This window comes from Pan paniscus, chromosome 18, assembly GCF_029289425.2.
Source record: "Pan paniscus chromosome 18, NHGRI_mPanPan1-v2.0_pri, whole genome shotgun sequence".
In the NCBI taxonomy this organism is placed as follows: Eukaryota; Metazoa; Chordata; class Mammalia; order Primates; family Hominidae; genus Pan; species Pan paniscus.
In genome coordinates, this window is record NC_073267.2 from 49,459,635 (window position 1) to 49,603,813 (window position 144,179).

Sequence of the window (144,179 nt, forward strand, 5' to 3'; positions counted from 1 at the left end):
ACATATACACCATGGAATACTATGCAGCCATAAAAAATGATGAGTTCATATCCTTTGTAGGGACATGGATGAAGCTGGAAACCATCATTCTTAGCAAACTATCACAAGGACAAAAAACCAAACACCGCATGTTCTCACTCATAGATGGGAATTGAACAATGAGAACACTTGGACACAGGAAGGGGAACATCACACACCAGGGCCTGTTGTGGGGCGGGGGGAGTGGGGAGGGATAGCATTAGGAGATATGCCTAATATAAATGATGAGTTAATGGGTGCAGCACACCAACATGGCACATGTATTCATATGCAACAAATCTGCACATTGTGCATGTGTACCCTAGAATTTAAAGTATAATAAAAAAATAAAAAAAGAAAGAAATAGATGTTCTGTAAAAATATACACAATTTTTACAGACAAATACATTTATAAGTTGTTTTTATCTTAAAAATTGGGGATATTTCATATTTATAACTAATTATTGAGCCTTAAGTTTTCTTGGCCATTTCTAGGCTAATAAACTAAGAATCATGTAAACTAAGCCAAAGTAGAGTAGACATAAAAGTCCTGAACACTTCAACTTCCTATTCTTCAAGAAGTATACTTGGCAAATCTCATTTGAGAGAGGAAAAGCTTTCCTCCACCCTCTGTTTTACAGCGCTGAGGCTTCTCATCACATTTCTATGACTTGTAGCTTAATCCATGTTACATGGTCACTGGCATTATTAGTGCTTCTCTTTTAACACTGTAGGAATTAATCAATTTGGTGGTGTATTTAATTAATTCTATCACTAGAGGATTGTAAAATTACATATATGAATACCTCACTTTAGAAGCCACTTAATTTTTTTCCAAGGGGATATTTGACTATATTTCACTTGTGTCTTAATGATTTTATAATTTAAACCCTAAATTATAAATCTAGAATTTAGAAAGTATATTTCCTCACTGGATTACATTTTTGGAAATATTATTTTATATGTGCACAAATATTACAAAATCACTGTAGACACCTGAAAACTATATTATCTTTTAAAGGCAATATTCTACATTAAACTGCTATAACAAAATTGTTTGGTGCATTTTTTCTAGTACCTTTTGTATATATTACATGTTTAACCTTTTTTTATCCAGCAAATAATTTTTGAGTATCCACTAAGTGCTAGGTTCTGCATGACTAACTGAATTTAAAGAGTGAAATAACAGACATGGTCTCAGACAATAAAAATTAACATTAGGTCACCTATTTATATATTTTTAAATGGTAATTATGAAAACTTTTTGAGATTTTAACTAGATAACATTATAATAACACACTTGATGTTGTTAATATTTGCCAGTGAGCAAAAAAGAAAATAAAAAGATGGTTTTATTCAATATACACTTTAAAATTGCAGGAAATAGTCAAGTTTCTCTGCTTTGCAGTTGAATGTCTATGTGTTTTTCTCTGCAACTTGGCTTTTGTGGAGTGAGAGAAACAATTATTCTTCCAGCCCAATGAAGGCAGAAGAGTAACGATAAATCTAATATTTTAAATGCTTATCAAAAGATAGTAAACGTATTATTTCAGAATACTGAGATCAATAAGTTGACCTAGAAAAAAAGCCAAACTGACAGTATTACTGAATAAGGAAAGGCCCAAAGAGACAAAATACTTATTATTTTGTAACCTCGGTATGACACAACTTACCCTAACTATAAAGACCCTAAATTACCAAGATGGGTGCTTATAATATGGAGAGTAAAAAAAGTCATTTCACTTTTAGCTTTTTTATTTCTCTCAGAATACAAAGTGTATAAGGAGTTGATAAAGAAGTTGATACTATAAGTTAGTACTACAATGACAGCACTTTTCAAGAAAAGACTTTTTTCTCTCTTACAAATATCATGTTAGCAGTATTTGTTTTCTCCAGAAATAATGAGGAAATAAAAACATAAGTATGTGGGTAATTAGTGTAGTTTCTTAAAGAAATGAGTTAGGCAACAGGCTAATAATGTATACTTCGCTGGCTTTTGAATGCCAACAATCATATTCTTTATAAGGCACAGAGAAGATTTTTCTAAAGAACAAGTATGTGAACCTGAAAAGTAATCACCACTTGGTAGTGACAATATGGATAGGGTGAAGGGCGTCACCAAGAAGCAATGAAAAGATACATTTGCAGTTAAATTTGAAAACCATGATGTTTAATACATATAGTAATAAAGAATACTTTCTCCTGTTTCAAAATTATTTTAGAATTTAAGATAGAAGCTAAAATACCTAGGGATAATGATATGACTATTGAAAATTAAAAATTAAAGGACATTTTGAGTATTAGAAGTTAAGAATGAGAACTTATTACCCAATGAACAGGGGATAATTCATTATGCTCCATATCCATTGAATTAAAAGACAGGCCCATTACCTGGATAATTTGAAAGTTTAATTTTATTTAAAAGTCTTGTTTCATTCATCAAGCTAAAGGATTAGCTCCCAGAAATATTCTAGGATTGCATATCCCCAACTCTGTAGGAAGTATAGAAAGAATGTTATAAGGGCCACCACCTAAACATTATTATGTAAATAATTTAGTACCATTCCATTTGCCTTTGTAGATTTAAAAATGTAAATGGCTTTCTCATATTAGGAAACATCATTTTTCAAAACCCAGATAAACATAGTATATTGCAAGAGAATAATTATTTTCTTTATTAAAAAAGAAATACTGGATGCTAAGTCCAAAAGACATAAATTATTTTATACTAATAACTACCAACATTTTATTCATTAAAATATAAAGGTCAAAGATTTTAAAATGATCTTTAAATGATTAATAACATGTTGATCTTTTTCTTCTTTCTGTAGACCTTTTTGAGTCTTAAAAATACTAAACTATACAAGCAATATTAAATAGTATATAAACTTGGATTAAAATATTCAAATTTACTAGAATGTGGACATTGGAAAGAATGAAAATAAACAGAAGCATAAAGCAGCAGATATAAAATTAAGAAAGCAACTAAGAGTGTTTAAAGTACATATTCATCTGTAGTCTAATGTCTACCATAAACAATGACTCTTCTCAGTAAAACACAAATCGTTCATGAAGGGAAAAAGCATGTTGTATTAGAGAATATTCAACATAACTTTTTTAGTACTAACTTGTGCCTGGAGTATTATTGGTTTTTCTAATATGAACTTATGCACTTGATAATTTTTTTCATAAAGATTGTATGTACAACTCCATTCAAAAGCAGTTTTTGGTGGGTTTTTTTTTGGGGGGGGGGGACGGAGTTTTGCTCTTTTCACCCAGGCTGGAGTGCAATGGTGCGAACTTGGCTCACAGCAACCTAGCAACCTTTGCCTCCCAGGTTCAGGTGATTCTCTTGCCTCAGCCTCCTGAGTGGTTAGGACTACAAGCATGTACCACCATGCCTGGCTAATTTTGTGTTTTCAGTAGAGACATGGTTTTGCCATGTTGACCAGGCTGGTCTTGAACTCCTGACCTGAGGTAATCCTCCCACCTTGGCCTCCCAAAGTGCTGGGTATGGGCAAGAGCCACCATACCCGGCCTCAAAAGCAGTTTTTAAAAGCAAACACAATATAACACCAAAGTTGAAAAATCCATGCTCACCCAAGGATGCCAGGTTTAATAAATTATTTATAGAACACTGCATCAAAAATAAGACAATAACCCAAAATATACCATTAAAGATGTATCCACTCCTACAACTAGAGATAATTAATCTATCTGGTAGCAAATGATACTTCAATCAGTTTCAGCATGTCTGAAATCTTTAAGGACAAAAGTGATAAAACATGACTTCATTCTTCATTAGACTCTGAGAACACTTGAAGGAAAATAACTTCTGAAGCACAAAGAGGTAAAGAGGTGTAATCTTTCAAAAAGATATTCAGTGTTCAAAATCCAAGAGTGCAATATCAGGCTGGGTGCGGTGGCTTATGCCTGTAATCCCAGCACTTTGGGAGACCATGGTGGGTGGATCACCTGAGGTCAGGAGTTCGAGACCAGCCTGGACAACAGGGTGAAACTCTGACTGTACTAAAAATACAAAAATTAGTCAGGCATCGTGATGTGCACCTGTAGTCCTAGCTACTTGGGGGGCTGAGACAGGAGAATCGCTTGAACCTGGGAGGTGGAGGTTGCAGTGAATCGAGATCATGCCACCTCACTCCAGCATCAGTAACAGAATGAGATTCCATCTAAAAAAAAAAAAAGAGTGTAATATCATATCGGTATACACAGATAATATACTGAATGAAACAAATAGAATAATTTGAAGAGGTATCTTGATGAACAAGGAGTCACTAGAAAGGTTGTATTCATGTCTTTGAAGGAACTTGCAATGTGAGAAATTAATACTTTGACTACTATACTAAAAGTTTATTGCTAACATGTATTGAGTTATTAACGTGTGTTAGGCAGAGTACCATATAATTTGCAAGTGTTATCTCATTTATTGTAGGTAAAATGTAATTTCGAACTCTGGGAGTATAAACGAATTAGATAGAATACAATTCTATTTAAATTGCTATCAGTAAATAGGTATCTAGGAACAGGGTGATACAGTGCCCAAGTTTTCTATTCTTACTAAATGTTGTGTTTCATTTTCAATGTTTTCTTGGATATTGCTCTTTTTTGGTGACTTTGATTTTTTTTATTTTAGAAAACTAATAAATTGACTCTTCTTGGTACTGACTCTTGGGTTTTATAGAAGAAAAAGTAATTAAATTCTGTACATTTACCTTTACCTCATTTTTTCTCTTTTAAATTTACTTTGACATATAATAAATGTACATGTTATGGGGTACAGAGTGATATTTTGATATATTTATGCAATGCATAAAGATCAAGTCACAGTCATTATCATATCCACTACCTAAATCATGTATTATTTCTTTGCAGTGAGAATATTCAAAATCTTTTATTTTAGTTATTTGAAAACACACAATAAATTCCCGTTAACTACAGTCACCCAACAGTGCTGTAGAGAACTAGAACTTCTTCCTTCTCTCCAGCTGTAATTTTGTATGTATTAACCACATTTTTCTTATACTCTTCTTTCTCCTACTCTTTCCAGGATATGGTAACCAAAACTCTACTATCTACTTCTACGAGATTAAAAATTTTAGCTTCCATACATAAGTGAGAACACGTAGTTATGTGGTGTTTATGTTTCTATGCCAGGCTTATTTCACCTAACATAATGCCCTCCACTTGCATTCTTGTTGCCACAAATAACAGGATTTTGTTCTTTATTATAACTAAATAATATTCCATTATATATGTATGTCACATTTCTTTATCCATTCATCTGTTGATGGACACTTTTGTTGATTCCATATCTTGGCTATTGTGAATAGTGTTGTAATAAACATGCAGTGCAGGTAACTCTTTGATATACTGATTTTCTTTCCTTTGGATATATACTGAAAACCATATGATCAAATTAATAAACACAATAAAAGCATTTGGCAAAATTAAATATTCTTACATGACAAAAAACCTCTTAACAATTTAGTATAGAAAATATATGCCTTAACACAGAAGGACATAAAGGACAAATCTACAGCTAAGATCATACTGAGTGTGGAAAAGGTGAAAGATTTTACTGTGAACAAGAAAAAGATTTTACTGTAACAAGAAAAGGATGCCTATTTTCACCAATCATATTTCACATAGTGAAAGTCTTAGCCAGGACAATTAGGTGAGAGAAAGAAATCAAAGGATATCTGAATTGGAAAGGAGACAGTCAAATTGTCCTTGTTTAAAGACAATGTGATCTTATACACGGAAAAAAATAAGATGCTACCAAAAGCTTCTTAGGGTGATACATGAAATTAATAAAGTTGCAGGATATAAATCAACATACAAAAATCAGTAGCATTTCTATATATTGATAGTAAACTAGCTGAAACAAGAAATTAAGAAAGCAACTCCTTTTACAATAGCTACAAAAATGTACTTAGAAATAAATTTAACCAAGGAAGTAAAAGATTTCTACAACAAAAATGACAAATATTAATGAAAGAAATTAAAGAAAACACAAAAAAGGAAAGACATCCACGTTTATAGACTGAAATAACTAATATTCTTAAAATGACCCACTATCCTATGTGATTTACAAATTTAGTACAATCACTAGCTTGTATTTTTAAAAGCACCTTTGCTGCATATTCTTAAGATATTCAATGACAATGCCTGGATTTAAGTTTGAGGTATTATTATATCTATTTTATATTGGGCACAATATAATGTTATCAGAGGTAACGGTTTTGATTGGTCCTAGGTCATACAGTAATATATACATTGTGATTTATAGACGTTATCTTTTAATACTCGGGCATTTAGAAAGTTCATTTAGACAAAGTTATAAAAACTTGCCTTCCTTTCTGCCTATATCACATAAAAATCCTAATTTAAGAGGTAATAACATTTTTTATTTGATATACAATTTATCAACACAATAAAAATCTAACAATTATCATGTGCAGATTGTGAAAATCTCATCAGATTAAGGAACGCAAAGACATCTTTTTCATATTTCGAATGTAAAACTCTTTTGGAAACTTATTTTTAGAAAGTTAAAAACATTTTTTCATTAGTTTTTCATGTAAAATTGTGACAACCAGCATGAAATAACTGTCATCACAGAAGCATGGTATATTTGATTCCAAAACATATTCTTTGTAAGTTTTAATATATTTATGTATTATTTATACTTAGATTGTAACCCATAATGTAGATATTATTTTTCCTTCTACTCTTAAGAATATTCTTAAATAATAAAATTAAAATGAATTATAATTTTTGTTGGTTGGGAAAAAGAATAGACACACACGTGACAGTGCATCACTTCACCTCATCATTTCATCTCATCATTTCATCTCATTTCATCATTTCATCTCATCATTTCATCTCATTTTATCTCATCTCATCATATCATCTCATCATTTCATCAAATCTCATCTCATTTCCATTTCATTTTCATTATTTCATTTCACTATTTCATTTAATTTCATCTAATTTCATTTATTTCATTATGTCACTTCACATCATCTCATTTCATCTCATCATTTTTCATATCATTTTTCATCTCATCATTTCATCTCATCATTTCATCTCCTCATCTCATCATTTCCTCCTTTCATTTCAACATTTCATCTCATCATTTCTTCTCATCTCATTTCAATTTCATTTCATTATTTCATTTCATCTCATTTCATTATTTCACCTAATTTCATTATTTCATCTCATCTCATCTCAATTCATCTCATCTCATTTCATCTCATCATTTCATCTCATCATTTTTCATCTCATTTTTCATCTCATCATTTAATCTCATTTCATTTCATTTTGTCTCATCATTTCAGCTCATCATTTAATCTCACCATTTAATCTCATTTCATTTCATTTTGTCTCATCATTTCAGCTCATCATTTCATCTCACCACATCTCTTCATTTCATCATTTCATTTCAACATTTCATCATTTCATCTCATCTCATCTTTCAATTTCATTTCAATATCATTTCATCATTTCATCTCATTTCATTATTTCATTATTTCATTTCATCTCATTTCAATTCATCTCATCATTTCATCTCATCATTTTTATCTCATTTTTCATCTCATCATTTCATCTCATCATCTCATTTCATCATTTCATCTCATGTCTTCTCATCATTTCATCTCATCAGTTTAACTCATTTCGTCTCATCTCAATTTCATTATTGCATTTCATTTCACTTTATTTCATTTCATCTCATCTCATCATTTCATCTCATCTTACCTCATTTCATCTCATCATTTCTTCTCATCTCATCTCATCATTTCATCTCATCTCACCTCATCTCATTTTATCTCATCTCATCATTTCATCTCATCCTTTCATTTCATCTCATTTCATCTCCTTTCATCTCATCTCACCTCAGCATTTCATCATTTCATCTCATCATTTATTTCATCTCATTTCATCTCATCATTTCATCTCATCTCAATTCAATTTCCTTTCATTATTTCATCTCATTCATTTCATCTCATTTCATTACATCTCATCATTACATCTCATCTCATCTCATCATTTCATCATTTCATCTCATCATTGCATCTCATCATTCATCTCATCATTTCATCTCATCTCATCATTTCCATTTCATTATTTCATTTCATCATTTAATTTCATCATCTCATTTAATTTCACCTCATTTCATTACTTCATTTCATTTTTTCATTTCATTATGTCATTTCATTTCATCTCATTACGTTTCATCTAATTTCATCTAATTTCATCTCATCATTTCATTTCATCTCATCATTTCATCTCATCTTTTCATCTCATCATTTCATCTCATCATCTCATCAACTCATTTCATCTTATCATTTCATCATTTCATCTCATCATTTCATCTCGTATCTTCTCATCTCATTTCAATTTCATTTCACTATTTCATTTCATTATTTCATGTCATGTCATCTCATCATTTCATCTCATCACATCTCATTTCATCATTTTATTTCATCATTTCATCTTATCATTTCATCTCATCTCATTTCAATTTTATTTCGATTTCATTTTATTTCATTATTTCATAGCATTTCATCTCATTATTTCATTATTTCATTTCATCTCATCAGTTCATCTCATCATTTCATCTTATCATTTCATCTCATCATTTCATCTCATCATCTCCTCTTATCTCATTTCGTCTCATCATTCATCTCATCATATCATCATTTCATATCATTTTATCTCACCATTTCATTTCATCTCATCTCATCATTTCATCTCATTTCATCATTACATCTCATTTCATCTCATTTTATGTCATTTCATGTCATCATTTCATCACATCTCGTCTCATCTCATCTTTTCATCTCATCATTTCATCTCATCATTTCAACTCATTGCATCTCATCTCATCATTTCCATTTCATTATTCCATTTCATCATTTCATTTCATTATTTCATTTCATTATGTCATTTCATCTCATCACATTTCATCTCATCTCATCATTTCATCTCATCATTTCATCTCATCTCATTATTTCATCTGATTTCATGTCACCATATCATGTCATCATTTCATCTCATTTCATCGCATTTCATCTCATCATTTCATCTCATCATTTAATCTCATTTCATCTCATCATTTCATCTCATCTCATCATTTCATCATTTCATCTCATCATTTCTTATTTCATCTCATTTTATCTCATCATTTCATCTCATCTCATCTCAATTCAATTTCCTTTCATTATTTCATTTCATCTCATTCATTTCATCTCATTTCATTACATCTCATCATTACATCTCATCTCATCTCATCATTTCATCATTTCATCTCATCATCGCATCTCATCATTGCATCTCATCATTCATCTCATCATTTCATCTCATCTTATCATTTCCATTTCACTTCCATTTCATTATTTCATTTCATCATTTAATTTCACCATCTCATTTAATTTCACCTCATTTCATTATTTCATTGTTTCATTTCATTATGTCACTTCATTTCATCTCATTACATTTCATCTAATTTCATTTCATCGAATTTCATCTCATCATTTCATTTCCCCTCATCATTTCATCTCATCTTTTCATCTCATCATTTCATCTCATCAACTCATTTCATCTTATCATTTCATCATTTCATCTCATCATTTCATCTCATCTCGTATCTTCTCATCTCAATTTCATTATTTCATTTCATTATTTCATGTCATGTCATCTCATCACATCTCATCATTTCATCATTTTATTTCATCATTTCATCTTATTTCATCTCATCTCATTTCAATTTTATTTCAATTTCATTTTATTTCATTATTTCATATCATTCATCTCATTATTTCATTTCATTTCATCTCATCAGTTCATCTCATCATTTCATCTCATCATTTCATCTCATCATCTCCTCTTATCTCATCATTTCATCTCATCATTCATCTCATCATTTCATATCATCATTTCATATCATAACTTTATCTCACCATTTCATTTCATCTCATCTCATCATTTCATCTCATTTCATCATTACATCTTATTTCATCTCATTTTATGTCATTTCATGTCATCATTTCATCACATCTCATCTCATCTTTTCATCTCATCATTTCATCTCATCATTTCAACTCATTGCATCTCATCTCATCATTTCCATTTCATTATTCCATTTCATCATTTCATTTCATTATTTCATTTCATTATGTCATTTCATCTCATCACATTTCATCTCATCTCATTTCATCTCATCTCATCATTTCATCTCATCATTTCATCTCATTTCATCTCATTATTTCATCTGATTTCATGTCATCATTTTATCTAATTTCATCACATCTCATCTCATCATTTAATCTCATCATTTAATCTCATTTCATCATTTCATCTCATCTCATTTCATCATTTCATCTCATCATTTCTTCTCATCTCATCATTGCCATTTCATTATTTCATCATTACATTTCATAGTTTCCTTTCATTATTTCATTTCATTTCATCTCATTTCATTATTTCATCTCATTTTTCATCTCATTTCATCTCATCATTTCGTCTTATCATCTCGTCTTATTTCATCATCTTATCGTTCATCTCATTTCATCTCATCATTTTATCTCATTATATCATCTCATCTCATCTCAATTTCATTTCATATCATTTCATTTCATTATTTCATTTCATCTCATCATTTCTTCTCATCATTTCATCTCGTTTCATCTCATCATTTCATCCATCATCTCATTTCATCTCATCTCCTTTCAATTTCTTTTCAGTTTTGTCATTTTATCTCATCATTTCATCTCATCATTTCTACTCACCATTTCATCTCAAAATTTCATCTCATCATTTCATCTCATCATTTCATCATTTCATCTCATCATTTCATCTCATCTCAAGTAATCTTATCATTTCATCTAAGTGAAATGATGTAATGGAATCATGAAATGAAATGGATAGGATGCCCTCAGTGATGTTAAATTTAAAAATTGTTTGTTTTCATGTATTCATTTTTATATTTATATGTATTTATATTTATATTGACTTATATTTCTTTTTACTTATTTTTATTTATATTTTTACTTATTTATTGGTAGACAAGGTCCTGTTCTGTGGCCTAGGCTGGAATGCAGTGGTGCATTCACAGTTCACTGCAGCCTCGAGCAAACCTCCCACCTTAGCCTCCCAGGTAGCTGGGACCCCAGGTGCGCACCACCACACCTGGTTAATATTATATTATTTGTAGAGATGGAGTCTTGCTATGCTGCCCAGGCTGGTCTCAAACTCCTGGGCTCAAGCAATCCTCCTGCCTTTGCAACCCAAAATGCTGGGATTACAGATATGAGCCACAGTGCCCATCCTATTTATTTACTTATTTATTTATTTAATAAAGAAAAGGTCTCAATATGTTGCCCAGGCTGGTCAACTCCTGGACTCAAATGATTCTCCAGACTTGGCCTCTCAAAATGTTGGGATTACAGGTATGAGCCACCATGCCTGGCCTAAAAATAGTATTATATTTTTGCATTATATAATTTTCAATTAAGTAATATGAATATTCTGTACAGGAAATATGCCCTTAATTACATAGGAATAAACATTTGTTACACTGAGAAAAATCTAATAGAGCTAAAAATAAAAATTAATTTGGAGAGGTCATTAGATACTCATACATTCTTACGTTTATATATTCTTTCATATATTCATATATTCTTTTAACAGTATCAATGGTTTGGAGTTATGTGTACAAAACCATGACCTACATGTAATACAACTAATAACAAGCACTTACAATTCAAGGCATATTATATACAAAGCTTTAACTTCTCATCTTCAGATTTTGTTTTTTTTTCTTTCTGTTTTGGCAGATACTATGAACACAACATTCAACTCACGGACACTATGGAGCCCTTACTAAGCATAAAGTACTGTGAAAGGCCAGGGCTAGGACAGAACTGAGACAGGGCCAGGGATAGGACAGAACCGGGGCAGGGTCATGGCCAGAGAAAAACCAGGGGCAGGGTCACAGCCAGGGACATAAGAGGACCAAGGCCAGGGCCAGAAGTAGGGCAGGGACATGGCAGGGCCAGGGCCATGGCAGGATCAGGGCCAGCAGAAGGCCAGGGCAGGGCTAGGGTAGCACAGGGCCAAGGCAGGGCAGGGTCAGTGTAGAGCAAGGAATGGGCCAGGGTATGGCAGGGCAGGGACAGGGAGGTCCAGGGCCAGAGTCAGGTCCAGGACATGGACAGGGCAGGGCCAGAAACATGGCAGGACCAGAAAGGGGAAAGGGCAAGGGCAAGGCCAGAGAAGGACCACAGTAAAAACATGGCCAGGGAGGGTCCAGGGCAAGGGCAAGGGCAAGGCCAGGGCAGAACCAGAGCCAGGGCAGGCCAAAGGCAGGGCCAGGTCAGGGCAAGGCCACGGTAGGGCAGGGCCAGTGTAGGGTGAGGGTAGGGCCAGGGCAAGTTCAGGGCCAGGGCAGGACTAAGATAGCACAGGGCCAGGGCAGGGCCAAAGGAGGGGCCAGGGCCAAGCATGGCCAGTGTGGGGCCTGGGGATTGTCAGGGCCAGGGCCAGGGTCAAGGCTGAGCCAGGAACAGGGCCACAGCAAGGGCAGGGCCAGGGTCAAGGCTGAGCCAGGAACAGGGCCAGAGCAAGGGCAGGGCCAGGGAGAAGGCAGAACCAGAGAGGATCCAGAGAAAGGGCAGGGCCAGGGAAGAACCAGGACCAGGATAAGGCAAAGCCAAGGCCAGGGCAGGGCAAGGCCAGGGCAGGGCAAGACCAGGGAAGGGCAAGGCCAGGGTAGAAATGGCCAGTGTACGGCCAGGCCAGGGTAGGAAAAGGCCACGGTAGGGCCAAGGCCAAGGCGGAGCAGGGCTAGGGTAGCACAGGTCATGGCCAAAAACAGGGCAGGGCCATAGCAGTGGCAGGACTAGCAACAGGGCCAGGGTAAGCGCTGGACCAGAGCATGGTGGGGACAATACAGGGCCAGGACAGATGATGGCAAGGCAGGTCCAGGGTCATTTCATGGACTCGGTAGGCCTGGGGTCAGGCCAGGGCAGGCAAAGGGCAAGGCCAGGGAGAAGGCAGGGCCAGGGCCAAGGCACTGCCAGGGCAGGGCAGGACCAGTGCAGGGTGAGGGAAAGGCCAGGGCATGGAAGGGCAGGGCAGGACCAAGGAAGGGCCAGGAGAGTGCCACGGCAGGGTCAAGGCCAGAACAAGGGTACAGCTGGGGTCAGAAATATGGTAGGGCAAGGGCTGGGCCCAGGCTGGGACATGCAGAGCAGAGCATGGCCTGTGCAAGGCAGGGCCAGAGCCAGGCCATAGAGATGGGAGGGCAACACCAAGGCAGAGTCAGGGTAGATCCAGGGCTGAGCAGAGTCAGGGCAGGTCCAGAGTTGAGGCAGAGCTAGGGCCCAAGCAGGGCCATGGCAGCACCAGGGCAGAAAAGGGCAGGGCAATGCAGGACTGGGCCATGGCAGTGCCTGGTCAACTCTGGGGCAGGGCCAGAAGCAGGACAGGGCCAGGGCCAATGCTCAGACCAGGGACAGGGCATGACAGGAAGTGCCAGAGCAGGGCTGGGCCAATGTTGGGACAGGGCAAATCAGACCAGGACACCTCCAAGTCCAGCTCTGGCCCTGCCTTGGCCCTGGCCCCTTCCTGACCTGACCTTGTCCCTGGCCCTGCCCTATCCATGCCCTGTGTGTTTGACCAGTGTTTTATAACCAGAATCCTACAAGAAACTTAAATCAGCTCTTTTTGTGCATTTTTAGTAGAGATGGGGTTTCACAATGTTGCCCAGGCTGGTTCCAAACTCCTGAGCTCAAGCCATTTGCCTGCCTTGGCCTCCCAAAGTGCTGGGATTACAGGAGTAATCTGGCCAAGTATTTAACTTCTTTATGCTTGTTTCCTACATTTGGAAAATGGGGATGCTTTAAGTACCTAGCACATAGAATTATTGTGAGAATCAAGGCCTCACATATTTACATATTGATAAAATTGTACTCATAGAACACTACTGGAAGCAAAGATAGTATTAGTTAAAATTTAGTGATTATTTACTGCAAATATTTTTACTATTACAAACAACATAGTATAGACATTATTACCACTACTATAGTTATCTTAAAAATCTAAAATAAAAATTTTATGTAATAGCCTAATGTAATCTCTCCTGCTCTGCCCTGGCTCAGCCCTAGTGCCGGCTCTGCCCCTAGTCCTACCACATCACTGGCCCTGACCCTTCCCTGGTCCTGCTGCTGCCCCAGCCCTTCCCATCTTCAGGCCTTACCATGGCCCTACCCTGGTCCTGACCCTGGCCCTACCCCAGAGAAGGGGTATGGCAGAGCCAGGGAAGGGCCGGGGCAAGTAAGGGACAGGACACATCCAAATCCAGGAAAGGGCCAGGGCCATGACAGAGCCAGGGCGAGTCCTTGGCAGGGCCAAGTTCCAGGCCAGGGCCAGGAAAGGGTCATGGCAGGGTCACTGTACGGCCAAGGTCCAGGCCAAAGCCAAGGCAGGGGCAGGGGCAGGGTCAGGCCTGCATAAGGGCAGGACCAGAGCCAGTGATACGGCAGGGCCAGGGCTGTGCCAGGACAGAACAAGAGCAGAGCAGGGCAGGACCAGAGCCAGGCCATAGAGAGAGTAGGGCAAATGCCAAGCCAAGACCAGGGTAGTGCCAGGGCTGAGGCAAGGTCAGGGAAGGTCCAGGGCTGAGTCAAGGCTGGAACCAAGACAGGGGCAAAGGCCGGGGCAGATCTAGGGCACAAGCAGGGCAGGCTAGGGCAGGGCAATGGCAAGACCAGGCCATGGCAGGGCCAGCCCAGGATAGAACAGGGCACAGGCAGGGCGGGGCCAGGGCCACGGCTGGGGCAGGACAAGGACCAGTACCGGGGTCCAGGCCAGGGCAAAGGTATGGCCAGGGCAGAGGTAGGGCCAGAACCAGGGTCTGGGTAGGACCAAGGAGGGTCCATTGCAGGGCCAGGGTTCAGACCAGGGCCAGAACAGGGCTGGGACAGGGCCAGGGCCAGGACCAGGAAAGGGCAATGTCAGGATAAGAGCCATGGCAGGACCAGCAATGGGGCTAGGGCCAGGACAGGGCCAGGGACAGGGAGAGGGTCAGGGCTAGGGCCAGAATAGCATGCCAGGGTAGAGCCAGGCCAAATTAGGGCCAGGACAGGGTCAGGACCAGGGCTGGGACAGGGTATGGCCTTAAGTAGCAAAGGGCCAGGGCCAGGGTCCATGCTAGTGACAGCGCTGGTCCAGGGCAGAGGCAGGGCCATGGCCAGGTCAAGGACAAGGCTGGGGCAGGGCCAAGGTCTGGGTCAGGGTCAGCACAAGACCAGGACAGAGCCAGGAGAGGGACAGGGCCATGGTAGGGCCAGGTTAAATCAGGAACAAGACACCTGCAAATCCAATTCAGGGCCAGGGTCAGGGCAGGGCCAGTTCAGGGCCAGGGCCAAGACAGGGCCAGGGCCAGGGCTGTCAGGGTCATTGGCAGGGCAAGGGCCATGGCAGGAGCAGGGTCAGGAGCAGGGGTCAATGCCAGGCCAACGCCACAGATAGGACCAGGTATGTGCTAGGGCCAGTGTGAGGGCCAAGGCGGGGTCAGGGCAGGGCCAAAGGGAGGGCAGGGCCAGGGCAGGGTGGAGTAGGTCCAGGGTAGCACAGGGTTAAGGTAGGGCACGACCAACCAGGGCAGGTCTATGGCTGGGGCCGGGGCAGGGCCAGGGCCGGGTCAGCGCCAGAGCCAGGGCAGGGCCAAGACAGTGGCAGCTCCAGGGCAGGGCCAGGGTTAGGACCATGGAGACGTCCAAGGCCAGTGCCAGGGCGAGGACAAGGGCAGGGGCAGGGCCAGGGTCATCTAAGAACCAGGGACAAAGCCAGGCCCAGAGCAGGGCCAGGACAGGTACCTGGCAGGGCTAGGGTCTGGGGCAGGGCCATGGCAGGGCCAGGGCCACAACCAGGTCTGTGCTATGGCCAGGTACAACACAGTGCCCAGGTAAGGCTAGGATGAAGGCCAAGGTAGGGCCAGGGCAGGGTCAAAGCCAGGCTAGGGCCAAGGCAGGACCAGGGCCGTCAAGGAAGGGCCAGGAAAGCATAGGGCCAAGGCAGGGCAGGGCCAGGCCAGTGCCAAGACCTGGGCAGGGCCAGGGAACAGCCAGGGGAGGGCCAGGGCCAGGGCCTGGGCAGGACCAGGTTTGGGGCAGGAGCAAAACAAGGGCAAGGACAGTGCAGGATCTTGGCACAGCCAGGGTCCAGGACAGTGTCAGGGCAGGGCCAAGGCAGGGTCTGGGCCATGGTAAGACCAGCAACAGGGCTGGGGCTAGGCCAGTGACAGGACCAGAGTCAGGGCAAGGGCCAGAGCAGTGCAAGGCCTGGGTAGGGCCAGGCATTTCAGGGTCAGGGCCAGAGGAGAACCAGGGCAAGGTCTCAAGCAGGGAAGGGCCAGGGCCAGGACAGGTCCAGGGCAGGGCCATGACAGGGCCAGGGGCTGTGTTAGGGCAAGGGCAGGGCCAGAGCAAGTTAAGGGTCAGGGCCAAGGCCAGGGTAGGGACAGGGCAAGAAATATGGCAGGACCAGGGGCAATGCCAAGGCCAAGGCTGGGCCAGGGCTGAGCCAGGGCTGAGTCAGGGCAGGGCAGGGTATGGTATGGCCAGTAGAGGACAGGACAAGAGCCGGTCCACAGAGAGAGCAGGACTGATGCCAAGAAAGAGCCAGGCTAGTGCCAAGGCTGAGGCAGTGTCAGAACATGTCCAGGGCAGGGCCAGGGCCAGGGCCAGAACTGAGCCAGGGCACAGCCAAGGCAGGGTAGGGCAGGCAAATAGCATGGCCGGGTCAGTACTGGCACAGGGCAGAGCAGGGCAAGGCAATGGTAGGGGCAGAGCAGGGACAGGCCAATGCAGAGCCATGTTACGCCAGGGCCAGGACACCTACAAGTCCACTTCAGGGCCAGGGCTATGTCAGGACAAAGACCAGGGCCAGGGTCAGGGCCAGGTCTGTGCTAGGGCCAGCTCCAGAGCAGGGCCTAGCGAAGACTAGGGTGAGGGCCAAGGTAAGGCCAGGGCAGGGTCAAAGGCAGAGTAGGGCCAGGGAAGGGTGATGACACATCCAGAGCACAGCAGGGCAGGGTGATGGCCAGACCAGGGGCAGACCACTGCCAGCTCAGGGCCAGGGAAAGGCCAGTGCAGAGCCAGGAAAGGGTCAGGGCCAGGAACAAGGCAGAGCAGGGCCAGGGCCATGGCAGAGTCAGGGCAGGTCCTTGACAGGACCAGGTTCCAGGCCAGGGCCAGGGCAGCAGCAGGGGCAGGGCCTGGATAAGGGCAGGGCCAGGGATATGGCAGGACCAGGGCTAGGGCCAGGGCCAGGCCGTAGTGAGGGCAGGGCAAAAGTCGAGGCAGGGTCTGGGCAGGTCCAGGGAGTGGCCAGCACCAAGCGGGGCCGAGGCACAACCAGTGCAGGGTAAGGCAGGGCAATGGCACCACTGGGCCATGACAGGGCAAGGTCAGTGCAAGGAGAGGGCAGAAAAGGCAGGCCCATGGTAGGGCCAGGGCAGGGATGGGCCAAAGCAAGACCAGGACATGTCCAAGGCCAGGTCAGGACCAGAACAGGAGTAGGACCATGACCACTGGCAGGGCCAGTGCCATGACATGACCAGGGTCAGGACAAGGGGTAGGGCCAGAGCCAGGGCCAGAGCCAAGGTCAGGCCAGTGCAGGTTCAGGGCAGGGCCAGTGCTGGTTCAGGGAAGGGCCAGTGCCAGGGCAAGACCAGGGCAGGGACAGGGTAGCACAGGGCCAAGACAGGGTCAGGATGGGACCAGAGCAGGACAGGGCCGAGACAGTCCATGTAACAGTAGGGCAGGTACAGGGCAATGCAGCACAAAGCCAGGCCCATTGCCAATGCACCAGCCTTCCCTACAAGGATCCTACCACCTGGCCACTGCTGCAGCCCGTCCATCGCTGTAGGCCTGACCCCCAACCCTGGCTGCAGCCGCCTGCCCTCCTAGCGCGGCCGCTCTCCTACCGCTCTGGCGCACTGCAGTCTCTGTCGCTGCCACCCACCCGCAGTGAGGCAAGTCGTGGTGTCGCAGGCTCTAGGTGTCTCCTCCTCCTCCTGGCATGGAGCAGCTGGGTGGGCAAAGCCAGAAAAGCCTGGAGGAAGATGTGAGGGGTGGAAGGGTTAGAGCCTCAACTTGTCATGCTGGCCACTGGGTGGCAGGGGCCAGTTTCAGCAAAGGCACTCACACCCACCCTCCAAAGTCCAGCCTCTCCTTTTGGCCCAAGCTGGCCGGGAACTGGGGTCTGGGGTGGGTGCTGGAGACACCACAGCACCCAGCTCCCCACTCCACAGGAACCATTGGGCCCACCGGGGCTGCACTCCTCGGGGAGCAGGAGAAGCAGAAAAATTCAGACCCAGCCAGCCCTCTGCACCCAGGTGCCAATTCCTGTTCCAGATGCCTCCACACACAGGGCCCTGTCCCCCGTGGTGTCCCCAGGGGTGCCTGGCAGCCTCTGAGGCACAGACCCAGAGTGCACAGGCCCAGGAAGCGTGGTGTGTGTGGGGGCTCTGCCGTGCTCAGGATTCCCACGCAAATGCTGCGTGCCTGCCGCATTCCAGTATGACCAAGAGTGGGTCGCCCTCTGGAGTGTGGAGTCAGGGAGAGGAGAACCACTCCTTCCTTGGATGCCAACTCTGCTGACCACTGCCAGCAGTGCAGCCCCTGATAGCACCGAACTCGCCCCCGCTCCACGGCTAGTCCTGCCCTCAATAGCGCCCCCCACCTCCATCCCCCAATGCCGCCAGTAGCGTATACCTGATAGTGCCCTAACCTGTCCTCCTCCATGGGCATTGCAGCCCCAGAAAGTGCCCATAACCCCCCCTCCCTGCCATGGGAAGTGCAGCCCTGTACAGTGCTACCAACCAGTACCCCTAATGCAGGCAATGACACCCTGGATAGCACCCCCAACCCACCCCACACTGTGAAAGTTGCAGCCCTGGATAGCCCCTCTCCTACCACTGTGGTCGTGCTGCAGTCTCTGTCACCGCCACCACCAACCACAGTGAGGCAAGCCAGTGGGCCACAGCCTCTAGCACCCAGCAGCCAGACATGGAGCAGCTCTCGCCAATGGCCAGCTCCTACCACTCTGACCACACTGCTGTCTCCGTGGCCATCTTCTTTGACTACAAAGGAATAAAACTAGATATCAATAAGAAGAGTAATTTTGGAAACAATACAATCACGTGGAAGTTAAACACTACCCTCCTGAATAAATGACTAGCGGGTCAATGAAGATACTAAGACAGAAATTCAAAAATTTCATGAAACAAAGGGTAACGGAAAACACAGTATACCAAAACTTGTTATGCAGAAAGCAGTACAAAGGCAGAGATTTACAGCTATAAGTGCCTACCATCCAAACAAAAGAAAAACTTCAAATAAACAATACATCTTAAATAACTAGTAAAGTAAGAACAAACTAAACCAAAAATAAGAAAAATAAATAAGATCGTAGCAGAAATAAAATTGAAAGAAAAAACACACAAGATGAAATGAAAAGTTGGTTTTCTGGAAAGCAAAACAAAATTGACAAACACTTAACCAGGCTAACTAAGAAAAAAGAGACAAGATTCAAATAAATAAAATCAACAGATTATAAAAGGGAGACATTACAACTAATACTTCAGAAATTCAAAGGATCATAACTGGCTATTATATGCCAATAAATTGAAAAGCCTAGTAGAAATTGGCAAATTCCTAGATGCATACAACCTACTTAGGTTGAACAATGAAAACATCCAAGACCAGAACAGATTGGTAACAAGTAATGAGATTGAAGCCATCAGAAAAAGTCTCCCAGTAAAGAAAAGCCCAGGAACTGATGTCTTCACTGCTGATGGCTTCACACCAAACAATTTAATGACCTAGTACAAATCCTACTCAAACTATTTTGAAAAACAGGAGGGAATACTTCCAAACTTATTCTATGAGACCATTATTACTGTGATACCAAAATCAGACAAAGGCATCAAAGAAGGAAACTACAGGCCAGTATCTCTAATATTGATGCAAAAATCCTCAACGAAATACCAGTGAATCAAATTCAGTAAAACATTAAAAAGATAATTCATCATGATCAAGTGGGATGTATCCCTGGGATGTAAGGGTCACTCAACATACAATGTGATACATCATATCAACCAAATAAACGACAAAAACAGTATGATCATGTCAACTGAAACTGAAAAAGCATTTGATGAAATTCAACATCCCTTCATGCTATTAATCCTCAAATAAACGGGTACAGAAGAAACATACCACAACATAATAAAAACTACAGGAAAGTCACCCACAGCTAGAATCATATGGAGAGAGGTCCAGGCTGCAGTGAGCTGTGATCCCACCACTGCACTCCAGCCTGGGCAACAGAGTGAAAGCCTGACTCAAAAAAAAAAAAAAAAAAAACATAAAAAGAGGTATGAGCCTCTTTTATAGGTGCAGTGACTCACATCTCGAATGCTAACACTTTCTGGGAGGCTGAGGTGAGAGGATCTCTTGAGGCCAGGAGTTCAAGATCAGCCTGGGCAAAATAGCGAGAACCTTTATCTACAAAAAATTTTTAAATATTTGCCAGGTGTGGTGGCACGTGCCTGTAGTCTTAAACAATTATCATATGACCCAGATAGTGTATTCCTTAGGGATATACCCAAGGGAAATGAAAATATACATCCACACTAAAATTTGTACACAAATGTTCACAGCAGCATTGTGCATAATAGCCAAAAATTGGAAAAAAAACTCAAGTGCCTATCAACAGAGGAACTGATAAAATATGGTATATCCATTCAAAAGATTACTCAGCATTAAAAAAGAATGAAGTGTTGATATACACTACAGCATGGATAAACCTTGAAAACACTGTGTCAAGTGAAATACGTCAATCACAAAAGACCATATGTAGTAAGATTTCATTCTGTGAAACCTCCAGAACAGCTAAACTCAGAGACAGAAAGTAGGCTAGTTATTGCCAGGGACGAGGGGAAAAGGGAATAAGGATGACTGCTAATGGGTATGGGATTTCTTGTGGACTGATGAAAATGGTCTGAAAGTATCCAGATACCTGTCTTGTTTGTGCGATTCTGTGAACATATTATAAACCACAAAATTCTGCACTCAAGGGGTTGATTTCATGGTAGGTGAATTTATCTCATTTATCTTTATCTCAATAAAGCTTTTTAAAGACCCTTTAAAAAGACATATCTGTATAAGCTACAAAAATAACACACTGAGAGACTAAAATGCTTAATTTTTCCATTTTTCTTCTTCAGCGCAATCTCAAGTCCAAAAGTCTTTCCTTCCTATATATGCATATTTTGTCCAGTGAAACAAGAAACTCTATTAACTTTTTTATTAGAAATAAAAAAAAGCCATGCGTGCTGGCTCACAGCTGTGCTTCCAGCTATTCAGAAGGCTGAGGAAGAAGGATCACTTGAGGCCAAGACTGGGAGTTCAAGACCAGCTGAGGCAACATAGCTAGATCCTGTCTTTAAAAATATTTTTTAGGCCAGGCACGGGGGCTCACGCCTGTAATCCCAGCACTTTGGGCGGCCAAGGAGGGCAGATCATTTGAGATCAGGAGTTCAAAACCAGCCTGGACAACATGGTGAAACCCCATCTCTACTAAAAATATAAAAATTAGCCAGGTGTAGTGGTGGGCACCTGTAGTTCCAGCTACTTGGGAGGCTGAGGCAGGAGAATTGCTTGAGCCAGGAGGGTGGAGGCTGCAGCGAGGCCAAGATCATTCCACTGCACTCCAGCCTGGGTGACAGAGCAAGACTCCGTCTCAGGAAAAAAAAAAAAAAAAAAAAAAATATATATATATATATATATATATATACACACACACACACATATGTGTGTGTATATATATGTGTATATATATATACACATATATATGTATATACATATACACATATATACACATATATATGTGTATATGTATATATATATTTTTTAGGTTAAAACCCTACTGAAATGAAACTAATAAAATAAAATTCAACTTAATTAAAAATAGTTCCTGAAATATTAATTTTCAAACAATTCTATTTTAGCTTTGAATCTGAACAAAATATAAACGTCAATTTCAAAATATCACAAAGATTGGCTGGGGGCAGTGGCTCATGCCTGTAATTCCAGCACTTTGGGAGGACGAGGCAGGTGGATCACTAGAGGCCAGGAGTCCCAGAGCAGCCTGGCCAACATAGGGAAACCCAGTCTCTACTAAAAAAATACAACAAAAATTACCTGGGTCTAGTAACCCCAGGTACTCAGGAGGCTGAGGCATTAGAATCGCTGGAATCTGGGAGGTGGAGGTTGCAGTGAGTGGAGATCATGCCACAGCACTCCAACCTGGGCGACAGACTGAGAGTCTGTCTCAAAAAAATAAAAATAAGGCCAGGTGCTGTGGCTCACACCTGTAATCCCAGCACTTTGGGAGGCCAAGGTGGGCAGATCACTTGAGGTCAAGGAGTTTGGGACCAGCCTGGGCAACACAGTGAAACCTCCTCTCTACTAAAAATACATAAATTAGCTGGGCGTGGTGGCACACACTTGTAATGCCAGCTACACCAGAGGCTGAGGCAGGGGAATCATTTGAATTCGGGAGGTGGAGGTTGTAGTGACCTGAGATTGTGCTACTGCACTCCAGCCTGGACGACAGAGTGAGACTCCATCTCAAAAAAAGGAAAAAAAAAAGAAAATTTAAATTTAAAATTTAAAAAAGTCACAAAGACTACAAATACTCAGGTTTAAGCAAATTCCCACCTTTCTTGAATTAACAGTAATTCATATTTGCTTTGTCAAAAATGTAGATATTTACCTGCCTCAACGGAATGAAATCCTAAAAGCCTAGTGTTCTCAAATGATGAAAACAAAGAAACATGCATATTTTAATTTAGAATTTTGATTCAGAATTAATTTTAATCTAGCTGGAGTATACATAATCATTTATGTATTTATTTATTTAAGAGACTGGGTTTCGCTGTGTTATCCAGGATGGAATGCAGTGGCACAACCTTGGCTCACTGCAACTTGTACTTCCTGAGCTCAAGCGATCCTCCCACCTCAGCCTCCAGAGTAGCTGGGACTGCAAGTGCACGTTACCACACCCAGCTAATTTTTGTAGAGACGAGCCTCGCTATGTTTCCCACACTGGTCTCTAACTCCTTGGCTCACTACAGCCTCAAGCCCCTGGGCTCAAGCAATCTGCCTCCCAAAGTGCTGACATTACAGGAGTGAGCCACCACAACCGGCCTAGTCGATAGTATATACTAAGCAACATATACCCTGCTTTTGCCTAGAACATACTGAAAACATGGCATTAAAAACAATCACAAAAGTTGGGAGCTGAGAAAAATATACTGTAAAACAAATCTGACAGATATTAATCTCAAGAAGCTCCTGAAAATGTCTCAAGAACTCCTATGCTGCACTCTCCCTAATAATTTAGACTTTCTACAGATATTTTCTGATCATCTACCGTGTGCCAGGCACCATGCCAGGTACCAAGATGCCATGGTGAGGTATACACAAAACCGGCTCCTGCTTGCGGGAAGCCTACTCTCTAAAACAGTGCTTGCCAAGCTCGACTGATCACAACTTGGGAGCTTGTTTAAGTTCCAAATCGGCTTCCCTGCTTAGGTGAGCCACAATCCGTGGCATTTTTATCAGGTGCTCCCAATGATTCCTACGCTCTAACGGGTTTGGGAGGAAAGGGTGGGGGTAAGCTCGAGAGCCCAGACCCATCCCGTCTAGCGGGAGCCCCACCTCTAAAGTCCATGTCGCTCAGCATCCTTCCCCCTGACCAGTGGCCCAAACACAGCAGGAAGCTGAGGTGGGTGGAACGCTTTCCAAAACAGCACTCTGTGATGAGCCACCGACAGACTTGCTCGCCTCCGGGAACGAAGAGCTCACTCCTCACAAACCCCACCAGGGAAAGGTAGCACCTGAACCTCCCGGGCTGCGCGGACACCTGTCTCCCCGCGGGTGCCACCTACTGCTCCGGTGGACTCCAGTCCCCAGGTTCCGCCCCACGGGGACTGGGGGGAGGGGGGAGGCGCCGCGCGCATTAGGCGCTGACAGTATACCGACCCCTCCTCCGGTGTGCGCAGGCCAACACCCATACACACCCTCACACACCCGCACACACTCCCGTGGAAACTGAGGCAGGCAGGCGGCGGACCAGGTCCCGCCGCCTGACGGCTAGCGGCTAGGATGGAACCCGGACTGCGAGACGCCTTCCGCCTCACAGGCACTCCTCAGCCGCTGAGGCCCGGCCCGGCTCCCACCGCCGGAGTTTCACAAAGAAAGTCTCCCGGCCCGAGCCCCTCACGCACTCACCGGCGCCGACGCCCGCAGCGACTGGGGCTCCCACCTCCTTCAGCTCCTTGCGGGGGTCGGCCCTTGGGTCGGCTTGGGCGCCGGCAGCGGCGACTGCTCCACATCCACCGGGTCTGGGCTGCGTCCGCCTCGAGCTAACGGTCCCGCCAGCTAGGCGCGCGCGCCAGTTCCGGGCGCCATGTTCCCGCCGTGCTGCTCGCCGCCGAGGCGACCCTCACTGCCCACCAGCTGCGCGCGCCCCCGCGGGCCCACACACGAACCGCGCACGCGCGCGTTCGCCGCGCCCCCCTCCCTCCCCGCGCGCCCCGCCTCGCGCCCTCTGGAGCTGGCCGCTGTTCCCAGTGTCTCGCCCACCCCCGCCGGGCCCGTCCGACTCCGCGGGTGAGCGCGTGGTTCCCGGCTCCGCACCGCCGCCTGCCTCTCTGCAGACCACCCCGGACCCGACCCCTCGGCCACTTCCCCACACTGCCCCTTTCGCTTCCCCCACCACGCGGGGCCTAGGACGAGGGTCTGGGCCAAGAGGAGCTTCCCTGCAAGAAGTGCGCAGCTAAGGACGCTACTAAGGGGGCGGGATCGCCACCGTGGAGGTGTGCAAGCAGGTGCCTGCCTCCCGGAGACAGCCAGACTCAACGGAGAAGCTGAGCTCAAGTCCCACATCTCCACTAACCCTTGCGTGTTAGGGTCAGGGCTTCGGGACTTGTTTCTCCTAAATTTTTTTTTTTTTTTTTTTTTTTTTTGAGACAGTCTCGCTCTGTCACCGAGGCTGGAGTGCTGTGGCGCGATCTCGGCTCACTGCAAGCTCCACCTCCCGGGTTCACGCCATTCTCCTGCCTCAGCCTCCTGAGCAGCTGAGACTACAGGCGCCCGCCACCACCTGCTGATTTTTGTATTTTTAGTAGAGGTGGGGTTTCACCGTGTTAGCCAGGATGGTCTCCATCTCCTGACCTCGTGAGCCTCCCGCCTTGGCCTCCCAAAGTGCTGAGATTACAGGCGTGAGCCAGCACGCTCGGCCTGTTTCTCCAAAATCTAAAGACTCAATATCATAATCAAGAGAATGCCTCAGCACCGCGCCTAGCACTTAGTAGGTAGTGATCAAGAGAGAAGACCTCTTAAATGGTTTTAAAGGTTAAGGACCACAGGTTCTCAAGAAAGGGAAATCTCAATTCAAGTCCCGCCTCCATCTCTTGGAAACTGAGAAACCTTGAACAAGTCACTCAGAGGAGCCAAAGATCCTTGATTTCTACATGTGCAAAAGGGGAGTGTGGCAGTAGCACAGCACAGGGTTGACTGAGTTTTCAGGGAGATGATGACTGTACGATCATGCTTCTCTTAATCACGGGATGGTTCTGAGAAATGCCTCCTTAGGTGATTGCAGCAATGTGCAAACAGCAAAGTGCATTTACACAAACCTTGTATAGCCTTGTATAGCCTACTAAACACCTAGGCTGTATGGCCTATTGCTCCTAGGCTACACACCTGTACAGCCTGATACTTTACTGAATGTACCATAAGCAGTTGTAACGCAATGTAAGTACTTGTGTACCTGAACATAGAGAAGGTACAGTAAGAATAGAGTATAAGATAATTTAAAATGGTACTCCTGTATAGGGCACTTACCACGAAAGGAGCTTGCAGGACTGGAAGATGCTGTGGATGAGTCAATGATTGTGAAGGCATAGGACCTTACTGTACACTACTGTAGACTTTATAAACACCATATGCTTAGGCTACACCTAAATTTTTAAAGCTTTTCTTCAATAAATTAACCTTAGCTTACTGAAATGTATCTTAAAAATTTTGCCAGTCGTGGTGTCTCACGCCTGTAATCCCAGCACTTTGGGAGGCCGAGGCAGGCAGATCATTTGAGGTCAGGAGTTCAAGACCATCCTGGCCAACGTGGTGAAACCCTCATCTCTACTAAAAATACAAAACTTAGCCAGGCATGGTGGTGTGCACCTGTAATCCCAGCTACTCAGGAGACTGACGCAGGAGAATCGCTTGAACGTAGGAGGCGGACGTTGCAGTGAGCCGAGATCGTGCCACTGCACTCCCGCCTGGGCAATTACACGCATGGAGATGTCATCTCCTGTGATAACAATGCCTTCTTCTTCCAGAATACTTCCTGAAGGACCTGCCTGAGGCTGTTTTATAGTTAACTATTTTTTAATGTAAGTAGAAGACATACATTCTAAAATTATGAAAAACACTAAATACACCAGGGCTCGGCACAGTGTCTCATGCGTGTAATCCCAGCACTTCAGGTGGCTGAGGTGGGCAGATCATTTGAGGTCAGGAGTTTGAGACCAGCCTGGGCAGTGTGGTGAAACCCCATCTCTGCTAAAAATACAAAGATTAGCTGGCCGTGGTGGTGGGTGCCTGTATTCCCTGCTACTCAGGAGGCTGAGGCAGAAGAATCGCTTCAACCTGTGAGGCAGAAGTTGCAGTGAGCCAAGATCGCGCCACTGCACTCCAGCCTGTGCGACCGAGCAAGACTCTGTCTCAAAAAAATAAAATAAGCCAGTAACATAGTTGTTCATTATCAAGTATTATATATTGTATGTAATTGTACATGCTATGCTTTTATAGAACTGGCAGCACAGATTTGTTTACACCAGCATCACCAGAAACACAGAAATGCATTACCCTAACATTACAATGGCTATGTCACTAAGCAATAGGAATTTTTCAGCTCCATAATCGTCTTATGGTACCACTGACTTACATGTGGTTTGTCATTGACTAAAATGTCATTATACAACACATGACTGCATATCCCAGGGCCCAATGCCTGGCACACACAAAGCTGAGTTTCACTGGTGTAATTCCCACCCTATCCATCCAAGAATCCTAAAAGTTTAATGAAAGGGGCTCTGCTCGCAAAACCCTGTGGTATAAGTAGCTGGGAGGAGTTCGCCCAACTTGGGGTTGCAAGGACTCTTTCTTCCCACCTCTTTGCTTTCCTTTCTCTCCCCCAAACTTCTCTGAAAACCCTAAAGTTGGCAGAAAAATGGAGAATGTTTTCCCTACTAACAAAAAGAATCTTCAAGAGTCTCTTGGGATTTGTAAATGGTTGCATTTACTAGTATGGTTTTTTGTTTTTTTGTTTTTGTTTTTGTTTTTGTTTTGAGATGGAGTCTTGCTCTGTCACCTAGACTGGAGTGCAGTGGCACGATCTCGGCTCACTACAACGTCCGCCTCCCAGATGCAAGCAATTATCTTGCCTCAGCCTCCTGAGTAGCTGGGATTAAAGGCACGCACCACCACGCCTGGCTATTTTTTTTATATTTTTAGTAGAGACAGGATTTCACCATGTTGGTCAGGCTGATCTCAAACTCCTGACCTCATGATCCACCTGCCTTGGCCTCCCAAAGTACTGGAATTACAGGCGTGAGCCACTGCACCCAGCCTTCTAGTTTGGTATTTTTCTTATTCAAGTAACAAGGAAAAAAACATAACTCCACCAAGAATAAAACAGAAAAAAGGAACAAAACTGATAGCATGACTGAAAAGGCCTGGGGTGGTACCTCACTTCAGGCATAGCTGGATACAGGCACTTATACAAGATAAGTCTCTCTAATCTCTCAGTGCTTGCTTCCCTTTGATTACTTCATTCTCATGCAATTCTTTCCACACAGTGGCCTGAGCAGCTCCTAAGTCACATCTGCGCAAGAAAGCAGAGGCTGTTCCCCAATAGTTCCAGCCAAAGTCCCAGGACTGACTTTCACTGGACCCGTTTGGGCCACATGCCCCTGCCTGAGCCAACCACCACATCCAGCCTGGCCAGACCTGGCTTTCATGAAGCCCCTTCAGGAAGCGGTTGGGGTCATCCCCTCCAGAAGGACATGGGGAAAACCAGAAAGTGGGAGGAGGGATGCTTCCTTCTGAAAAATAGGGATGCAATTACCACAGGAGGTATCAGATACAGGGCTGGCACAAACAAGAGCTATCCACGGCACCATCATGTAGGCATGCAGCAGGTCCACCATGAAGCAACCTGGCTGCTCCGCAAAATGGAATCACAGTTAATTCAGTCAATGAGAAATATCCCTCTACTTGGGTTCCCACCATTCACCCCAGGCCTGGCACGTCCCAAATTTCCTTGGTCAAAGGCAAGCAAATTACCCGCCTTTTATGCTGCACAAAAAGCTGAAAAGATTATCTTACTTCTCTGGCTCAAGAACTTTCTATGACTCCCTCTGGCTACTTATGTGGCTCCCCCACCCTTAATGATAGAAGCCAACATTCATGAATCCCCTACCACATGCCAGGTACCTTATGGACCTGCCTCCTCCAAACAGCATAGAAGAGGTTGGTACTCTTACCACACCCATTTTATAAATATGGAAACAAAGGCTCAGCAATTTGAGGTAATTTACCCAGAGCCAAAGTTAGGAAGTGCAGAGTTCAGATTAGCACAATATTGTTCCCGCCATTACCATCCCAGCTCCATTTGTTCATGTTTCAAAGTCCTACACCCACCTCTAGCTAGGGGCCAGTGGGAAGAGCTCCATGGCAGAAGAAGCCTCTAGGAACCCCTTCAGCTTCTGCAGTGGTGGGGCTGGGGAGTAGGTGCAAAAGATATTTAGCTTTACCATCCTCTCCCATAACATTTTTTTTTTTTTTGAGATGGAGTCTCATTCTGTCACACAAGCTGGAGTGCAGTGGTGCGATCTCAGCTCACTGCAACCTCTGCCTCCTAGGTTCAAGCAATTCTCATGCCACAGCCTCTGGAGTAGCTGGGATTACAGGTGCCCACCACCACACCTGGCTAATTTTCGTATTTTTAGTAAAGATGGGGTTTCACTGTGTTGTCCAGGCTAGTCTCAAACTCCAGACCTCAAGTGATCCACCCGCCTCAGCCTCCCAAAGTGCTGGGATTGCTAAGCAACCATGCCTGGCCCCATCTCCCATAACTTAATGGGGTAGGGAAAAGAATTCCTCCAAGATAAAATTAAAGTGACGTTAGGAAAGGAAGTAGATGTTTGGTAACCTTCAATCAGCAGCTGATTTCTCCCATTGGTGAGTCAATTAGTTTTCTATGGCTGCTGTAACAAATTACCATGAACTGATTGGCTTACAACAACACAGACTTAATATCTTATTGTTCTATAGTTCAGAAGCCTCAAATCAGTTTCACTTGGCTAAAGTCAAGTTGTAAAGGACTGATTCGTTCAGGAGGTTCTGAAGGGAAAACCCGTTTTCTTGCCTTTTTCTGCTTTTAGTGGTTACCTATATACCCTGGATTGTGGCCCTTTCCTCCATTTTTAAAGCATATCACTCCAATCTCTGCACAGTGCTATGGTTTGAATGTGTCCCCCAAAGTTCATGTGTTGGAAATTTAATCCCCAATGCAACAGTGTTGAGAGGTGGGACCTTTAAGAGGAGATTAGGTCATGAAAGACCTGCCCTCATTAATAGAGTAATAATGTTATCTCAGCAGAGGGTTAATTATCATGGGGATGGGTTCCTAATAAAAGTATTGAGTTCAGCCCCCTTTCTCTCTTGATGTGATAGCTTCCATCATGGGATGACACAGCAAGAAGACCCTCACCAGAAGCAGGCCCCTTGATCTTGACTTCCCAGCCTCCAGAACTCTAAGAAATAAACCTGTTCTTTATAAATTACCCAGCCTCAGATATTGCATAGCAATACAAAAAAGACTAAGACACTCAGGCATCATCGCATTGCCATCTCCCCTGACTGCTGAGTCCCTCTTAAAAGAGCACTGTAGGCTGGATGTGGTGGCTCACGCCTGTAATCCCAGCACTTTGGGATGCCAAGGTGGGCAGATCAGGAGGTCAGGAGTTTGAGACTAGCCTGGCCAACATGGTGAAACCCCGTCTCTACTGGAAAAACAAAAATTAGCTGGACATGTTGGCGAGCACCTGTAATCCAGCTGCTCGGAAGGCTGAGGCAAGAGAATCGCTTGAACCTTGGGAGGTGGAGTTACAGTGATCTGAGATTGCATCATTGCACTCCAGCCTGGGCACCAAGAGCAAAAATCTCCGTCTCAAAAAAAAAAAAAAAAAAAAAAAAAAGCACTGTGATGGGACACTGGGACCACAGGCAACATAGGATAAGTTCCCGTCTCAAGATGCTTGATCACATCTGCAAAGTCCCTTTTGTCATGGAAAGGAACATAGTCACAGATTCCGGGGATTAAGTTGAGGACACTTTGGAGGGGCCATTATTCAGCCTGCCATGGAAGATATCATGAGACTGAGTTAATACAAAATGCTCTGGAAACAGAGAAGGGCGGCCGGGCATGGTAGCTCATGCCTCTAATCCCAGTACTTTGGGAGGGAGGCGGGCGGATTGCCTGAGGTCAGGGGTTCAAGACCAGCCTGACCAATATGGTGAAACCCCATCTCTACTAAAAATACAAAAATTAGCTGGGCATGGTGGCAGGGGGCTGTAATCCCAGCTAGTCAGGAGGCTGAGTCAGGAGAATCGCTTGAACCCAGGAGGCGTAGGTTTCAGTGAGCTGAGATCGCACCATTGCACTCCAGCCTGGGTCACAAGCATAAGATGATTGTCACCTTCATCTCGGTTAAAAAAAAAAAAAAGAAAAAAGAAACAGAGAAAAGCTGGCTAACTCTCCACAGTGGGAAAAATGTCCCAGGAAACCACAGCCTCCACACTAAATATTCAAATGAGCTAAAACCCATCTAATTGGCAATCTCAGTCTTATTCCTTTAAACATGCAAACCACCTAAATTCCCAACACACCCCCTACACCCGGCCAGCCAAGTCTCAGAATGCTTATATACCCTTTAATAGAAATTTTCAACCACCATCCCCATTTCCTAAGGAAATGGCTGTGTGCCCTCGAGCCTGCCTTGACTGAATCACCAGTGGCCTTTGAACCACGGCACTCAATTCATGGCATGGCCAGTGAGCTACAAAGTGTCCTAGCATCGACCAAGCAAAGTTATAAAAGCAGATTCAGTGGACAATAAGGAACATAAGTTTTAGAGTCAAAAAGAACTGGGTTGGGTCCCAGCTCTGCCATTTACCAGCTGCACAACATCAGAAAAGTTACCTTCATTCTCCAACTTTGGTTTCCTCACCTGTGACATGACAGTGGCTAGAGGACCTCATAGAATCACTGTGAGGACAAGAGCAGCCAAGGGTAAGTCTTCGCACAGGGCCTCCCCGGTCATTATTGGGTCATCAAGACATAACCGTGCCTTATCTCCACTTCCAAAACCCAAACAGCTCTCAAAAATGAGTCATTGTAGCTCATTTGGAAGAAAAGACTGATATGAATCAATATGCAACTACCTATAATCTTTCTCTATCCCTCTTACTGTGAATATTTGCTGTGGAAATATTAACATCTTTGGTCTCCACTGGGGTAGGACTCCACATGTGTAGGACTCCACTGGGGTGCTACAAATACACACAGTAGATATGCCTTACCACCTTCCTAAAATTGGGTAATTAAATTTCACAACTTATCTAGCCCAAAGGTTTCAGAGACTGTAGACCTGTATCTTCATGAGGGCAAGGATGAGAATATAACCTGGCCTGTTATTATGCACCAAGTTACCTGCTGTTCTCATGAAGATGTCAGCAGCCAGCCAGCCAGTCTCTACAAACTCCACCCCCAACCTCGCTATGCTCCTTTCCCTGGAACTTTCCAAGGGGCCCTTAGAATTTGCATTCAGCTCTCACAGGCTGAGACCAGGGTGACATCCTGGGAAACCTGCCTAGTGATAGCCAAGGTGTAGCTCCAGATGAAAGGCACACAACAACTTTAAATATAAAAAAGCCATTCAGGCTAGGCATAGTGGCTCACGTGTGTAATCCCAGCACTTTAAGAGACCGAGGCAGGCGGATCACCTGAGGTCAGAAGTTCAAGACCAGGCTGGCCAACATGGCAAAACCCTGTCTCTACAAAAAAATATAAAAATTAGCTTGGCATGGTGGCACATACCTGTAATCCCAGCTACTCAGGAGGCTGAGGCACGAGAATCGCTTGAACCTGGGAAGCAGAGGTTGCAGTGAGCCAAGCTTGCACCACTACACTTCAGGCTGGGCAACAGAGTGAGACTCCGTCTCAAATAAATAAATAATAAAGCCATTCAACTAAAGAACCGATTATCAAGCAGAAGCACAAAGCCCAGGTTCCATCAGGTTTTTAATTGTACATCAGTGACTGTGAAAAAGCAATTATTTCCATAATTAATATACAAACTATAAAAAAACAGACTCAAAGAAAAGAAAGATGACAGAGTGAAAGAAGGTACATTTCTTTCATGTTCAAACCACGGAGTTCACAACACAGCAGCACACACAGCCGGGCGCTTTGTGGTCTCGGCACCCTCGGCTTCCCCTTCAGGAGGCCGCTTTCAACTAGTAGAAGGCTGAAAATAAAGGAAAATGGAGAAATGTTCAAAAGAAAATCACTGGCTTCTTTAAGATTATCAAAGTTCCTCAATGTACTTCCAGTAAAGTGGGGGCATTTGATGTGAAATTCTAGTACCAAAAATTACTGGTTTTCATCATTGACAACTGAGTCCTCACCACAGCCCACAACTCAGACATGCTTATCTAATAGATATTTCTCTCCCTTATGGCTTCTGACCTCTGAATGATGTATACTGAAAGCAAGTAGCATAACCAACTTCCTCTTGATCATCCTTTTCTAAATATCAAGTTTAAAAGGACTACAATACCTCTCAGTTGAAGCCCCAAGTCTTGGTCTTTTGCGGGAAGACAACCTTTGTGCCTTAGTTGTTTTCCCATATACAAAATTGGGAGGAAGGCTGGGTGTGGTGACTCACACCTATAATTCAAGCACTTTGGGAAGCCGAGGTGGGTAGGTCACTTCAGGTCAAAAGTTCGAGACAAGCCTGACCAACATGGCAAAACCCCTTCTCACCTAAAAATACAAAAATTAACTGGGCACAGTGGCGGACACCTGTAGTCCCAGATACTCAGGAGACTGAGGCAGGAGAACTGCCTGAACCCAGGAGGCAGAGGTTGCAGTGAGCTGAGATTGCACCACTGAACTCTGGCCTGAGTGACAGACTAAGAGTCTGTCTCAAGAAAATAAAAATCAGGGGGGAGAAAACAGTTGGAAAAAGGACAGCTACCATTCAACAAAAACAACAACAAAAAAGCAGGACTGGAATTAACTTATACTCACAATGAACTTTAAAGAATAAAATTGTAATCAAGGAATCAACTACTGACCCAAATTTTAATTTTCCAACAAATTTATATTTGAGCCTCTAATAGAGTCTTTTGAAATTGCCTTGCAGGTGACCTTTTGGATGACAATCCCTAGCTGTGCTTATCTGTCTATTATGTGTTAGATATTAAACATAACCTGCATTTTTAAATCTAAGGGTGCTAGAGTGAATCAAGTTCAAACAGAGTTTCTACTACATTATAACTGAAACAATGTTAAGCAATTATTACTGAGGGAAATCTTGAATTTCATCTCTTTTCTTATCAGCTCCTTAAGCCTAGACTACATTTAGTGATCATCAGGAATACGAATACCTGGGCTAGAACCTGGGATAGACCTGTGGATTCATTTTCCTCAGACAGAAGATCTTGAAACTTTCTCTTCATGTCTTCATCCTGTGAGGGAATTAAAAACATAAGTAGCTGTGTCTGAAGGATAATAAACTAGAATGACAGGGCTAGCATGCCCCTGTGGAAAGAGGGAGGAAAAGATGTCCGTCCAAGAATCATCCCCTTGATGAAGCTCCCACAGCGAAGGCATGATGTGTTGCCCCCTTCTACCTTCTCAGAGGAGTCCAATTAGCAGTCAATGCTCCATCAATCCTGGCTGACTCACATCCACATGCCTAAAAGCTCTCAGTGGGTCAATCACAGCCTCTGGCAGTCAAGAGTTTCTGAATTAGCATCCCAGATCCTGAGAAAGGTGACAATCAGGGGGCCAGGGGCTGGGTCTGACTCTGTGCAGCTCCTCAAATCCTTCCAGGACCACTCTCCACCTGCTGCCCCTGCCATGAATGAGGCCAGTCACCCAGGCTGTCCTAACAACCAGCCTAGCACCCTAGGAAAATTCACCCAGCAGATGCCATACAAATTTTCAGAAGTACTTAAGGCCACAATATCCCAGAGCTCAGGTCTAGTGAGAAAGGGAGACAATAAACATAACAAAGCATTACAGCTGTTTCATGCTGCAGGAGCGGGAGATGAGGAGGGCACAGACAGTGTGTATACGAGTAGCTCCCACCTCTCTGGATGCTTACTTCTGCAGGGTTCAAGGATTTGCATTAGGAAACCCTGAGAGGTGATCTGATGCAGCTCTCCCCAACTTCAGCAAGGTGAAAGGAACATCTATAACTAGGAATGTGGCCTTTGAGTTCTGGCCAGAAGCCCAGCTCAGCCACTCACAGGTGGCATGTGCAGAATACAGACCCAGAGTTATCTGACTCCAATGCCTCGTGTACTTTCCCACCCAACTCCAGCCCCTCCTCCCACTGAGCCAAGCATACCACAGTGGGGAAAGAGAGAGGATACAGTAAAGTCCTCCACCATTTGGCAATTTGATGGATATGGAAATTTTACAACACTAGGTTGGGCATGGTGGCTCATGCCTATAATCCCAGCACTTTGGGAGGCCAAGGTGGGAGAATTGCTTGAGTCCAGGAATTTGAGACCAGCCTGGGCAATATAGTGGGACTTAGTCACTACAAAAAAAAAAATTAAAAATTAGGCCAGGCACGGAGGCTCACGCCTGTAATCCCAGCACTTTGGGAGGCCAAGGCGGGCAAATCACCTGAGGTCAGAAGTTTGAGATCAGCCTGGCTAACATGGTGAAACCCCGTCTCTACTAAAAATAGAAAATTAGCCAGGAGTGGTAGTGCATTCCTGCAATCCCAGCTACTCAGGAGGCTGAGGCAGGAGAATCACTTGAATTCGAGAGGCGGAGGTTGCAGTAAGCCAGTATCACACCACTGCACTCCAGCCTGGGCAAAAGACTATGACTCTGTCTCCAAAAAAAAAAAAAAAAAAAAATTTAAATTAGCCAGACACAGTGGCATGCACCTGTAGTCTCAGCTACTTGGGAGGCTGGGGCAGGAGGATCACTTGAGCCTGAAAGTCATGGTGCAGTGATCATGCCACTGCACTCCAGCCTTGGTGAGAGAGCAAGACCCTGAGGAAGGAAGGAAGGAAAGAAGCAAGGAAGGAAAAAGGGAGGGGGGATGAAAGAGGGGAGGGGAAAGGAATGGAGGAGAGGGGAGGGGGAAGGAAGGAGGAAGAAAGAAAGAAGGAAAGGAGGACCAGGCACAGTGGTTCACGCCTGTAATCCCAGCACTTTGGGAGGCCAAGGCAGGGCAGATCACTTGAGGTCACTCTGTTTTGAGTTACTCAGTGTAGCTCCCCATTGCCATTTGACAGCAGCAAGCTCATCTGGATTCCTCTCCGCACCCTCTCACAGCCTTGCTTAGGATCTCAATTATCTTGCAGTGTCACTCTCAAAAGTCTATCTCTTGGCAGCCCTTCAGTGAAGCCAAACAGAGTGGTCACAAGCCTAATCAGGCCTATATTTAAAACAAGTAATCAGGTCAGGCGCAGTGGCTCATGCCTGGAATCCCAGCACTTTGGGAGGCCAAGGTGGGTGGATCACTTGAGGTCAGGAGTTTGAGACTAGTCTGACCAACATGGTGAAACCCCATCTCTACTAAAGATGCAAAAATGGGCTGAGCATGGTGGCAGGCACCTGTAATCCCAGCCACTTGGGAGTCTGATGCAGGAGAATCACTTGAACCCAGAGGTGGAGGTTGCAGTGAGTTGAGATCACACCATTGCACTTCAGCCTGGTAGACAAAAGCGAGACTCCATCTCAAAAAAGGCAATAAATAAATAAACATTGATTTTCTTCATGATGTCTACAATTATTCCAAAATATTAAATTAGCCAGGAACAGTGGCTCATGCCTATTATCGAAGCACTATATGAGGCTGAGGCGGGAGGATCTCTTAATGCCAGGAGGTCGAGGCTGCCGTGAGCTATAATTGCACCAGTGCACTCCAGTTTGGGCAACAGAAGAAGACCTTGTCTCCAACAATAAATAAAATAAAAATTAAATTATAATATCCCTTGAAAGCAAACAGAAGTAATCCTCTATTTCAGGCAGTAAATATGAGGCAGACAGTAGATGTAAGGGATGCTCCCAAAACTGGGCACCCTGTTAATGACAAAACAGAGACCAGAATCCACATTCCCAACACTCAGTCCAGCGCCAGACCCACAAAACCATTTGGTTTTTTTGAAAACACTGAATTTTCCCAAAATAAAACCCAAACTATCACTAACAGATGTTTTAGATGGTCAGTCTTCATCCTTGTCTTCATTCAATGCTCATTCCTCCTTTTACTGCAAAAACAAAAGGTGGCTAGAAGAGTATTCCAGGGAGATCCTGCAACAGAGATGAACTACACCTTCTCCTTGGTTGTTAATAAGTTTTCTTTGAGATGAAGAAGTACAAGAAAAATGGGCTGTGCTTGCTCATAAGTTTCAGGCAGATGCAAACCCTGTTCCCAGGCTCAACAGGCCAGCTCTGTTTTTTTGCTAAAGATGAACACAGCTCCTGTACCTCTACATCTAGACCCAAGAGTTTCCCTATTAGGACACATGAAAAGAGCCAAAAGACATGTTTCTCTTTTTCATCAAAATTAAAATCCCCACATGCAAAGGTGCTCTCTGTTTCCAAACCCCTTTCCTCCAGGGTCCCACTATTTCAAATCTGTGTGGTCTATTAAATGCTAAATCATCTGACAGATTTCTTCTGGGGAGACTATAGTTTCCAGGGCAACATCCAAAACACATATATCTGTCTTTTTTTTTTTTTTTTAAGTTTTTGTTGTTCTCAACCTGAGCTGGCCTGAGCAAAACTGTTAGGTGTAGAGTATTAGAACAGAGAATGGGGACAGTCTTCCTAGAGTCCCAGAAGTACGGGGCTGAGGCTGGATTGCCCAAGGAGTTCCTGGACCAGTAATCCCCAGAGAAACAGCATTTAGCTCAAGTAACAGCCTCTAGCTCAAGCTACCAGTTCTGTCCCCCATCTCCACAGAAAACGGATTGATACAGTTTGGCTTTATGTCCCTACCCAAATCTCATCTCAAATTGTATTACCCTGGTGGTGAGAAAGGGACCTGTTGAGAGGTGATTGTCTCATGGGGGCAGTTCCCCCAAGGCTATTCTCATGATAGTGAGTTCTCACGAGATCTGACAGTTTCATAAAAGGCTCTTCGCCCTTCACTTCCTTCACAAGCTCTCTCACCTGCTGCCATTAAGACATGCCTTCTTCCCCTTCCACCATGATTGTAAGTTTCCTGAGGCCTCCCCAGCCATGTGGAGCTGCGAGTCAATTAAACCTCCTTTCTTTATAAATTACCCAGTCTTGGGCAGTTCTTTATAGCAGTGTGAGAACAGACTAATACACAGACCAAAAGAAAATTAATAGAAAGGGGCATGGCTGTGTTGAATGGAACTGCTCATTACAGAAGACCAGACATCTATCAGAAAACCTGCCCAATGCCATAGCTAATTCCAAAACTAAAGATTAATCCAGCAAAGCCAAAACGTGCTTCCAACTCTTGGCAGTTCCAAATGAGGTCAGCATTTAATAATGGCAGCCCCAACCCCTAGCAGGAGCACAGCAGTAACACAGATGAAAGGTGCAGGTGACAGCCTTCACTAAGGACACATTTACTCACCTGAATGAACAAGCAGTGGGACCCTTTATACCCAGTCACTTGGGCTTGAGAAATAGCTGGATTCTCCCCAGGGAAGCTGCCCTCCTCCCCCTCCCCCACTTCCCTGATTTAAGGTTGAAGATGGCTAGAATGCACCACACCTATGAAGAGCAGTGGACATGGCTGGGGTTAGAGCCAGAACAAGCCCTCAAAAGAACACAGGCCATACTGGAGACTTGGGACAGCCAAGTGGAACCAGAACAGGACATAAAGTGAGCTTGTACATCCAACAGTCATGAGTAACATCAAAAAGGTTGTAGCCTAGCCAACACGGCAAAACCCCATCTCTACAAAAAATACAAAAAGTAGTTGGGCTTGGTAGCATGCAACTTTAATCCCAGCTACTTGGGAGGCTGAGGCAGGAGAATCACTTGAACCCAGGGGGCAGAGGTTGCAGTGAGCTGAGATCATGCCACTGCACTCCAGCCAGGGTGACACAATGAGAACTTGTCTCAAAAAAGAAAAAAAAGACAGGTTGTAACCCATCCTCCAAGATACCCCCCATACATCTGAAACAATTGGATTAAACAGACTAAACATGTTTCTGTCCTCTGTCTCATGTCTCTCAGGCAGCAGGGATTCCCATGTATTTTATGCTAGCAGGCACTGTCCCACACCCACCTGAAGCCACAGTGTCTTAAGGCTTCTTCTGTCATAAAACGTGCCTTTGGATCCACTACCAACAACTTCTTGAAAAGGTCCAGTGATAAAGCAACAATTGGGCAAATCACAGTGAAAAGGATAAATATATTATCAGTAATAGTGTGCCAGAATTAACAGGTAACCATCCAGAAAGAGCAGAGAGGGTCTGAGATCATCAGGGAGTCAGCAGACAGGGCCCCCTAATCTTCCTCATTCTCTGTATTCAGAGTACTGTGAGAAGACCAGGAATGTTAATGACACTCCCTGTCTCCTGCTGCTGGGACATCATTCATGACCTCTTCGCTGCCTGTTCCCTCTCCTGTTGCTAGACTCAAGGTCAAACTAATTAAAGCTAAACTTCTACCCAATTCTAAGATACTTGGGATGCACAGCAAACTCTCCCTGACAGATGGATGGGTGAGAGTTACTCAGCCAGGGAGAGGCTCCCTGGAACTGCAGACTTGTCAGAAATAAAACTTGACTACTCCAGCAAGCAACAAATGCACGCTGGCCTGTATATTACAACATAATTATTCCTTAAATATTCTGACATTTAACACAATCACCTATGTTATGTTATTTGACATTCAAGACCTAGAATATTATATAGGCTAGTGAATATTATCCTTCATCTCTGGAGTATGAAAAGGAGCGTAACTGGTGAAATTGCTGTTTTTTTGTTATCTGACTAAGTGTATTAACCAAATCCAGTGAACGTTTCTGTCTGCATCGTATTCAATATCTTTGCAGCTTTTGACGCCAATGATCACTCTCTTATTGAAACACTTGTCTTTTTTTTTTTCTAATTCTGAGGCACCACTTACTGGTTTTCTTCTTCCCTCACTGCTTCTTCCTTTCTTGTCTTCCATATTCCATTCTTCTTTTCCTAACTTCTAAATATGAAATATCACTCAGGACTTAGACCTGAGCCTTTTCCTCTTTTCCTTTTATATAGTTTGTCTATGTGGTCTCTTCAATATCCAAGATATCATATTTATACATGCAACCTTCTAATTTAAACATTATCTGGCCAGGCACGGTAGTTCACGCCTGTAATCCCAGCACTTTGGGGGATGAGGCGGGCAGATCACCTGAGGTTGGGTGTTTAAACCAGCCTGGCCAACATGGTGAAACACCATCTCTACTAAAAAATACAAAATTAACCAGACATCATGACATGCACGTGTAGTCCCAGTTACTCAAGAGGCTTAGGCAGGAGAATTGCTTGAACCCAGGAGGCAGAGGTTGCAGTGAGCCAAGATTGCGCCACTGCACTCCAGCCTCAAAAAAAAAAAATATATATATATATATATATAAAATCATTATAGATATAGTTGAAGCTTCCTGTGTACTATTTTCCAACCTCATTCCTCTCGTTTTCCTGGAGGTACCAGCTACGCAGATAAAAGCAGAAATTAATGTCAGTAGCAGTGTGTTCATCATGTGTCTATGCCTTCATGACAAAGGAAGTTTAAAAACTTGTGTTCCTGGCTTCTGCATTGGGAAAGTAATATTAATAATGTTAGAAATTCTCCAAACATGGGGTGACTTATTAAAACCTGCTCAGGCCACGTGCCATGACTGATGCCTGTAATCCCAACACTTCGGGGCACCAAGGTGGAAGAATCATTTGAAGCCAAGAGTTTGAGGCTAGCTTGGGCAACATAGTGAGATTTCATCCCTACAAAATAAAAACATTTTAAAATTAGCTAGGCATTGTGGTGTGTGCCTGTAGTCCCAGCTACTCAGGAGGCTAAGGCAGAGGGTCCCTAGAACCCAGGAGGTCAAGGATGCTGTGAGATATATGATCGTGCCACTATTCCAACCCAGGCAACAGGGCAAGACCCTGTCTCCTTAAAAATAATAAAATAAAATAAAAGCTGCTTGGGCAAACTGTTAAACGTTTGCTTCTATTCCTGAGATACCCAACTGGTCCAGAATTTTTTTAGAATACATTACTAGATTTACTATTATTTTATTTTAGATGTTTGTATCTAAGCTTAGTTTGGCCTCCAATTTTCTTGGATTATAATGATCTTAAATATTTATATTGCATTTATGTTAGCCTCACAAAATGAATTGAAGGTGTTCCCTCTTTTTCTATACTCTGAAATTATTTTGATATGATAGTGCTTATTTATATGTTCTTTGAATGTTTGGTAGAACTTTCATATTAAAGTATCTCATACTAGTGGGTGTTTTCTATGAGAAAATATTTACTGATTGAATTTTTAAAAATAGATACATGAATATTCATGTGTCCCATTTCTTCTTGACTAAGTGTTTATAAGTTATAGTAGCCAACGAAGTTGTTAAGACTGTTGTCATATAGTCATTTATAGTATTCACTTTATTATTTTTTCACTCATATTTTATCTTACACTTCATTTTTTATTCCTAATATTGCTTATTTATACCTTCTCTTTTTAATTAATCAATGTTACCAGAAGAGTGCCTATTTTATTATTCTTTTCAAAGAATCAGCATTTGGTTTTGTGAATCTTGCCTATTGTTTCTTTGTTTTATAGTTTATTAATGTCTATTTCTACTTTTAGCCTTATTTCCTTTAATTTATTTTATTTAGGTTTACTCCAATTTTTTTTTTTTTTTAGACAGAGTCTTGCTCTGTTGCCCAGGCTGCAATGCAGTGGCCCAATCTCAGCTCACTGCAACCTCTACCTCCCTGGCTCAAGCAATTCTGCCTCAGCCTCCCGAGTAGCTGGGATTATAGGCACCCACCACCACACCCAGCTAATTTTTGTATTTTCAGTAGAGACAGGGGTTTCACCATGTTGGCCAAGCTGGTCTTGAACTCCCGACCTCAGGTAATCTGCCCTCCTTGACCTCCCAAAGTGCTGGGATTACAGGCCTGAGCCACCATGCCCAATCTCTTTTTCTCTTTCTAAACTTCCTAAGGTGGACACTTAACTAATTTTCAGCCTATTTTTCAATATAAACATGTAAAGATATAAATTACCCTTTCAGTACTGCCTCAGCTCTATCTAACAAGTTTTATTATGTAGTATTTCACTTCCAAATATCTTCTGATTTTCATTTTCATGTCTTCTTTGACTGAAAAATTATTTAAGGTATGCCTTTAGTTTGAAGATGAAAGAAATTTACATTTTTTTCTCTAATAAATTGCATTTTGGTTACAAAGTATAGGCCGCATGTTATAATGTTTGTTTATTTGTTGTGATTTGATTCATAGGCTAGCATAGGTTCAGTTCTCCTAAGACTTTATCAGGCTTCAAAGTATATATATATTCTCTAATTTGAGCATACAGAAGTCTATATATTTCCTTTAAATTAAACTTTTTAAATACAGTGGTAAAAATCTGAGATAATCTTACTACATTTTGATTATCATTGACTCAGAGGTTTAAATTTCTTCAAGGTTGAGGATTTAGCCATTTTTCTTTGTAATTCTGCCAATTTGTGCTTCATATATTTTACGATTGAATTGTTACATGCATACATGTCTTTACATAATGACTTTTATTCCTCAGAATTTTTTTTGTCTTAAATTATAGTTTTTGATATGAAAATAGCTATATCAGCCATATATTGGTTAATATTTGTTTTATTTATCATTTACTCATCTCATACCTTCAGAATTTTGTGTCTTCATGTTTTTAACTATTACGGGTTATACCTGGATTTTCACATTTTTATCCAGTCTTCAAGTGTCTGTCTTTAACTAATTTAGACCATTTAAGTTTATTGTGGTTATGGATAAATTTATATTTACTTCTGTCATCATATATTGTGCTTTCTGTTAACCATATTATTTCTCCAATTCTTTTCCCCAATGCATTCTATTAGATTGATCAAGGTTTTTCCCCTCTATTTGTTTAAAAGTTGTATGTTCTAGTTCTATTCTATTCACGATTACCCTTGAAATGTAATATGTGTACTTGAATTAACAAGTAATTTAAAAAACTAATTGTAAAATTAAAATCACTAGTTTCATCTTGAAGGATGCATTAATTTTGATCACCCTCATTCATCCCCAACTTACTGTTTTCCAGTACTTTTGTTCCAATTTATATTTTATCAGCTTTTTTGAGGTATAATACACAGTGCACAAAATTTATTTATTTTAAATGCACATTTTGATGAGCTTTGGCAAATTTATAGAGTTGTACAATTACAAAAATTCAGTTTTTGAATACTTACATAATCTCAAAATGTTTCCTCATGCTTATTTGCATTAAATCCTCACTCCCACCTACCCAAGTCCCAAGTAACAAATGATCTGCTTTCTTTATAGATTTGCCTTCCATGAAAAGTTACATAGATTGGCTGGGCACAGTGGCTCACACCTGTAATCCTAGCATTTTGGGAGGCCAAAGCGAGCAGATCACCTGAGCCCAGGAATTCAAGACTAACCTAGGCAACATGGTGAAACCCCATCTCTACTAAAAACACAAAAATTAGCTGGGCATGGTGGCGCACCTGATAGCTACTCGAAGGCTGAAGTGTGATGGATTATGTTTATTGATTTGCATATATTGAACCAGGCTTGCATCCCAGGGGTGAAGCTGACTTGATAGTGGTTGATAAGCTTTTAGATTTGCTGCTGGATTCGGTTTGCCAGTATTTTATTGAGGATTTTTGCATTGATATTGATATTGGTCATCAGGGATATTGGTCTAAAATTCTCTTTTTTGTTGTGTCTCTGCCAGGCTTTGGTATCAGGATGATGCTGGCCTCATAAAATGTGTTAGGGAGGATTCCCTCTTTTTCTATTCATTGGAATAGTTTCAGAAGGAATGGTACCAGCTCCTCTTTGTACCTCTGGTAGAATTCGGCTGTGAATCCATCTAGTCCTGGACTTTTTTTGGTTGGTAGGTTAATTAATTATTGCCTCAATTTCAGAGCCTGTTATTGTTCTATTCAGGGATTCGACTTCTTCCTGGTTTAGTCTTGGGATGGTGTATTTGTCCAGGAATTTATCCATTTCTTCTAGATTTTCTAGTTTATTTGTGTAGAGGGGTTTGTAGTATTCTCTGATGGTAGTTTGTATTTCCATGGGATCAGTGGTGAAATCCCCTTTATCATTTTTTATTGCATCCATTTGATTTTTCTCTCTTTTCCTCTTTATTAGTCTTGCTAGTTGTCTATCAATTTTGTTGATCTCTTCAAAAAACCAGCTCCTGGGTTCATTGATTTTTTGAAGGGTTTTTTGTGTCTCTATCTCCTTCAGTTCTGCTCTGATCTTAGTTATTTCTTGCCTTCTGCTAGATTTCGAATTTGTGTGCTCTTGCTTCTCCAGTTCTTTTAATTGTGATGTTAGGGTGTCGATTTTAGATCTTTCCTGTTTTCTCTTGTGGTTCTTTAGTGCTACAAATTTCCGTCTACACACTGCTTTAAATGTGTCCCAGAGATTCTGATATGTTGTGTCTTTGTTCTCGTTTGTTTCAAAGAACATCTTTATTTCTGCCTTCATTTCGTTATTTACCCAATAGTCATTCAGGAGCAGGTTGTTCAGTTTCTATGTATTTGTCTGGTTTTGAGTGAGTTTCTTAATCCTGAGTTCTAATTTGATGGCACTGTGGTCTGGGAGACAGTTTGTTGTGATTTCTGTTCTTTTACATTTGCTGAGGAGTGTTTTACTTCTAACTATGTGGTCAATTTTGGAATAAGTGAGATGTGATGCTGAGAAGAATGTACATTCTGTTGATTTGGGGTGGAGGGTTCTGTAGATGTCTATTAGGTCTGCTTGTTGCAGAGCTGAGTTCAAGCCCTGGAAATCCTTGTTAACCTTCTGTCTCATTGATCTGTCTAATATTGACAGTGGGGTGTTAAAGTCTCTCATTATTACTGTGTGGATGTCTAAGTCTCTTTGTAGGTCTCTAAGGACTTGCTTTAAGAATCTGGGTGCTCCCGTATTGGATGCATGTATAGTTAGGATAGTTAGATCTTCTTGTTGCATTGATCCCTTTACCATTATATAAAGGCTTTCTTTGTCTCTTTAATCTTTGTTGGTTTAAAGCCTGTTTTATCAGAGACTAGGATTGCAATCCCTGCTATTTTTTTCTTTCCATTTGCTTCGTAGATCTTCTTCCATCCCTTTATTTTGAGCCTATGTGTGTCTCTGCACGTTAGATGGGTCTCCTGAATACAGCACACTGATGTGTCTTGACTCTTTATCCAGTTTGCCAGTCTTTGTCTTTTAATTGGGGCATTTAGCCCATTTACATTTAAGGTTAATATTGTTATGTGTGAATTTGATCCTGTCATTATGATGTTAGCTGGTTATTTTGCTCATTAGTTGCTGCAGTTTCTTCCTAGGATTGATGGTCTTTACAATTTGGCATGTTTTTGTGTGGCTGGTACTGGTTATTCCTTTCCATGTTTAGTGCTTCCTTCAGGAGCTCTTGTAAGGCAGGCCTGGTGGTGACAAAATCTCTCATCATTTGCTTGTCTATAAAGGAGTTTATTTCTCCTTTGCTTATGAAGCTTAGTTTGGCTGGATATGAAATTCTGAGTTGAAAATTCTTTTCTTTAAGAATGTTGAATATTGGCCCCCACTCTCTTCTGGTTTGTAGGGTTTCTGCCAAGAGATCTGCTGTTAGTCTGATGTGCTTCCCTTTGTGGCTAACCTGACCTTTCTCTCTGGTTGCCCTTAACATTTTTCCTTTCATTTCAACCTTGGTGAGTCTGACAATTATGTGTCTTGGTGTTGCTCTTCTCGAGGAGTATCTTTGTGGTGTTTTCTGACGCTAACATCACAATTAAAAGAACTAGAAAACCAATAGCAAACACATTCAAAAGCTAGCAGAAGGCAAGAAACAACTAAGATCAGAGCAGAACTGAAGGAAATAGAGACACAAAAAACCCTTCAAAAAATTAATGAATCCAGGAGCTGGTTTTTTGAAAAGATCAACAAAATTGATAAACTGCTGACAAGAGTAATAAAGAAGAAAAGAGAGAAGAATCAAATAGACACAATAAAAAATGATAAAGGGGATATCACCACTGATCCCACAGAAATACAATCTACCATCAGAGAATACTACAAACACCTCTACGCAAATAAACTAGAAAATCTAGAAGAAATGGATAAATTCCTCGACACATACACTCTCCCAAGACTAAACGAGGAAGAACTTGAATCTCTGAATAGACCAATATCAGGCTCTGAAATTGTGGCAATAATCAATAGCTTATCAACCAAAAACAGTCCAGGACCAGATGGATTCACAGCCGAATTCTACCAGAGGTACAAGGAGGAACTGGTACCATTCCTTCTGAAACTATTCCAATCAATAGAAAAAGAGGGAATCCTCCCTAACTCATCTTATGAGACCAGCATCATCCTGATACCAAAGCCTGGTAGAGACACAACCAAAAAAGAGAATTTTAGACCAATATCCTTGATGAACATTGATGCAAAAATCCTCAATAAAATACTGGCAAACAGAATCCAGCAGCATAGCAAAAAGCTTATCCACCATGATCAATAGGCTTCATTCCTAGGATGTAAGGCTTGTTCAACATATGCAAATCAATAAATGTAATCCAGCATATAAACAGAACCAAAGACAAAAACCACATGACTATCTCAATAGATGCAGAAAAGGCCTTTGACAAAATTCAGCAATGCTTCATGCTAAAAACTCTCAATAAATTAGGTATTGATGGGACATATCTCAAAATAATAAGAGCTATCTATTACAAACCCACAGCCAACATCATACTGAATGGGCAAAAACTGGAAGCATTCCCTTTGAAAACTGGCACAAGACAAGGATGCCCTCTCTCACCACTCCTATTCAACATAGTGTTGAAAGTTCTGGCCAGGGCAATTAGGCAGGAGAAGGAAATAAAGAGTATTCGATTAGGAAAAGAGGAAGTCAAATTGTCCCTGTTTGCAGATGACATGATTGTATATCTAGAAAACCCCAGTGTCTCAGCCCAAAATCTTCTTAAACTGATAAGCAACTTCAGCAAAGTCTCAGGATACAAAATCAATATACAAAAATCACAAGCATTCTTGTACACCAATAACAGACCAACAGAGAGGCAAATCATGGGTGAACCCCCATTCACAATTGCTTCAAAGAGAATACAATACCTAGGAATCCAACTTACAAGGGACATGAAGGACCTCTTCAAGGAGAACTACAAACCACTGCTCAATGAAATAAAAGATACAAACAAATGGAAGAACATTCCATGCTCATGGGTTGGAAGAATCAATATTGGAAAAAAACTACTTTAAAGTTCATATGGAACCAAAAAAGAGCCCACATCGCCAAGTCAATCCTAAGCCAAAAGAACAAAGCTGGAGGCATCACACTACCTGACTTCAAACTATACTACAAGGCTACAGTAACCAAAACAGCATGGTACTGGTCCCAAAACAGAGATATAGATCAATGGAACAGAACAGAGCCCTCAGAAATAATGCCGCATATTTACAACTATCTGATCTTTGACAAACCTGACAAAAACAAGCAATGGGGAAATGATTCCCTATTTAATAAATGGTGCTGGGAAAACTGGCTAGCCATATGTAGAAAGCTGAAACTGGATCCCTTCCTTACACCTTATACAAAAATTAATTCAAGATGGATTAAAGACTTACATGTTAGACCTAAAACCATAAAAACCCTAGAAGAAAACCTAGGCAATACCACTCAGGATATAGGCATGGGCAAGGATTTCATGTCTAAAACATTCTGCCCATCACTTTCAAGTACACCAATCAAACTTAGATTTGGTCTTTTCACATAGTCCCATATTTCTTGGAGGCTTTGTTCATTTCTTTTTACTCTTTTTCTCTAAACTTCGCTTCTCACTTCATTTCATTCATTTGATCTTCCATCACTGATACCCTTTCTTCCACTTGATTGAATCAGCTACAGAAGCTTTTGCATGCATCATTTAGTTCTTGTGCCATGGTTTTCAGCTGCATCAGGTCGTTTAAGGTCTTTTCTATGCTGTTTATTCTAGTTAGCCATTCATCTAATCTTTGTTCAAGGTTTTTAGCTTCCTTGCAATGGGTTCGAACATCCTCCTTTAGCTCAGAGAAGTTTGTTATTACTGACCTTCTAAAGCATACTTCTGTCAACTCATCAAAGTCATTCTCCATCCAGCTTTGTTCCATTGCTGGCAAGGAGCTGAAATCCTTTGGAGGAGAAGCGGCGCTCTGTTTTTTTGAATTTTCAGCTCGTCTGCTCTGGTTTCCCCCCATCTTTGTGGTTTGATCTACCTTTGGTCTTTAATGATGGTGACCTACAGATGTGGTTTTGGTGTGGATGTCCTTTTTGTTGATGCTGTTCCTTTCTGTTTGCTAGTTTTCCTTCTAACAATCAGGACCCTCAGCTGCAGGTCTGTTGGAGTTTGCTGGAGGTCCACTCCAGACCCTGTTTTCCTGAGTGTCACCAGTGGAGGCTGCAGAACAGCAAATATTGCTGCCTGATCCTTCTTCTGGAAGCTTCATCTCAGAGGGACACCTGGCTGTATGAGGTGTCAGTAAGTCCTTACTGGCAGCTCTGTCCATTCTCAGAGTTCAAACTCCATGCTGGAGAACCACTGTTCTCTTCAGAGCTGTCAGACAGGGATGTTTAAGTCTGCAGAAGTTTCTGCTGCCTTTTACTCAGCTATACCCTGCTCCCAGAGGTGGAGTCTACAGAGGCTGCCAGGCCTCATTGAGCTGCAGTGAGCTCCACCCAGTTCAGGCTTCCCAGCTGCTTTGTTTACCTACTCAAGCCTCAGCAATGGTGGACGTCCCTCCCCCAGCCCAGGCTGCCACCTTGCAGTTCGATCTCGGACTGCTGCACTAGCAGTAAGCAAGGCTGTGTGGGCATGGGACCCACCGAGCCAGGCATGGGATATAATATCCTGTGTGCCGTTTGCTAAGACCACTGGAAAAGCACAGTATTAGGGTGGGAGTGTCCAGATTTTCCAGGTACTGTCTGTCACGGCTTCCCTTGGCTAGGAAGGGAAATCCCCTGACCACTTGTGCTGCTTCCCAGATGAGGCAATGCCCTGCCCTGCTTCGGCTCACCCTCTGTGGGCTGCACCCACTGTCCGACCCATCTCAGTGAGATGAACCAGGTACCTCAGTTGGAAATACAGAAATCACCTGTCTTCTATGTCAATTATGCTGAGAGCTGCAGACAGGAGCTGTTCCTATTCGGCCATCTTGGAATGATCCTCTCTTTTCATTTATTTAAGAAATATTTGAAAAGCAAAGATTTCATCATTTTGGTGAAGTCCAATTTATCTGTTTTTCTTTTATGGAACATGTTTTTGATATTATATCTAAGAAACCTTTTCTTAGTCCGAGGTCATAAATATTTTCTCCTATTTTTTTTTCCTAGAAGTTTTACAGTTTTAGCTCATACAATTAGGTCTATGATCCATTTTAGTTAATATTCGTATATGACCTAAGGATCTAGGTTTAGTTTTTGTAAATGAATAACCAGTTCTTATAGAATCATTTGTTGAAAGAACATCTTTTTCCTATTGAATTGTCTTAGCATCTTTGATGAAAATTAATTGACTATTTATGTGGGTTGGATTCTGAACTCCACTTAGTTCCACTGATCTATCTATCTCTCTTAATGTGGATTCTACATTGCCTTAACTACTGTTGCTTTACACTGAATTTTAAAATAAGGCAGTATTAAGTACTCTAACTTCGTTCTTACTTAGCAAGATTGTTTTGGCTATTCTAGGTATTTTTGTATTTCTATATAATTTTAAAATCAGCGTGTCAATTTTTCCAATAATCTTTCTAGACTTTTGGCAAGAATTTCAGTTAATTTGTAGATCAGTTGACATCTAACAATATTGAGTCGTCTAATCCATTAACATGATATATCTCTCCATTTATTTAGGCATTTATCTGAGTGATGTTTTTTAGTTTTCACTGCAAAGGTTTCACACTTATTTTGTTAAATTTATTCCTAATTATTATTGCTATAGTTTGAGTGTCTCTACCAAAACTCATGTTGGAACGCTTAAGAGGTGGGGCCTATTGGGAAGTGTTTGGGTCTTGGGAGCTCTTCCTTTGTGGGCAGCTTGGTACTATTCTTACACTGGTGAGTGAGTTCTCACTCTTGTGAGATTAGTTCTCTCAGGAATGGATTAGTTACCATGAGAATGAGTTGCTATACGGTGAGGTCACGCTTCATGCTTGGCCTCCTGGTACTTGCCTACTCCCCTTTGACCTTATTCTAATATGTTGTGACACAACACTAAAGCTTTCACCAGAACCCAAGCAGATGCCAGTGTCATTCTTTCCAGCCTGCAGAACTGCAAGCCAAATATACCTCTTTATAAATTACTCAGTCTCCGGTATTCTGTTATAGCAACACAAAATGGACTAAGACAGAAAATTGGTACTGAAAGTGGGATGTTGCTATTTAGATTCTCAAAAATGCAGTAGCATCATTGGAACTGGGTAATGGGCAGAAGTTTGAAAAGTTTGAAGGAGAAGACTAGAAAAAGACTGTATTGCCATAAACAGAGCATTAAGGATAATTTCAGTGAGGGCTCAAAAGACAACAAAAAGATGAGAGAAAGTTTAGAATTTCTCAGAGATTGGTTAAGTAGTCATTACCACAATGCTGATAAAAATATGGACAGCAAAGGCCATTCTAATGAGATCTCAGATTGAAATGAGGAACAAGGTATTAGGAACTGGAGACCAAGTCATCCTTGTTAGACCATAGCAAAAATTTGGCTGTGTTGTTTATAAGGCTTTGTGCCCTAAGGTTTTGTGGAAGGCCAAACTTAAGAGTGATGAACTAGGGTAACTGGCAGAAGAAATTTCTAAGCAAAATATAGAGCAGCTATGTAGTTACTCCTTACTACATTCAGTGAAATGCAAAATGACAACGGAAGCAAACACAAAAATTTGAAAATTAATAGCCTGGCCATGTGGAAGGGAATGAAAGAGCATTTTCAGGTGAAGAATCCAAGGGTGCAGCAGAACAACCAATACTAAAGAGATTAGCACTGAGAGAAGAAAGCCAGTTGACAATTATTGAGACAATTTTTTTAAAGGCCCTGAAGACATTTCAGAAATTTTTGAGGTTGCCTCTTCAGAGGTCTAGGAGGACAGAATGGTTTTAAGAGACAGAACCCATGCATCACTGCCCTGTGCTGTTTTGAGATCCTGCTCCCCAAATTCTGGCACAGCCCTCAGCAGCCACCCAACCCATGGCACAATCATACTCAGGTGTGGCTCAGGCTGCCATGCCACAAGATACAAACCATAAACCTTGGTGACACGCAGTCATGGATCAACCAGCCTCAGATACAGCTCATGACAGCACGCTGGAGGGTGCAAGTGGTAAGCTTTGATGGCTTTTACAACCTTGTGGTACTAGTTTTGCAGATGTGCAGAATACAAGAGAAGTGGAGGCATGGTGACTGCCACCTAGATTTTAAGGAATGTACTGAAAAGACTGGGAGCTCAGGTGGAGACTTGTTGCAAGGCCAGAGCCACTGCAGTGTACCTCCCCTAGGGCAAAGCTGAGGAGAAATGTAGGGTTGGAGCTGCCACAAAGAGTCTGTACCAGGGCAATGCCTAGTGAATCCACGAAGTGGACCACCACTGGGACTCCAGAACTATAGAGCCATTGCCACCATGCAACCTCAGCCTGGAAAGGCCACAGGTATCCAACTCCAACCAGTGAGAGTAGCCATGTGGCTATGCCCAACAAAACAATGGAGGTGGGGCTGCCCAAGGCTTTAGGGATAAAAACTCCCCACTGTGCCCAGGAGGTAGCACATAGAGTGGAGAATTATTCTGGAGCTTTAAGATTTAGTGTATGCCCTGCTGAGTTTTGAACTTGCTCGAGGCCTGTCACCTCTTTCTTCTTTTGGCTTATTTCTCCCTTTTGGAATGGGACTGTCTGCCATATGACTATTCCACCATTGTATCTTGGAAGTAAATAACTTGTTTTTTTATTTTTATTTTTATTTTACAGGCTCATAGCTAGAAGGAACTTGCCTTGAGTCTTATATGAGACTTTGGGCTTTGACCTTTGAATTGTTACTGGAATAAATTAACACTTTGGGGACCATTGAGATTGAATAATTACATTTTGTAGTGTAAGAGGGACATGAGTTTGGGGTTCCAAGGGTGAAATGCCATGGTTTCCGTGTTTCTGTCAAAAATCATGTTGGAACCTTTAAGAGGTAGGGCCTAATGGGAGATGCTTGGGTCATGCGGGCTCTGCCATTTTGAGCAGCTTGGTGCAGTCCTCATATAGTGAGTGAGTTCTTGCTCTCATGAAACCGGATTGGTTCCTGTGGAAATAGATTAGTTGCCCTGAGAATGGATTGTTATAAAGCAACGCATTGTACAAGGTTGTACCTTGTGTTTGGCCTCTTGGCACATTCCCACTTCCTCTTTGGTCTTCTGCCATGTTGTGATGCACTGCTAAAGCCCTCACCAGAAGCTAAGCAGATACTGGTGCCATGCTTCTTGAACTTCCCAGTCTGGAGAAACATGAGCTAAATAAACCTCTTCGTACAGTCTCAGGTATTCTATTATAACAACATAAAACAAACTAAGACATTTATTTTTGATGCTATTGTGATTGGAATTGTTTTCTTTATTTCATCTTAGTATTGTTTGTTGCTACTATATATATAACCAATTTTTGTATATTGATCATATACTCTACAAACTTACTAAGCCCCCCTCTTAGTTCTAGTAAGTCTGGGAGGGGGTGTGGTATGTGGGTCTGTGTGTGGGTGTGTTCCTTAGGATTTTCTGCATACAAGGCTAACAATAAAAAGAGTTGTCTATTTTCCATACCTTTTTTCCTTGACTATTGCACAAACTAAGACCTGTGGTGCATTGTTAAATAGAAGTGGTAAACACAGATATCTTTGCATGTTTCCTAATCTAGAGGGAAGCACATTCTTACCAGTAAGTATGTTGGCTATAGGCTTCTGGTAGATGCCTTGATCATTTGAAGAAGTTCCCTTCTATTCATAAGTTGATGAGATTTTTTTTAATGTATGATTGTTGAATTCTGTCAAATGCTTTTCTGCATCTATTGAGGTGATCATATGGTTTTGTCCTTTATTCTGTTAATATAGTTTATTACATTGATTTTCGGATGTTAAGTCAACCTCACATTCCTGAGATAAACTTCATTTGATTATGGTATAAAATCCTTTTCGTATGTTGCTCAATTACATTTGCTAATATTTGGTTAAGAATTTTTATGTCTAGGTTACCAAGGGATATTGGTATATAGCTGTGTTTGCTTGTAATGTCTTTGTCTTGATTTGATATCAGGGTAATATTGATATCAAATGAAATAAAGTTAGTTGGGAAGTTCCCTTCATCCTCTATTTGCTGAATAAAGTTTTTGTAACATTGGTATTATTTCCTCCCTTAGTAGTTTGATAGAATTCACCAGTGAAGTATATTTTTTCTCTATAGGAAGATTTGAAATTACTGATGCAATTTCTTTACTTGATATTGGTATTTGTTTTTTTTTCTTTTTCCTTGAGTCGGTTTTGGTAATTTGTGTCTTTCTAGGAATTGTTCTATTTTATCTAAGTTGCCAAATTTTTTGCCTTAAAGTTATTATGCTATTTTCTTAACATCCTTTTAAGGGTAGGGTCTGTGGTGATATTTCTCTTTGATTCCTGATTTTGGGATTAGTGTCTTCTTTCTTTTTTCTTGGTCAATTTAACTAAATATTATTTATCTTCTTGACTTTCTGAAATAAGCAATTTTGGGTTTCTTTGGTTGTTTTTAATGTTATCCTGTTCTGTATTTCTCATTTTCCACTGTGACATTTTTATTTCATACATCCTACTTACTTTCGGCTTGGTTTACTCATCTTTTTCTAGAGTCTTAAGATGGAAGTTTTAATTATCCATTTTAGATTATTTTTTCTTTCTGTTTTTAAAGCTATACATTTTCCTCTATACTCTGCTTTAATTGCATCCTGTAAATATTGCTATGTTTTTGGTTTTTTGTATTTTAAGTTTATAACATTTTATTTATAAAAATAGGCTGGGGGAAAAGGATTTATACCACTGCATTCTTTCCTGGGGGAGAACTATTTTGGGCCATTTTTGAAATTTTTTTTCCTCTTAACAAACATTTGAATTCCTTCAGAATGGTATTTGTCAACAAAAAAGCTCAAGTGAAAAGGAGGAGGGAAACAGGGGAAGCATGAAGAAAGGGAGTGAGAGAAGAAGGAGTGGGCATACAACAGTCAACACATAAAGAAATGGCTTTTACTGAAATGACTCTGCCCTGTGCCTCATGCACTAGGTGATGCAAGCATGCTGCTCAGACATCAACACCAAATGTCATTTAGAAATGGTAGTCTTCTCTGGGTTCTGAAGGACACTTGTTCCCCAACATGACACTATTAAATGATGCTTTCAAGGCAGACACTAAGACATTACTCCAAAGAGAAGGCTCTGGTGGCAGATGCTGGGGCCATATTCTTTATAGTCCTTCTTGGTGTGACAGATCTGAAATAACTCCAGAGTTGAGGCTAGCATTAAGCTTCCAAACCATAAGGCATAGTGCTGCATGTGACAGATTACCACCCGAACCTCTGTAAGCTTAGGTTTGATTATCCTGCCACTGAGCTCCTTACTGAGTTTTAATCTGGCATGTACCACTCTTCAAATCTCTGTGTAGTTGAGATTCATATCCCTGAATATGGCCAAACCCCTTGAAAGAACAACATTCTTATACAGTGGACAATGCACATCAATGGGACAGTTTTGTATTCATCAACAATATTCAAGATGGATTCCATAAAGTCTGGGTTGGCAAACTCTGGGTAAAAAAATATTTCAGGTTGCAGGAGCCTTTTGTAACCAATGTCTATTATGAACTTCTCCTGGTTGATCACATTGATACCTGTGTACTGTTTGATCCACTTCCAGGGATCCACATCATACTTAGCAAATTCCTTGACTATATCAGGGCAAAAGTAACAGTAATTCTCCTTAATGGCTTTTGTGGTCTCCAGTGACTGCTCAAGAGGGATTCCTACCTCCCTCTCCCTTAGCAGTTGTTGAATGAAATACACAGTATCACCTACAATCAGGATGTGATTGATGCAGCTCTCAATTACATAACCTTCTACAACTGGGAGAACAAGGGTGACTCCATCTCCTTTGTCAATGACTGTACTCATTAACATATATTCACCCACTTGTTGAGATGTCCAAGATACTTCCAAGGCTAGTACCTCCTGAACTGCAATGTAGAATCCTGGTACATTAAATAGTTCAAACATAATTTCTGCAAAAATGCTCTGTATTTTCTAGTGTATTCAGTGGAAGTTCTGTCATTAAAAAATAATGGTCCTCAGATTCTGCTCAAAGATATTTAAAAACCACTTGCTCCATGAACCTTTCCATAATATCCCAGTCTTCAGTGATTCCATGTCATATTGACCACTTTGTAGCATACATAGATTTATCAATGGCTTCATCCTGTATGAAAAAGTCAAGGTCATCAACTCCCCTCAACATTCTCCCTTGGGCTTTGTCAACTACCTTTGCTGACTCTCTGATAGAAATGCATGAAAGAATAGTAAACTATGGCTCAGTGTTGCCTGCATAGCCAAGCTCAGAATATCTACTGAGGTGATCACAGGGCTGAGACCCAGAGCAGTGGGTACAACTCAATCTCCAGGTGTGGGCTGGATGTCAGGGGCTGAGAGCAAGGCAATGGAGGAGCCAGGGTGGGCACTGAGTGGCTCTTACCTGATGCCACAGTCTGCCACACAGGAAGGCAGGAACCCCACCATGCTTGGAATACACAACACTTAGCCCCACTGGCCACCCTGGAGCACCCTGCCACCATCCACTTGGCAACCCACTCACCCCATACACCCTGTCTCCTGTGTGTTTCCACTTTTATTCATTTGAAGATATATTGTAGATGGGTGCAGCAAACCACATGGCACGTGTATACCTATGTAACAAACCTGCACGTTCTGCACATGTATCCCAGAACTTAAAGTACAATAAATTTTAAAAAAGGAATATTTTAAAGGATCAACCTACTATCTGACAGTCATGGAAATAGTGAATGGGAATTAAAGGGAAAAAAAATAAGTAAGCAAAGGAAGGGAGGAGGAAAGGGAAAAAGAAAGGAAAGAAAAGGAAAAGGGAAATACAAGAAAAGGAGACAAATAAATAAATAAATAAACAAATAAGTGACTGAAAGTCTGAGAGTTGGCAAATACTATTCAGACAACACCGACAAAATAGGCCTTTTGCTAAAAATAGCAGAATGCACAAAGTACAGGAGCATCCTGTCTGTCCCGAGAGGCTGGGGAGGTTTAGGAAAAGAGGCTGGGGAGATTTGAGACAGGTCTGAAGTATGTAGTCAGTTTTTGCTTAGTGGAAAAAGTAATCATGGGTGATTCAGAAAAAGGAAGATACTTACGTAATAATTGTTTTGTACCTTTTTTTAGTCTTCTATTACTTTCATAAAATTATCTTTGCATCAAAAATTATTAACACTTTCAGGACTCCTTGTATGCAAAATTCTTTGAATTGCATTTCTTAATTTGTGATCACACTGGTAATTTATCTAGCACAATGAACTGAATGTGTGTCTTTATGTTTAAAGGGAAAAATAAAATTCAAAACAGCATATTTGATATAATTTATGATTAGATAATAGAGAAATATAAATTTTAATATAATTTTTAGAAAGTAAAGCTTAGGCCAGTCACGATGGCTCCTGCCTGTAATCCCAGCACTTTGGGAGGTTGAGGCGGGTGGATCACCTGAGGTCAGGAGTTCAAGACCAGCCTGACCAACATGGAGAAACCCTGTCTCTACTAAAAATACCAAATTAGCCGGTACTAACGATTCATGAGAAATCTGCCCCCATGATCCATTCACCTCCCAGCAGGACCTATCTCCAACTTTGGGGATTACAATTCAACATGAGATTTGGGCAGGGACACATATCCAAACTGTATCAACAGAGTTTCATTGTGTTGCTTGGGCTAGTCTCAAACTCCTAGCCTCAAGCAATACTTCTTCTCAGCCTCCCAAGTACCTTTGGGGATTATAATAATCAATCATCTTCACTTTTTACAATCTACTTTGGTTTAACAATTTTTACTTAATTCCAGTGTTATATAGAAACTTTGATCAATGTATCTCTTATATGCTATGAACTCAGCAGTATTGTTATAGTTATTGCCTATAATAATCAGATGATTTTTTAAAAAAGATGAAATCAGAATACACACACACATACACACACATACAATCTTTTATACTTACAAATTTATTTACCATTTCCTGTGGCATTTATTCCTTATAGGTTCAAGTTGCCATCTGGTGTCATATCCTTTTATCTTAAAAGCATTTTCTTTAGTGTTTCTTTAGCAAGGATAAGTTATCTTTATTTTTATTTATCTGGAAATGTCTTTATTTCAGCTCCATTTTTGAAGGATCATTTAAATGGATACAGAATTTTTAATTGACAGTTATTTTTCCCTCCACTTTTGAAATGTCACTTCATAAGGCCTCCATTTTTTTCAGATAAAAATGCCAGTATTGATAATATTATTGTTCCCCTGTATGTGATAAGTCATCCCTTGCTACTTTCATGATTTTCTTATTATCCTTGGTTTTCACCAATTTGACAAGGATGGCTCTAGGTGTGAATCTCTTTGTGTTTATCCTACTTGAGATTTGTTGGACTTCTTATATCTAAGATTAATGTTTTTTGTAGCATTTTTGAAGTTTTCAGACATTATGTTTTCAAATATTTTTCTGTCCTCTTATCTCTCTCTTCTCCTGGAATTCCCATTATGCATATGGTAGTGCTTTTGATGGTATCCCATAAGTTTCTGAGGATCTGTTTATTATCCTTCATTCTTTTTTCTTTTTGTTCTTCAGATTGATTAACCTCTATTGGTCTATCTTCAAGTTCACTGATACTTTCTTTCACAAGGTCAAATATGCTATTGAACCTCGCTAGTGATTTTTTCACTTTAACTGTTGTACTTTTCAATTCTAGATTCTATTTTTAAACATATTCTGTCTCCTTATTCATATTCTCTATTAGACAGCACATTATCATGTTTTTAATTTGAACATATTTATAATATATACTTTGAAAACTTTCTTTCTAAATCCAATATCTGAATTGAGACAGTTTCTATTCACTGCTTTTTTTCCAGAGTATGAGCCATATTTTCCTGTTTCCTTACATGTCTGATAATTTTTAATTGAAAACTAAACACTTTAATTACATATTATAGCAAATCTGGATTTGGTTTTTATTTGTTATTGTCTTTGTTGTTGTTATGTTTTGGTAATTGGCCTATACTTGTGCTGTGTAATCCTTCTGCCCAGTGGTTTTCAGCATTGATGTCTTTTATATTGTGTTGTTGTTGTTATTGTTGTTTTAGCCTGTCTTTCTAGGGATTTCCTTTGTGTCTGTTGCATATCTTGATTTTTGAGAGACATTATATTAAAGCTACTAAGGCTTCCACTCTCTGCCAAATAATCTGTGGGTGGGTGGGTGAATGCATTCAAAGTTGCAATTAATACTCAAGTCTTACTTCATTTTTACTTTTTGTCATACTATCTTGAGTCTTTCCTGCACTTCCATACTTTTCCAATCGGCAATATGTGTGGAGAACTTTTCTCAAACTTTTTATGATTCTCTCCTTTCCAGGATTTCTCTCTCTCTCTTTTTTTTTTTTTTTTAGTAATACTTAGGTTTTTAATTTATTATAGTGAATGGATACAAAGCAAAATTAGCAAAGGGAAAAAGTTGTATGTGGTAAAGTCTGGAGGATACCAGGCACGAGCTTCCTGGAATCATCTCCTGTGGAGTTACAAGGATGTGTTTCTCTTTCCCAGCATGAAATTTTGACAGCACATGTGCAATGTCATCTACCAGGACCAGAGTCTCATTAGAGACTCAGTTCTCAGGATTTTACGGAGGTTACTCTCCTTCACATGTACCAGAATTCCAGACTCTCAGAGGAAAAGCAGCTGTTCAGAGTAAACCACATTGTTTTATAAACAGTTTAGGCACAGTGAGCCACTCTTCTCAGTGAGAGAATTGGAACTTGGAACTGGAAAACTCTAGCCTAGCATGTGGGTCTTTCTTTTCTTTCTTTCTTTCTTTCTCTTTCTTTCTTTCTTTCTTTCTTTCTTTCTTTCTTTCTTTCTTTCTTCCTTTCTTTCTTTCTTTCTTTTTCTTTCTTTCTTCTTTCTTTCTCTCTCTTCCTCTTTCTTTCTTTTTTTCTTTCTCTGTTTCTTTCTTTCTCTCTCTTTCTTTCTTTCCTTCTTTCTTTCTTTCTTTCTTTCTTTCTTTCTTTCTTTCTTTCTTTCTTTCTTTCTTTCTTTCTTTCTTTTACTTTGAGTTCCAGGATACATGTGCAGAACATTCAGGTTTGTTACACAGGTATACATGTGCCATGGTGGTTTGCTGCACCTATTGACCCTCAGGATCTCTCATTTAAATTTTTGTCTTGTCTTCCACTTCCCCAGTTGAAACTGCAACCTCAGACTAGCAAATCTGCAATTCTCTCTGTTCATTCCCAAACCACTCTGCTATATTTAACTGGCAAAACCATTGATATCTTCCCTCTGCTCCATACCAAATCCACCCGTGCCCCCAGCCCTAACAGGAAAGCTGCTGGGTTTTACATCCAGCTTCAAACTGGTAAAACTACAGTTTTTCCCAACTGAGCTTGGGGGTGAGAAGAGAGATGGGAGTGTATTAGTCCGTTTTCATTCTGCTAATAAAGACATATCGAAGACTGGGAAGAAAAAGAGGTTTAATTGGACTTATATTTCCAGGTGGCTGAGGAGACCTCAGGATCATGGCAGGAGGTGAAAGGCACTTCTTACATGGTGGCGGCAAGAGAAAATGAGGAAGATGCAAAAGCGGAAAACCCTGATAAAGCCATCAGATCTTGTGAGACTTATTCACTACCACGAGAACAGTATGGGGGGGAACAACCCCCATGATTCAATTATCTCCCATGAGGTCCCTCCCACAACACATAGGAATTATGGGAGTACAATTCAAGATGAGATTTGGATGGGGACACAAAGCCAAACTATATCAGGGAGAAACCCCAGTCAGGAAGGGCTCAGACTTTTACCAATCCTACCCAAAGCCCTAACACTTTTTTCAAGAATAAATGCTTCTTAAATTTGATAACTGCCTTTGATGAGTTTTCAGGGTCCTGAAATGATGGTTTTTGGTATTTCTGTAATTTTGGGGGGGAGTTTTGGTGTGGAAATAAATTGCCAACCTTTTCATGTCACCTCCCAACCTTATCTTTATATCCTCTGATTAACAATTTTCATTAGTAATGTGTTACACAACAAATACTTGTTTAGACTAACCTACATTTTACCAATTTCTTTGCACATTATTCTGTCTTTTTTGGTTCTATGTCATATTTCTAAAGCATATCTTTCAGTAGATTTTTCCCTGGTAAAAAATGGCATATGTTCTTAAATGTATTGGTTTGACAATATCTTTCATTTGTCTTTTGTTCGAGTGACAGTTAACTGGCTACAGAATTCAACATTGAATGTTTTATTTATCTCTGTACTTTGAAGACTTTATTTAATTATCTTCCATCTTCTATTGTTGCTGATAAGAATTGAGAATCTGCTCTATTGTTTATTCAATTATGATTAATCTCTCTTTCTCTGTCTAGATTATTTAAGATTTTATTTTTGCCTTTGGTAGTCTATAGTTTCTCAACATTTTATCTAAGTATCTATTTTTACTTAATCATGATTAGAACTCATTTGACTTCCTGTGTCCAAATCAATAAAAACCCTAATCAATTCTGTAAAATTTGAAGCCAGTTTTCTTCTCAAATATTATATCTTCTTCATTCTTTCAATGGATGTTTCTGAAACTACCATTAGTTGTGTTTTAGATCTTTTCCATAATCTAAATCTCTCATTTTCCACCTCATTTTTGTGTGTGTGTGCTATGCTCTTAAATAATTTCCTCATATTTACTACTTTGCTGTGTTCTCTCTTCAACTTTGTCTAGATTGCTATTTGGGTACTTAGTGGGTTTTTTTCAGTTGAGTAAATTTTAAAGTTTTTTCTAGATGTTTTATTTAATTATTTTACAATACTTTCAAGTAATTTCTTCTTCTCATGTCTCCAATTTTTAAAAATTGTCTCTAGTCCCTTTGAAAATACATATTTTATAGTGTCTATCTAGTGGTTCTATTAGCTGAGGTTTTTAGACATCTAATCCCATTCTTTATTGTATCTGTTAACTTTTGCTCATGGGATATTTCTTCTTATTTTAAGTTCAGATTCACTTGGCTTTACCTTTGAGACTTTATGCAGTCTGGGATCAGGAGTGTCTATTAGAGATTTTTTGAATTAGCATCTACTAAGTGTTCTAGGGATACTTCAATGCAGGGACACTTTTATGGTAGGTTTAGAACTTTGGGAACCCTAACCTGTGCACGTAATGTAATTTGAGCCCTATGCGTAAGTTGGATGAGGCCAGTTTTACATATGAATTCTCAAAAAAGACTTTGCCACCCAGAGACCAGCTAAGACAAACTGCCTTGTCTTCTCAATTTGTCAGTAGGATGACATTTTCTGGTCCGTGTTTTTTATTTTTGTTTTTTGTTTTGTTTTGTTTTGTTTTCTCGAGATGGAGTTTTGCTCTTGTTACCCAGGCTGGAGTGAAGTGGCGCCATCTCAGCTCACTGCAATGTCCACCTCCTGGGTTCAAGCAATTCTCCTACCTCAGCCTCCCAAGTAGCTGGGATTACAGGCATGCACCAACAGGCCAGGCTAATTATCTGTATTTTTAATAGAGACGGCGTTTCACCGTGTTGGTCAGGCTCATCTTGAATTCCTGACCTCAGGTGATTCACCCACCTCGGCCTCCCAAAGTCCCGGGATTACAAGCGCGAGCCACCATGCCCAGCCTGGTCCATTATTTTAGTAAGAGTTTAGCCCTCCAAGGCTTCCAGTTTTGCAGGATGACAATAATCAGAGGGGAGGAGGAAAAAAACTTTGTTCTAACTTTCTGCCTGGAGTGAGTCAAAATCCTCCTCTTCTACCCTGGCAAATTCTATACAGCCAGAAAGGGGTCATAGCTAAAAAATTCATGTAAGCTGTTTTAAGAATATTAAAAGCATTAGCAATTATGATTCATGGCAAATAAAGGTAGCCATTTAATTAGCAAATGGAAATTTACCATGTTATTGTCTGTCCTTTACAGAAACCTGTGGATTCCTCAGGGAGTAGCACCTAGTTGTCAGAAACAAGATGTCTAGTAACTTATACCTGCTCATCTTAATCTGCCTCTACCTCCTACACATAATCTAAGATACTTTATATTTATTCCCACAAAATCTAGGTTCATTACTTCCAGCCATTTCCTCCTATAATACATTTATGCCAAATATCAGTTGAATTATCCTTTCAATAAAAAGATTTAGCAGGTTACTGTTAAAAGATTTGGCACCTTGACACTGTGATCTTCAATAAGGTTGTGAATTCTTATCACAGCCAATCATCCTCTTATTTTCCATCCTGATGAAAAAGCTATTTTAAAATATAAAATGAAGTAAATCTCATCATATTGCCATGATGTTTTTAACTATCATATATTATAAGTTAGCATTTTCAAGAGTTCACATATAGGTTTTTTTTTTATTTTATTTTTTTATTGAGGCTGAGTCTCACTCTGTCACCCAGGCTGGAGTGCGGTGGCACAATCTTGGCTCACTGCAACCTCCACCTCCTGGGTTTAAGCAATTCTCCTGACTCAGCCTCCCATGTAGCTGGGATTACAGGCATGCACCACCACGCGTGGCTAATTTTTGCGTTTTTAGTAGAGACGGGATCTCACTGTGTTGGCCAGGCTGGTCTCAAACTCCTGACCTCATGTGATCCAGCCCACCTCAGCCTCCCAAAGTGCTGGGATTAAGGCGTGAGCCACTGCACCTGGCCCACATATAGTTTTTAAATATTTTTAAAGTGAAAACACTTTGTTTAAAACCCACTTCATAAATTGACAGGTTATTTGGAATATATTTTAAGCAGATATCTCTTTCACCAAACTAGTAAGCAATGTTGATCTATACCATGTATCATTTTATAGAACTGGCTATTAGTATATACGATAAAAGAGAATTGATCCTTTGTTTATATACATCTATGTGTATGTAGATATATAGCTGTACACTTTTTTGTATTTCAGGAGTTACACTGTTTGTGATATGGTGTATGACCTGGTCAATCTTAGGCTCTGAAGCTCTCCCTGGTGGAAATTTATTTGGATTGTTAATTATTTTTTATAGTGCCATTATTGGGGGAAAAATTTTACAACTCATTAGAATACCTTTAGTGCCTCCACTTCCACCTTTTCTTGGTAAGTATATAATTAGCTCTCTTTTCTTTATTATTGACTATATGCAAATTTTGAACATTTTCTTGTTGAATTAGTCATAATTCAGAAATATTTCAATGTAGTATGTTTTATATAGTTTCTTCATGTGTGTATTTGCTGTGTGTGTGTGTGTGTGTGTGTGTGTGTGTGTGTGTAGCTCTTTTATAGGGGCATTTATTTCTCTCTCTGTCTACATATATACACACACAAGTTTTATCCAAAATTTATTTTTAAAATAAATTTAATATCCTTAGTACATTATTCCTGTTGCTTTATTGTTTAATAGAATCTTTAAAAATTTTAGATTCACGGAGTACATGTGCAGGTTTGGTACATGGATATATTGCATAATGGTGAGATTTGGGCTCTAGTGAACCCATCAACAAACAGTGAATACTATACCCTGTAGGAAAATTTTCAACCTTAACCCTCCAACCCTCTCTCCTTTTGGACTCCCCAGTGTCTATTATTTCCATCTTTATGTCCATATGTACCCATTGTTTAGCTACCACATATAAGTGAGAACATGTGGTATTTGAGTTTTCTGTTTCTGAGTTATTTCACTTAGGATAATGGTGTTCAGCTCTATCCATGTTGCTACAAAGGACATGATGCCATTCTTTTTTATGACTGCATAGTATTCCATGGTGTATATGTAACACATTTTCTTTATTTAGTCATTTAAGTTGATTCCATGTCTTTTTATTGTGAATAGTGCCACAATGAACATATGTGTGTATATGTCTTTATGGAAGAATGATTCACATGTTGAACCATCCTTGTATTTCTGGAGTAAAACACACTTAACTATATTATCGTTTTGATATACTATTGAATTCATTTTGCTAGTTGAGAATTTTTGCATCTATGTTCATCAGGGATATTGACCAGTAGTGTGTGTGTGTGTGTGTGTGTGTGTGTGTGTGTGTGTGTGTGTATGGCTTTGCCTGATTTGGGTATAATTGTGATACTAGATTCATAGAATGTGTTAGGGAGGGAGTCCCTCCTTGATTTTTTTGGATTAAGTTTCAGTCACCTTTGACCCTGAACTAGTATTCTAGTGGATTGTACAATGACCCTGAACTAGTGGATTGTACAATGAATAAATGAATGAATATAAATTATTGCAAAATAAAATTTTGTTAAGTATATGATAACCATACAAATGCAAGACAATAAACAATGTGATGTGAAAACTCTCAGCCAGCCTACCATATTTGTGTTTGTTTTTGAACTGTATAGTGGGAGGAGGTGCTCCTTACAATTTTCACTTTGTAAACATTTATTCTTTGATTTTAACCATCACTGCAATAACCACCATCACCCGTGGATTCATCAAAAATTAAGTAAAGAATTATCTTATTTATTTTATAAAACTTTGTAAAATGTATGTAGAGCTCACATTTATTTCATTGTTTAATACTAGAAGTGTTTTGGATCTTTATTGAGAAGTTTGATGATGTTTTGTGACCAGAAATATGCTGTAGGAAATTGACTCTTGTTTATATCATTTAGCCTATGCTAAAATTGGTTTTATTATATACCATTTTACTCAAAGTTGCCATTTCCAATCACCTATCGACGATGTTAAGTGAGAACTTACTGTATTCAAATATATCTAAATATTCAGTACAGTGGGCCAGGCATGGTGGCTCATGCCCATAATCCCAGCACTTTGGGAGGCCAAGGCAGGAGGATCACCTGAGCCCAGGAGTTCAAAACCAGCCTGGGCAACATAGCAGACCTTGTCTTTACAAAATGTTAAAATTTTTTCTGGGTCTCAGCTACTCAGGAGGCCAAGGCAAGAGGATCACTTGAGCTCAGGAGGTTAAGCCTACAGTGAGCCATGTTTGCGTCACTGCACTCACCTTGGGCAACAGAATGAGACCCTGTCCCCAAAAATAAATATATATTCAGTACACTGTCAGTAGAGATAATCTCTACATCTTATCTCTGCTGTCCCTTCTGTATCCACAGTTTTCTTACAGCACCTTCTAAGTATTTATTGAATCATTTTCCTCCTCTCCAAACTTTCTCTTTTGCTCTAGCTTAGGCTATTTGTTTCCAACTTTTGCGTGGACTGTGACAGAGCCTTCAATTTGGTCTCTGTCTCCAGTTTTATCCCTAACTAATTCACCAAGACCCTCATATAAAAATCACAAGACTCATTATATTACTTCCTGCCTAAAACCTTCCCATGGTGCCTTACTTTGCCAAAGTGGGGGAGACCTTTCTATGATCTGGCCCACAAAGCTCATTCTCCTCCCTCCTTTCCTTGCCCTGTATGTTCCAGCAACACTAAATTACTTGTTGAACCCCATTTAGATGTATTGTTTCTTATCGCCATTCCTTTATTCATGCTGCCTTCTCTACTTGCTTGTAACCTGCCCTTTGCCAAAATAATGAGAGACATAGTGCATTAGAAAATAAAGTAAACATTTCTGTTTTCTTTCTCAGAAAAATGAACTGTCATGTATGTTTATTTTCTTTCTTTTAAGGGATGTTACTGGCTGGATTTACAATTAGGAATGTTCCATTCATCAGTGAACATGTCCATGTTCCTAATGCATGGTCTTCAATTTTAAGAAGCATTGCCCTTAACATTATTCTAATACGAGCTGGGCTTGAACTCGATCCACAGGTAGATTTACAATTACAAATCGAGTAAGGTTATTTCAAATATTAGAGGATGGTGAGAAAGAAAAAGAAGCAAAAATTTTATTTACCTGTTCCAAGTGGAGTCTGTAAACAAACCTAAGATAAAGAAAAAAAGGCCGAGCATGATGGCTCATGCCTGTAATCTACAAAAATTAGCCGTGCATGGTGGCATTTACCTGGTAATCCCAGCTACTCGGGAGGCTGAGGCAAGAGAATCGCTTGAACCTGAGTGACAGAGGTTGCAGTGAGCTGAGATAGTGCCACTGCAATCCAGCCTGGGGGACAGAGTGAGACTCTGTCTCAAAAAACAAAACAAAACAAACAAATGTTTTATAAGAAAAACCTTATACAATTCTTTTTCTTTTTTTAGGGAGATTAAGGATTTCAGTAATTTTTTATGATGTTTTCTGTACAGGATTATGTTCCTGATTATCTTTGCATTATTGTAAAATCTAATCTTTTAAAGCATTTCTTAAAATATTACATTCTAGGGATCATAAATCCCATCTATAAGAAGATGACTATTCATGAATATGACAGCCACTCAAATAAATGTGGCAAATGTGGTTTAATAGAAATAGCTCAAGAGCATAAATAATTATAGCCAATGAGATTATATTCTCCAGCAGAAACTATGAACCAAGGAGAAAATTGAAAAGCTCTCCCTTTTAAAATGAATTATGCAGTTTTTAAGTTATTTTCTTTGGCATGATGGTATTGTATTTATACTTATTAAGTTAATCAAAGAGTTCATATCAAAAAGTTAATGGGAAAACACTACTAGGACACTATTATTATACTATGTATTAGGAAAGTTCAGGAAGGTAGCATTAGCTATTTAATCACAGTAAAATTGATATTTTAATAATTAAAATACAATAATATTTTATAAAAGATGAAATTGTTTATAATCCAACCTATGATGACATATAAAATATAATAGAGTTCAAAGTCCAGTGGGACAATCTGTTGAAATGAGATTTTGTTTAGTGAAAGCTTCTTATGAAAAAAGACTTTATAGTCCAACATTTATTAAAATAATTTTCTTGTTGGCCATTGTAAATGCATCAAATGTGACTGTTTTGTGTTTCAGGCTTTGAGACATTTGAAGGTGGTTTGTTTCAGATTGGCTGTAGGTCCATGCCTTACAGAGGCAAGTGCAGCTGCTGTTTTTTCCCACTTCATTATGAAATTTCCCTGACAATGGGCAATTCTATTAGGGTAATTTCTTTCTCATTTTTTCTTATGAAAATATTCAATTAAGGATGCTTGTTTAAAACTGTTAAAACATTCAGAATATTGTATAGAAAAATCTCTATTAAAATTCATTTCACAGTGTTAAAATCCTTGGAAAGCAGTTGATTAAAAGCAGAGAATGTCCCAAATTGCACGAAATTTTTTTAACAAACATTCATAGCCCCTAAATGTTTATCATAAAGAAAATTCACGTGATCAATTTCTTCCTTTTCATCTGTATTATAACATATCTGTATGTTTTAGTCTATCTAATGGCCTCTTCCTCATAGCTATATGTAAATACAGTTGCACATTTCATATATATGTATGTGTGTGTATATATATATCTGAGAAACATTTTATATAGACATAGGTGTATAAATATAAACTCTCCCATTTTAAAGAAAGCAAGCAAACAAAAACTCTTGCCGTATATTCAATGCCCCATCCATCTTTATCTACCATCCACTTATCTTATGTTTGAATTCCTCAAAATAAGTCTATAACTACTGTCTCTAGATCCTAACTCCTTTTCATTTCTTAATTCATCAACTTTTGTCTCTGCTTATCCATTCCAATGACACTCATAACAAAGTTCATCCATTACATAGTTACTACAAAATCCAGGGAATTTTTAAATTAATGTTTATGATTAAATACTCAAATGCACTTTTATTTTAAAAATTAGAACTTTATAAATAAAGGAGGAATGACCTTAAACTATGCCTTCAAATCATAATGCCCATAACTCTACCCAAAGTGACAACTCTTAGGAGTTTTTTTCTTTTCCAATTTTTATTTTGGCTCAAGGGGTACATGAGCAGGCTTGTTATATGGATAAATTGCATGTCACAGGGGTTTGGTATGCAGATTATTTTGTCACCCAGGTTGTAAGTATAATACTCAATAGGTAGTTTTTCTATTCTCCCCCTCCTTCCACCCTCCACCCTCAAATTCACCTAGTGACGATTGTTCCCTTCTTTCTGTCCATGTGTACTCAGTGTTTAGCTCCCACTTATAAGTGAGAATATGGTATATTTGGTTTCCTGTTCCTGTGTTAATTCACTTTGCATAATGGCCTCAACTCCATCCACGTTGCTCCAAAGGACATGATCTCGTTCTTTCTTATGGCTGTGTATTATTCTATGGTGTATATGTGCCACATTTTCTTTATCTAGTTCACCATTGATGGGCATTTAGGTTGATCTCATGTCTTTTTTATTTTTTTCATTAGTTTTTAGGGAACAGGTGGTGTTTGTTTACATGGAAAATATTTCTAGTGGTAATTTCTGAGATTTTGGTGCACCCATCACCAGAGCAGTGTACACTGCACCCAAGGTGTAGTCTTTTATCCCTCACCCTCCTCCTACTCTTCCCCCTAAGTCCCCAAAGTCCATTGTATCATTCTTATGCTTTTGCATCCTCATAGCATAACTCCCACTTATAAGTTAGAACATACAATGTTTGGTTTTTTCATTCCTGAATTACTTCACTTAGAATAATGGTGTCCGACTCCTTCCAGGCTTCTGTGAATGCCATTATTTCATTCCTTTTTATAGCTGAGTAGTATTCCATCCATGGTCTGTGTGTGTATATATATACACACATATATATGTGTGTATATACACACATATATATGTGTATATATACACATATATATGTGTGTATATACACACATATATACACATATATGTGTGTATATACACATATATATACATATATACACATATATGTGTGTATATACACATATATATATATACACACCACATTTTCTCTATGCATTCATTGATTGATGGGCATTTGAGCTAGTTCCATATCTTTCACAATTGCAAATTGTGCTGCAAAAAACGTGTGTGCAAGTGTTTTTTTCATATAATGACTTCTTTTCCTCTGGGTAGATACCCAGTAGTGGGATTGCTAGATCAAATGGTAGATCTACTTTTAATTATTTAAGAAACCTTCATACTCTTTTCCATAGTGGTTGTACTAGTTTACATTCCCCCAGCAGTGTAAAAGTGTTCCCTTTTTACCACACCCATGGCGACATCAATTTTTTTTAATTTTTTGATTATGGCTCTTCTTGGAGGAGTGAGATGGTATCGCATTTTGGTTTTGTTTGCATTTCCCTGATAATTAGTGATATTGAGGATTTTTTCATGTTTCTTGGCCATTTATATCTTCTTTTGGGAATTGTCTATTCATGTCCTTAGCACACTTTTTGATAGGATAATTTGGTTTTTTCTTGCTGATTTGAGTTCCTTATAGATTTTGGATATTAGTACTTTGTTGGATGCATAGTTTGTAAAGATTTTCTCCCACTCTATAGGTTGTCTTTTTACTCTGCTGATTATTTCTTTTGCTGTGTAGAAGCTTCTTAGTTTAATTAAGTCCCATCTATTTATCTTTGTTTTTGTTGCCTTTGCTTTTGGGTTCTTGGTCATGAAGTCTTTGCCTAAGCAAATGTCTAGAAGGGTATTTCCAATGTTACCTTCTAGAATTTTTATAGTTTTAGGTGTTAGATTTAAGTCTTTGATCCATCTTGAGTTGATTTTTGTATAAGGTGAGAGATGAGGATGCAGTTTCATTCTTCTACATATGGCTTGCCAATTATCCCAGCACCATTTGTTGAATATGGTGTCCTTTCCCAACTTTATGTTTTTGTTTCCTTTGTTAAAGATCAGTTGGCTTAAGTATTTGGCTTTATTTCTCGGTTCTCTATTCAGTTCCATTAGTCTATGTGCCTATTTTTATACCAGTATTATGCTGCTTTGGTGACTATAGCCTTATAATATAGCTTGAAGTCAAGCAATGTGATGCATCCACATTTGTTCTTTTTGCTTAGTCTTGCTTTCATTATGCAGACTATTTTTGGCTTCCACATGAATTTTAGGATTGCTTTGTCTAGCTCGGAGAAGAATGATGATGTAGATTGCTTTTGGCAGTATGGTCATTTTCACAATATTGATTCTACCTATCCATGAGCATGTGATGTGTTTTTATTTGTTTGTGTCATCTATGATTTCTTTCTGCAGTGCTTTGTAGTTTTCACTGTAGAGGTCTTTCACCTCCTTGGTTAGGTATATTCCTAAGTTGGTTTGCTTGGGGTTTTTTTCTTTGGTTTTGTTTGTTTTGGTTTTTTTGTAGCTGTTTTAAAAGGGGTTGAGATCTTGATTTAATTCTCAGCTCAGTCACCATCGGTGTATACCAGTGCTACTGATTTGTGTACATTGATGTTGTATCCTGAAATGTTACTGAACTCATTTATCAGATCTAGGAGCTTTTTGGATGAGTCTTTAGGGTTTTCTCATCATATGATCATATCATCAGGAACAGCAACACTTTGACTTCCTCTTTACTGATTTAGATGCCCTTTATTTCTTTCTCTTGTCTGATTGCTCTGGCTAGGACTTCCAGTACTATGTTGCGTAGAAGTGGTGAAAGTGGGCATCCTTGTCTTGTTCCAGTTCTCAGGGGAAAGCTTTCAACTTTTCCCCATTCAGTATAATGTTGGCTGTGAGTTTTTCTTTCTTTCTCTTTCTGTATTTTTTTTTGAGATGGAGTCTTGCTCTGTTGCCCAGGCTAAAGTGCAATGGCCCAATCTCAACTCACTGCAACCTCTGCCTCCCAGGTTCAAGCAATTCTCATGCCTCAGTCTTTCAAAGACCTGGGAGTAGCTCCCCAAACTCGCCAGCATCTATTACTTTTTGACTTTTTAATAATAGCCATTCTGCCTTCTGTGAGGTTGTATCTCATTGCACTTTTGTTTTGCATTTCTCCAATGATTAGTGATGTTGAATATTTTTTCGTATACTTGTTGACTACGTGTTTGTCTTCTTTTGAGAAGTGTCTTGTCCTGTCCTTTGCGCATTTAATGGGGTTGTTAGATTTTTGCTTGTTGATTTTTCTAAGTTCTTTTTGGATTCTGGATATTAGACTTTTGTCGAATGCATGGTTTGCAAATATTTTCTCCCATTCCATAGGTTGTTTGTTGATGATTTCTTTTGCTGTGCAGAAGCCCTTTAGTTTAATTAGGTCCCATTTGTCAATTTTTGTTTTTGTCGCAATTGCTTTTGGCATCTTTGTCATAAAGTGTTTTCCAGAATTGAAATTTCCTAGGATATGTCCAGAATGGCCTGTATCCAGAATGGTATTTCTTAGGCTATCTTCCAGGGTTTTTATAGTTTTGGGTTTTACACTTAAATCTTTAATCTACCTTGAGTTGATTTTTGTAAACGGTGAAACGTATGGAGTCCAGTTTCAATTTTCTGCATACGGCTAGCCAGTTATCCCAGCACAATTTCCAAGTAGGGATTCCCTTCCCCATTGCTTGTTTTTGTCAAGTTTGTTGAAGAGTAGATGGCTATAGGTGTGCGGCTTTATTTCTGCGTTCTGTAACCTGTTCCACTGGTCTATGTCTGTTTTTGAGTTCCTTATAGATTCTGGATATTAGTACTTTGCTGGATGCATAGTTTGTAAAGATTTTCTCCCACTGTATAGGTTGTCTTTTTACTCTGCTGATTATTTATTTTGCTGAGCATAACCATGCTGTTTTGCTTACTGTAGCATTGTAGTACAGTTCGAAGTCAGGTAGTGTGACGCTTTTGACTTTGTTCTTTTTGCTTAGGATTGCTTTGGCTATTTGGGCTTTTTTTTTTTTTTTGGCTCCAAATGAATTTTAGAATGCTTTTTGTTAATCCTGTGAAAAATGTCATTGGTGATATGATAGGAATAGCATTGACTCTGTAAATAGCCTTAGACAGTATGGCCATTTTAACAATATTGCTTCTTCCTATCTGTGATCATGGAATGTTTTCCTTTTGTTTCTGTTGTCTCTGATTCTTTGAGCACTCGTTTGTAATTTTCATTTTAGAGATTTTTCACCTCCTTGCTTAGCTGTATTCCAAGGTATTTTGTAGTTTTTTTGTGGCTACTGTGAATGGGATTGCATTCTTGATTTGGCTGTCAGCTTGGATGTTGTTGATGTATAGAAATGCTACAGATTTTTGTACATTGATTTTTGTATCCTGAAACTTTGCTGAAGTCATTTGTCAGATCTGGGAGCTCTCGAGAGGCTACTATGGGGTTTTCTTGGTATAAAAGTGTTTCACCTATGAAGAGGCACAGTTTGACTTCCATTCTTCCTATTTAGATGTCTGTGTTTCTTTCTCTTGCCTAATTGCACTGGCTAGGACATCCAGCACTATGTTGAATAGGAGTAGTGAGAGTGGGCATCCTTGTCTTGTTCCAGTTCTCAAAGGGAATATTCCAGGTTTTTCCCATTTAGTATGAAGTTGGCTGTGGGTTTGTCATAAATGGCTTCAATTATTTTGAGGTATGCTCCTTCAGTAACTCATTTGTTGAGGGTTTATATCAAGAAGGGATGTTTTTATTTTTAGTTCTATTTTATGATGAATCACATTTATTGGTTTGTATATCTTGAACCAAACTTGCATCCCAGCAATAAAGCTTACTTGATCATAGTGGACTAGCTTTTTGATATGCTGCTGGATTCAGTTGGCTTGTATTTTGTTGAGGATTTTTGCATCTATGATCATCAGTGATAACTGTCCTGAAGTTTTCTTTTTTGTTGTGTCTCTGCCAGGTTTTCATATCTGAATGATGCTGACCTCATAAAATGAGTTAGGGAGGGATCCTTCCTCCTCATTTTTTCAGAATAATTTCAGTAGCATTGGTACCATCTCTTCTTTACATTTCTGGTAGAATTTGTCTGTGAATCTGTTGGGTCCTGGGCTTGCTTTTTTTTTTTTTTTTTTTTTGGCTCAGAGACTTTTTATTACTCATTCAGTTTCAGAACTCATTTTTGGTTTGTTTAGGATTTCAATTTCTTCCTAGTTCAAACTTGGGAGGTTGTATGTTTCCAGAAATTTACCCATTTCTTGTAGGTGTTCTACTTTGTTTGCATAAACATGTTCATCTTAGTCTCTGAGAGTTTTTTGTATTTCTGTGTGGTTGGAGGTAATGCCCACTTTACCATTTCTGATTGTGTTTTTTGTATCTTCTCTTTTTTTTTCCTTATTGGTCTAGCTAGTGACCTATCAAATTTATTTATTCTTTTGAAGAACCAGCTTTGAGTTTCATTTATCTTTTGTATGGCTTTTCATGACTCAATTTCATTCCATTCTGCTCTGATTTTGGTTATTTATTTTCTTCTGCTAGCTTTGGGTTGGTTTCCTCTTGTTTTTCTGTTTCCTTTAGGTATGATATTAGGTTGTTAATTTAAGATCCTTCTAACTTTTCAATATGGGCATTTAGCATGATAAACTTTTCCCTTAACACTGCTTTGCCTGTGTCTTAGAGAGCCTAGAATATTGTATCTTTGTTTTAATTAGTTTCAAAGAATATATTGGTTTCTGCCTTAATTTCATTGTTTACCCAAAAGTCATTCAGGCACAGGTTGTTTAATTTCCATGTAATTGTATGGTTTTGAGAGTTCTTCTTAGTGTTGACTTCTATTTTTGCTACACTGAGCGGTCCAAGAGTGTGGTTGGCATGATTTCAGGGGCTTCTTTTAATTTATTGAAAATAATTTTAGACTGATAGTGTGATCAATTTTACAATATATGCCATGTACAGATCAGAGGAAGATATATTCTGTTGTTGTTGGGTGGAGTGTTCTGTAGATGGCTGTTAGGTCCATTTAGCCAAATGTTGACTTCAAGTCCTGAATATCTTTGTGCATTTTCTGTCTCTATGATCTGTCTAGTACCATCAGTGAGATGTTGAAGTCTCCCACTATTATTCTGTGGTTATCTAAGTCTCTCTATAGGTCTCTATGAACTTGTTTTACAAATGTGAATGCTCCAGTTTTGAGCACATTTATCTTTCAGACAGTTAAGTCTTCTTGTTGAATTGAACCCTTTATCATTACATAGTGCCCTTCTTTGTCTTTTTGATTGTTGTTGGTTTAAAGTCTATTTGTCTGAATTAGAATAACAATGCTTACCCTTTTTTGTTTTGCATTTGCTTGGTAGATTTTTTTCCATCCTTTTACTTCAAGCCAATGGGTATTGTTGCATATGAGCTGGGTCTCTTGACAACAGATACAGTTGGGCTTTACTTCTTTATCCAACTTGCCATTCTGTGAGTTTTAAGCAGGGCATTTATACTGTTTACATTCACAGTTAATATTGGTATTTATAGCTTTGGTCCTGCCATTATGTTGTTAGCTGGTTATTATGCAGACTTGATTGTGTAGTTACTTTACAATGTCAATGGTCTATGTACTTAAATGTATTTTTGTGGTGGCCATTAACAGTCTTTCACTTCCACGCTTAGCACTCCCTTAAGGAAGTCTTGTAAGGCATGTCTGGTGGTAACAGATTCCGTTAGCATTTGTTTGTCTGAAAAGGATCTTACTTCTCCTTCACATATGAAGTTTAGTTTGGCTGGATATTAAGTTCTTGGTTGAATTTTTTTTTTTTTGCAACAGAGTCTTGCTCTGTCCCCAGGCTGGAGTGCAGTGGTGCTATCTCGGCTCACTGCAACCTCCACCGCCTGGGTTAAGTGATTCTCTTGCCTCAGCCTCCCAAGTAGCTGGGACTACAGACACGCACCACCATGCCCAGCTAATTTTTGTATTTTTATTAGAGATGAGGTTTCACCATGTTGGCCAGGATGGTCTTGATCTCTTGACCTTGTGTTCTGCCCCCCTCAGTCTCCCAAAGTGCTGGGATTACAGGCATGAGCCACCATACCCGGCCAAGTTTTTTTTTTTTTTTTTTAAGTATGCTGAAGGCCAGGCGTGGTGGTTCACACCTGTAATCCCAGCACTTTGAGAGGCCAAGGTGGGCAGATCACGAGGTCAGGAATTTGAGACCACCTTGGCCAATATGGTGAAATCCTGTTTCTACTAAAATTACAAAAAATTGCCAGGTGTTGTGGTGTGCACCTGTAGTCCCAGCTACTTGGGAGGCTGAGGGAGAAGAATTGCTTGAACCCAGGAAGTGGAGGTTGCAGTGAGCCGAGATAGCACCAGTGCACTACAGCCTGGGCAACAGAGTGAGACTCTGTCTCAAAAAAAAAAAAAAGAATGCTGAATATAGGCCCCCAATTTCTTTTGGATTGTAGAGTATCTTATAGTTCTTATAGTTCCACTGTGAGCCTGGTGGGATTCCCTTTGTATGTGACCTGCCCCTTCACTTTAGCTGCCTTTCATATTTTTTTATTTCATGTTGACCTTGGGGAATCTGATGACTCTCTGTCTTGGGGATGGTCATCTTGTATAGTATCTCACAGAATTCTCTGCATTTCCTGGATTTAAATGGTGACTTCTCTAGCAAGATTTGGGAAATTTTTGTGGGCAGTATCCTCAAATATGTTTTCCAACTTGCTTGTTCTTTCTCCCTTCCTTTGAGTGATGCCTTGAGTCATATGTTTGGTCTCTTTACATAATCTCAGATTTCTCAGAGGTTTTGTTCATTCTTTTTTGTTGTTTATTTTCATATGACTGAGTTGATTCAAAGAAGTGGTCTTTGAGATCTGGGATTCTTTCCTCAGCTTGGTCCGTTCTACTGTTAGTACTTGTTATTGCATTATGAAATTCTTGAGGTGCATTTTTCAGCTCTATCAGTTTAGTTTGGTTCTTTCTTAAAATACCTATTTCATCTTTCAGCTCTTATGTCATCTTATTGGATTCCTTAGATTATTTGGATTGGATTTTGACTTTCTTCTGAATCTCAATGATCTTTGTTTCTATCCAGATTCTGAAATCTATGTCTGTCATTTAGTCCTGGTTAACAACCATTGTTGGAGAGTTAGTATGATTGCTTGAAGACAGGAAGACATTCTGGCTTTTTACATTTCCAGAGTTCTTGCACTGGTTCTTTCACATCTGTGTGGGCTAAGGTTCCTTTAATGTTTTGACTCACTGTCCTTTGGATGGAGTTTTTTCCTTTTTTATATTCTTTAATGCCCTTGAGGGTTTGACTGTGGCACAAGGTAGTTTCAGTCAAATGGCTTCATTTCTGGAAGATTTCAGGGGGCAAAGGCTCAGCTCAGCACTCCTGAACTGCATGCTCTAACTTTGCAAGGCTGGTACCATACCCACAGATTTGTTGTCTGGCCCTTCAATGTTAAGCACTAAGGTGTTCCCAGTCCACTGACAACAACACTCTGATGGGGTGTGCCAGCCAAAGTGCTTCACTGTAGTGATTGTAGCAAGGTCCCCACTCACACATATGTGCCAGCAGCAGCAGCACACAGCAGGTATGCATGTGTTGGCAGGGGTGCAGTGCCGGCAGGAGTGGGATGGGGATGTTCTGCATACTTGCACGTGCCAGCCAGGGCAATGGTGCTGTGGGGTGCACTCATGTGCCGCTGGAGACAGAGTGGCAGCATCTTCATGAGTTATCATGAATGTTATCATTCTAGAGCTTTAAAAATAATGTTCTGGACTTCTAACAAATGTATTTGTGAACCCAGAGAAAAAAAGAGTATTATTTTGTGCATTTTTATGTAATCATACCCAAGAAAATTTTACTTTACAATTTGTTCTTTTCACTCAACAATAGTCTCGAGGTTTATCCATCTCAAGATGGATACACATGTAGTTTATTCCTTTTAATTGTATAAGATTACATTGTATGTCAACAGCAGATTTTATTTACAATGTTATAACAAAAATAGCATTTTATTTGTCTCATTTTACATAAATATAAATTTGTCTAGAATAGTTACCTGGGTTACATGCATTTTTAGTTTGATATATACAGCCAAAATCCTTTTGGTATGGCCACTTTAATTTGCCCTAACACCAGTAGCTTATGAGCATACCTGTTGTTCTTGAAAATCCTTGCAAATCCTTGATATTATTAAATTTTATAATGTTTTCAAGTCTGATAATTGAAAAAATGGCATATTTTTGTTATTTTAATTTGCATTTCTGTGATTATTCACAAGCTTGAATATATTTTATATATGTGTTGTCCTTCAGCTTTTCCTTATCTGTAACTAGCCTGTTCATATCTTTGTCCATTTTTTTGTTGAGTTGGTCTTCTTTATTAATTATATCTGTTATATGCATTTGTAAATTATATGTACTGCAAATATCAGTAGATATTTAATTTCGTTTGTGATGATTTTTTTCACTCTAAGAAGTGTATTTTGTTATTTTCAACAGACAGAATTGCCAATACACAACACCATTCACTTGACTTTGAAAATGAAAAAGAGAAAAAGGGGGAGAAAGAGCAGAATTGCTTTTGAAGTAGTACTTTATTATAGTACTTTTGAAGTTGCTTTTGAAGTACTACTTTAATATAATTGAATGTATCAAAATCTCTTTTTATGTCTAATGCCTTTGTATGTATCATTCAAAAGGTCCTTTTTACCTCATGATCACAAATATATTATTCTACATCTTTTTTTTGTTGTTGTTCAGAGTCTTGCTGTCACCCAGGCTGTAGTGCAGTGGCATGATCTCAGCTCACTGCAACCTCCACCTCCCAGGTTCAAGTGATTCTCCTGCCTCAACCTCCCAAGTAGCTGGGACTACAGGCATGCACCACTGCACCCAGCTATTGGTTTTGCCATGTTGGCCAGGCTGGTCTCAGATTCCTGATCTGTCCGCCTCAGCCTCCCAAAGTGCTGGGATTACAGGTGTGAGCCATCACGCCTAGCCCACTACATTTTCTTATTACTACGTTTCCTTTTGAGCTTTTAACATTTATTATGTGTAAGGATCTATCTATATTCCTTTCCGCATAAATAGTTATCTCAACACCATTTGTGAAAGATTTCTTTCTTTCTCCCACTGATTTAAAATACCAATTTATGATGTAACAAATCCCATAGATTTGTTTCCACACATTGTATTCTCTTTTCTTCCAATTTATTTTGTCTATTTATATGTCACTATTATTCAGTTTTAACTATTTCACCTTTACAAAAACAGTATCTGGTTTTCTTAAGTTTACTTGATCTTTCATTCTAAGATCTTATTCTTCCAAATGAATTTTATAATCAGCTTGTCAAGCTCAGTAAAAGTCCCTGCAAAGATTTTGATTGGTGTATCTCTGATTAATTCATTTGAGGGAGAGATTACATCTTTATATTATTGAGGCTTTGGCTGGGCATGGTGGCTCACACCTATAATCCCAGCACTTTGGGAGGCCAAGGCAGGCATATCACTTGAGGTCAGGAGTTCAAGACCAGCCTGGCCAAAATGGTGAAACACTGTATCTACTAAAAACACAAAAACTAGCCAGGCATGGTGTTGGGCAATGGTAAAATTGGGGCTTTTTAGTTCACACTTGTGAAATGTCTCTCTAAGTATTCAGGTATTATCTTAATTATTATATTATTATATTCACAATTTTTATAAAAGTATAGACTGTCTTCACAGTTTTGTTCTTAGATACTTTGTGTTTTTAATTGATGTTGTGGATTAAATTCTCTTTGATCACTTATTCCTGGGGAAGCCAGCTGCCATGTCCTGAGGCAGCCCTGTGGAGAAAACCCCATTGGAAAAAACTGAAGCCTGCAATGGCTACATGAGTAAACTTGGAAGCAGATCTTCTCCACCCCACCCTACCTCATGGGAAATCTTAAGTCAAGGCATACAGCTAAGCCATGCCCAGATTCCTGACCCACAGAAGCATAAGACAATAAATATTTGTTGTTTTAAGCTGCTATGTTTGGGGATGACTTGTTAAGCAAAATGAGAAAAATAATACAACAGGTGATTACGATGTGCAGCAGAGTTCAGGAACCACTGAACTAGACCAGTATGTGGTCTTAGAGAAGTCTAGTCTCTTCTTGAGCCCACAGGGAAATCTGTAGCATAAACTGTGCCATAGAGTTGTACAGCCGGAAGCAAATCTCACATCAGTCCGTCATTGGCAGATGCTGTCTGGAGGGAAAGTAGAGGGGTGCACAACCTCTCTAGTATTCCCAGGTGGGTGCTTGTCAGCAGGACAAGGGTTCTAGAAACCTGCAGATATTAGCAGCCAACAAGAAGCACTGGGAGATGTGTTCATTGACCTGGTAAATGGATTCTGGCAGGAGCACCAAAAGCATTTTTACACAGGATATACTTCACACTTTATAAAGTAAATGTAGAAGAGATGAGGTGAAATTCTGGATAAGATATGCCAATAGAAGGTATTCTGAGCAGGAGCCTCCCCATTCCTCATGGGTGTCATCAACCACTCCAGAAATGTTCTCATTTGCCTTTGTAACTTAGGTGGCCACACTTGTTTTTTTGGGCAGACAACTCTGTTCCTTCCTTCCTTCCTTACTTATTTACTCAAGAGGTAGGAAATGTGTGGAAGGTAGATTTGTCTGACCATTCTTACAGTGCTACTCCAAATAATCAACTATTTGGTTTCCCCAGAGGTCTCTCCTGCTCCCAGCATCTGTCATTTCAGGGCTTGGACCACTTTTAGAAGCACATGTATCTTTTGAGGCAATCTTATTTACACACATTTTGGTTTATGGTTTCCTTTTTTCAATGCTAAATTGTCTGTCTCTTATCTTTCTGGCATATACTTAGTTTCTTGTCCATTGATGATTCACCTTTTGCTTTCTAGTTAGGTTATGAATTTTTCTATGACCTTTACATCTTCACTTCAAAGGATTTAGGAATAGAGGGAGAGGCTGCAACCTGTGCTCAGCCCAACATTCTAAACCACATCTGTATAAAATTTTAGCCAGCACTAAACAATGCATGAAAAGTTTTATCACCATTAAATTGCATTCACTCAAATTTGAAATTCTTCTAAACAATGTTTGTTATACATTTATTATAAACTACTTGTACTTATAAAACACTACTTGATTAAAAAGATGCTTTTAAATTAATTTTCATTCTTTCTTTCAGTTTTGTTCTAGGTGCTGTCTCTCTTGCTGTTGTTGTCCTTTACACGATGATGTTGCAAGAAAATGGATATGGTGTTGAGGAAGACATTCCAACCTTACTAATGGCTGCTAGCACTATGGATGACATTCTGGCTATCACTGGATTCAATATATGCTTGAGCATAGTCTTCTCCTCGGGTAAACAAGAAAATATAACAACCACCAGATCATTCATGACCTTTTTTGTTAGTTCTTTAAACAGGGTTTCTGGCTTTGCTTCTTCATTTATTAACCAAGACTGTTCAATTTAACATCTTTTTAATCTCCATAGAAAGCTCATTCCAGACCAAGTAAGATATTTCAGTGGCTTAAGATACCACTACTTAACACACATGATCTGACTTTAATAATCATGTGACAATTAATTTGATAAACCATATTATTACTATTTATCTGCTTATGTTGCTTTTGAATTTTATCAGTTCTCATTAGAAAAAATTAAGCAGCAGTATTATTTGTACTACTAATATTTTAATAGGCATTTTTGAAATGTGCCTTTTTGGCCATCCTAATAAACAAATGGTTGCTCTATTATAAGATGACATAAACATACAGAGCTGGGACAGCCATATGCCTTTTTGGTAGTGTTAGGACAAGATCCTGCACCAGTTCTGATTCCCAAGGTGATATCTGGTCTTGAATATCACTACAGAAATTGTGAAACTAAATATTTCCACATTAAGTAATGCTTTAATTATCTGCAATGTTTGAGTCTTCTGTATTATTGAAGCACTAAACTATTTTTAAGTTGAAAAGTAATATATATAGTTTTATAGTTTCTCTTAAAATAAGAAAATATAAATAAATAAGAAAAAGAGGAAAAGTTAAAAATAAAATCTGCAATAGTCACATCCAGAAGAAAAGAATCATTTCCTTCTGAACCTTTTGATATAAACCCACCCATATTCCCTTCCCTTCCCTTTTTCCCTTCTTCCCTTCCTTTCCCTTCCCCTCTCCTCCCCCTTCCCTTCCCTTACCCCTCTCTCTCTGTCAAATATTCTTATAAAAATCAGTGAATATTGACCAATATGTTCTTTTATTTTTTTTTTTTTGAGGTGGAGTCTTGCTCTGTCACCCAGGTTGGAGTGCAGTGGCACAATCTCAGCTCACTGCATGCTCTGCCTCCCAGGTTCATGCCATTCTCCTGCCTCAACCTCCCAAGTAGTTGGGACTACAGGCGCCCGCCACCACACCCGGCTAATTTTTTGTGTGTTTTTAGTAGATCCAGGGCTTCACCATGTTAGCCAGGATGGTCTTGATCTCCTGACCTCGTGATCCTCCTGCCTCGGCCTCCCAAAGTGCTGGGATTACAAGGCGTGAGCCATCGCACCCAGCCTAATATGTTCTTATAGCCTGAATTGTTTTACACTTAACTGTATATCACAAACATGTTTCTTTTCAGTAAATGTATTTGTATATCATTTTAAATAGTTGTTTAGCTTAATGAAAGAGTATTCAATGTGCTGCATCATGATTACTCATCCTGTTCAAAATTAAAGTCCAATATTTGCTATTAAAATAATGCTTAGTTGTGCTGCTATAAAAATATTTTTTTAATTAAAAAATTGGCCAGGCATGGTGGCTCACACCTATAATCCCAGCATTTTGGGAGGCCAAGAAGGGTGGATCACTTGAGGTCAGGAGTTCAAGACCAGCCTGGCCAACCAACATGGTGAAACCCCGTCTCCACTAAAAATACAAAACTTAGCCGGGTATGGTGGTGGGCATCTGTAATCCCAGCTACTCAGGAGGCTGAAGCAGAAGAATCACTTGAACCCAGGAGGTGGAGGCTGTAGTGAGCTATCCAGCCTGGGCAACAGAGTGAGACTCTGTCTCAAAAAGTTTTTCTTACTTAAAAAAATAATACTTAGTTGAACATATAGAGAAATATTTGTACCTAATCTTCATATTTTCTTAAGCTTAAAAGTGTAATTGTTGATCTAAAAGGTGTATACGTTTATGAGTGTTCTGAAACATATTGCCACAATATCATGTCCTACCAGGGTACATAAACTTGTCATTTCCTCTCACCTCTCTTCAAAACTTTGTATTACTAGCCTTTTTCATCTTTGCTAATTTGATAGGTGAAGGAGGGATCTCTGTAAATGAAGTACTTTGAATACTAGTGATGTTAAATATCCATGTTTATTAGGCATTGGCATTTTGTAAACTGCTTTTCTTGAAAGTTTTTTTGCCTATTTCTTTTAGGTGGGTTCACCTTTTTTTCTTTTTGATTTGTCAAGATTCTGCATTAAATTGAGAATGAAAACCTTTGTTTTATATACTTTAGTTTTTTCAATTTGTAATTTGGCTTTTAATTTTCTCACTCTTTTTACCATTCAGAAGTTAAAGTTTTTTATTGTCAATTGTCAAAATCTTTTCCTTCATGATTGGTATCTGTCATTCTTTCAAAAAATATTGTTATCAGTCATGTTTCAAAAAAATATTTCCAGGCTGGGCCCAATGGCTCACACCTATAATCCCAACACTTTGGGAGGCCAAAGTGGGTGGATCACTTGAGGACATGAGTTCAAGACCAGCCTGGCCAACATAGCAAAGCTCCATCTCCACTAAAAATACAAAAAGTTAGCTGGGTGTGGTGGCACAGGCCTGTAATCCCAGCTACTCAGGGGGCTGAGGCACAAGAATCACTTGAACCCAAGAGGCAGAGGTTGCAGTGAGCCAAGATCACACCATGGCACTCCAGCCTGGGTGACAGAGGGAGACTGTCTGAAAAAAAGAAAAAAAAAATTCCTCTTCCTTTTGCTGGCTACTATGCCAAACACTGAGAATAAACAGTAGTCAACAACATTAGCTTTTATTGAATACTTGCTTGGCTCTTGTTCTAAGTTCCATGTATGTCACCACTCATTTACAGGTAAGGAAACTGAGAAAGATGTTAAGTAATTTACTCAAGGACAGAGATCCAATAAGTAGGGGAGCCAAGATGCAAATCTGACAGTCTCACTCCACACCCACACATTTAACTCTTCTCTTCTCCACTGCCTCCCAACACAACAGAGAGACAAGATCAAATGGTGCATGTTCTCAAGGAGCTTGTATATTAAAGAAAAATTACAAATGGGATGAATATTACATTGTGAAGGTTAATATTAAGTAAGTGTCAACTTGATTGGATTGAAGGATCCAAAGTATTGTTCCCGGTTGTGTCTGTGAGGGTGTTGCCAAAGGAGATTAACATTTATTTAGTGGACTGGGAAAGGCAGATCCACCCTCAATGTGGGTGGGCACCATAAAATCAGCTGCCAGCATGGCTCGAATAAAGCAGGCAGAAGAAGGTTAGGAGAAGCTGACTTGCTGAGCCTTCTGGCCCTCATCTTTCTCCCATGCTGGATGCTTCCTGCACTCAAATATCAGACTCCAGGTTCTTTGGCTTTTGGACTCTTGGACTTACTCCAGTTGTTTTCCAGGGGCTCTCAGGCCTTCATCCAGAGACTCAAAGCTGGCCTGTCGGTTTCCCTACTTTTGAGGTGTTGGGACTCGGACTGAGCCAATACTAGACTCCTTGCTCCTCAACTTGCAGATGGCCTGTTGTAGGACTTCACTTTGTGATGGTGTGATTCAATTCTCCTTAATAAACTCCCTTTCATATATATATATATCTCCTACTAGTTCTATCCCTCTAGAGAACCATGACTCATACAGATTTTGATACTGAGGTAATGGAGTATTGCTATAAGATACCTGAGAATGTGGAAGTGACTTTGGAACTGTGTAATGTGCAGAGTTTGGAACAGTTGAGAGGACTCAGAAGAAGACCAGAAGATGTGGGAAAGTTTGGAACTGCCTAGAGACTTGTTGAATGGCTTTGACCAAACTGCTGATAGTGACTTGGACAGTGAAGTCCAGGGTGAGGAGGTCCGAGATGGAGATGAACAACTTGTTGGGAACTGAAGTAAAGGTCACTCCTGCTATGCTTTAGCAAAGAGAATGGTGGCATTTTGCCCCTGCCCTACAGATTTATGGAACTTTGAAATTGAGAGAGATGACTGAGGACATCTGGTAGAAGAAACGTTTGTTGTTGTTGTTGTTGTTGTTATACCTTAAGTTCTAGGGTACATGTGCACAACGTGCAGGTTTGATACATAGGTACACATGTGCCATGTTGGTTTGCTGCACCCATCAACTCATCATTTACATTAAGTATTTCTCCTAATGCTTTCCCTCCCCCAGCCCTCCACCCCCCAACAGGCCCCAGTGTGTGATGTTCCCAGCCCTGTGTCTAAGTGATCTCATTGTTCAATTCCCATCTATGAGTGAGAACATGCGGTGTTTGGTTTTCTGTCCTTGTGATAGTTTTGCTGAGAATGATGGTTTCCAGCTTCATCTATCTCCCTGCAAAGGACATGAACTCATCCTTTTTTATGGCTGCATAGTATTCCATGGTGTATATGTGTCACATGTCTTAATCCAGTCCATCATTAATGGACATTTGGTTTGGTTCCAAGTCTTTGCTATTATTAATAGTGCCGCAATAAACATACATGTGCATGTGTCTTTATAGTAGCATGATTTATAATCCTTTGGATATATATCCAGTAATGGGATTGCTGGGTCAAATGGTAATTCTAGTTCTAGATCCTCGAGGAATTGCCACAATGTCTTTCACCATGGTTGAACTAGTTTACACTCCCACCAACAGTGTAAAAGCATTCCTATTTCTCCATATCCTCTCCAGCATCTGTTGTTTCCTGACTTTTTAATGATTGACATTCTAACTGGGGTGGGATGGTATCTCATTGTGGTTTTGATTTGCATTTCTTTGATGACCAGTGATGATGAGCTTTTTTTCTTGTGTCTGTTAGCTGCATAGATGTCTTCTTTCAAGAAGCGTCTATTCATATGTTTGCCCACTTTTTGATGGGATTGTTTTTTTCTTGTAAATTTGTTTGAATTCTTTCTTTGTCAAATGGGTAGATTGCAATTTATCTCCCATTCTGTATGTTGCCTGGTTCACTCTGATGGCAGTTTCTTTTACAGTACAGAAGCTCTTTAGTTTAATTAGATCCCATTTGTCAATTTTGGCTTTTGTTGCCATTGCTTTTGGTGTTTTAGTCATGAAGTCCTTGTTCATGCCTGTGGCCTGAATGGTATTGCCTAGGTTTTCTTCTAGGGTTTTTATGGTTTTAGGTCTAACATTTAAGTCTTTTATCCATCTTGAATTAATTTTTATATAAGATGTAAGGAAGGGATCCAGTTTCAGCTTTCTACATATGGCTAGCCAGTTTTCCCAGCATCATTTATTAAATAGGCAATCCTTTCCCCATTTCTTGTTTTTGTCAGGTTTGTCAAAGATCAGATGGCTGTAGATGTGTGGTCTTATTTCTGAGGCCTCTGTTCTGTTCCATTGGTCTATATATCTGTTTTGGCACCAGTACCATGCTGTTTTGGTTACTGTAGCCTTGTAGTATAGTTTGAAGTCAGGTAGTGTGATGCCTCCAGCTTTGTTCTTTTTGCTTAGGATTGTCTTGGCAATGCAGGCTCTTTTTTGGTTCCATATGAACTTTAAAGTAGTTTCTTTTTCCAATTCTGTGAAGAAAGTCATTAGAAGCTTGATGGGGATGGTATTGAATCTATAAATTACTTTGTGCAGTATGGCCTTTTTCATGATATTGATTCTTCCTATCCATGAGCGTGGAATATTCTTACATTTGTTTGTGTCCTCTTTTAATTCATTCAGCAGTGGTTTGTAGTTCTCCTTGAAGAGGTCCTTCACAACCCTTGTGAGTTGGATTCCTAGGTATTTTATTCTCTTTGTAGCAATTGTAAATGGGAGTTCACTCATGATTTGGCTCTCTGTTTGTCTATTAATGGTGTATAGGAATGCTTGTGATTTTGGCATGTTGATTTTGTATCCTGAGACTTTGCTGAAGTTGCTTATCAGCTTAAGGAGATTTTGGGCTGAGATGATGGGGTTTTCTAAATATACAATCATGTCATCTGCAAACAGGGACAATTTGACTTCATCTTTTCCTAACTGAATACCATTTACTTCTTTCTCCTGCCTGTCCACTTTTCAGAACTTCCAACACCATGTTGAATAAGAGTGGTGAGAGAGGGCATCCTTGTCTTGTGCCGGTTTTCAAAAGGAATGCTTCCAGTTTTTGCCCATTCAGTATGATATTGGCTGTGGGTTTGTCATAAATAGCTCTTATTATTTTGAGATACGTCCCATCAATACCTAGTTTATTGAGAGTTTTTAGCATGAAGGAGTGTTGAATTTTGTCAAAGGCCTTTTCTGCATCTATTGAGATAATCATGTGGTTTTTGTCTTTGGTTCTGTTTATGTAATGGATTACGTTTATTGATTTGCATATGTTGAACCAGCCTTGCATCCCAGGGATGAAGCCCACTTGATCGTGGTGGATAAGCTTTTTGATGTGCTGCTGGATTCGGTTTGCCAGTATTTTATTGAGGATTTTTGCATCGATGTTCATCAGGGATATTGGTCTAAAATTCTCTTTTTTTGTTGTGTCTCTGCCAGGTTTTGGTACCAGGATGATACTGGCCTCATAAAATGAGTTAGGGAGGATTCCCTATCATTCTTTTTTTTTTTTTTTGGATGAAGAAACAGCTGTCTAATTTTTTTGATGTTTTCAATGTTGATATTTTTTCCAAGAATTAGAGAAATATCTCTGGATGGTTATCTAAAATTTATAATTTTTGTACAGATATGGTATGTAGGAGAGTGTCATAGTTTTTTCTATTATTATACTTTAAGTTCTAGGGTACATATGCACACTGTGCCGGTTTGTTACATATGTATACATGTGTCATGTTGGTGTGCTGCACCCATTAACTCGTCATTTACATTAGATATATCTCCTAATGCTATCACCCCCTCCCCCCACTCCATGACAGGCCCCAGTGTGTGATGTTCCCCACCCTGTGTCCAAGTGTTCTCATTGTTCAATTCCCACCTATGAGTAAGAACACGTGGTGTTTAGTTTTCTGTCTTTGTGATAGTTTTCTCAGAATGATGGTTTCTAGCTTCATCCATGTCCTTACAAAGGACATGAACTCATCCTTTTTATGGCTGCATAGTATTCCTTGGTGTATATATGCCACATTTTCTTAATCCAGTCTATCGTTGATGGACATTTAGGTTGGTTCCAAGTCTTTGCTATTGTGAATAGTGCTGCAATAAACATATGTGTGCATGTGTCTTTATAGCAGCATGATTCACAATCCTTTAGGTATATGCCCAGTAATGGGATGGCTGGTTGAAATGGTATTTCTTGTTCTAGATCCTTGAGGAATTGCCACACTGTCTTCTACAATGATTGAACTAGTTTACACTCCCACCAACAGTGTAAAAGCGTTCCTATTTCTCCATATCCTCTCCAGCACCTGTTGTTTCCTGACTTTTTAATGATCGCCATTCTAATTGGTGTGAGATGGTATCTCATTGTGGTTTTGATTTGCATTTCTCTGATGGCGAGTGATGATGAGCATTTTTTCATGTGTCTGTTGGCTGCATAGATGTCTTCTTTTAAGAAGTGTCTGTTCATATCCTTTGCCCAATTTTTGATGGGGTAGTTTGATTTTTTCACATAAATTTGTTTGAGTTCTTTGTAGATTCTGGATATTAGCCCTTTGTCAGATGGGTAGATTGTAAAAATTTTCTCCCATTCTGTAGGTTGTCTGTTCACTCTGATGGTAGTTTCTTTTGCTGTGCAGAAGCTCTTGAATTTAATTAGATCTCATTTGTCAATTTTGGCTTTTGTTGCCATTGCTATTGGTGTTTTAGTCATGAAGTCCTTGCCCATGCCTATGTCCTGAATGGTATTGCCTAGGTATTCTTCTAGGGTTTTTATGGTTTTAGGTCTAACATTTAAGTCTTTAATCCATCTTGAATTAATTTTTATATAAGGTGTAAGGAAGGGATCCAGTTTCAGCTTTCCACATATGGCTAGCCAGTTTTCCCAGCACCATTTATTAAATAGGGAATCCTTTCCCCATTTCTTGTTTATGTCAGGTTTGTCAAAGATCAGATGGTTGTAGATGTGTGGTATTATTTCCGAGGGCTCTATTCTGTTCCACTGGTCTGTATCTCTGTTTTGGCACCAGTACCATGCTGTTTTGGTTACTGTAGCCTTGTAGTGTAGTTTGAAGTCAGGTAGCATGATGCCTCCAGATTTGTTCTTTTTGCTTAGGATTGACTTGGCAATGCAGGTTCTTTTTTGGTTCCATATGAACTTTAAAGTTGTTTTTTTCCAATTCTGTGAAGAAAGTTATTGGTAGCTTGATGGGGACGGCATTGAATCTATAAATTACCTTTGGCTGTATGGCCATTTTCACGATATTGATTCTTCCTATCCATGAGCATGGAATGTTCTTCCATTTGTTTGTGTCCTCTTATTTTGTTGAGCAGTGGTTTGTCGTTCTCCTTGAAGAGGCCCTTCACATCCCCTGTAAGTTGGATTCCTAGGTATTTTATTCTTTTTGAAGCAATTGTGGATGGGAGTTCACTCATGATTTGGCTCTCTGTTTGTCTGTTATTGGTGTATAAGAATGCTTGTGATTTTTGCACATTGATTTTGTATCCTGAGACTTTGCTGAATTTGCTTATCAGCTTAAGGAGATTTTGGGCTGAGATGATGGGGTTTTGTAAATATACAATCATGTCATCTGCAGACAGGGACAATTTGACTTCCTCTTTTCCTAGTTGAATACATTTTATTTCATTCTCTTGCCTGATTGCCCTGGCCAGAACTTCCAAGTCTATGTTGAATAGGAGTGGTGAGAGAGGGAATCCTTGTCTTGTGCCAGGTTTCAAAGGGAATGCTTCCAGTTATTGTCCATTCAGTATGATATTGGCTGTGGGTTTGTCATAAATAGCTCTTATTATTTTGAGATACGTCCCATCAATACCTAGTTTATTGAGAGTTCTTAGCATGAAGGGCTGTTGAATTTTGTCAGAGGCCTTTTCTGCATCTATTAAGATAATCATGTGGTTTTTGTCTTTGGTTCTGTTTATATGATGGATTACGTTTATTGATTTGCGTATGTTGAACCAGTCTTGCATCCTAGAGATGCCAACTTGATCATGGTGGATAAGCTTTTTGATGTGTTGCTGGATTCAGTTTGTTACTATCTTATTGAGGATATTTGCATCAATATTCATCAGAGATATAGGTCTAAAATTCTCTTTTTTTGTTGTTGTGTCTCTGTCAGGCTTTGGTATCAGGATGATGTTGGCCTCATAAAATGAATTAGGGAGGATTCTGTCTTTTTCTATTGATTGGAAAAGTTTCAGAAAGAATGGTACCAGCTCCTCTTTGTACCTCTGGTAGAACTCAGCTGTGAATCCATCTGGTCCTGGACTTTTTTTTGGTTGGTAGGCTATTAATTATTGCCTCAATTTCAGAGCCTGTTATTGGTCTATTCAGAGATTCAACTTCTTCCTGGTTTAGTCTTGAAAGGGTGTACGTGTCCCAGAATTTATCCATTTCTTCTAGATGTTCAAGTTTATTTGTGTAGAGGAGTTTATAGTATTCTCTGATGGTAGTTTTTATTTCCCTGGGCTCAGTGGTGATATCCCCTTTGTCATTTTTATTGCATCTATTTGATTCCTCTCTCTTTTCTTCTTTATTAGTCTTGCTAGCAGTCTATCAATTTTGTTGATCTTTTCAAAAAACCAGCTCCTGGATTCATTGCTTTTTTGAAGGGTTTTTTGTGTCTCTGTCTCCTTCAGCTCTGCTCTGATCTTATTTTTTGCCTTCTGCTAGCTTTTGAATGTGTTTGCTCTTGCTTCTCTAGTTCTTTTAATTTTGATGTTAGAGGGTCAATTTTAGATATTTCCTGCTTTCTCTTCTGGGCATTTAGTGCTATAAATTTCCCCCTACACACTGCTTTAAATGTATCCCAGAGATTCTGGTACATTGTGTCTTTGTTCTCATTGGTTTCAAAGAACATCTTTATTTCTGCCTTCATTTTGTTATTTACCCAGTAGTCATTCAGGAGCAAATTGTTCAGTTTCCATGTAGTTGTTCAGTTCTGAGTGAGCTTCTTAATCCTAAGTTTGAATTTGATTGCACTGTGGTCTGAGAGACAGTTTGTTGTTATTTCTGTTCTTTTACATTTGGTGAGGAGTGCTTTACTTCCAATTATGTGGTCAAATTTAGAATAAGTGAGATGTGGTGCTGAGAAGAATGTATACTCTGTTGATTTGGGGTGGAGAGTTCTGTGGATGTCTATTGGGTCTGTTTGTTGCAGAGCTGAGTTCAGGTCCTGGATATCTTTGTTAACCTTCTGTCTTGTTGATCTTTCTAATATTGACAGTTGGGTGTTAAAGTCTCCCATTATTATTGTGTGGGAGTCTAAGTCTCTTTGTAGGTCTCTAAGGACTTGCTTTATGAATCTGGGTGCTCTTGTATTGGGTGCATATATATTTAGGATTCTTAGCCCTTCTTGTTGCATTGATCCCTTTACCATTATGTAATGGCCTTCTTTGTCTGTTTTGATCTTTGTTGGTTTAAAGTCTGCTTTATCAGAGACAAGGATTACAACCCCTGCCTTTTTTTGTTTTCCATTTTCTTAGTAAATCTTCCTCCATCCCTTTATTTTGAGCCTATGTGTGAATTTGCGCATGAGATGGGTCTCCTGAATACAGCACACTGATGGGTCTTGACCCTTTATCCAATTTGCCAGTCTGTGTCCTTTAATTGGGGCATTTAGCCCATTTATGTTTACAGTTAATATTGTTATGTGTGAATTTGATCCTGTCATTATGATATTCGCTGGTTATTTGCCCATTAATTGATGCAGTTTCTTCCTAGCATTGATGGTCTTTACAACTTGGCATGTTTTTGCACTAGCTGGTACCGGGTGTTTCTTTCCATGTTTAGTGCTTCCTTCAGGAGCTCTTGTAAGGCAGGCCTGGTGGTGACAAAATCTCTCAGCATTTGCTTGTCAGTAAAGAATTTTATTTTCTCCTTCACTTATGAAGCTTAGTTTGGCTGGATATGAAACTCTGGATTGAAAATTATTTTCTTTAAGAACGTTGAATATTGGCCCCCACTCTCTTCTGGATTGTAGGGTTTCTGCCAAGAGATCATCTATTAGTCTTATGAGCTTCCCTTTGTGGCTAACCTGACCTTTCTCTCTGGCTTCCCTTAACACTTTTTCCTACACTTCAATCTTGGTGAATCTGACAATTATGTGTCTTGGAATCGCTCTTCTCAAAGAGTATCTTTGTGTTGTTCTCTGTATTTCCTGAAGTTGAATGTTGGCCTGCCTTGCTAGGTTGGGGAAATTCTCCTGGATAATATCCTGAGGAGTGTTTTCCAACTTGGTTCCATTCTCCTCATCACTTTCCGGTACACCAATCAAATATAGATTTCGTCTTTTCACATAGTCCCATATTTCTTGGAGGCTTTGTTCATTTCTTTTTACTCTTGTTTCTCTAACCTTGTCTTCTCACTTTATTTCATTTATTTGATCTTCAATCACTGATACCCTTTCTTCCACTTGATTGAATCGGCTATTGAAGCTTGTGCATGAGTCATAAAGTTCTTGTGCCATGGTTTTCAGCTCCATTGTGTCACTTAAGGTCTTCTCTACACTGTTTATTCTTGTAAGCCATTCGTCTAATCTTTTTTCAAGGTTTTTAACTTCCTTGCAATGGGTTCCAACATCCTCCTTTAGCTCGGAGAAGTTTGTTATTACCAACCTTCTGAAGCCTACTTCTGTCAACTCGTCAAAGTCATTCTCTGTCCAGCTTTGTTCCATTGCTGACAAGGAGTGGTGATCCTTTGGAGGAGAAGAGGTGCTCTGATTTTTAGAATTTTCAGCTTTTCTGCTCTGGTTTATCCCCATCCTTTTGGTTTTATCTACCTTTGGTCTTTGATATTGTTGACCTACAGATGGGGTTTTGGTGTAGATGATCTTTTGTTAATGTTGACACTATTCCTTTCTGTTTTTTAGTTTTCCTTCTAACAGTCAGGACCCTCAGCTGCAGATCTGTTGGAGTTTGCTGGAGTTCCACTCCAGACACTGTTTGCCTGGGTATCACCAGTGGAGGCTGCAGAACAGCAAATATTGCAGAATAGCAAATATTGCAGAATAGCAAATATTGCTGCCTGATCCTTCCTGTGGAAGCTTCGTCCAAGAGGGGCAGCTGCCTATATGAGGTGTCTGTCAGCCTCTATTGGGAGGTGTGTCCCAGTTAGGCTACACAGGGGTCAGGGACCCACTTGAGGAGGCAGTCTGTCCATTCTCAGAACTCAAATGCCATGCTGGGAAAACCACTGCTCTCTTCAGAGCTGTTAGACAGGGACGTTTATGTCTGCAGAAGTTGCTGCCTTTTGTTCAGCTATCCCTGCCCACAGACGTGGAGTCTAGAGGCAATGGGCCTTGTTGAGCTGCGGTGGGCTCCACCCAGTTCAAGCTTCCCTGGCCGCTTTGTTTACCTACTTAAGCCTCAGCAATGGTTGACGCCCCTCCCCCAGCCAGGCTGCCACCTCGCAGATGGATTTCAGACTGTTTCGCTAGCAGTGAGCAAGGCTCCATGGGTGTGGGACCTACTGAGCGAGGCACAGGAGAGAATCACCTTGTCTGCTAGTTGCTAAGACCTTGGGAAAAGTGCAGTATTTGGGCGGGAGTGCCCTGTTTTTCCAGGTAGCCTGTCACAGCTTCCCTTGGCTGGGAAAGGGAAATCCCCCAACCCCTTGTGCTTCCCGGGTGAGGCGACGCCCCACACTGCTTCAGCTCACCCTCTATGGGCCTGCACCCACTCTCCAACCAGTCCCAATGAGATGAACCAGGTACCTCAGTTGGAAGTGCAGAAATCACCCATCTTCTGTATCGATCATGCTGGGAGCTGCAGACCAGAACTCTTCCTATTTGGCCATCTTGGAACCCATCCAGGACATCTGGTAGAAGAAATTTGTAAGCAGCAAAGTGTTCAATTTATGACCTGAGTGCTCTTAAAAGTGTTCAGTTTTATGCATTCACAAAAATATGGTTTGGAATTAGAACCTATGTTTAAAAGGCAGCAGAGCATAAAAGTTTGGAAGATTTGCAGCCTGATGATGTGATAGAAAAGAAAACCCATTTTCTGGGGAGAAATTCAAGCTTACTGCAGAAATTTGCAGAAGTAACAAGGAACCAAATGTTAATTGACAAGATAATGGGGAAATTTTCTCCAGGGCATGTCAGAGTTCTTCACAACAGCCCCTCCTGTCACAGGGTTGGAGGCCTAGGAGGGAAAAAATGGTTTTGTGGGCCAGGCCCAGATCTTTGCTGCTCTGTGCAGTCTTGGGACTTGGTGCCCTGTGTCCCAGCCATGGCTAAAAGGAGCCAACGTACAGCTCAGGCTATTGCTTCAGAGTTCAATCCCCAAGGCTTGGCAGCTTCCACGTAGTGTTGGGTTGATATGCTAGTTGGCCATTTGTATTTTTTTTTGAAAAAATGTCTATTCAAGTCTATCTTAGTCCATTCCTGCTGCTATAACAAAATACCTTAGGCTGGTAATTTATAAACAACAGAAATTTATTTCTTGCATTCTGGAGTGTGAAAAGTCCAAGATTTAGGCTACAACAGACTCAGTGACTGGTGAGGTCACTATATTCACTATACATAGCACCTTCTCTGTGTCCTCACATGTTCAAAAGGGAAAACAAACTCCCTTAAGCCGCTTTTATAAAGGCCCTAGTCCCATTTCTGAGGGCTATGACTTCATGAACTAATCATCTCCAAAATGCCCCACCTCTTAATATTATCACATTGAATATTAGGCTCCAGCATATGAATATTGGGAGAACATTTGGGCCATAGCAAAGTCAACTGACCATTTCTCATTTAGGTTGTTTTGTTATTGAGTTGTTGTTCTGTATATATTTTAGATATTAACCCCTTATCAGGTATTTGGTTTGCTGGGAGGTTTTTGATTCCTGATTCAGTTACTAGTTATAGGTTTATTAAGATTTTTTATTTTGTGACTTAGTCTTGGTAACTTGCATGTTACTAGGAATCTGTTCATTTCTCCTAGGTTATCCAACTTGTCAGTATATAATAATTCATAGTAGACTCTTAGAATCGTTTTCATTTCTGTAAATATCTGTTGCAGTGTCTTCTCTTTTGTTCCTAAAAGAAGTTGAGTCTTCATTATTTTCTTCTTAAATATTCTAGCTAATGATTTGTCAATTTTGTTGAACTTTGAAATGACTACTAGTTTCATTGGGTTTTTTCTATTCTCTAGCTTTTTTTTTTTTTTTTTTTGAGATGGAGTTTCACTCTTATTGCCCGGGCTGTAGTGCAATGGCATGATCTCTGCTCGCTGCAACCTCCGCTTCCCAGTTCAAGTGACTCTCCTGCCTCAGCCTCCAGAGTAGCTGGGATTACAGGCATGCACCACCATGCCTGGCTAATTTTGTATTTTTTAGTAGAGACAGGTTTCTCCATGTTGCTGAGGCTGGTCTTGAACTCCCAACCTCAGGTGATCCACCTGCCTCAGCTTCCCAAAGTGCTGGGATTACAGTCGTGAGCCACTGCACCCGGCCTTCTGCTCTAGACTTTATTATTTCCTTCCTTTTGCTAACATTGGGTTGAGTTCTTCTTTTTCCAGTTTCTTGAGGTGTAAAGTTAAGTTGCTGATTTTAGATCTTTCTTCTTTTTTAAGGTAGGTAGTTAGATATATAAACTGTCCTCTTCATATTCATTTTGCTGCATCCCACAAGCTTTGGAATGTTGTGTTTCCATTTTTATTTGTCTCAAGACATTTTCTAATTTTCCTTGTGACTTATTCTTTGACTATGTATTAATCAGAGTTCTCCAGAGGGTCAGATCCAATAAGAAATAGATATAGATATAGATATAGATATAGATAATAGATAATAGAGATACATATACATGCATCTAAAAGAGAATATATTTACATGTATATGAAACATAATTTATTAAGGAGAATTGGCTCACATAACTACAAAGGCAAAGTCCCACAATAGGCCATCTATAAGCTGGAAAATGAGAGAAGCTTACAGCATGGCTCCCAAGGAAGCCAGTGACATGGCTCAGTCCAAATCTGAAAGTCTCAAAACCAGGGAAGCTGACAGTGCAGCCACTAGTCTGAGGCCCAAGGCCTGAGAGCTCCCAAAAGGCTACTGATGCAAGTCCCAGGGTCCAAAGGTCAAAGAACCTAGAGTTTGATGTGCAAGGGCAAGAGGAGAAAAAGGCAAACTGCTCTGGAAGAGAGAGAAAGTGCATAAAAAAGAAATCCAAGCAAGCTGAATGTTCCCATTCTTCTGCCTTTTTGTTCTAGTCACACTTGCAACCAATTGCATGATGCCTACCCACAGTGAGGATGGGTTTTTCTCTCTCAGTCCACTAACTCATCCATCATTCTCCTGTGGCAGCACCCTCACAGATATACCCACACACAGTGCTTCATCAGGCATCTGAGCATCCCTCAATCAAATTGACAATTAATATTAACCACACAGGCCAATTGGTTGAGAGTATATTTTTGTAATTTCCACATATTTATTACTTTTCCTTTTTCCTTCTGCTATGAATTTGTAATTTCATTTAATGTGGTCAGAAAAGATATTTGGTATGAGTTCAGTTTTCTTAAATTTTTAAAAACTTGTTTGTGGACTAGCATGCCATCTATCCTGGAAAAGTCTTGGTATGTACTTGAGAAGAAAGCATACTTTGCTATTATTGGGTGAAGTGTTCTGTATATGTCAGACAGGTCCAATTGGTCTACAATGTTGTTCAAGTTCTGTGTTTTCCAGTTGATCTTCTGTCTGGTTATTGTATCCATAATTGAAAGTGGAATATTGAAGTTTTCTGTTATTATGATGTTGTTATCTATGTTACCCCTCAATTCTGTCTATGTTAGCTTCATATATTTAGATGCTGTACTGTTAGTTGCATATACATTTATAATTGCTATATCTTCTTGGTCAATTGGCCCTTTTATTATTATGTAATATCTTTGTCTCTTGTGCTATTATTTGACTTAAACTCTATTTTGTCTAAGTATGGCCATCCTTGTTCTCTTTTGGTTACCAAATGCATTGAATATCTTTTTCCATCCTTTCACTTTCAACCTTTGTGTGTGTTTAGATCTAACATAAGTCTCTTGCATATAGTATATATTTAGATTTTTTTAATCCATTCGGCCAATTCTTTGTCTTTTGATTGGAAAATTAGCCTATTTGCATTTAAAGTAGTTACTGATAGGGAGGGGCTTACTATTGTCATTTTGTTCACTGTTTTATACATGTCTTGCAGGTATATTTTTTCCACTTTTCCTCTCTTTCTGCCTCCCTTTATGTTTCACTGATTTCTTTTTTTGGTAGGGACGTGCTTTGGTTCCTTTCTCATTTTTATTTGTGTATCTTCTGTAGGTCTTTTCTTTGTGGTTACTGTAGAATTACATGAAAACATCTTATAGTTATAATAATCTATTTTAAATTGACAACAACTTAACTTTAATAACATACAAAAACTCTACTTCTTTACACCTCCTTCTCACTTTGTTATCAATGTCACACAATATATATTTTATATTGTTTATTCACATAATTTAATACAGTAATATTATGCTTTTACCTTTTAAATTCTATGCTTCAATTAAAAGTGAATTACAGGCTGGGTGTGGTGTCTCACATCTGTAGTTCCAGCACTTTGAGAGGCCAGAATGTGAGCATCACTTGAGCCTAGGAGTTTGAGACAAGCAAGGCCTTATCTCTGCTAAAAATTTAAAAATATTATCTGAGTGTGGTGGTGCATGTCTGTAGTCCCAGCCACTCGGGAGGCTGAGGTGGGAGGATTGCTTTAGTCTAGGACTGCAAGGCTGCAGTGAGCCATGATCAAACCACTGCACTCCAGCCTGGGCAACAGAGCAAGACTTTGTCTCAAAAAAAAAAAGAAAAAAAAGTAAAGGAAAAAAAGTGTTTTGCTTACCACCATTAGAGTATTAAAGGATTCTATGTTCACTCATATATTTACCTTTACCAAAGAAGTTTATATTTTGTATGCTTTTGTATTTCTATCCAATGCCTTTTCATTTCCACTTGGAGGACTCCCTTTAACGTTTTTTGTAAGGTAGGTCTAGTGGTGATCAACTCCCTCACCTTTTACTTTTCTGGGGAACTCTTTGTTTGTCCTTCATTTTTGAAATACAGTTTTACTGGCTATACAGTTCTTGGTTGACAGTTTTTTTTTTCTTTCAGCCCTTTTAATATATCATCCCATTCTTTTCTGGCCTGTAGAGTTTTTGCTGAGAATTCCATTGATAACCATATGGCATCTCCCTTGTATGTGACAAGTTGCTTTGATCCTGTTCCTTTCAAAATTCTCTCTTTGTCTTTGACTTTTGACAGTTTGATTGTAATGTGTCTCATTGTAGGTCTTTTGCAAATTATCCAACTTGGAGTTCTTTGAGCCTCTTGGATTTGTATGTCCATTTCCTTCTTTAAGTTTGAGAAGTTTTTGGTCATTATTTTTTTAACTGGCTCTCTGCCCCTTTATTTTTCTCTTCTCCTTCTGGCACTTTCATAATGCATACATTGGTCTGCTTGATGGCATCCTGTAAGTCTCTTAGGCTGTCTTCACTCTTCACTCCTTTTCCCTTTTGCTCCTCTGACTCCATAATTTCAAATGACTAGTCTTCCATTTCACTGATTCTTTCTTCTGCTTGATGTTATGAAACTGCCTTTGCAAAAATTATAACTGAAGAAATTATGACAGCAAAAGATATCAGACTTAATCAACTCCATCTTGCTTCTAGCATTTAAACTGTCCTTGTTCATTCCTGGCAGTAGGATGAACTAATTTTGGTAAGGTATTCAGTTCATGGTTTGACTCTCAAACCAAGTTGATAATAGCCATTTCCCAAAAAGATCCCCTTCTTGCCTGGAACCAGTCTGCCTTTGCGGGATAAACAAATTAGCTATAACATTAGAAATTACAGTTGAGGGGTTATGCAGCCTCTGGCTCCAAGAGTCTGAACCTCTCCAAATTGCTCCTGGGGATAACATCACTATTGTAAAACCTAAAATCAGTGCTTGAGATATTTTGCAGACCTTGCACTGGATGAATCAGCTGACACCACCCAGACTGGTAATATGGCTCAACTAGTTCTGCCACCCCACCCACAAACAGAAGACAGCAAGAAAACATCATCACTTCAACCCCGTATGATTTCATCTCCAACCTGATGAATAAGCAGTTCCCACTTCCCAAGCCCGTACCTGCCAAATTATCTTTAAAAGTTCTGATCCCCGAATGCTCAGGGAGACTGATTTGAGTAATAATAAAACTCTGATCTCCCACACAGCCAGCTCTGCCTGAATTACTCTTTCTCCATTGCAATTCCCCTGTCTTGATAAATCAGCTCTGTCTAAGCAGGGCATGAGGTGAACCCATTGGGCAGTTACACAGTCTATTGGTGATTTCCGATAGTGAATTTTTCAATTGAGCTATTGTATTCCTTAGCTCCAGAGTTTCTGTATGGTTCCTTTTTTTTTTTTTAGTTTCTATCTCTGTTAATATTTTCATTTTGTTCATGAATTATTTCCTGCTTTCACTTAGTTGTCTATTTCTGTTGTCACTGGGCTTCATTAAGAGAGTTAATTTGGATTCTTTGTCAGGTAACTCATTTACCTATTTCTTTAGGGTTGGTTTCTGGAGATTTATTTTGCTCCTTTAATGTAGTCATCAGGTTTCTCTGTTTCTTCTTATGTCTTGTTATTTTTTATTTTTTATTTATTTTTGCCAATATTTGGGCGTTTGAAAAAACTGCCACTTCTCCCAGTTTTTATCAGCTGGCTTCATACAGAAGACCTTCATACCTGAATCAGCATGGCTATAGGTTCCAGCAGCCTCTCAAACTCTTTCTGGGAATGCATCTTCTTTGGGTTTATACATTGCAACATCCCAAGTAGAGGTTTGCCAGTTTCTTTTTCTGGAGCTGTTGCTCCTTCTGGTATCTGTCTGTGGTACTGCAGGTTCCCTGGTGCTGCATCATCTCTGACCTCTCCTTTATTCCCAGTGGCTCCCATGCATCCAAAGTATGCCAGTTGGGCGTCAAGTTAGAGAGAGTGAGAGAGCTTCAGGTAACCTCATAAAACTATTCCGTTTCAGTCTTCTCTTTCCCTGCTAATGGAGAAGCTGCAAGTTGAGTGCTTCCCAGCCAAACCAACCTGTTCGAGCTTGGGGAAGGGGTATCATCAGTATAATGCAACAGCTTTTCTTATCTGTTCAATGCCACTATTCTTGGCTTTGCACTTGTCTGTACTACTACAACTTCTTAATGGTTTATGGAACTCCATAAAGGCTTTTAGACCATATATTGTTTTTCAGTTGGTATCTTTATGGAGAATCAAGGTTTGGAGCTTCCCATTCCACCATCTGGCTGACATCACTCTGTTTATATTATTTTTTATTTTTATTATATTTTATTTTCTTGAGACAGGATCTTGCTCTGTCAGCCAGGCTAGAGTGCAGCCTCAAACTCCTGATCTCAAGGGACCTCCTCCCTCAGGCTACTGAGTACTTGGACTATAGGCACACACCACATACCAGGCTAATTTCTTATTTTCTTGTGAAGATGGGGTTTCACTCTGTTGCCCAAGTTGGTCTCAACTCTTGGGCTCAAGCAATCCTTCTGCCTTGGCCTCCCAAAGTGCTAGGATTAAAGGTGTGAGCCCACCATGTACTGCCTGTTATATTTAGTAGAAAATATATCTAAAAATATACTTACGTACTATATTGAATCCACTACCCAGAGCTTAACTGAACTATTTGTGTGACTCATTCTGTTTTTTTATTTTTTGCTTTTTACTTATTACAATGAACTACAAGTATGGATATATTAATATTAATTAATATAAAATATACTGGAATCTTTTGTATTTTTTTTTCTTTTTTCTTCACCAAAAGCAGAAACTTAAATATACTGAAATCTTAAATGACCCTTGAATGTTTCTAGGACTGACCCTGGGACAAAATTTTTTATGTTGTTATTACATTGTTCTTTTCATGTTAAAATCATTTGTTTTTTTTCATATAGTACATCAAAGAAGAATTGTTAATATAGCCCTTACCAGCCATATGCTAAGTGCCACAAGTGTTTCGGTCTCTCTCCATTCTTGTACCTCACTTAGTCTTTTTTTTTTCTTTTGGAGGTGTAGCCTCAGTCTTTCACCCAGGCTGGAGTGTGGTGGCATGATCTCAGCTCACTGCAACCTCTGCCTCCCGGGTTCAAGTGATTCTCCTCCCTCAGCCTCCTGAGTACCTGGGACCACAGTTGTGTGCCACCATGCCGACCTAATTTTTGTATTTTTAGTAGAGATGGGGTTTCATTATGTTGGCCAGGCTGTTCTTGAACTCCTGACCTCATGTAATCCACTCTCCTCAGCCTCCCAAAGCACTGGGATTACAGACATGAACCACTGCGCCTGGACTACCTCAATCTGTCTTTTAAACTGGCTATGTAAGGGGAGCATCTTGTGCTTGTTAAGTCTTTGTTTTCTGGCCTATTTATATAATGGACATTTCTGAGTTGTGTGCATATATTAAATTATTTGAGAGTATATAGTTAATGTACTAAATAGATCTATGTGTTTTCATACATGTCACTATAAAAAGACCATTTGCACATATTTGTTCTATAAAATGCTTACTTTTCTTCATGAACCACCTAGATTTGCTTTTCTGATGTGTAGTGTATGTGAAAATATTTCTTTGTGATTTTTTTTTTATTGTGTGCCCCTACAGGTGGTATGCTTAATAATGCCATAGTCTCTATAAGGAACGTATGTATTAGTCTGCTGGCAGGAATTGTTTTGGGATTTTTTGTTCGATATTTTCCAAGTGAAGACCAGGTAAATACAAAATCTATTTTATAGAAGTATAGTATTAGACATTTTTTTCAAAATATTAAACTTTGGTAAGATCCATGAAATTTAATACTTAACTCTATTTTTCTAAAACTAGCCTCCAATGCCTACTCTGTATTTAAAACTGAGCACAGCAGTGATTGATACAGGTCAATGGCTTTGATTAAAGTCTCTGCTTCCTGATTTGGCAAATAAGGAATGTCAAAAATATACTTAATGCAGAATATCCCTCTGAATTATACTTTCCCTTTCTCTACTAAATTGCCAATTGATGTTTGATAATTTCCCCTTAAACATTTTAGGGGGAGATAAGTTCCCATTTATTTCTGCATATTTTCTGACTGAAATTCACTCCTGCTATCCTTTGACAAAGGCAACACTCAAACTTAGACATTTCCTGCCTTAAAGGAAAACATGCCATTACTTTTTTATTTCTGTAATTTCCATCCAAATTTAGCTGTAACATATTGACCAAAGAGTAATTCAAATATTTTTTAAGAATTCATTGGATATGTTATATGAAACTGGAGATTTTATGGGTCTCTTTTCTTCTTCACTTAAAGTAATACTTAAACCATTTTACTGATACTAGTATCAGAGATGTGGCAGAAGATGAAATGTTACTAATTGGAAATTTTGTTACTTGGTAGTAAGTCTACTAAAATGTATGGTGAGAAAAAAAATCAAAATTTTAGACATTTAATATAACATTTAAAGACATAATATCAAAGGGTCAAACATATACAATAGATAATGTCAAATCTTGTATTATATATTTAATATAAACTAATTTCTAAATATCTATCTAATTCTAGAAAAAACTTACATTGAAGAGAGGATTCCTTGTTTTGACTACGTGTGTTTCTGCTGTCTTAGGCAGCCAACGTATTGGTTTACGTGGATCTGGAGGATTATGCACACTAGTGTTGAGTTTCATTGCAGGGACAAAATGGTCCCAAGAAAGGTGAATATTTTTAATATGCTATATTTTAAAGGCTAAGACAACTGAATTTTTTACATATATTTAGGAAATCCCCTCATTCTGGTTGGAAAATATTCCAAAAGATTTGCTATCCTCAAGAAAGTGTATGAATCAATCAAGGAAATAAAATATTTAGGAAAAGCAGCTGGATATATACTAATGTGGAATCAGAAGTTGAGTTAATCACATCAGGTTTCTCTTTTTCCCAAGTTTTATATAATATTATTATATTACTTATATCAATCTAATTATTTTATTCATTGAAATTTTAATTATACAATTAATCCATGAAGAATGTTTGTAAAAGGCCAGGCATGGTGGCTCATGCCTGTAATCCCAGAACTTTGGGAGGTCAAGGTGGACAGATCACCTGGGGTCAGGAGTTTGAGACCAGCGTGGCCAACATGGTGAAACCCCATCTCTACTAAAAATACAAAAATTAGCTGGGCATGGTGGCGTGGTGGTGGGCACCTGTAATTCCAGCTACTCAGGAGGCTGAGGCAGGAGCATTGCTTGAACCCAGGAGGCGGAGGCTGCAGTGAGCTGAGATCATGCCATTGCACTCCAGCCTGGGCAACAAGTGCAAAACTCCATCACACACACACAAAATAATAATAAACAAACAAATAAATAATAAAAATAGAAATGCTTGTAAAAGAATAAAACATATAGAATAAAATGTAAAAGATTTCTTTATTCCCCACCACTGTCAAATATCGAACCCCTTTACATTTTTTTAAGTAACCAGTATTCTATTTATAGACATTAAGATCGTTTCCACTTTTTGTTATTTACAAACAGTGCTGTCATAAACAGTGTTGTTCATGTCTTTTTTTTTTTTTTGAGACACAGTTTCACTCTTGTCACCCAGGCTGGAGTGCAGTAGCATAACCTTGGCTCACTGCAACCTCCACCTCCTGGATTCAAGTGATTCTTCTATTTCAGCCTCCCTAGTAGCTGGGATTACAGGCGCGCACCACCACACCCAGCAAATTTTTGTATTTTTAGTAGAGATGGGATTTCACCATGTTGGCCAGGCAGGTCTTGAACTCCTGACCTCAGGTGATACTCCTGCCTCGGCCTTTCAAAGTGTTGGGATTACAGGTACATCTGTAGGAATAGAGTCCTAGAAATGATTTTTTTTTTTTGAGACAGTGTCTCTATCTATGTTGCCCAGGCTGGTCTCAAAATCCTGAGCTCAAGGGATCCTCCCAACTTGACATTGCAAAGTGCTAGGATTACAAGCATGAGCTACCACACCTGGCTGGAAATGATCTGTGTTTTATTTTGATGGACACTGCTAAATTATCCCTTCAAAAATTTTGGTTATTTACACTCTGCCAACAGTGCACAACAATATCTAATACCTTAACTCATCAACAGCACTTGATATTATCACTAGTTCTATTCTTTTTACTATTAAATGACCTCACCATCCAATTCTTATAGTTTCTTACAATTATGTGATTTTGTTATTCTTTATTTACATTTCTCTGATTAGTAGTATAGTAAGCTTCTCTTCATATATTCTTTTTAAAATACCTATGATCTTCTTTGACCATTTTTATTGGGTTATTTTTTTTTTTGTTTCTAATTTATAGTTTCTCTTAGTGTTAGGGCTACTGATCCTTTGTTATGTATATATTGCATACAATTTTTGCTTATCTTCAACTTTGTTTATGGTGTCTGGTGTATGAAAGTAAAATTTCCTATGACCAAACCTATTGGGTTTTCCTTTTTTGATTTTGGATTCTGCATCTCATTTAAGGACTTTCTCACTGAAGATTATAACATATAAACATTACAAAGGTATACTATTTTGTGTATTATCATTTAATATTTTGGTAGTTTTTGTTTGTTTAATTTGTTTTTTCATTTAGTCTTTTAATCTATCTGGAATTTATCTTTGTGAATGCTGTGAGGTAAGGTTGTACATATATACATATGTGTATCTTACAAACTATATATATATACACACACACACATACAGTTTGTAAGTTAACTGAACAGAGATAGAACTACATCATGCCTGATGTGTGTGTGTGTATGTATATATATATATACACACACATAAATATACATACATATTCAGACACACATATATACTTGCATGTGATGAATATGTACATACATATATATGCACATAAACTAGACAGTCATTTTTTGCCAAATTGTTTATTTATTGACCAATTCATTAATAATTCAGTTTTTTAACATGAACTAAATTCTCCCATATATATTAATTCTGAAGTCTATTTAATCCTACTTCTCTATTTCTATGCCAACACCACTGTTTTAAATCACTGCACTTTTCTGTGTCAAAATCTAATATAGATTATACTTCTTTTTAAAGTATTTTTTGGCTGTTCCTACACATATTCTTTCTTAGATAAATTTTAGAATCAGCTTGAGAAGTTCCCTAATCAAAAATCATAGTGGCATTTTGCTTAGTATTCTTATATAATCATAATTATAAAAGAAATGAATGAAATGTAAATCAATAAATTAAAACTGCTAGAATTTTTTTAAATGGTAAAAGACACAGAACTAAAACAAGTTTTAAAGATTAAAAGTAACAAACAAGATAATTATGCTGTAAAGAGTAGTAACATCATTTTTCTTTGTTTTTCTTTTTTTAAACTATAATAAGTGGGGATCAGAAAACACAGTCATAAGGGAAATAGTTATAAAGATAGTTTATGCCTCAAGGAAGAGACATCAAAGTTCTTATGTATCTTCTGTTTAAAAAAAAAATTAAACCCAGACTGAGACTGAAATCTCTTCATCCAAATTCCTGGAGAAGAGCCAGAGTAATGTAGGCCAATAGGGGGCCTTTCCTGTAACCTTTTAATTGGGGAAGTAGTACTGGGAGGCATTCGTTTCCAGAAAGGGAAGCTGGATAGGCAGCTAAATGAGAATCTAATATATGTTTTGTTTTGTTTTAAGGAAAAAGTAACTTTAAAGTATTCAACATGGGTTCTTTGGAAGCAGGCCTAGTAGACTTCCAAATTGTTTTTCCTAGTAGTATATGCTATATATATCAGGATTCACTTTAATGGGATTGAGTTCCAGGATGGTTGTTAGTGGGAGGCTTCCCAACCTCCTTCTGAGATCCCAAATGTTTGCATGAACTGGGCATGTTCTCATCAGGCATGATGTAGTTCTATCTCTGTTCAGTTAACTTAGAGACAAAATCTGGAACTCATACGAAACATGGCTAGAACCCTAAGGACATCACTTATTCTGTGACAAAATGGCCAAATAGTATTATTTTATTGCTTTGTGAGTTTCTTTTAATCAAATTCTACCTAAGTGTTTAAGTAAAACTATTGAAGTGCTCAGTTTTTATTAATTAAGTTTAACATTTTTATTAAAATAAAGTGTCTTAAATTTATTAAATGTTAAGTGACTTTAGGCCAGGCATGGTGGCTCATGCCTATAATGCCAGTGCTTTGGGAGGCCACAGCCAGAGACCACTTGAAGACAGGAGTTCTAGACCATCCTGGGCAATATAGCGAGACCCCGTCTCTATAAACAATTTAAAAATTAGCCCAGCATGGTGGTACACACCTGTAGTTTTACTTGGGAGACTGCAAGAGGATCACTTGAGCCCAGGAGTTCAAGGCTACAGTGAGCTAAGATTATGCCAGTACACTCCAGCCTGGGCAACAGAGCAAGACCCCATCTCTAAAATACTTAAAAAGTGAAAAAAAAAAAGGTGAGGGAGAACTTAACTTTCTGAAATATATTTATGTGCCAAAATAATTATAAATGTATTTCTCTTTTCTATAGATGAAAGTCTAAAAGATTATTACAAATGTATGGGATATTTCTCAACCACTTCTTATTGGTTTAGTTGGAGCAGAAGTATCTGTTTCATTTCTTGAATCAAATATTGTTGGTAAGAATAAATAGAGCACAAAAAATTTGAAATTCAAAAATATTTAAGAAAATTATAAATGCATTTATTTTTATTTACAATATATCTTTGAATGGCTACAAGGACCTTCTTCAGAAACACATGTTGATACAGTGTCATATTTTCATATTGCTCTTCCTTTACACTGTGTGCTCTTTCTTTTTTAAACCAAGGACAGCCCTGAATATCTTCCCTGAGTTATCTAAGGAAATAAATATAAGATTTCTTTCCTGAGGGAACATATTTGATACGATCAGCACTTTTTGAGTACTTTCATTTAAAACTATTGGCTGGGTATGGTGGCTCATGCCTGTAAACTTAGCAATTTGGGAGGCCGAAGCGGGCACACTTCTTGAAGTTAGGAGTTCAAGACCTGCCTGGCTAACATGGGGAACCCCATCTCTCCTAGAAATACAAAAATTAGCCAGGTGTGGTAGTGCACGCCTATAATCCCAGCTACTCAGGAGGCTGAGGCAGGAGAATCACGTGAACCCGGGAGTCGGAAGTTGCAGTGAGCTGAGATTGTACCACTGCACTCCAGCCTGGGCGACAGAGCAAGAATCCTTCTCAAAAAGTAAATTATTATTAATAATAATAAAAGTATTCAAAAAAAGTCTATTAGTTCAGAATTGTATAAATGTCATCTGTCTTATTTTTCATGGAACCTCCACCATCAGATACTGTCTTGCACTTTACAGAGAATCCTCCATCATATTCATTTTTATTATCATTGTTTTATGTAAAAATTAAACACATGAAGAGACAATAGCCTTAAAATGCTTTCAAAAGTTTTAGAAATCATATTCCTGGGCATAAAGAACACTTCTTCACAAATATTTTGTTATTTATGTTTGTTTTCATCTGTTGTAGGCATATCTGTTGCCGCTCTTGAGTTTGGCATTATGTGTTCAAATTTTAACCACATATCTATTGATGTGCTTTGCTGGTTTTAGTTTTAAGGAGAAAATATTTATTGCTTTAGCATGGATGCCCAAAGCTACAGTACAGGTAAGAACATATTAAGCCTATTGCTTAATGCTTTTGTTTTGATGTTTTTAAAATTTAAAATGAAAAATGTTACTCCAATCACAAAATATGAGCTATTATCCTTACTTTTTAAATGTTTGATTGATCATAACTATTCATTAAAATTAATGTAACCAGTCCCAGCTACTCAGGAGGCTGAGATGGGAGAATCACTTGAACCCAGGAGGCGGAGGTTGCAGTAAGCTGAGATGGCACCACTGTACTCCAGTCTGGGTGACAGAGCAAGATTCAATCTCAAAAAAATAAATAAATAAACAAAAACAAACGAAGAAACTCAATGTAACCTTTTTCTATTTTTATTTTTATTTTCATTTTGAGACCAGGTCTCACTCTGTCACCCAAACTGTAGTGCAGTGGCATGATCACGGCTCACTGCAGCCTCAACCTCCTGGGCTCAAACAATCCTCTCACATCAGCCTCCTGAGTAGCTAGGATCACAGTCACCTGCCACCACACTCAGCTGCTTTTTTTCAGATTTTTTTTTTGAAACAGTCTTACTCTGTTGCCCAGGCTGGAGTGCAGTGGCATGATCTCAGCTCAATGCAACCTCCACCTCCCAGGTTCAAGCGATTCTCCTGCCTCAGCCTCCTCAGTAGCTGGGATTACAGGTGCACACCACCACACCCAGCTAATTTTTGTATTTTTAGTAGATATGGGGTCTCACCATGTTGGCCAGGCTAGTCTCAAACTCCTGACCTCAAGTGATCTGCCCACCTCAGCCTCCCAAAGTGCTGGGATTACAGGCATGAGCCACTGCACCTGGCCTTTTCTTTCTGATTTTTTTGTAAAGAGGAGGTCTTGCTATGTTGCCCAGGCTGATCTTGAACTCCTAGGTTCAAGTGATCTTCCTGCCTCAGCCTCCTAAAGTTCTGGGATTACAAGCATAATCCACTGGGCCCAGCCAATGTAACATTTTGAAATCTCAGTTTTAAAAGCAATTATTTTGAAATCAAAAAGTATTCTTTCAATAAGTACTTCCTAAGTTTATGAAAATATGTTATTTTCCTAAAATATATAATAAGAATATATCTGAAAATTGGAGTTTTTATATTTTGCTGAATATAACAAAGCTAAATGTTATGATTTTAAAAAGTAGAGACACAGGCCAGGCATGGTGGCTCATGCCTGTAATCCTAGCACTTCGGGAGGCTGAGGCAGGCAGATCACTTGAGCTCAGGAGTTCAAGACCAGCCTGGGCAACATGGTAAAACCCCCGTCTCTACAAAAAATGCAAAAAAATTAGTCAGGTGTGGTGGCACGCACCTGTAGTCACAGCTACTTGGGGGCTGAGGAAGGAGGATTGCTTGAACTCAGGAGGTTGAGGCTGCAGTGAGCTGAGGTCACGCCACTTCACTCCAGCTTGGGTGACAAAGTGAGACCCTGTCACAAAAAAAAAGTAAAGTAAAATAGAGACACATTGATTTTTTAAAAAATACTTTTCCTACCTTGCCACTCACTCCATCACACAAATGCACATATATTTTTTTAATTACACATTTATTTGTATACTATTTGGTTAATGGCTAAATCCCTGCCCCCGCCCCCTTGATAGACTACGTAAGGACAGGGACAGTGTCTGGTTGTTGCCGTTGTTTTTCATTATTTCTCCCTGGCACTTAACACAGTGCCTGACATGCAGGAGGCAAATACGTATTGCATGCCTGCAAGGATGAATGAACGGAAAGGGAAACCTTGTAATTTTGCCCTGTTATTCAAGGATATTCTCCTCCTACTAAAATATATTGCTACTTCTTGTTAGACTGTTTAACTTGGCAGCATAATATACCTTAATTTCCTGTGACTCTTTTCTTAGTTGTTATTCCAAAACAGAAACTCCTAAATTTTCATGCAAAAAAACCTCTATTATCATGTTAGAAAAGCAGGTTCATAGGGCCAGACTACCTGTTTTGAATACCATGTTACTTGTCTATAACCTCAGGAAAATTATTTTCTAGTCTCTCAGTCCTTCAGTGTTCTCATCTTACAATGAAGTCTATGACTGTATCTGTTTCTTAGCAGTGTTGTCAGGATTCAATGAGATAATCCATGTAAAGTGCTTAGCACTCTCTCTGGCATATGGTGGTGCTCAGTTAAAAAACAATGCTGTTATTTTATCTTACCTTCAAGAAATATAAATAATAACTTTTTATTTTTAATGTCTACTCTAGGGAATAATAAATCTGCAAAAAGAGTGTCTGTTCTCTCTCCTTCCAACAATACTCTTGCAATTTTGTTTCATTATTTCATAATTTTCATAAAGCAGGGAAAAAAGAAAAGCAGGTAAGAGGAAAGAGACCACTCACTCGAGTCCTGCAGTATTATTCTGCTTCTGCCTATTCCTGTCTGCTGGCTCCAGGCTAGCTTCTACAAAAAGAATATCAAGCTGGTTCCAGGAACTGGCAAGACATAAAAAATTAATTATTTATACAAGTAGAGTCACAACAGCAATAATAGATAACAATAATGTCACAAGTAAATACGATCAACAAATATTTAAATTTCAATTTTAAATTATTTTCACCTTTATCCTCTTCCGCCGTTCTCTGCTGCTAAAATAAAATTGGCTAAGGATCGTCTTTCTCTTGTTCCTTAGTTTTGAGTTACTGATAAAAATTAGACTGGAAAAATAGAAGCTATTAGGAGAGTAAATAAATAATTTAATTTACAAATGTAAGATCAGCTTGGCAATTGGATTTTTTTAAAGAAATAATATTAAATCTCAGTCACTAGGAAGAAATCATTTATCATCTAATAAAAGTCCTCACATAATAAGGTTGTCATAAGAATTAAATGAATTGATAAATGGAAAGCTTTAAGAATGATACCTGACATATGATGAATGCCATATAACTATAAAAATATTATTTCTAGTTTCACCATTATCGTCATCATCTCTTAAAAGTCAATGGGTTTGGTTTTTGTTTTTGTTTTTTCTGTTGGCAGTTCTTTTATGTTCAAATCCTCTTCTAAACTGTAAGATTCTTTCAAGGTGGTTTTCTGCATGATTATTTTTTTCTCCCTAGCATCCTCCAGCATACTGGATCATGTTCAGTACATTAAAAGTTATGATATAAAAATAATACCATTTTAAATTATTGATTTAGGATATAGAAATTGATCTTAAATTGAGGGGTTCTTTTGCCATAATGTTCCATATAAGAGGTAATGTTTCTACTATTATGTTGTTACTTTGCAACTCCATAGAAAATATGTTATATATTGGTATTTAATTCCCCCAAATTTTAAGGCAATTTCATGCCTAGTTATTAAACACAAGGAAAGAGAGTTAGCAAGAAATTTGCTTTATGTTATTAAAAATAATGTGGTAGAAGGTAACTAGGGAAAAAAACCTGTGACCCAGTAGAGTCATTCTAAAACAAAAACTTCAGAGGAACTCAATCTCTGACCTGGCAGGGGATGAGGAGTGAAGGAGAAAGAAACTTACTACTATCTGAATACCTACTCTGTGCCAGGTATTCTTCACATCCTAATATTTAATTTTCACAACCGTCCAGTAAGATAAGTATTTTGTTCTTCGTTTTACACGTAAGTAAGTAGAAGGTTAGAGAGTGTGAGTCATTTGTATAAGGTCACTAGCCTGGTTGCAGCAAAAATAGAATTCAAACCCAGTTTGCTAGATTCCAAGCCTGCTGTCAGTTCTGCTATAACCCAGTGCCCCCTGAATAAGGAGAACAATGAGAAGAAGGGCAACAGATCCTAGAGAACCATAAGAAAACTTAATATTTTATTTTGTCTTCTTGTAGTCAAAAACCACTGGTACACGATAAAGGCAACTAAGCAAAACCAGTTTCGTTAGAACTCCTGGTGTTATGAGGGCAACACTCAAAAGAGATATTTGAATAGAGGAACACTGAGAGGACAACAGTGCAAAATCAGCCGAAAAATGTTTGCATGCTGATTTGTCACTATTGTACTCTTCCTCCACATATATTTGCTAGGAAGAACATGGAACTGATGAGTAACTTATGAAAATTACTGAGTACTTTTTTTTCTAATAGTCTAGTACTAGATTTTGTTTATTTTAACAGAGCCATTTACATTATATATTAACTCAGTTTAGTATTTTTCTTTATGCCCCATTTTTACCCCTAAATGTAGGCTGTGTTAGGTCCTCTGGGTCTAGAAACAGCAACAGTCTCCGCACCCCACTTGGAACCATATGCAAAGGATATGATGACAGTTGCATTTTTAGCCATCTTGATCACAGCTCCAAATGGAGCTCTACTTATGGGCATTCTGGGGCCTAAAATGCTTACACGCCATTATGATCCAAGCAAAATAAAACTGCAATTGCCAACATTAGAACATCATTAAAAAGTTTACCTGTCATCATCTGCCTGCTTCTTTTAATGAATTATTTCACATGACAGAAGAATTTTAAAGTAGAAATATGTAGGGACTGTACAGAAAATCCAGGATTTAGCAAACATGTGATTTCAGTACGGGGCTTTTCTTGGACTTTTTACCCCAAAGTTAATTTAATAAAAATAATGTTAAATGGAATGCTGTCTTGGTATTTACATACTGTAAGAACAAATTAAATCTGTAAATACCCTAGGAAAGTTTAAAGTAATCCCTCAGGCTGAATTTGATATCATAATACAAACTGAGCTTAATATAAAATTAAACAAACTTAACGGCAGAAAGAAAAACTTTGAATATTGAACTTGGTAAGATAGCCTAAGTTTCCAAATAGGAGGGGTAGAACTCCCTATGATGTCCAGTAATTCAGTTAAAAAGATCACTACAAAAAGAAAAAAAAAGGAGTAAAACACATCAACTTTAAATGGGTTAACCGAATAGATTTTAAATTCTGGTTTTGGTGACTACCTGAATAAATAATATGTTAAGTAATAGAACCAAGTTAGTCTTTCCTTATTTCTGCCATGCCCTTAAAATGAAAGTCTGGTTTAGTGGTTTTTAGATGAAACACTATCTATATTTTTATTTATAGAAATAAAATTAAATCACAAATGGAAGTAAACTATATTTTTTTCAATTAGTATTTTAAAATCTAGACATAAAAGGCAGCCTCCAAAAATGAAAGATTTGGAGACTACTGTCATGTGGCAGTTTCTTCTCCTTAGTAATGTAGAATTACCTTTTAATTCTGGCTGATTAAATATGCCATGTTAATGTAGAACCCATCACAAGCAAAGTGAGTTTTAGTTAACTTCAAGACTCTTTATTTTAAAGTTATAAGAGTCATATAAACACTTCTAAAATGGCCTTATTGAATGGCATTTTAGAAATTCTTTAGACTTCTTTGGCAAAAGCTCAATGCAAGGACTGAATATTACTTTCATTCCTCTTTTTCCTCTTCTCACAAGCAAGATATTAAAATACCACAGAATATGAAATTTACACATAAATTTGCCAAGTGAAGCAATTAAAATTTAAGGCAATCAAAACTATGTGTTATTCCTATTAAGACTAAGGGCTTTTACAGAATATATCACCGAAACTGCCAAAAGTTCTAAAACCGTCTGGGAAATAACTCTTAGAAAATACACTGTGGGAGAATAACTCTGGGAAAAGATAAAATAGCTACTGTTTTAGTGACATTTTCTCTTTATAGTTTTACAACAAAGTACAGACTCCATTTTCAAATATTGTAATTCTAGTACTCAAATTCTAAAAATTTAAACTGTGCCAGTGTTTTGACTACTATTTAAATCATGAGGACATCTCATTGTCACTTATACAAAAATAAAAATATAGGCAGGATGTTGTGGCTCATGCCTGTAATCCCAGCACTTTGGGAGGCCAATGCGGGCAGATCACGAGGTCAGGAGTTCGAGACCAATCTGACCAACATAGTGAAACCCCGTCTCTAATAAAAATACAAAAATTTGTCAGGTGTGGTGGCATGCACCTGTAATCCCAGCTACTCAGAAGGCTGAGGCAGGAGAATCGCTTGAACCCAGGAGGCAGAGGTTGCAGTGAGCTGAGATCACACCACTGCACTCCAGCCTGGGAGACAGAGCAAGACTCTGTCTCAAAAAAAAAATAATAAAATATATGTGTGTATATATATATATATTTACAGGATAGTATTTTACATTCACAAGAGGATTAGATTTCAAAGTAGAAAGTTTATTTTAATAAAAGAGAGATAAGAAATAATTTTCAAAATGAGGAATTCTGTTTTTGATTAGGAGGAAAATTGTTGTACCTATTCTTTTTATTCTTTATTTATTGAACTTTAAGTGTCTGTGATATATGTTTATAATACTGAAATAGTCGCCGTTTTAAGGTAGTGTGGCAGATGTTGTTATTTATTTGAAATTTTAAGTTTTTTATTTATAAAAAGTTTTTATAAAAATTTATTAATATAATTAAAAAATTACAACCAGTTAACCATGTGTATGATATTAGTGTTTATAGTATTTAAACAAATAAGGCTGGGCACAGTGGCTCACACCATCCCAGCACTTTGGGAGGCCAAGGCGGGTGGATCAGGAGGTCAGGAGAAGGAGACCATCCTGGCTAACATGGTGAAACTTTGTCTCTACTAAAAATACAAAAAACTAGCCAGGCATGGTGGCAGGTGTCTGTAGTCCCGGCTACTCGGGAGGCTGAGGCAGAAGAATCACTTGAACCTGGGAGGCAGATGTTGTAGTGAGCCAAGATCACGCCACTGCACTCCAGCCTGGGTGACAGAGCGAGACTCCATCTCAATAAAATAAAATAAAATAAAATAAAATAAAATAAAATAAAATAAAATAAAATAAAATAAAATAAAATAAAATACAAAACAAATAAATACAAGATTGTTGTTTCTTATAAACTTTTTTTGTATCTTTGCCTATTTTTTTCACTGTTTAAGGAATTTTTATTAAAGCAAAATTTTATAATCCAAATTACCTTTCCTTGCTCAGTTATCAATTCTGTTACTTAAAACAGAAGTGAAATTCTTAGCTATTCCACACTAATGAATTACAAAATTAAAGGAATGCTTTAAATTTTTATACTTTGCTGAAAATTATTTATCACAGAGTCTGAAAAGCATTACAGTGTTTCTATATTTTATTATTTTGGGAGGATTTTTTCTTTTCAAATCAATAAGTAATCTAGGACTATCATTGCATTTGTTAGATCTGACATCTGCTTGGTATGTAAAGTTCAAAGTTTCCTTTTTAAATTTATTTTATACTTTACAAATTTTTTCCATAGTATTTAAGGTTTTTGATATTGAGATATTTTTCTTCAGTGATGCTCAAGTTTCTTTCTGTGGTCCCTGATCAGTTTTAAACAATTGGAACACCAGTGGCACCATTAACTGCTTTCTGGGCAGCCTCTTTAGCTTCCTGGTCTTGTAGTACAGCTATACCTTTGTCAACCTTAGTATAGAGAGGCTCCGGAGATTCAAGCATACGAAGGAGTTCCAAATTACCAATCTCCAACAAGATACCAATGATTTTACCAGCACGACTAGGGCATGGCTTGAAGAAGAGGAAACAGCCATTCACTCGTTTCCTTTTGCTTTTGAGGAGGAGCAGATGCCATCATGGAAGTCAAAGGTTCTTGACCTTCTACATGAACAGCAGGCTGCTTCAAGGTAACCTGGGGCTGTGCATGAAAATGCCATTGAGGATTGTGAGCTTCCATAGCATATTTATACTGTGAAATGGTACAAAAAGCAGGAGTATCTGTAGTAGCAGTAGTGGCAACTGCAGGATGTGCTCCTATTGTCTGTTTCGATGTGTTACAACAGCTGTGTTGACATGACTCGTGGAAGCTGTGAAGAAGCTGGTCTCTTACTACTAAATGTAGTGAGCTAGGAGTGGCTTGGGCATATTTTTCAATGGATGAGGTCTGGCACCCTGAGCAATTTAGGGAGGATTTGAACTTAGTTGAGCAGTTTGGCTAGGAGAATACTTTGCAGCATGGCTCTCAGTCTGTGGGATAACTGCCATGAAGTCAATTGAAGAAGGTGCTGGCTGATAGGAACTGATTCCCAGGTTGAGCATAGTTTTTACACTTGCCATTCTTTGCACATACTGCACTGGTTAATGAGCTGAGCCTGGTGCTCTTCATTGCTTTTCTTCCCATGGAGTTAACACTATATACAATGGCTCAGTGCCCTCAATTCTACCATTCATTTCTGAAAGTCCTTTAGTTGCTTCCTCTGGAGAGGAGAAACATACACAAATCAAACCCTTTGTTGTGACAACCATCCTTCTTAACCTTTGCATTGGTGATTGTACCAAGTGGAGAAAGTTCTTTCCAGAGACATTCATCAATACCATCAAGATTTTTTGCATAAATGTTAACACTTTGTTATCTGGTGATCCTATACTGCTTGATCTTTTCAAATTTGCACACAAGTTCCATCTGCCATTCTACTTTTTTCTGAGCTTGACCAACATCAATTTGTTTTCCATTGAGCTTCTTTCTGTTCATCTCATCTGCGCATCTTTGTGCCTTTCAAAGCTGACAAATCCAAAACCTTTGGGTTTTCCACTTTCATTAACCACTACTATCACACTTAAGACAGATCCCAACTTGCCAAAGAGATCTTTAAGGCACCTACCATCCATGTCTTCTCCAAAAATCTTCCTGTAAACATTGGTGAACTTTTTAACTCTGAGTTCTGCTTCTCATTGTTTACAAGACTTAATCCAACAAAGACTTTGCTATCATTTAGAAGCATCCATTTCATTTTTGAATAGATCTTTCAGCTGCTTCTGTGTCTCAAAATGTACAATGCCATCACCCTTGAAACCATTTTCACCACAAAGCACCTAATGTGAAAGTGATAGAGACAGGAGGCAGCCAAGGGTCCTCTGGTAAAACACCACCTTCAAGACTAAAACAGCCTGAAGGCTGATAAACTGGACTGCAGGTCCTGGTTGAAGCCGCCCTTTCCTCACTGATTCTGAATAATGCCCACCTGTGCACTGGGATTACGGGATGGAGCCTTGGGAAGTTTGTGCGGTGTGCAGTGGAGAGGAGTCTGGCCTGTTCCCACGTAGTGACCTACGATTTAATCTATGAGGCGGGAAATCTGCTAGCAGGACTCTTTCTCTCTTTGCTGAGAGTTATTTTTGCTTTTTCCTTTCCACCCAATAAACTCCGTTCCCCCTCACCCTTCAAGTGTTTGCGTGCCTTTTCCTGGTGTTATGAAAAGAACCTGGTTTTTTCTGCAACAAAAAGATGTTACCAAAAGCAGATGTATCATGCAATGCTTTATAATCAATAGATTTGTCCAATTTTTTTATGAACATGTTGCCCACTCCATTTTTGCGGAGTGATGGATCACACCGAGACCACTTAGTGTGTATTGGCTAGTCTTTTATAACATCAAAATTCATGGGGTCTTAACCACATTCCACATCCTGCGTTTCCCAAGGAGCGCTGGTGATCTGGTTCCTGTAGCCCGGGATAGAGAGGACCGGCCAGCAGGCCTGGTCATGTGCGGTGCGAGGACAGGGGATGGCTGGGACGCTGGGCTCACCTCTGCACCTGTCTGCCGGTAGGGCCACAGGCTGCGACCTTTCCGTGAAAGGAGAGTAAGGGCTGGGGCGGAAGCCTGGGCCAGCGCACAAAGACAAAATCACCTGGAATCCAAAACTACTCCACGGCCAAGGAACTGCGACCCGCAGAGTGCTGGGACGAGGGTGGCGGTGTAGGGTCCAGCATCCAGGCCTCGGGATCCTGTTCCTTCTTGAAGCTGCTTCGGAGCTGCGAGGGGGCGGGTGGGTCGCTCTCGGCTGCCTCACCGGGTAATCTTATACAAGAAGAAAAGGAAAATGTCTGTGGCAGTGAAGACAAGGATTTTTTTGTAAAGTGTTTTGCAGGGGTGACCGGTGTTAAAACAGAAACCTTTTTTTTTTTTAAGTTTTTTTCATGGGATTTTTTTCAGGGGAATGGATTTTTCAAGATAATAAATATGTGCTGATCCTGGAGAACACACTCCACACTCTCAGTACTAACCGCTTGGGAGAAGGGACCCATTAATGTTTAATTGTACCTTCTCTTGTGGCCCCATTGTTTCCCTTTTAATTATGAAACATTGGAGCCTACAGAGAGGTAGAAAAAATGGGCACCCACATAACCACCACCTAAATCCCATTAATTGTTAATATTTTGTCAAGTTTTCTTTATGTAATTTTTCAATTTGAATTAAAAGTAAATTATAGGCATCATGCTAATTTGCCTCTGTATACTTAAGCCTGCATATTCAAAAACTAAAGCCATTTTCTTGCATAACCACAATTCCCTTATCCTTTCACACCAAGTTATCAGTAATTCCTTAAAATTATTCAACTCCCAAATATTTTCAAATATAAACAGTCATGCCCCATGTAACACATTTCAGTCAACTAGTCGACCATCTACACTGTGGTGGTCTCATAAGATTAAACTGGAACATATATAGAAACTTGATAAACAGTATATGGCCCTTGATATTGGCATTGCAGCTCAAGTAGAAGAAATGACTGATGCTCAGTAGTGGTGCTGGAACATTTGATTTTCCTTATAAAAAATAAATAAGTGAAAATATATAGGGCCAGATGCAGTGGTTCATGCCTGTAATCCCAGCGCTTTGGGAGGCCAAGGTGGGCAGATCATCTGAGGTCAGGAGTTTGAGACCAGCCTGGCCAACATGGTGTAACCCCGTCTCTACTGAAAATATAATTAGCCTGGTGCAGTGGCAGGTGCCTTTAATCCCAGCTACTCAGGAGGCTGAGGCACGAGAATTGCTTGAACCTGGGAGGCTGAGGTTGCAGTGAGCTGAGATCGCACCAGCACTCCAGCCTGGGTGACACAGTGAGACTCTGTCTCAAAAATATACGTATATACACCATCTAGGTTTGCATAATTACACCCTATGATTCACATTTTCTTAATTGTTTCCCAATTATAGCAATTTTTAAAAGCCAGGATCCAATCGAGAACTGGACACTACATTTTGTTTTTGTCTCTTATTTTGTAATCCAGTAGATTTCTCCATACTTAATCCCTTGCTAAATGGCATAGACTTTTTTTTTTTTTTTTGAGACGGCATCTTGCTTTGTCACCAGGCTGGAGTGCAGTGGCATGATCTTGGCTCACTGCAACCTCTGCCTCCTGGGTTCAAGAGATACTCTTGCCTCACCCTCCTGAGTAGCTGAGATTACAGGTGCCTGCCACCACGGCTGGATAATTTTTTGTATTTTTACTAGAGACAGGGTTTCACCATGTTAGCCAGGATGGTCTCGATCTCCTGACCTCATGATGCACCCTCCTCAGCCTCCAAAAGTGCTGGGATTACAGGTGCGAGCCACCGTGCCCAGCCGGTATTGAATTTTAAAGGAACCATGCTAGTTGTCACGTAGAATATCTCACATTCTGGATTTGTGGGACTGTTCATGGTTTCATTTAGTTTGTTTGTCTATCTCTTCAATTTTCTGAAGTTTGAAGTTAAATTTAAAGACTTGGTTACATTCAGGTTAAATTTTTTGGCCAGAATCATTCAAAAGTGATGTCGTATACTTCCAATAGTGGCACATTACGAAGTTTATGTCTGGTTGTCCCACTGCCAGTGATGCTAATTTTCATTCCTAAATTAAGGTGGTGATTGCCAGATGTCTATATTGTAATGGTATATTTTCCTCTGTAATTAGCCAGTGATCTCTGAGTTTATACCTTGGTACTACATGAATATTCATTTTTCATCAAATTTCCCAAAATTAGTAGACTTTGTTTTTTAGAGCAATTTCAGGTTTACAGAAACCAATGAGCAGAAAGTACACAGAGTTCCCATGTAACACTACCTTCCTATCCCACTCTCCACCCAATCCCTACCTCTGTACACAATTTACTCTATTATTAACACCATGTATTAATGTGGTATATTGGTTACAATTGATACATATTGATACATTATTATAACTGAAGTCCATAGTTTACATTAGCGTTCACTCTTTGTGTTGTAAAGTTCTGTGAATTTTGACAACCGTATAATGACAGATATCCACCAGTATCATACAGAATAGTTTCATCACCATAAAAATCCTCTGTGTTCCACCTATGTATCCCTCTCTTACTTTCCTCAAATTGCTGAAAACCACTGATGTTTCTACATTATAGTATTGCCTTTTCCAGATAGTCATACACTTAGAACCATACAATATATAGCCTTCTCATGCTGGCTTCTTTTACTTACCAATATACATTTAAGTCTTCTCCATGTCTTTTCTTAGCTTAATATCTGATTTCTTTTTAGTGCTGTATAATATTCCCTTGTCTGGATGTACCACAGTTTGTGTAGCCATTAACCTACTGAAGGATATCTTGGTTGCTTCCAAGTTTTGGCAGTTATGAATACAACTGTTATAAACAGCCATGTGCAGGTTTTTAAGGTTTTAACAAACTCTCTCTGGCAGTTTCTGTTTTTCCTCACTTTTCAAGCCCATGGGCTATCTCCCAGTGCTGTTCATTTTAATATTCTGCAGAGTACTTAAGCATTACAGAATATAGAAGCTGGAAGATACTTGGCAGTCATTTAGTCCCTCATGTTCTAGATGAGAAAACTGAAGCCCAGATACCTTATTATTTGTGCAGTCCCCCAATCTGAGTGTCAAATCCACCTCTCCCAGTTGTTTTCTCTTCAAATAACCCTGTGAACTTCAGTGAACCTCACTGACCACATCATCATTATTCACCAATAGTTCCCCAATAGATCCACTCTACATTAGCTCATTTCAAATGTTCTTTTCCTTTCACGCACATACCATACAGTACTTAAAATTCTGTTGACAACAATCAATATGAATTCAAATTAAGTTCTTGCCCCAAGGATGTGACTTCTACTACACAGTTTCTTTTGGCCTGAGGGCAATTCCTAGGGCATGAACTTAGTCATGTGCCCTCAACAGACAGCACTCTAAGGAAGCTGGGGAATAAGGGTCTCCATTCTGCAGGGAGGCCTGGACTACACACCACAGAAGACACTACTCTGTCCATCCCTCGTGTCATTTGGATCCATGACTTCATATAACTTCTCTCCATCTAGGAATAGCTCCTCCAGGATTTTGGTTGGTTTCTTTTGCTGGGGAAATGTGAAAGTAACATTCATGGAGGGAAACATAGCTCCTTGGCTCTTCAACTGGTCTTTCACCCTAAACTGATCATCTGCCTTCCCTACTATACAGGTACTATCAGGTTTACATTCTTACCCTCAGCTAGCACCTCCACTGGTCTAGGTCACTTACCTGGTGATAGGAGAGGGGGGTGTAGTAGCCATGGCTACTAGACTTGTCCTTTTAAATTGAGCAATCAAAATTTAGTAAGGGACTACTTAAACATCCCTTGGCTGCCAAACACATTCCTGTCTACTTCCGTTGTGTAACAGCATTGAATTGCAGAGATAAGAAGCAGAAATTTCCCAGGTGAATCCCTGGGGGTGACGGTAAATAGTGCTACTCTTTCTTCAATCCATGGTCCTCTTTCTATTAGTGACATGGGACCATATAATGGTTACTGATCTAGGATATATGCTTGTATCCCATCCCTGCAGCTTCAAAGGGCTACTGGAGGCTGTTCCATCACTCCATCAGTTTGACAGCTTCTAGTTGTTGTGATTTTGTGATTTGTATTAGGATCACTGAAATGCATTTTCATGTGTCCACCACTGCAACTGCAGTGCTACAAAGTACGTTCCCTTTATACAGTGCTATAAAGTACAATGCAAGGATGTGTAGGATTCCACATTGGAGGATTAAACATTCTGTCAACCCTTGGATAGTGGTGCTGGTTGAGGCCATGTAAGTAGGAAAGATAAATCCATACTCAGAATAAGTATCAGTTCCAGCCAAGATGAATCATTACCCTTCCTGTGATGGAAAGAATCCAGTGCATTCAGCTTGCCACCATGTGGCTACTTGGTGTCCTTGAGGGATGATGCTATCTTGAGGCCTCAGTGTTGCTCTGTCTTGATGACAACTTTGACATTCAGAAGCAGCAGTAGCTAGATAAGACTTAGTCAGTGGAGACTTCTGCTGTTTGGGCCTCTGCATAGCCTCCATCCTTGTCACTATATTTATTCACCAATTGTTCCAGTACTGAGCTGGCCAATGGAAGAGGTTGGCTAACATCATCTGGCTGAGTCACTTTTCTCCTTGGTTGTTGATAGATACCTCTCGTAGGTGTTAACATGTGAAACAAAGATCTTCATACTTTTTGTACATCCCCATAAGTCCACCCATATGTCCTTTTCTCAGATGTCTTTTTCTCCAGTCTTCCAAATTTTCTCCTTCCATCTCCCTGACCTGTAGCCAAGCCATTTGACCATGAGTCAGTACATTCTTACTTTGAGTCTCTTCTCTTTCCATGCAAAGTGAATGACAAGGTGCATAGTGCAAAGTTCTGCCTACTGAATTTTTTTTTAATTTTTTTTTATTTTTTGAGACAGAGTCTTGCACTGTCACCAGGCTGGAGTACAGTGGCGTGATCTCAGCTCACTATAAGCTCTGCCTCCTGGGTTCACACCATTCTCCTGCCTCAGCCTCCCAAGTAGCTGGGACTACAGGCGCCCGCCACCATGCCCAGCTAATTTTTTTTTGTATTTTTTTAGTAGAGATGGGTTTTCACCATGTTAGCCAGAATGGTCTCGATCTCCTGACCTCATGATCCACCACCTTGGCCTCCCAAAGTGCTGAGATTACAGGTGTGAGCCACTGTGCCTGGCCAAGAATTTATTTTTGAGTTGAATTTTTAAATATTAAAAAATTTTAAGTATACAAACAAAAATTGTATATATTTGCAGTGTACAACCTGATGTTTTGAAATATGGATACACTGTGAAATGGCTAACTCAAGCTAATTAATACATGTGTTACCTCACATACTTATCATTTCTTTTGTGGTGAAAACACTTAAAATCTACTGTCCTAGCAATTTTCAAGTATGCAATACATTGTTATTAACTGTAGTCACCATGTTGTACAATAGGTCTCTTGAACTTGTTCTTCCTGCTTATCTTAATTTTTGTATCCTTTGACCAACATCTCCCCAGTTCTACCCTCCTTCCCCTCCCCTAATAACCATTATTCTATTTTCTGCTTCTATGTGTTTGACTTTTTTAGATTCCACATATAAGCGAGATTACATGACAGTTATCTCTCTGTGCCTGGCTTATTTCACTTAATATAATGTCCTCCAGTTTCATCCATGTTATTACAAAAGACAGGATTTCCTTCTTTAAGGCTGAACAATATTTCCTTATGTATATATACACCACATTTTCTTTAATCATTCATCTGTTAAAGGATACTTAGGTTGATTTCATATCTTGTCTATTGTGAATAATGTTGCAATGAACATGAGGTACAGATTTTTCTTTGACATATTGAATGATTTTCTTTGGTTATATAAATAGTACTAGGATTGCTAGATCATATGGTAGTTTTATTTTTAACTTTCTGAGAAACCTGTATATTATTTTTCATAATGGCTGTACTAATTTACATTCCTGCCAACAGTATACAAAGGCTCCCTTTTCTCCACATCCTCGCCAACACATGTTATCTTTTGTCTTTTTCATAGTAGTCATTCTAAAAGGGATGTCTCATTGTGGTTTTGATTTGCGTTTCTCTGATGACTGGTGATGTCGGTTATTTTTTCATATTCCTGTTGGGCATTTGTATGTCTTCTTTGGAAAAATGTTTATTCAGGTACTTTGCCTCCCTTTCATTAATCAGGTTATATGTTTTCATGCTATTGAGTTGTATGAATACTTTATGTATTCTGGATATTAATCCTTTATCAGATGTATGGCTTGCAAATATTTTCTCCCTTTTTGTAGGCTATCTCTTTACTCTATTGATTGCTCCCTTTGCTTGCACAGCTTTTTAGTTTGATATAATCCCACTTGTCTATTTTTGCTTTTGTTGCCTGTGCTTTGGGGGTCATATCCAGAAAATCATTGCCCAGACCAGTCTCATGGAGCTTTTCCTGAATGTTTTCTTCTAGTAGATTTATGGTTTCAGGTTTTATATTTAAGTCTTTAGTCCATTTGTGTTTTTTTTTTTTTTGTATATTGTATGAGATAAGGGTCTAATTTCATTTCTCTGCATGTGGAGTTCTCCCAACACCATTTATTGAAAAGATTGTCCTTTCCCCATTGTGTATTCTTGGCATATTTACTGAAAATCAATTGGCCTTAAACGTGGATGTATTTTGAGGCTCTCTATTCTATTCCATTGGTCTACCAGTCTGTTTGTATGCCAGTATCATGTTATATTTTTGATTACTATAGCATCATAGTATATTTTGAAACCGGATAATGTGATGCCTCCTACTTTGTTCTTTTTGCTCACGATTTGCTATTTGGAGTTTTTTGTGGTTTCACATGAATTTGGGGACTTTTTTCTGTTTACATAAAAAATATCATTGGAATTTTGATAGAGATTACATTGAATCTGTAGATCACTTTGGGTACTAAGAACATTTTAACAGCATGAATTCTTCTAATCCATGAAGATGGGATATATTTCCATTTATTTGTGTCTTCTTCAATTTCTTTCACCAATGTTTTATAGTTTTCAGTGTACAGGTCTTTCACCTCCTTCGTTAAATTAATTCCTAAGTATTTGTGTAGCCATTATAAATGAAATTGCTTTCTCGATTTCTTTTTGAGATAGTTCATTGTTAGTGTATACAGATGCTACTCATTTTTTTATGTTGATTTTGCATCCTGCAACTTTACTGAATTAATTTACTCGTTCCAACAGTTTTTCTTGGTGGACTCTTTAGGGTTTTCTACATTTAAGATCATGTTGTCTGCAGAGACAGTTTCACTTCTTCCTTTCTGACTTTAATGCCTTTATTTCTTCTTCTTGACTAATTGCTAGAACTTGAATAGAAGTGGTGAAAATGGGCATCCATCTTGTTTCTGATCTTAGAGAAAAAGCTTTCAACTTTTTACCATTGAGTATGATGTTAGCTGTGGGCCTATCATATATGCCTTTATTGTGTTGAAAGTTTTTATTACAGAAAGATGTTGAATTTTGTCAAATGCTTTCTCTGCATCCATGGAGATATTCATATAGTTTTTGTCCTTCATTCTGTTAATGTGTATATCACATTTATTGATTCGTATATGTTGAACCGTCCTTGGGAGGTTTTAATCTACTGCTATCTTTCCATAGCTGAAGTAGGTTGCTATCATTTTTTACTTACATCTGCATCCTGAGTTGATCTTCCAATGAACAAGCTTAGCTTTTTTCCTCCTTTAGCAATATTGGAACTCCCACATAGGCAGAGTTGCCAGCTGAGGAAGAGAATCTATTGTCACAATTTGGATAATGTGGGGACCTGGATCACCTGATCATACTGCTTACTTTTGTCCTCTAGTCTTTCTCATGCCCAATCCTTGATGTGATATGGTTTGGCTCTGTGTCCCTACAAAATCTCATCTCAAATTATAATCCCCACATGTAGAGAGAGGGACCTGGTGGGAGGTGACTGGATCATGGGGACAGTTTCCCTCATGCTGTTCTCATGATATTGAGTGAGTTCTCATGAGAGTGGATAGTTTAAAAGTGTTTGGCACATCCCCCCTTGCTCTCTGTCTCTCCTGCTGCCTTCTGAAGAAGGTGCCTGCTTCACCTTTGGCTTTAGTCATAAGTGTAAGTTTCCTGAGACCTCTCCAGCCATACAGAACTGTGAGTCAATAAACCTCTTTTGTTTATTAATTACCCAGTCTTGGGTAGTTCTTTATAGCAATGTGAAAATGGACTAATTCAATGTGCTACTTCTATTTTATTATGATTTGTTGCTGGGCCAGCCTGTCCTTATGATCTGGTAGATCTAACAAAACCAAACTCATGGTGGGAACTTTTAGCCACATGGTCACTTAATATTTGTTGTCAGATAATCCATCTCTACCTAGGTGCAGTAGCATGCTAGAAGCTATTACAGTATGCAATTATGCTATATATTTATACAATATACAATTACTTGCAGATAGCATGACCATGCTAGTGAACCCCACAAGATTATGTGTGAATCATCTATTAGGGTTTGCTATAAACTCTACATGGTGCTTTTTCCAACTACATATACTTCTAATACCATAGAGCCTACTAGATTGTATGGCTCAAACAGTAGGGCTGCTTGCCCTGTATCCTGGACCTGCTGCAGAGGCCTTTTCTGCCCTAAGCTTTTGTCAAAGGTGGAAGCCTTCTGTGTCACTCAGCAAATGTGTCAGAACAGTATTCCTTAGTATAGGGGGACCAATGGGCCCCCTAAAATCTTCTGCAACTGATGTCAGAGGTCCTTAAATCTTCAGATGATTTTCTCTCTCAGGGATGCATGTGTCTCACTAGGCCATCCAACATGCTATTTCTTACCCAGTCTATTTTAACTGGTAAATAAAATGGACAAATGTAGCATGCCACAGAATGTCCAGACAGCTCACGTCTCTGGAATACATTAGGACAGAGAGTCAAAGAACTAATATACATCTTGGACAAGTCTCTAAATGCATGCTGTTGTCCTTCCCATGAATGTTAATTGCTTCTGGTAAATTTCACTCTAAGTACTGCTTCAGTTATTTTACATATATAATGATTGGTAATCTTTTCATTTTAATTCAATTTTAAGCATGTTCTAATTTTTATTATAATTTCTTCTTGCTTCCATGAATCATTTGGAAGCTGTTTGTAGTTTCTAAAATTCATGGATTACTTTTGGATAAGTTTTTGTTATTGATTTCTAATAGTGCTATTACACATTTGTTATACCAATGTAAACATTTGATACTACCTTTAGGCCTAATATCTGGTCAATTTTTGTAAATACTCCAAGTGTGCTTGAAAAGAATAGAAATTCTTTAACTGTTGATTAGCCTTATTAATTTTACGTTTATTTATTCAATTACTAAAAATGAAATGTTAAAATCTCTCACTGTGTAGATCTTTTTATTGCTCTTTCCAATTCTAATTTTGGCTTTATTTATTTTGAGACTACATTATTAGGTATCCACAATTTTATAAAAATTAAGAAAAAATTAGAAAAGTGTAGAAAAAATTAGAAAAATATAGAACATGATGTGACAGAAGCACACATGGGCTTTATCTGGATGATCTCTTGTCAGGTGTGTATCCTGGGGAAGGCCTTCACAGCAAGAGATGGACCAGAGGATTGAGACAAGGGGGCCACCACTCAGAAGGGGAGGAGGGCAAAGGAACTCCTGAGGGAGGAAAGTATCAGAGAGGAGGCTTTCATGTCTCAGTGATATCACTCAGCAGCATGGCATGGAGTCTGTAGTTCACAGAGTTCCAAAGAGCAGAAGCAGCTTGGGGTCTTTACAGCCTAGAGTTTATCTGTGGCAAGCAGATTTTGGACCTAGTTTCCCAGGGCATGTAAATCAGGCAGGCTCTAAATGCCTACAAATCTGCATGTCTGGGCTATGTTTAACACAACTGGATGTTTAAAAATTTGAGTTTGGTGCCAGTTGGTTTTTGAGCTAATGGGTTTCAGCTTGCTGTGAAGAAATAACCTAGGTGCCAATACACAGAGGCCATCCTCGTCTCATTTACATTATATGCAGTGACTCTATCCTTTTTTGCTCACAATTGTTTTATTCATTTCTTTTAGATTTGTTTACTTTACTGAGATTATTTGGTAGGTAAGATTTCAGTTTATTGTAGTTTGCTAATTCATTATTCGAAGTGTTCTAATAAAAATTTTGCTCCATCCTTAATCCCCATTTAAACAAAGCTGCTGTGGGTAAGGTCATCAATGGCCTTCGTGTTATCAAATCCATTTTGTTAACAAAATTTTAATGTTTAAAATTTTCTTATGTGTACACATGTTTAATTTATGTAATTTCAAAATGGGGTATCATACATGGAATTTGGTAGTTTTCTTTCCTTTTTTTGTTCACTTACTCTGTTTTTTAATGCTTTACTGTAACCCACAATGCAATGTCCCCAATATTTATTATGTATAACTGATATTCACATAAAACATATTTTGTCATTAAGTGTTATCTTTTTCCACATAGGTGTTCCTGTCTTTAGTCTTCTATTTTCTCTCTCTCCCGCTTCTCTCCGACCCTTCCTCTCTCCATTTATGTACGTATTTAAATCATTTTAAAAATCATTTTATGTATCGCTTCAAAGCCTTCAGTGTAAATTGAGGGTCCAATTTTGTTTTCTTTGAATTGTTTATTTTCATATATTAATTTTTCATCTACATGTAGATTCTCAATTTTTTACTACTCTTGCTTATTCTTAATTAATACAATTGTTTTTCTTAATTGATCAATTCCAATAGTTCTATAGTAGGTGCTGATATCTGGTGAGAAAAGTTCCTCTCAATAGTCTTTTTTTGGGTACAATTTTCTGACTATTCTTCTACATGAACTTTAAGATAATTTAATCCAATTTTAAAATGCTTTTGTGATTCTAATGTGAATTTAATTGAATTTATATATAATTTTAGGAGATTTATGTTTTTACAAGAGTTTTGTTTGTTTTTTTGAGACAGGGTCTCACTTTGTCACCCAGGCAGGAGTGTAGTTGTGGTATCTCAGCTCACTGAAGCCCCAACCTCCCACCTCAGCCTCCCAAGTACCTGGTTCTATAAGCATGCGCCAAGCCCAACTAGTTTTTTGTTTTGTTTTGTTTTGTTTAGATATAGCGTTTCACAATTTGCTGAAGCTGGTCTTGAACTCCTGGGCTCAAGCAGTCCTCCTGCCTCAGCCTCCCAAAGTGCTGGGATTACAGGTATGAGCCACTGCACCTACCCCATGTGTTTCTTATTTAATAGCTTTTGTTAACATTTTTACAGTTTTTTTCTTATATATCTTCTTTCTTGGTAAATTTATTTTACCTTTATTATTTTTGTTATTGTGAATTTTTTTTTTCCTTTTTCTGGAGAACGGGGTCTCGCTATATTGCCCAGGCAGGTCTCGAACTCCTGGGCTCAAGCTATCCTCCCACCTCTTAGCCTCCCTGAGAGCTGGGATTACAGGCGTGAGCCACCGCGCCCGGCCTATTGTGAATATTTTTACCATTAGCATTTCAAGGTGCTTATTGCTAATGTATTTTGTATTATGATCTTATTTCCAAATACCTTACCAATATTCCTCTTTAAAATATTTGAAAGTTCTGTTTTTCCTAATCTCTATGATTTGCTAGGCATATAATCATATCCACAAAAAGTTTTCTATATATTTATACTGATTATTTCATTTAAAAATCTTGTTACATTCATGGATCCTCCAAGATAATCTTTAATAACAAATAATGACAGCAGCTATTCCTACTTGTTCCTTGTTTTAATTGAAATGTTCCTTTATGATTTAAAATACTTGTTTTGTAGGCATTTCATAAATAACGGCTATGTTTAGACACTTTCTTTCAATTTCTATTTTACTCAAGAATCTTCATTAGGAGTGGATGTTTAATCTTAACAATAGCCCTCTCAGCATCTATTGATATAATCACATTTTCCTCTTCTTTGATGTCAATTATGTAATTGTGTTAATATACTTAACTGATATTGAAATACCCATGAATTCCTGAAATACAATGCTCTTTGCATACTGTATTACTCTTTTTTGTTGTTGCAATTATTGATAACAGTGCTGGGTTTTTATTTAGAATATTCATTCACATGTATAAGTCAGATTGGTCTATAGTTTTGGTTTTTTTGTTTGTTTGTTTTTTTTTGTTTTGAGATGGAGACTTGCTCTGTCACCCAGGCTGGAGTGCAGTGGCATGATCTTGGCTCACTGCAACCTCTGCCTCCTGGGTTCAAGCTGGGATTACAGACATGCACCACCATGCTGGGCTAATTTTTGTATTTTTAGTAGAGACGGGGTTTCACCATATTGTTCAGGCTGGTCTTGGACTCCTGACCTTAAGTGATCCACCTGCCTTGGCTTCCCAAAGTGCTGGGATTACAGGTATAAGCCATGGCGCCTGGCCTATAGTTTTGTCTTATGTTTATCAGGTTTTCATATTAATGCTGCACTGCCTATGTGAAATGAATTAGTTTTTCTTTTTTAAAAAAATTTGGGATATTTTAAATAACATTGGAATTATCCTTCTTGCAACCCTAGTACTTTTTAAATTATGGATTTAAAAAATCACCTTACATTCTCTTCTTTGTAACTGGTCTACTAACATTTTCAATTTCTTCTTGGATTAGTTTTGGTCATTTATATTTTTCCAGAAAATTACCCATTTTTTCTAGATTTTCCAATGTGTGGCCATATAGTTGCATGCAGCATTTCAAAGTGAATCTTTGTTTTTTCTTTTCTTTTTTTTTTTTTTTTTGAGATGGAGTCTTGCTCTCTGGCCCAGGCTGGAATGCAATGGCATGACCTTGGCACACTGCAACCTCTGCCTCCTGGATTCAAGTGATTCTTCCACCTCAGCCTCCCGAGTAGCTGGGATTACAGACATCCGCCATCATGCCCAGTTAATTTTTGTATTTTTGTAGAGCGAGTTTTCACAATGTTGGCCAGGCTGGTCTTGAACTCCTGACCTTAGGCAATCTGCCCACCTTGGCCTCTCAAAGTGCTGGAATTAATTACAGGTGTGAGCCACCGCACCTGGCCCTCAAAGAGAATCTTTCTACCTTCATCTTATTTTACTTCTTGGTAGCATTCTACAGAGTTGAAGATTGTACTTGTGAGTTTTGAGTTTCTTGATTTGTTGAATGGATGTGATTAATTTATATCTTTAGTGTGATCATGCAGAGAAATGTATGAGAGATAGTGATGGAAAATTATGGGAAATCTGAAAATTTAATAAATTGTTGGCATTTTTATTTTCTCACTAGTACAGGGTTCATCTCAGTAATTATGAAATGTACTACCGTTTTCTCCTTTTCTATCTTATTTTGGAAAATTACAGCCTTATAATAGAGATCAGAAATGTGTTAACATTATGGCTGATCTATCTGACAACAGTGTTCTAAGAAAACAGTATCACAAATATACTTTCTCACCATAATTGTTCAAAACAGAAATTTTGTAAGCAAAGAATCAAGCATTTAAACCAAAGGAAAGTTAGAGTGATGTCATCTCTGGTTGAAAAACACAGTCTTTCTGAACAGATTTTCAATGTCCTTCAAGACCATAACTAATATAAAATTACAGAATACATTTGCTAATAATATGAACTGTACACTTTTTATATGAAAATGATGCTTGCTACAACATGACTTAACTAAATTGGATTTCTGCAAAAGATAAAACACCAGGCATGGTTGCTCACATCTGCAATCCCAGAACTTTGGGAGTGCTGAGGCAGGGAGGATCACTTGAGTCCAGGACTTCGAGACCAGCCTGGGTAACATAGTGAGACTCTGTCTCTTAGGAAAGTAAAAAATTAGCCGGGCATGATGAAGCATGACTGTCATCTCAGCTACTTGGGAGGCTGAGGTGGGAGGATCACTTCAGCACATGAGGCTGAGGCTGTGGTGAGGTACGATTACATCCCCACACTCCAGCCTGGATGACAGGGCCAGACTTTGTCTCAAAATATATGAAAGTAGATAAAATTAGTTTACTTGCTGAACATAATCAAATATAGCAACTTTCCAGTAAAAGACTATTAGGACAAACTATGTTAACACAACCTCAGATGATGCAGCATAGTTAAAACAAAACAAAACAGCTTTGGGCATATTCTATACTCCAACCTCTGTGGTGCAAAGGGACTATATGGCCAACTAGGTGTTGAGGCGGTCACAGAACTGCTGCACATGTGGTTTTTAAACAAGATTTTTAATTCCCCCTAAAGTGGAAGAAGTCATCTAACAAAATTTATTATGACTTAAATTGCTACTTCTCTATTTAGTTTTCCTCAAACTTTAATAAAATAAATTATGTAGTAAATTATAGTCATTAAGCTTGAAAAATGTTTCAATTGAATGGGAAAACTTCCTGTGATAAAGCCTCCAATCATCAAGGAATAAGTCAATATATTTTACGCATAAATTTTCCAACATGTTAAGCACTAAGCTTTCAACTAAATAGCTAAGGGGAAATTGTTGCCACCGAATGCAACACATATACTGCCTTTTTAAATAACACATACTACTTATCTTGATTCCAATTCATCACTAAACATCACTTGTATAATTTGATCACAGTGATGTCCTCAGAGACGGTTGTATGCAGAATCCTATAAATTGTCTCAAGCTTCTATGCTTTTAATGTTCACCTTGTTTATTTTTGTTCCCATGCCTTGCTGTCAGCTGTCACATTTTATTGTTCACCCCTTCTGCAAGACCCTTTCGATACTTGTGATTTGTTAGGAAGCAGAAATCAGATAACCTAACTTGTTAGAATTCTATGTGAAATAAGAATAAGTAGACTCTGGGTAGCTGCTGCCTCTACCATTAAAAATTTTTTAAAAGGAAGACTTTTCAATTACCACTTAATTTGAACTTGACTTACCTAGACTACTATTAGTCGATATTAGTTTAACAGAGGGAAAATTGTTAATAAAGTAGATCTAATATGTAAACACATACATCATTCCCTTGTTCTGGATCTATCAATGATTTTATACTTTGACTATATCTAAATTATCTGCTTTTCCTGGCCTTCAAAGTGGTCTTTAATTCAGCCCTGCTTTCCATGGGTTAAATTTCCTACAATGCTGAGATGTTTATATTGGTTTCCTCCTGTCCTATGAACTTTGTACTGATTTCTGCCCCAATAAATTTGATTAGATGAAGAAAAAAATACTTTTTTTTTTAAAGATAGGGTTTCACTCCTGTTGCCCAGGCTGGAGTGCAGTGGCACAATCTTGGCTCACTGCAACCTTGGCCTCCTCAACTCAAGAGATTCTTGTGCCTCAGCCTCCTGAGTAACTGGGACTACGGGTGCGCCACTGGTGCCCGGTTAATTTTTGTATTTTTTTGTAGAGATGAGACCTCACCATGTTGCCCAGGCTGGTATGGAACTCCTGAGATCAAGTACTCCACCCACCTCAGCCTCCCAAAGTGCTGAGATTACAGGTGTGTAGTCACTGCACCAAGCCAATGAGGCAATCACTTCTGAATAAAGTACAAGCGTTAGTAACATCTCCCCTGGTCTCTCCAGATTGGTTATGCTGCCACAACTGAATTCTAAATGGGTTAAGTGTTATACAATTAGTTAAGTTTCTTTGGTAGGTATCAAATAAAACATCCACCTAAATTCTTAAGAACCTTGTTAAATAGTGCAATTTACAAACTCTTTATACAGATTCTGATAGCACATTTCTATTGGAAGACTATGGAATCACAATGAGAAAGGTAGTACTATATAGATCAGCAGCTGGCTTAATTGGCTTCCTGTAACTTATTAACAAATTAGATTACAAAATACAAAGGCAACTTAATGAATCATCATATTTGGCATTGAACTCAAAGCTGAATTGTGGGAATTGTGAGATGCTTTCCATAATTCAACTTGCTTAATTACCCATATGAATGAATCATTCATACCTCAAGCCTGCTAACACTTTTGGATACCTGATGTTTATGTAATGGTGGTGCTCATTTGCTGAGTAAGGCATGAGTAGTTTCCTAGGTAAGCAGAAGTAGCCCTCAAAACAATCATAATGTGACACAGTAACAACAGGGCTGTATTTTGAAGGCTCTAGAAACCCAAGACGTATTTCAAGAGTCAAGTTACTTTTTTTTTTCCTTTACCACTTATCCTCAAGTTCTACAAGTTACTTATACTGTATCAATTCAAATACATTTGGTTATTAGTTATCTATTTTTTAAAGATGGACAAGATAAAATTCTGTAAATTTACAAGAAGTAATGGAAACTGCTAATAATGCTTATTTAAAAGAGTTATTAAAGCAACAGCTTACTACCAACTGTAGGCTTCTGAAAAATTTGCACAGGTGGGAAAAGATATGGGCATAGCTCTTAGCATATTTTAACAACTGAAAATGTGGCAGGGAAAAAGTCTTTATTCTGAGAGTATAACCATCTTACTTTTGGGGTATTAAAATTACCTTTTATGAGATAATTCATTTTCAATGTTATTTGACAAAATTCAAAGTTGGTCATTCATTTTAGTCTCCTCATTTTTAGTAAATTTGCCTCCTGTAAAATCTAAGTTATGGGAACGACTAGAACATGTGTGAAAACAAGTTGCTATGAGATGCAGTGACAGATTTTACAAAAAGAAAAGCATTTCATGACCACAGACCAGGATATCCAAAATTTTGGTGAGCTGGATTTTTTCCAAAGTCTGGTGACCAACTGTGGAAAAATAATTGGTTAATCTGACAGTGAGGCCCCTTAACAGTGTTGAAGAAAATGTATCCAAAAAAGTGCCCAGAGTCAAAGAAGTGAGAGCAATGCTGTATTTATCCCCCACTGACATGTGAGGAAAGAACAATAATTTTGGACATACACCTTGTAAAACTTCTCAGAAACCAGACTACTTTTCTAACTCTAAAATACATGCTGCTGGTCATGAAGATGTTCTGATCATATAATTGAACCTACTGACATTACATGTAATAAATTAAAAACAAAAGTACCATGCTTAGTGTACTGTCTGGTACATACAAGTTCTCAATAACAATTAGTTTTATTTCTAGAAGGATTACCTCTGCCTCTTGTACCTTCTTAGAAAAAGAAAGCAAAGTGAACTGAATAAATTGTATCTTAAATAGACTAAAGAAAAGCTTTTGTATTTGTCTTTTCTCAACTAAGCAGTTTCCATAGTGCCTAGCAAGGTCTCAGAAATGTACTCAGTGAAGAGGGTTAAATGGTAACTCTTTCAGAACAGAAAGGATTCCCTACAGAGTCCAGCAGAGGCAGAGCACTATTTTGCCCAGCCTGGCCTTGAACTCCTGGGCTCTGGCACTGCAGCCATCCTCCCACCTCAATCTTCCCAGCAGTTGGGACTACAGGCCTGTGCCATGGCACCTGGCTAAGGATAGCTATTATGAGAGTAGTAATGTAAGATGAAACTAAAAAGACTCATAATAGTAGGATTAAAAAGCACAAAAATTTTAAAGATTCTCCAGTACATTTATTTCACAAACTTTTTTGTACAGTTGACCCTTACACATGGGTTTGAACTGGGTGGGTACACTTATGTGCATACTTTTTTCAATCAAATGCAGATGAGGTCACACAGATCAGCATTTGTGCATGGGATGTGAAACTCGTGTACAGAGGGTCAACTGGAGGGTCAACTTTTCTACGTATGGGTTCTGCAAGACTTTCTGTGAGACTTGAGTATGGGCAGATTTTTGTATACGTGTGGCCCTGGAACTAGTCCCCAGTGTATACAAGGGATGACTGTATTTTAATGGTTTATAGTGTTAAAAAGAGAAAAATGTCCACGTAACCACAATTTTGAACACTGAACTATTTTAATATGAATTAATATGTCTTATATTTATTGCCAATTGATCTTCAAATTGCAGCAGCCCATGAGTTAGGTTGTAAGTGCTCTTGCCATTCCACCCCAGCTCTCACTGAGTCAAACAGTTTAAAATATACACACACAGAAGCAGACACAAGCCTTTTGTAAAATAAACAAATCTTTTTTACTGTAAATAACTGTTCCTCAATGGAACTTTCTGTATCCAGTTTACTCTTTTCTAAAGCTGGGATATTCATATTAAATACCCAACAACCTCTGTAAAGCAAAGAGTCTATCTCTGTGAAAACACAAGTAATTCTTGATGGCAATATTTTTCTTAATTCACCTAAACAAATGCAGTTTAGAAGGCCAAAAGGAGAAAAAAACACTTCAGATTATCAAAACCAAAAGAGATATGAAAAAATAACATATTTAACAACATAGGTGGGAATTTTAAATACAAGATCCTGTTGAAAATATTGATATTCAAAGAAACAAACAGCTTTGGATCCATAGCCACAATTTAGGTTTTCCTAGATTAAAATCAGAAGTGATTTTATTGTTGGAAGATACATTAATTCTTTGAAATCAGAATAAGAGGCTTGACAATTTAATTTCTAATTAAGAGACTGAATAGACAAAGGATCAAATACAAACAGTAGTGCAGGAAGAAAATAAATTGGAAGAAATATTTGTCCAACCAGTAGTAATAATTAAGACCACCATTTTAAAATTTTCTATACACAAAGAATGAGAAAATATTGTTATAATATTATTATTATACTTCTTTCTTTTTCAGTATTAGTGGACCCACATTATCTCCTGTCAATTCATTGTGTTTATTATGTGAATCATCGCGGGCAGGAAACTAAAAAGAAAAAAGAATTACAAGTGTTGATTTTAAAATATGATTCACTAGGTAGAAACATTTGTGAAATGCTCTCAGAAAGAAAGACTATCACTTGCTAAAAAAAAATCAGATCGTTTTCCTGAGTAATAGTTACATTTTACATCCAACTGAACCATATTCAAAATCTAACAATTTAAACAGTTACTTCATTATTTGGTTTAGATTTTAAGTAAAAACATATGAATGATTCCATATGAGTGATTAAAACAGACAAAAGGTTTAAAAGGGAATCAAATAAGTTATTGGTCATTTGTGGAGCTTAAAATTCCAGCTCACCTATTGCTTAATTTTAAAACAATCGAATTTAATTCAAAATAAATTATAATTTTTTCTTGCTATAAAACTCATGCATACCACACAATTTTTGAAAATAAAAATATATTTTAGGCTGTGTGCGGTAGCTTATGCCTGTAATCCCAACACTTTCGGAGGCAGAGATGGACAAATCACTTGACATCAGGAGTTCAAGACTAGTCTGGCCAACATGGCAAAACCGCATCTCTAACTAAAAATACAAAAGTTAGCTGGGCGTGGTGGCATACGCCTGTGTCTCGGGTACTTGGGAGGCTGAGGTGGGAGAATTCCTTGAACCCAGGAGGTGGAGGTTGCAGTAAGCTGAGATCATGTCATCGCACTCTAGCCTGAGTGACAGAGCAAGACTCTGTCCCCGCAAAAATAAAGAATAAATAAAAATAAATTTTAAAAAATTCACTCATAACCCATCCAGATATAGGTAATAATAATTAACAGTTTGTTTATCAAACTCCCTCTTGGGGGAGTGGGCTTGGCCCAGCAGCAGGCGTGCCTTACTAGTGAAAAAGCTGGGGTTGGAGCTGGCACGGGGGGAGGTGTAGGGGGCCTAGGGGGCTCTGCTTGGACCTTCTGGGTGTCCTCCTGTGACCTCAGGTTCCTCACCTGTCTCAGAGGACTGATGGGCTGCTATGGCAGGGTTGTTTGGAGGATTAAGACAGATAGTCCCGGTAAAGCCCCATTAGCCACACCCCCTCACTCCCCAGCCTCTGGATTTTTTTTTTATTATTATTTTTCTGTCTTTCTGAAGAAACTTTCCAGAATGTGTCCAGGTGTTGAAGCGGGAAGGCTGGACACCCTCCCTTGGCGTCGCGGTTCCTTCCAGACGCCCCCTCTTCTTAGGCTTTTTTCAAGCGCACACCAGGCAACATGTGCTCTACCCAAGTGCGCTTCACAGATCTTCCTGTGGGTCTAAAATCAGAACGCTTTCTTCCCTGACCCCTGCCCTCATATCACCTCAACCCCAAGTCTTTTGGCAGAGCCGGCTACGGACTCGAGTGTCAGTTTAATGCTTGTCCCCTAAGGTCTCTCCAGGGCTCTTAGGACGGCGTTAGGCTTAGGATTCGGGTTCGGGTGCGCCTCTCAGTGCCCTGCGCCGGCGCTGTGTGCCTTTGCGAGGGCGGAGCTGCGTTCTCCTCAGCACAGGATGAGGTGTGTTCTGCTCAGCACAGACCCGGGGCCACCGCGAAGGCAGAGCAGCGTTCTCCTCAGCACAGACCTTGGGGGCACTGCCTCGCTTTGGGACAACTCGGGGCCACATCGACGGTGAATAAAATCCTTCCTGTTTGCAGCGCTGAATAATCAGGGTCAGAGACCAGTTAGAAGGGTTCAGTGTGGAAAACAGGAAACCAAAAGCCCTTCTGAATTCTGCCCACCGAGGTTCTCCCCTGCCAAGGCGAGGCGGCCGCAGTGCGAGATCCACACCACAGTCTCGGAAGACAAATGCAGCATTCCTAATGCAGACATGACACGCAAAATATGACACCCCCATTGTTCATGTAACAAGCACCTGTAGTGCTAATGCACTGCCTCAATACAAAAACATTAATATAAGATCCACAATCCCCTCGCTACCATGCAGCCCTAAGACAGCGATCATAATAATCAACATAGTCATAGTCAATACAAATTTAGTAACGAACCTAGGGTTAAGGTTGGTGTTAGGGTTAGGGGTTAGGGGTTAGGGGTTAAGTTTAGGGTTAGGGGTTGGAGATAGGAGTTGGGGTCAGAGTTAGGGGTTAGGAGTCAACGTTTAGAGTTAGGGGTTAAGAGAGGTTAGGGGTTAGGTATTTGGGGTTAGGGTTGGGTTAGGGTGAGGGTTGGGGTTAGGGGTTAGGGTTAGGGTTAAGGGTTAGGGTTAGGGATTAGGGTTATGGTCAGGGGTTAAGGGTCAGGGGTCAGGGTCAGGGTTCCCACTCTGTTAGTTGTCTGTTTACTCTGCTGACTGTTCCCTTTGCCATGCAAAAGCTATTTAGTTTAATTAAGTCGCAGCTATTTAGCTTTGTTTTTATTGCATTTGCATTTGGGTTCTTGGTCATGAAATCCTTGCCTATGCCAGTGTCTAGAAGGGTTTATCCAGTGTTACCTTCTAGAATTTTTATAGTTCAGGAATTAGGTTTAAGTTCTTAATCCATCTTGAGTAGATTTTTGTGTAAGGTGAGAGATGAGAATCCAGTTTTATTCCCCTACATGTGGCTCGCCAATTATCCCAACATCATGTGTTGAAAAGGGTGTCCTTTCCCCACTTTATGTTTTTGTTTACTTTGTCGAAGATCAGTTGGCTGTAAGTATTTGGGTTAATTTCTGGGTTCTCTTTTCTGTTCCATTGGTTTATGTGCCTATTTTTAAACCAGTACCATGCTGTTTTGGTAACTATGGCCTTATTGTACAGTTTGAAATCAAGTAGTGTGATGCCTCCAGGTTTGTTTTTTTGCTTAGACTTGGTTTGGCTACATGGCTCTCTTTTGGTTCCATATTAATTTTAGAATTGTTTTTGTAATTCTCTGAAGAATGATGATGGTAATCAGATGGGGATTGCATTGAATTTGTAGATTGCCTTTAACAGAATGGTAATTTTCACAATATTGGTTCTACCCATCCTTGAGCATGGGGATGCATTTCCATTTGTTTCTGTCATCTATGATTTCTTTTCTTTCTTGGTCTTTTTTTTTTCAGAGGGAGTTTCGCTCTTGTCGCTGAGGTGGGAGTGCAATTGTGTGATCTCAGCTCACTACAACTTCTGCCTCCCGGGTTCAAGCGATTCTCCTGCCTCAGCTTCCCGAGTAGCTGGGATTATAGGCATGCGCCACCGTGCTTGGCTCCATCTGTGATTTCTTTCAGCAGTGTTTTGTAATTTTCATTGTAGAGGTCTTTTGATTCCTTTGTTAGGTATATTCCTAAGTTTTTTTGTTTGTTTTTTTGGTTTTTTGCAGCTATTTTAAAAGGGGTTGAGTTCTTGATGTGATTCTCTGCTTGGTAGCTGTTGATGTATAGAAGAGCTACTGATTTGTGTACATTAATCTTGTATCTGGAAACTTTGCGGAATTCTTTTATCAGTTCTAGGAGCTTTCTAGAAGAGTCCATAGGGTTTTCAAGGCAAAAGATCATATCGTCAGCAACCAGTGACAGTTTGACTTCCTCTTTATTGATTTGGATTTCCTCTATTTCCTTCTTTTGTCTGATTGCTCTGGCTAGGACTTCCAGTACTATGTTGAAGAGGAGGGGTGAGAGTAGGCTCCTCATCTTGTTGCAGTTCTCAAGGCAATGCTTTCACCTTTTCCCCATTCAGTATTATGTTGGCTGTGGGTTTGTCACAGATGGCTTTTATTACATTAAAGTATCTTCCTTGTATGCCTATTTTGCTGAGAGCTTTAATCATAAAGCAATGCTAGATTTTGTCAAATGCTTTTTCTGCATCTGTTGATATAATCATGTGAGTTTTTTTTAAATTCTGTTTATTTGGTGTATCACATTTATTGACTTGCGTATGTTAAACCATTCCTGTATCACTGGTATGAAACCCACTTGATCATGGTGGATTATCTTTTTGATATGTTGTTGGATTCAGTTAGATAGTATTTTGTTAAGGATTTTGGCATCTGCGTTCATCAAGGATGTTGGTCTGTAGTTTTCATTTTTGGTTATGTCCTTTCATGGTTTTGGTATTAGGGTAATGCTGGCTTCATAGAATGAATCAGGGAGGGTTTTTTCTTTCTCTGTCTTGTGGAATAGTGTGAAAGGATTGGTATCATTTCTTCTTTGAATGAAAGAAGACATTCTTTGAATGTCTGGTAGAATTCTGCTGTGAATCTGTCTAGTTCTCGGCTTTTTTTGTTGGTAATTTTAATATTACCATTTCGATCTTGCTGCTTGCTTTATTGGTCTGCTTGGGGTATCTAATTCTTCCTGATTTAAGCTAGGAGGGTTGCATTTTTCCAGGAATTTGTCCAACTCTTCTAGGTTTTCTAGTTTATGTGCCAAAGGTGTTCATAGTACCCTTGAATAATCTGTAATATTTCAGTGGTGTCAGTTGTAATATCCCCTGTTTCATTTCTTAGTGAGATTATTTGGATTTTCTCTCTTCTTTTCTTGGTTAATCTTGCTAATGGTCTATCAATTTTATTTATCTTTTCGAATAACCAACTTTTTGTTTTATTTATGTTTTGTATTTTTTGTTGTTGTTGTTGTGTCAATTTCATTTAGTTCTGCTCTGATCTTGGTTATTTCCTTTGTTTGCTGAGATTGGGTTTGGCTTGTTCCTGCTTCTCTAGTTCCGTGAGATGTGAACTTAGATTGTCTGTTTATGCTCTTTCAGACTTTTTGACATAGGTGTTTAGGGCTACAAACTTTCCTCTTAGCACTGCCTTTGCTGTATCCCAGAGGTCTTGATAGGTTTTGTCATCCAGTTCGAAGAAATTTTTTACATTTCCATCTTGATTTCATTTTTCACCCAATGCTCATTCAGGAGCAGGTTATTTAATTTCCATGTATTTGCATGGTTTTGAAGATTCCTTTTGGAGTTGATTTTCAGTTTTATTCCACTGTGATCTGAGAGAGTGCGTGATACAATTTCAATTTTCTTAAATTAATTGAGACTTGTTTTATGGCCTATCATATGGTCTATCTTGGAGAAAATTCCATGTGCTGTGGAATAGAATGTGTATTCTGTGGTTGTTGGATGAAATGTTCTGTATATATCTGTTAAGTCCATTTGTTCCAAAGTATACTTTAAATCCAGTGTTTCTTTGTTGACTTTCTGTCTTGATGAACTGTCTAGTGCTGTCAGTGGAGTATTGAAGGCCCCCACTATTATTGTGTTGCTGTCTATCTCATTTCTTATGTCTACTAGTAATTGTTTTATAAATTTGGGAGCTCCAGTGTTAGGTTCATGTTTGTTTAGGATTGTCATATTTTTCTGTTGGATGAGGCCTTTACCATTATATACTGTCTGTCTCTGTCTCTTTTAGCTACTGTTGCTTTAAAGTTTGTTTTTTCTCATATGAGAATAGCTACCGCTGCTCACTTTTGGTGTCCATTTGCATGAAATGCCTTTTTCTACCACTTTCCTTAAGTTTATGTAAGTTGGTATGTGTTAGGTGAGTCTCCTGAAGGCAGCAGATAGTTAGTTGGTGAGTTCTTATCCATTCTGTGGTTCTGTATCTTGTAAGCGGAGCATTTAAGCCATTTACAACCAACATTACTTTTAAAAAGTGGGGTACCATTGCTTTCACCATGCTGTTTGTTGACTCTGTACATTGTTTTTTTTTTCTGTTTTTGCTTTTTCACTTGTATTTTTGTTTTATAGGTCTTGTGTGATTTATGTTTTAATGAAGTTCTGTTTTGATGTGTTTCCAGGATTTGTTTCATGATTTAGAGCTCCTTTTAGCAGTTTTTACAGTGCTGGTTTGGTAATGGCAAATTCTGTCAGCATTTGTTTGTCTGAAAATGACTGTATCTTTCCTTCATATATGATGTTTAGTTTTGCTGGATTCAAAATTCTTGGCTGATAATTGTTTTGTTTGAGGAGGCTGAAGAAAGGACCCCAATCCCATCTAGCTTGTAAGGTTTCTGCTGCAAAATCTGCTGTTAGTTTGATAGGTCTTCCTTTATAGGTTACCTAGTGCTTCTGTCTCACAGCTCTTAAGATTCTTTCCCTTGTCTTAACTTTGGATAACCTAATGACAATATGCCTAGGCTAAGATCTTTTTGTGATGAATTTCCCAGGTGTTATTTGTGCTTTTTGTATTTGGATGTCTAGGTCTCTCACAAGGCCATGGAAATTTTCATTGATTATTCCCCCAAATATGTTTTCCTGGCTTTTAGAATTCACTTATTCCTCAGGTACACCAATTAGTCTTAGGTTTCATCGTTTAACAGAATGCCAGACTCCTTGGAGGCTTTGCTCATATTTTCTTATTCTTTTTTCTTTGTCTTTATTGGATTGGGTTAAATCAGAGACCTTGTCTTCGAATTCTGAATTTCTTTCTTCTACTTGTTCAATTCTATTGCTGAGACTTTCCAGAGCATTTCACATTTCTAAAAGTGCGTCCAAAGTTTCCTGATTTTTTTTAATTTAAGTTATCTATTTCCTTGAATGTTTCTCCCTTCACTTATTGTATTATTTTTTGGATTTTCTTGCATTGGGCTTCACTTTTCTCTGGCCCCTCCCTGATTAGTTTAATAACTAACCTGAATTCTTTTTCAGATAAATCAGTGATTTCTTCTTTGTCTGGATCCATTGGTGATGAACTGGTGTGATTCTTTGGGGGGTGTTGAAGAGTCTTGTTTTGTCAGATTACCAGGGTTGGTTTTCTGGTTCCTTCTCATTTTGGTAGACTCTGTCAGAGGAAAGGTCTAGGTCTGAAGACTGTTGTTCAGACTCTTTGGTCGCATGGAGTGTTCCCTTGATGTAGTACTCTCCCCCTTTTCCTATGGGCATGGCTTCCTGTGAGCCGAAGTGCATTGATTGTTGTCTCTCTTCTGGGTCTAGCCACCCAGCAGGTCTACCTGGCTTTCGGCTGGTACTAGGGGTTGTCTGCATAGAGCCCTGTGATGTGAACCATCTATGGGTCTCTCAGCCATGGATACCAGCGCCTGTTCCAGTGGATGTGGTGAAGGGTGCAGTAGATTCTGTGAGGGTCCTTAGCTTTAGTGGTTTAATGCTCTATATTTGTGCTGGTTGGCCTACTGCTAGGAGGTGGTGCTTTCCAGAAAGCATCAGCTGTAGTAGTGTGGAGGCACTGGCAGTGGGCAGGGACCTAGGACTCCCAAGATTATATGTCCTTTGTCTTCCACTACCAACTTAAATATTTGTGACAATTTCAATATCAGAAATTGATGTGTAATCGAATTTATTCTGGTAGCCTAAATTCTGGTAGCTTATTTTCTTATATCTTCAATCTTTATAATTTAGTTCTCACATGAGGGAGATCTAATATTGGAAATATTTTCAATCTGTATGTTTATGTATTTATTCTAGTTGTCCTGGCACAAGGTTATCAATGTTGCTGTGTGACCAGCCATTGGCTTTTCACATTTACAACTCCTCTGAATTTTTTCTTGCCTCACATCTGGCGCTGGGAAATTCTGATATTTTCTCCTCATCTCCATTGTACATTTTAGGGATTCTTGAAACTTTTGATGCACAAACATCCACACTTTCTGCATAAGTAAAATATTTTACTTAGATATTTTCTAGCAGACACTGAGTTCTCATGAGAAATCCTGTCTCTTTATTTGGAACACCCCCTCCCCAATATTCCATATGGAGTAGTTTTGTGTAGAAAGTGATTACTTCATTAATATGTCAAAGTATGGATACATTTTGAACACATTTCTGAAGTTGTAATACCTTTATTGATGAATAGTACCTGCACATGACCAGAATTGTATTTTTAGTAGATACGGGGTTTCGCCCTGTTAGCCAGGATAGTCTCGATCTCCTGACCTCGTGATCCACCTGCCTCAGCCTCCCAAAGTGCTGGGATTACAGGCGTGAGCCACCGTGCCTGGCCAATCACATCATTCTTGTATTCACCTAGTGGTCGCTGTGTACCTCCCACGTCAGGCACTGTACTACCAGACACTGAGGATCCAGTGGGGAGCGAGAGGGACTTTAAGGACTGAGTCAGTAGGACATGGGCTGGTGGGATAGGGAAGGATGAGGGAGACAGAGGGTCAGATGATCCCCATGGTTCTGCCTGGGGCACCTGAAGGGAAGTCAGAAAGGAAGCCAGGTTGAAGAGGGATGGCAATGAGTTTTGTGTTTGGTCTGCAGGACAGAGATGCCAGGCTGCGGGGAGGACAGGTAGGAGGTGTGCGTCACAGGTAAAGGCAATTGCTCTATGGGCCTGGGGTTTGATGGGAAGAGACGCTAAATCATGGTTCATGATTCTTTCTCAAAATTGTAATGCAAAGAGCCGTCATCGAATCTGCATTTTATAGCATGTACTGTGCAAGTTTCGGGGGTATCAGGAAGAAGAAACATGCTCCTTTGTCTCCTGAAGCTCACAGGCTAGTGGACATGGCAGACATGTAAGAGAAGGGAGAAGAGGTCAGTCCACAGAGAACAGCTTTGGGTTTACCTCTGATGCTGGCCCTGACCCAGATCAACCAAACCTAATGGAAAGAGAGAGCTGAGAAAGCACGAGAGTTGAGCTCACTGATGCTCGGATTTTACAGATGAATCTGGAGGCGGTTTCTCCCAGTGCTGACATCCAGGCACTGCGGGTGCCACAGAGAAACATGGAAGGGTCTTCTGGAGAACACCACACCCGGCATCCTTCCCCCTTTTAGAACTGGAGCGAGACAACCATGTGTGTTATCACTACTTTCTTTACAGTGTCAGTCTAACACCATAATGGTCTGACAGTCCTGCAGGCTGGAAGCCCAGGATCATGGTGCCAGCAAGGTTGGTTTCTTCCAAGGCCTCTCTTCTGGGTGGTGGCTTCACGTGGCCTTTTCTCTGTGGGCACGTGCCCTTGGTGCTTCCCACCACTTTTTTCCAAGTTCACGCTGATCCCTTGGATCAGTTATCACTCCCCCACTTGTTTTCCAGCTTCTGTGATGTTCCTGGCAGGCGCTCCTCTCACTCTCTGCTGTGAACTCTTCCCTTTTACATCTGCAATCCCTTTGCATTCCTTTTAGTGGTGTTTGGAGGAGAAGCAAGGGCTGAAGTTGTTCCCACTCATGTCTTTCGCCCCCCCAGGTGCCCCTGATGTTTCAGCTCCCAGTGGTGCCTGCAGGGAGATCCCTCTGTACTTCATAATATTATTTCTATTTTTTATACTTTTTTTTTTTTGA

General features: G+C 39.3%; 1 long non-coding RNA gene and 2 pseudogenes across 1 annotated transcript; 1 reads left to right on the forward strand and 2 right to left on the reverse strand.

The window, feature by feature from the left end:
- Positions 1–32,529: 32,529 nt before the first annotated feature.
- LOC134729338 (uncharacterized) lies at positions 32,530–34,001 on the reverse strand. Its single transcript, XR_010110353.1, has 2 exons — positions 33,918–34,001; positions 32,530–32,773 (listed from the first exon to the last, which is right to left on the reverse strand). It is a non-coding gene; the product is annotated as an uncharacterized LOC134729338 (long non-coding RNA).
- Positions 34,002–52,718: 18,717 nt separating this feature from the next.
- Positions 52,719–56,122, reverse strand: LOC117978238 (actin-related protein 3B-like; annotated as a pseudogene).
- Positions 56,123–63,016: 6,894 nt separating this feature from the next.
- On the forward strand, positions 63,017–111,129 carry LOC117978447 (sodium/hydrogen exchanger 9B1-like; annotated as a pseudogene).
- The last annotated feature ends 33,050 nt before the right edge of the window (positions 111,130–144,179 follow it).